Below are 109,927 nucleotides of genomic sequence, written 5' to 3'. Positions count from 1 at the left end.
TTGGCACCACATCATTACACAAAGATAAACACAAAGTTCTAAAAAGATAGTGATTAAGAAAAAACACAAGGATTAAGTGTGTTTTTCTTATCAGTATTGTTTTAGTTAGAGGAGTTTGAAATATGTTTTATAACTTTTTTTCTCATCAAAATTACTGCTTCCATTTTTCATTGCCTATTTTAGTAAATGTGATCAGTAGTCACCTAGTAACACAAATGAGAAAACTTAGACACATCTAAGATCTCCACTTCTTTTATACTTCCTACATCTAAATCAATGGCCAAATCTTATGGTGCATGTATATGAGTGATGAAAAGAGCTTTCTTTTTTCTTTTTTTTCTTTTGGCTTATTTTGTAAAGTTTTTATTTTTTTACCTTTGTATTTTGTATTGGAGTATAGCTAATTGACAGTGTTGTGATGGCTTTGGGGGCACAGTGGAGTGGCTCAGCTGTACACACACGTGTCTGTTCTCTTCCCAGCTCCTCTCCTATCCAGTCCACGTGGCAGTGAGCAGAGTTCCCTGCGCTGTACAGTGCGTAGTTGTCGGTTATCCATTTTAAATGTAGCAATGTGTGCATGTCAATCCTGGGGCTCCCTGGCTGTCTGCTCCCTGAATTCTTTCCTTCTGGTAACCTTGGGTTTGTTCTCTTATGAGTCAAAACAGCTTTAATGTACTATGGACTTACAACCACAAACTGTGCAAGCTCAGAAAAGGCAAAATTATTAAAGAACCAAAAACGAAACCAAAAATTTGGTAATCCTCTCAACAGTATCCCAGATTTTAACATAATAAATAGTATATAGTTATATAATTTAATTATATAAATATATAACGTTTATAATTTTAATATATATTTATAAATAAAATACAAAATATGGTCTCATTTTTTTTTTAAGCCATGAGGAAATGTTCTGGCGATATATTGAAAAAAATCAATATTATGACATCCCTCTTGTGTTTGGTTTTCATTTTTTAAAAAGTAAATATGCACAGAAAACTGGGTAGTCACATTCTAAAACACTGGAAATTCAGATGGTGGGATTGTGGGGACAGGCTCTGTATTTCTGTGTCTGTTTCAGGGTGATGGGGTTTTCTTTTGAAGTTATTTTTTACTTTGCATGTTTATGATTTTTATACGCGGGGATCAAATTAAGGTTAGTTGTTTTAAAAAGGAATTTAGATGAGTTATCTCCAGGAAGGAGAACTAAGGGGCTCAATGCTGAGATGGGAGGGGATTTTTTTTGTAATAGCACACGTTTTGTGCCTTTTAAATTTTGAAAAAATTTAATGTATTTGACCATCCCCTCAAATAATCGTGTCAAGTAAACAGAAAGCAGGGAAGAATTTAACTGAGGTCCTGGTGGGTTGGGTGGTACAGAGGTGACCGTCACACCTGGTGCCTGGGGAGGGCCGGCCCCCGTGTGCTGGGCAGTTCTGGGAGGAATGACGCAGGGCAGCTGCCCAGGGCGGGGTGAACGTCAGGGTGGCTCAGCAGGCCGGGCAGGCCCACGTCACAGTCCCTGTGAGGAGCCTGGACAGAGGGGCACTGGGGCGTCAGATCCTGGCTGGGGCCCACAGAGTGTTCAGCCCGTGGAGGAGACACTGCCAGCCTCAGGGGCTTAGAGCCAAGAGTCCCGCACTGAAGACCAGAGCAGGAAACAGGAGCGACAGCAAGGATGCAGGGCGTGAGGCCCCACCGTGGGTGCTTCACAGCCATTACCTCAGCGGCTCCTGCCATCCTGCGGAGCAGGGTGAGAGGCAAAGTCCCTCTCTTGAGTGACGCAGCTGCAGAGTGGTCTAAGGTCCTTTTTTCCTTCTATGAGACAAACGCCCTTGAAGCTGAGGTGTGGACACACCCAAGGGCTGAGCCATGCTGCCCTGAAGTGTGTGGGAGACCGTGGGTGACGGACCCACCTTAGGTAAGGTCTTCAAGTCCAAAAAAAAGTAGCAAATAGAGACCCTAACTGAACCATGTGACATCCCCTGCCCGCCCCCCCACCCCCCACATATATCTCAGTTCACTCAGTCAGGGTCTAAAAGGGGCTTTCTCATGACTTCCCTGGCGGTCCAGTGGTTAAGACTGCATGCTGCCACTGCAGCAGGCAGGGATTCGATCCTTAGTGCAAAACTAAGAACCCACAGCACCGCAAAGAAACAAAAAAGGTGGGGGAGGGGCAGGCTTTTCAAGAAGATAGAGGAAGAAACCAGCCCAGAAGGGTGAGGAACTTGCCTGTGGTCACACAGCATGTCTGTCCGCACAGATCTGGGACAAGATCCATGTCCCCTCACCCCCACCTACATGCAGGGTGCTCCCTCCGTGCCCTGCTGTTTTAGCCACCTCCAGCTCTGACTTCTCCCCTATTGCAGTCACCAAGAAGAACTGATACTTTTCTGTAGCATGCCCTTGAAGCATGCTACAAAGTCTTCAGAATATAGTCCCTCCTATATTCACTGGAGGGACTGATGCTGAAAGTGAAGCTCCAATACTTTAGACACCTGATTCGAAGAGCCGACTCATTGAAAAAGACCCTGATGCTGGGAAAGATTGAAGGCAGGAGGAGAAGGAGACGTCAGAGGATGAAATGGTTGGATGGCATCACCAACTCAATGAACATGAGTTTGAGCAAACTCCGAGAGATGGGGAAGGACGGGCAAGCCTGGCGTGCTGCAGTCCATGGGGTCGCAAAGAGTCGGACACGACTGAGTGAACAACAACTGAAGGGAGAGAGGGAGGGTCAGGATCAGGACTAAATTCCCAGGCCTGACATTGAGACTCCATGGCTCATCTCATCATCATTACCATTTCAACCTTGTTGCCCCAGCACTCCTTCCTCAGCCAGGCTGCAAGCCTCTCCACTCTCACCTCAAACTTCCCTACCTCTGTCTTTGGTGCTGTTTCTCCTGGAATGCCTTCCCCCCGCCCTCACTCCAAGCTACTCTTCCAGGAAGGCTCCATGATCATGTCCATCCGTGTGGCCTGTCTTGCTTCTGAGCTCTGGATCAGACTGTGCTGTTCCGTTCTGTTCTTTGATAGTAATCATCTTGTATTGTTCATGTGTCCTTTTTAAATTTTTTTATATTTTAAGCATGTGCACGCTTGGTCGCTCAGTCCTGTCTGACTCTTTGTGACCCCATGGACTGTAGCCCGCCAGGCTCTTCTGTCCATGGGAATTCTCCAGGCAAGAATACTGGAGTGGGCTGCCATGCCCTCCTCCAGGGGATCTTCTCAACCTAGGGATTGAACCCAGGTATCCCACATTGCAGGTGCATTCTTTACCATCTGAGCCACCAGGGTGGCTAGCCACCAATTGGAGCCTAAGTTCCTTGAGGGTAGGGCTTAGTTATTAGATCTACAGTGGCTATTTTCAAAATGAAAACTAGAAGCTGTGCTCCGACCAGGATATGTTTCTGCTTTGTTATGTACTTGCATAACCATCTTCAAAAATCTAAACCATTGGTATCCAATATGCACCATGCACTCAGAAACTCTGTAACAGCACCCTTCACAGACCTGAGTAATCAGCCAGTAACACCCCTTGTTGCTAAGCCCAGAGGCAGCTCAGAATTCTCTCAGAATAATGTGGCAGGTAGCTAATACCACCTGGATTTGGCCTGTGAGATGAAACCTCTGCGCCATCTGGAATAGGCACTCCTTGAGAGCAGGGATTTGTCTATGGGATTCTCATCCATAGGGCCAGCACCCTGCCTGGCATATAATAGGCTCTCAGTAAGTATCTATTGACTGAATGCATGCCCTCCTAGAAAAGTCAATCAGAGATATAAATGTAATGACTAACTCATTTAAATGATGGGCTGGGCTGGGGCACCAGATCTCTGTCTCAGATCTATGATGTTGCACAAGTTACTAAACCTCTCTGAGCTTCAGTGGTACCTGCTTTACCAGCTTGTCATGGGAATTAAATGAATCATATGCAGTGCTTAGGACATAGCTGACACTCCATAAACATGTTTCCAACTTCCTCTTGGAAGGAGTCCAGCTACAAGTTACTGAAACAAAAGTCAATTGCTTCAAGTCAAAACAGGGTGTTTTTTCTTTTTTCATGGAAGAAGGGGGAATGGCTGCTGGGCAGAGAGAAGTGCCAACTGCACACTTCTACCCTCTGCCTAGAACTGGGATGGTGAAAAAACGCAGGTTACGTCACCCCAGCTGCATCAGTACAGCTAAATGATAATAGGAAGTGCTCCATCTGCATGCGGGACGCTCTGCTGAGTATGGGGTAGAGCCCAGGTTCAGGTTGTTCCCAGCAGCCCCCAGATGGGGAGGGTGGAGCACCTTGCCTAAGGCAAGGTTCACACACAGCCCGAGGGTGTGAACAGGCCATGGCTGTGAACTGAATGGGAAGTCTTCCCCATCCCCACAGAGCTGAGTCATGGATTTCTCAGGTGGGAGCTGAGAGCCAGAGGGCTGACTCCCTCATGCTTCACCCCATTTAGTTCTACTTAGCCCCTTGCTTGGAAGCACAGGCTCCTGCCAGAGACCCCAACATGGGCACAGGCACCTGCCAGAGACCCCTTACAATACCAACCACTCAAAAAATACCTGAAAGTGATATCCTAAAGCGGGCATAGCATATTGTATGGCTGCGGAATCCCAGCCTGCCTGGGCTAAAATCTTTATGCTTAGGCCATCTGAGCTTGGGCAGGTCACTCCACCTCTCTGGGCCTCGGTTTCCTCACCTGTGAGAATGATTTCACTTCGTATTTATTAGCACAAAGTACGCAATGACACAGGGCCCGTGGGAAGAGCCAGCTAAATTTGAATTATTATAATATCCACATTATTGAATTTTTGTTTTATCCAGGTGAGAAAAAGTGTATCCATTACTGCTTTAAATGTAATCAGAGATCAAATAAACAAATTACTTGTATCCTTTCTGGACCATCCATCCAGGTTGGAGCTTCTCCCAGGATAAGCTGCCAGCAGGTGGGAAGCTAAGGTCCCCAGATGGCCCACTACTGTGGTGGCCCCACCATCTGGGCCCTCGCTTCCTCTAATCTTCCCCTTGAATCCTGTATTTCTCCAAGGGCACTGACCCCAGCCACCTGCAACAGAGACCTCTGGGTAGAGAACACTTGTTAAAGAGACAGATTCCAGGGAACAACCAGGCTTTTTGCACCCTACTCTGCCTTTGATTCACCTTTCCAAGTGACCGGGACACAATCTATAACGTGAGAGATAATGTCTTACTCCTTTCCAACCCAGGTTCTTCTCAGATCCAGTGCCTACAGTGTGCTAAGCATGGGGCTAGGGGCTTTCCACCCCTTACCTCCTTGAAATCCCTAAAGCATGACCACTGGGGTGTTGTGACAAGTAAACTGAGGTTCAGACAGGCATGGTGAGGGCCCATGATCACATGTGGTAAGCCGTGGAACTGGGATTTGAACCTAGAATCTGTCTGCTTTTGCCTTGCAGGTTGTGGCGGCTGTGCCAGCCTCATTAGCCTGGCCCTGGGTCTAACTTGGTCCTTTGCTGGTGAAAGTTGGTCACAGCAGCCAAGCTGCTTGCCCAGAGGCACAGGAGGAGCATCTAAACACACACAGGCAACTTGGGGGTAGGGGACGTGTCGGCATTTGGGCTTGAGGAGGGGAGTCAGCCAGGGTTTGTGATCACCCATCGACAGAAACTGGCTGTGGGTTACTTAAGTAAGAAAGGAACTTGTTAAAGGTTACTGGGGAGCCCACCACCTCTAAGTCAGTCAGAGAGTCCAGCGTGGAAGTCTTATGGCTCAGATCACCTCTCAGCCCCTAATCACGGGACACTGACGTGGCAACCCATCTCACTGACTCCCAGACCTGGCCAGTCCCTGCAGAACCTCCGTCCCTGGTGACTCCAGACCCTGGATGTGGGCATGGACAAAGTGGGTCTGTCTGCCCCTGTCTCCCTGGGTCATGGATCCCCCAAAGTTTTGCACTGAGGGCACGTGACTGGGGGGAGTCTTCGTCGTGTGCCCAGCCCTCACTGCAAAGCATCTGGTAAATTAAGGGTGCTCTGTTGGAAGTATCATTGTTGTCATTCAGTTGCTCAGTCATGTCCGACTCTTTGCGTCCCTGTGGATTGCATGCAACATGCCAGGCTTCCCTGTCTTTCACCCTCATTAGTGTCATTAGGTGGGGCATTCACCAGACACAAAGGCGGCTTGAAAACAGGGCATCCGGTAAGAATGCACATGTCCACTAAGACCAGGGGTGGGTGGTCGAAGACCCAACCGGTTCTGAGGGCTGCCGTGGACCAGGTGCTGCGCCCAGTGGTTCGCATCTAAGGCTTCCATCCTTGTCTACAGAAATAATGCCAGTTTACTGATGAGAAAGCTCAGGTCCAGGATCACAGGAGGCATGAGCGCTGTTGATCTGGGTCCATTAGACCTGAGCCAGGGCTGGTGATCATCACCAAGACGTAGGTCACTGCTTTTTGCTTCCTGTAAGAGGGCCAACCCCACACCTCCAGATTGCACACTTGTAATTCCCCTGCCTTCTGCATGCCTCTGAGTTCTGCAGGATGGTCACTCAACATCCCTGGGAGGGAGGCAGGCAGGGTATTATTATCCCATCTTATAGGTGGGAACCCAAATCAGTGGAGGGATTTGGCTCAGAGAGCAGCCATGAGAGGTCTGGGGTCTCCCCACACTGGTCTTCTCTTACTAATTCTCTGCTCCATTTCCTGGGGAAGCCCGGCTTCCCTTCTGAAAAGAGCTTGGAGAGCCAGCAGCCTCTGCCTGGCAGAGAGCCAGCTTCTGGGGAAGGCTGTGGGGTGCAGGTGCATGGGCCCTAGTGCAAATTGGGGAGGAGAAGGAAGGCAAAGAGAGCCCTAGAATGTATGTCCAAAGCCCCACTTCCCCAGTTGTTTGATTTACTTTGCTAAAGAAATGCTCTCCTCCAGGGCCAGAAAAGTGTCCCCAGTCCCTTCAGCCCACCCAGAGATATCTCTTAGAGCCCTTACAGTAAGGCTTTGCTAGCCAGGTACAAAACACATGGGAATTGTGGCCCATCTTCTTGGGCAGTGGATTTTTATAGGAGGTTTTATGATCTTCATTAGCTATTGAAACATCTTCCCAGTCTTCGCAATTTTCGCACTCACTGTGTACCACCTGCACCACTCAGAACGCTGATGGGGCTGCAGCTGCAATAGCAGGAAGGAGAGGCAGATGGACCTCCAGCTGAGTGACCTCCTATAGGAAGCCCACCAAGAAGTCCAGGCGGACTTCATACTTAGGTACTTAGGTAGCAAGGATTTAATCCCATGGCCACACAGTTGCACGCAAGGCTGGGCGCATTACAAGATAATATTGGAGTTCTGTTACAAAGGAAAAGGGGAGCATGCGTACTGGGTAGGCAACAAGCAGTCTTTGCCCCTCATGTCAAGATGTGCTAAGATCCAGCAAAGGGCCAACTCAGCTTCAGTCGGTCCCCGCTGGGCCCGAGACACCGCAAGTATCCAGCCTGCGCGTTTGGCATCATACACTCAGAGCAAGGTATCTATCAGCCCGTTCTGATAGGGGAAATCCCTCTGCCTAATCACCCCAGGGCCAGGTATTCGGCACCTGGAAATCCCCCTACAGCCAGAGCCCACTGAAACTATTGGGACCAGTCCTTCCCAAACTGTTCACCTTGCCCTACCTTGCCTTTTTCTTGGAAACTCCAGTAAAGGCTGTGGCTTAAGCCTTCTCCCCTCCTGCTCCTGACCACCCTGTGTTTTTGCCATGCATGGCGCGTGTTTCCTGGCTCTAGACTTGCGCATGCGTAGAACCTTTGTTTCTCTGCGCCTCTCCTCGGCGTGCTCCACGGCCACACCTGATGAACCTTCTCATAAAAGAACACAAGACAGGTCTCCAGACTGAGCATCCTCCACCCCATTTCTCAGCTCCGCCTTGGTTCTGCTTTCTGGAGAAATGTACTAGTCAAGGGAGGAGCGGTCACACGCGCTGCATAACAAACCACCCAAGTCTTAGCGGCACCGGCACATCCATCAAAAGCCGGTGGGGCTCTCTGGTCACCTCCCCCAGGGCCCAGGCGACGGGGAAGCCATCAGCTCAAAGGCTAGCAGAAGCCACGATGGAGGAAGAGCGTCTTCACCTGGCGACTGCTCCTGTCGCATGTACCCCATTGGCCAGGGCTAGAGAGATGACCCCACTCGATCACAAGGGGGCCGGAAGTGCCGTCTCCCCACGTGCCTGGAGGGCAGAGCCTGGGAAATAACATGGAGAATGACACTGAGGACCACCTCAGGCCTCTGTTTGGGGGGTCACCAGGCGGCTGTGGTCCCCTGTGCAGGGGCAGAGGGAGCCTCTGTGTCCTGGATGTGGGGGTGGGGCCACACTGAGCCCAGCAGCAGGGACCTACCTGGCGTGGAGGTGCTGAAGAGAAGAAAAGACATCTGACAACCCCGAGCCTGGGGCTGTCAGGCCAGATAGGCCTTCCAATCCGCTTGGTTCCTCTTCTGCAGAATCAAACCCATACTTCTCAAACAGCAGTGATGGTGAAGAGTAATTAAAATACAAAAGTAACATGGGGAAATGTGCCTTTTATACTCCCAGCAGCTTTTCATGGAAGGAAATACGTTTCAGTGGAAGACCCTCTGCCCTACTGAGCCCTTTGATGAGCTCGGGTGGACAAATTTGAGTGCAGAAGGTTGGCAAAGAGAGGCTTAGGGGAGGCAAGGGGCTTATTTTAAGACTGTGTTTATAAAGCACAAAATATCCCTAAGATTTCTTTAGGGGGTGACCTTGTCTATTTGGGATGATTTGGGGGGAATCAATGGAGATTATTGGGCATCCGGGCTTCCCTAGTAGCTCAGCTGGTAAAGAATCTGCCTGCAGTGCAGGAGACCCTGGTTCTATTCCTGGCTCACCAAGATCCCCTGGAGAAGGGATAGGCTACCCACTCCGGTATTCATGGGCTTCTCTGGTGACTCAGACAGTGAAGAATCTGCCTGCAATGCGAGAGAGGTGGGTTCAGTCCCTGGATTGGGAAGATCCCCTGGAGGAGGGCATGGCGACCCACTCCAGTATTTTTGCCTGGAGAATCCCCATGAACAGAGGAGCCTGGTGGGCTACAGCTCATGGGGACGCAGAGAGTCGGCCATGACTGAGTGACTAAGCACAGCACAGCATGGGGGCATCCAAGCCCCCCCCCAACTGCCCCTGTCGAAACTGGGAACAAACCAATTGTTCATATAACAGCAAGAGAAGATTCAGGGGTTTCTGTTGCAGCCCACAGGGTGGGGGAGCAAAAGGAGGGGAGCAGAGAGAGAAGGCAGCAAGACGGCAGCCGCCTGCAGGAAGGCGATGGCCAGAGAGGCCCCGTGGGGGCACGAAGGCCACAGGAGGGTGTCTGAGGATAGGCTGAGGCTTTGAAGCTATGATGTGATGTGAGCCTTGGTTCATCCCCATGCCTCGCGTCTTGCGCGAACTCCCTCTGATGACGGGAGGCTCACTGCTGGACTCTCAGTGGCCACTCAGCATGCTGCCTGTGTGGTTCATGTTGCGGCAAAGCCAACTTGTGGACAGGGAGGCCCGTTCTGCCTCCTGGGCTGAGGGTAGAGAGAAAGCATATTGAAAACCCGATCCTGGTCCTGCCCAGCACAAAGAGACACACTGATATGACTTGGATGTACTATTCCGGAAGCCTCCCGTGGCCAGCCCAGCGTGGTGGGCTTGTCTGAGCAGAGAAATGGGGGGCAGGGCAGCAGAAAGACAAGAAAGAAACTTCCTGAGATCAGCAGTCACCTTGTTCATCTAGGTGTGCAGGCCATTTGGCAGATAAGACAAACTGAGTCCTGGGGGGATCAACTTTCCCACAATTACCCAGATGGCCACAGTACAGCCAGGGAGGAGAGAAAGGGGAGCACAAAGAAGGGGAGGCCTTGCCCAAGGCCACATAGCAATTCTGAGGCAGAGCTAGGATACAAGGACTCCAGAGCCCATCTCTTCCAGCTGCCAGCCTGGGAAAGCTGTCCAGCCCTTTTACCCACTTTTTGCCTCATGCCAGGGAAGAGGTTGAGTGGTGGGGTGAGGAGAGGCAGCGTGATTTAAGAAATCCACTCCAGCCCAGACACTACGACTGAACCGATGCCCCTTGCGCCTTGGCAGGAGCAGCCATCCCCCAAAACTGACAGTACCTGCGAGGGCAGCTGTACTCTGGGTGGGACACCAGAGCTGGAGCTCAGCCTCATGCACGCATGATCTCACTGGACCCTCAGGCAGCCCTGAGAGGTGCCTTTGCTATTTCCGATTTTTCTAGAGAGGAGACTGGGGCAAGCTGGACCGAGGCCTCCGAGCAGTCCAGGGCTCCAACTCTGAATGAGAGGGGCCTGACTGGGATTGACTGGGAGTGGGTCAGTGGAGGTGGAGTGGGGGTGGTGCGAGAGTGGGCTCCCCAGCCCGGATGCGCCCTGGCCGGAGCTGCGAAACTGAGCAGGAAGGAGGAAACAATGGACCGCAGTCTCAGCAGGGCTGCTGGCTTCCGGAGCCAGGGTGGGGCCAGCTGGGGTCTGGCCGGAGTCTGGCTGCTGAAGATTGTAGGAAAGAGGTCCCTGCGCAGGAGGCTAACAAGATTAACATCGTCTGAGCACTCAGGTGTGCCAGACCTGCGTTCACTGCTTTAGGTGGAGTTATCTCCTGGAGTCTTCACTTTGTTACTGTCCCCATTTCACAGATGAAGAAATCGAGGCACAGAGAGTTTAAATAAAATAACCAAGGTTAAGTAAGGGGTGAAAGCAATAGTTGAACCTGAGTGGTCTGGCTCCAAATCCTATGCTCTCGACCACCATAAACCTGATTCTCACACACACCCTACCTCCTTACACACACATTTTCTTGTAAATTTCCTTTTTTTCACTTAAAGCTTTCTATGTCATAAATACAGTCCTCAGTTGTCCTTGTTGGAAGTCCCAACAAGCTGGGAAGATGTCCTTGCTCCCAGACCCCCACCCCACGTCTTTCCCGCTATCTGAAAGACCTGATTTCCATTTCTACCAAAGGTGCCCTGTCCTTGAGGTAGGCCTGGTTCCTCAAATTTAAATTGGTGATAACATCAGGGATGGGCAAGTGACTCCTGTGTTCTTAGGGCTCTCCTGGCAAGAATACAGGAGTGGGTTGCCATTTCCTTCTCCAGGGGATCTTCCCAACCCAGGGATCAAACCCAGATCTCCTGCATTGCAGGCAGATTCTTTACCATCTGAGCTACCAGGGAAGCTCAGTGGGTGCTTAAGCCCCTCCTAATCTCTATCAGAAGCCCCTCCATCACCCCCAAAAGACGCACCATCTGCATAAAATTATGCACTTATTATGCAAAGGAAGCCTTACCCAGCCTCCTTCCCACCCCGAATCAGACTAGTGCATCCAAGTCCCCCCACCACAGAGAATTCCAGAGACAGCAGGGCTGGTGGGTTCGTGCTTGCTGGGTTCCTGGCTTTGAACGCTAGATAAGGAAACACTGCCGGTTTCTTAGGATGTGGTTGGGTGAAGATGTGGCCCTTCCCAGAGCAGAAAAAGACATGGGAAGATCCAGCCTGGCTAGCAGCGGTGGCTCCAGAATCCACAGAAGGCAGGGTAGCTGGAGCAGGTGGAGGCGCTGGCCTGGGGCTTCTATTTTATACAAGATTAAGGCATCAGATTGGCACCATCAAGGAGAAGGCCTGTGGGAATCCTGGGCCCCTCACCCAACTCCCTTCCAACTGAGACAGACTCGGAGATCCCAGTACAGCAGGGATGAGGCCAGGGGTTGTCAAAGCCACTCCATGACATCTGCTGGGAGAAAGTCCTTTCCCAAAGAGGCTGATGGAGCTTCTCCTCCAAGAATGATGAACCAGCTGGACACCCCCATCCAAAAGTCCCCTTGGGTACTCACAAGATCAGCTGGGACCACTAGATGGGAGACCAAGATACCTGAGCTCTGTGTTCTGGTTTTATCTCCTCCAGGGGCTGCTGTATGACCTTGGACCAATCATTCCCCAGCTCTGGGCCTCCAGCTTCCCCGCCCCACCACACCAGGGACCTTCAGGGACTCTTCCCACTCTTGACAGGTGGTCTGACGATGGCACTTTCCCCTTCTGAGGCCACCTGAGCAGCCAGGTGGATGATCTGGTACAAGTCACCTCTCTGAACCTTCCTTTCATCACCAATTATTATTTTCTAAAGACAGTTATAATTTTGGGGTCATCAGCATTCATTTCTTCTTCTTATGGCATCAACCCCTAATTTTCTTCAGGGGAAGCCCCCTCCCCCACCTCAGCCTCGGGCAGTAGATGGAGTTGAAACTACCCCTGACTACAAGGGGACAAGAGTGACTAAGCCAGGCCCAGAACTGCATTCCATCCCCTGAGCCTCCACTGAACTGTCCAGAGGGTAGTCATGTAGCCCCGTTCCAGTCACCGGCAGTTGGGCTTAGGACTTATTCCAAATGTTGAGAAGAATGAGAGCATCAAATCTGAGAAGGTTGGCTGCTGGAGTTGCTGGCAGCTGTCCTGCCTCTGCTGGAAATGGAGCCTTTGCAGAGAGGCAGAGCCAGGTGTGTGTATGTGTGTGTTAGTTGCTCAGTTGTGTCTGACTCTTTGCAACTCCATGGACTGTAGCCCGCCAGGCTCCTCTGTCCATGGATTTCTCCAGGTAAGAATACTGGAGTGGGTTGCCATTCCCTTCTCTAGGGGATCTTCCCCACCCAGGGATCGAACCCAGCTCTCCTGTATTGCACGCAGATTCTTTACTGTCTGAGCCACCAAAAGGCTCCCAGTTCAGCTGTTCAGTTCAGTTCAGTCGCTCAGTCATGTCTGACTCTTTGCAACCCCATGAATCGCAGGCCTCCCTGCCCATCACCAACTCCCAGAGTTCACTCAGATTCACATCCATTGAGTCAGTGATGCCATCCAGCCATCTCATCCTTGGTCGTCCCCTTCTCCTCCTGCCCCCAATCCCTCCCAGCATCAAAGTCTTTTCCAATGAGTCAACTCTTCGCATGAGGTGGCCAAAGTACTGGAGTTTCAGCTTTAGCATCATTCCTTCCAAAGAAATCCCAGGGTTGATCTCCCTCAGAATGGACTGGTTGGATCTCCTTGCAGTCCAAGGGACTGTCAAGAGTCTTCTCCAACACCACAGTTCAAAAGCATCAATTCTTCGGCACTCAGCTTTCTTCCCAGTCCAACTCTCACATCCATGCATGACCACTAGAAAAACCATAGCCTTGACTAGACGGACCTTAGTCGGCAAAGTAATGTCTCTGCTTTTTAAAATACTATCTAGGTTGGTCATAACTTTTCTTCCAAGGAGTAAGCGTCTTTTAATTTTATGGCTGCAGTCACCATCTGCAGTGATTCTGGAGCCAACTGCCTATTCTTAGGCTTTCTACATCCAAGAGCCAATAAAGTACCTTTTTCACTTAAGCAAGTTTAAAGTGGGTTTTTGGTGCTCACAATGGGAAGAATCATGACCATTTTGGATTTACTTGATACTGTGGCAACCCAGTATTCTTGCCTGGGTAATCCCATGAATAGAGGAGCCTGGCGGGCAACAGTCCATGGGGTCACCAAGAGTCAAACACAACTGAGTTACTTCCACTTTTTTTTATAACGTTATCAATTGTAAGATTTCTAAAGAAAATGTATCTATTTAATAACTTTTTGGGGAAAAAGGTATACCAGGTGTGTCCTCTAAAAAACTTACAGTAGTGTATTTTATTTCTGAAATTGCATATCATGGTCACTTTGGTTTTTTTTTTTTAATTTTTTTTTATTTTTTTTTAATTTTATTTTTTATTTTTTAAATTTTAAAATCTTTAATTCTTACATGCGTTCCCAAACATGAACCCCCCTCCCACCTCCCTCCCCACAACATCTCTCATGGTCACTTTGGTGACTTGATCAAAGATTAAAGTTCTTCACATTCTTTGGATGAACTTGGCAAGTCTTGTTTTGCCTGGGTGATGATAGCCTTCTGAACATTCAATAACCTTCTATTTCCATGTGGCATCATTTTAGAAGCCACTGTAAGGGATAACTAGGGATTCAACCTGATAAAATTCCACTGGGCTTGATCTCAGCCATCTGAGGAACTGGCCAGAGACAGTGAGGACACCTAACTCCCCCTCCGCCTGCTGGCTGACATGTTCTTTGGACATCAGCTGTCAGACACATCCTCATTCCAGAGACAGGGAGATGCGTGTGTGGGACCCATGTGTCAGAACTAGTTACAATTGTAACTGAGACATTTCCTGTGGGACAGACACTAAGCCAAGCAGAACAAGGGTGTGACCTTGGGCAATGTTCACCACCACTCTGTTCTTCCATTACCACATCTGTAAATGAGAATAATAGCTTCACAGGGTGGTTAGGAAACTTAATGGAAAAAAAAAATCAGTCATACTCTTGGAACTTTGGGTACCAGAATCTTCCAGTAAGTATCAGGTTGTTTTTTTTTTTCATTCTCACAACTACTCTTTCAGAGCAATATAATGATCCAACTTTATGGTTTAGGACACTGAGAACAGGGACAAGTGGAGCCATGTCCAAGGTGACTCATCTGAGAAGGTGGATCTGGGACTCAAAGCCAGGCCTGTCCAGAACCCAGGTTTATGTTTGTAACTAACGCCATCTAGACCTCCAGCCAGCAGCTGGACTCCTAACCCCAGAGGTGCAGGATTTGGGGGGTTGTGGGCCAAGGGGGACTCAAGGGTTCAGTTCTTAAACGGGGTAGGGAAAGATCATATTCGCTCACCAGCCACAATCACTGCCCAGACCACTGTTTTAGCCTGATTTGTGGAATCTTTGACCCAGGGACTTGTCCAAGGCCATACTGGCCAGGGAGCGGCAGGGCTCAGGCGAGAGCCCCTCTTCTCTGTCTCCTCGCAAGTTCCTCAGGTTTCACTGCCCTCCCCCGAGACCATCCCGGCACAATGTCCTGCAGGAAGCCCCCTAGCCACCATAGTTCATGTCCACGTTTGCTGTGTCTTGCTCTGGCAAAGCCTTAATACCTGCTGGCATTTCAGACATGGACTTTGGACTTGGGCCAACCTTGGACTTGAACCCCTTTCCTGTCACTTATTAATGTAATCCTGGGCTTTTTCCCTTCCCTTTCTGAACCTCAGTTTCCTCATCTATAAAATGGGCTATAGAAGCCCATCTTGTGGAGTCGATGTGAAGTTTCAGGCAAAGCCAGGGCTTACGCTCGGCGATTTTCTCACTACTCCCTCCTCTGCAGCATAATTATTGTCATCAATAATCACGAAATAAATCATAAGAATAATGACCAGAAAAGAAATTCAGAGTGGGAAAAGTTTCTTTATTGGACTTCACATATATGTAATTGTAGCAGTGAAAAACAACAAACCAAACCAACAAATATAGTATTACAGTACAAAAAAAGGAAAAGTGATGAACTAATACTTCTGTCACAGTAATGTCTTTTTCCTTTTTGCAAAAATAAGCAAAGCGTGAACCCGGTGAGTCTGGAGTGTGATCTGCGCATGCAGTGACAGCAGGAGGTCGCGCGGGCCCTGTTGCTGCCTCTCCCGGGCACAGCGCTGTCACTGCTTCGTCACCTTGGCTGTTCGGACTCAGGGGTGTGCGGAACACCGGGGGGCACACCAGCTGTGTCTGGAGTTGAGTTTAACTGTTACAAACTGTTACCAAACTGGAAACGAATGCCTGTAGTTGAGTCTGGGTGTCTGGGGGGAGCCAAGTGTATAATAAAGTTCTCTGGATTAACTTCCATGTAGAACACAGTGTTTATTACAGGAAAAGTAGTTTTAAACTGTGCTAACAGCCTGTTATTAAAACTTAACAGTAACCACAGTGACCATTTAGAACCTAGACTCGCAAAAGATTTTTACCAGGAGGAGAGAGTTAATCACTGACTTGGATTAGAACGGCTAGTGCAGAGTGATAATAAAAAGCAGGCGCCTTTCAGGGGTTTCATTACCGCTTCTCAACTCTCTACAGAAAATACCCCTCTCACAGTCCACACTGGGAAGCCTCCCTCTGCCCACCCTCAACACTTCTCTGTACTCATTTCCAGGTAAGTGTCATTTTGATGATCACTGCTAGATTTAACCACAGGGCATCCCCAGAGAGGGGTGAATGAGGGAAGGAGGGAGGGAGCCATCGCCCGTGAGTCCCAGGCCTAACTCATTATAACAACCTGTTTGTGTCACACCCCTCTCTGTGCTTCAGGGCCTGGGTTATCCCTCCCCTGCGTTCCCGGGTCTGAGCCTAGGCCCGGCGGCAGAAGCAAGTGGCCACTGTGTGCCTGCTGCATCCCTGGGTATCTCCCTAGAAGTCAAACCCGCGTTGGCACAGCCTCACCCGTTGTTACCTCCCCTGCTCCAGCCGCCTGGCTATCAGTAGACCTGGAACATGCTAGTGTGGACAGTGACTGGTTTTAATTTTGTATGATTCCATCTTCTCTCTTCTCAGAATATCAATTGCTTCTTTTAAAAAGTTGTTAACAGCTTCCCTAAAGCAGAGGTCCCTGACCTCCAGGATCTAAGGTGGAACTGATGTAATAATAGAAATAAAGTGCACAATAAATGTAATGCACTTGAATCATCCCCAAACTGCCCCACCAACCCCAGTCCACAGAAAAACTGTCTTCCATGAAACCGGTCCCAGGTGCCAAAAAGGTTGGGGACTGCTGCACTGGAGTGTTCAGTATGTCTACAACTAATCCAAGTCTGCTTTCTTTTACATTTTTATTTATTGAGGGACAATGGACATATTGATATAACATTACATTACCTGAAGGTGTACAACGTAATGATTTGATACTTGTTTATAAGTCCACTTTTGGGAGTGGTCCCAATTCCTCCCTCCAATCCCTTATAACATTGCTGCCATTCAATTCACTTTTCATATGCTAGAATCACCCTGTTCACTGTTGCTATTATTACTTTCGACAAAGAATTATCTCTAAGATTAGGTAGGTATACAAGCAATGAAGAGTGTATTTTACCTTCATTTCTTCCTTCTCAGATAGTTTCCTTCCTTCTCAGATACCTTCTTTCTTTATGTTGATCTGAATTTCCAATTGATATTATTTACCTTCTCTCTAAAGAACTTCTTTTAACACTTCTTGCAAGGCAGGTCTGTTGTTCAGTCGCTCAGTCATGTCCAACTCTTTGTGACCCTGTGGACTGCAGCAGCCAGGCTTCCCTTTCCTTCACTACCTCCTGGAGTTTGTTCAAACTCATGTCCATTGATGCCAGTCTCTCCCTTTCTTCCTGCCCTCAATCTTTCCCAGCATGTGTCTTTTCCAATGAGTCAGCTCTTCACATCAGGTGGCCAGAGGATTGGGTTTTCAGCTTCAGTATCAGTTCTTCCAATGAATATTCAGGATTGATTTCCTTTAGGATTGACTGGCTTGAACTTGCTGTCCAAGGGACTCTCAAGAGTCTTCTCCAGCACCATAGTTCAAAAGCATCAGCTCTTTGGTGCTCAGTCTTCGTTATGGTCCAGCTCTCACATCTGTACATGACTAGTGGAAAAACCATAGCTTTGACTAGATGGACCTTTGGCAAAGTGATGTCTCTGCTTTTTAATACGCTGTCTAGGTTGGTCATAGCTTTCCTTCCAAGGAGCAAGCTGCAGTCACCATCTGCAGTGATTCTGGAGCCCAAGAAAATAAAGTCTGTCACTGTTTCCTTTTTTCCCCCATCTATTTGCCATGAAGTGATGAGACTGGATGCCATGATTTTCGTTTTTTGAATGTAATAAGTATTAAGCCAGCATTTTCACTCTCCTCTTTCACCTTCAAGAGGCTCTTTAGTTCTTTACTTTCTGCCATTAGGGTGGGGTTATCTGCATATCTGAGGTTATTGATATTTCTCCCAGCCATCTTGATTCCAGCTTGAGCTTTATCCAGCACAGCATTTCGCATGATGTACTCTGCATAGAAGTTAAATAAGCGATGTGATAATATACAGCCTTGACGTACCCCTTTCCCAATTTGGAACCAGTTCATTGTTCCATGTCTAGTTCTAACTGCTTGTTCTGCTTGATCTGATACAGGTTTCTCAAGAGGCAGGTAAGGTGGTCTGGTATTCCCATCTCTTTAAAATATTTCCACAGTTCGTTGTGATCCACACAAAGGCTTTAGCGTAGTCAATGAAGCAAATAGATGGTTTTCTGGAATTCCCTTGCTTTTTCTTTGATCCAGTGGACGTTGGCAATTTGATCTCTAGCTCCTTTCTCCTTCAGTTTTTTGTTTGTCTGAGAAAGACTTAATTTCTCCTTCATTTTTGAATGATAATTTTGCTGGATACAACATTTTAGGCTGGTTGTTATTTTCTTTCAACACTTGGATATCTCACTCCACTCTCTTCTTGCTTTCTTGGTTTCTGATGAGAAAGACCAATGTAATTTTCATCCTTGTTCCTCTACAAGTAAGGTGTTTCCCTCCATACCCATCTTTGGCTTCTTTCAAGATTTTCTCTTTGTCCTTGGTTTCTTACAGTTTGAATATAAAATGCTTTGGCATTGATCTTTTGGTATTTATCCTGCTTGGTATTTCTTGGGCTTCTTGAATTTGTGGTTTGGTGTCTATCATTAATTTTGGAAACCTGTAAGTCATTATGACTTCAATGCCTTACAAGTCATTTCTTCTCTCTTCTTTCTCTTCTGGTTTTCTCATTATGTGTATGCCACACCTAAATGTCCCATGTGAAGTGAAGTCACTCAGTCGTGTCCGACTCTTTGCGACCCCATGGACTGTAGCCGATCAGGCTCCTCCGTCCATGGGATTTTCCAGGCAAGAGTGCTGGAGTGGATTGCCATTTCCTTCTCCAGGGGATCTTCCCAACCCAGGAATTGAACCTGGGTCTCCCGCATTGCAGGCAGACACTTTACTGTCTGAGCCACCAGGGAAGCCATATTCGTACTTATTCTGTTCTAGTTTTTTTCCACTTTGCATTTTTTCCAGGTTTATTGAGATAGAGTTGACATACTGGGTAAGTTTAAGGTATAAAATGTGATAATTTGATACACTTACAAATCGCAAAATTATTACAATAGTATTAGTTATCTCCATACCATCACTTTTATTGATGAAAGCATTTAATATCTACTCTCTTAACAATTTTCAAGAACATAATACAGTATTGTTAACTTAAACACCATACTTTAGATCCCCAAACTTATTCACCTTATAACTGGATATTTGTACCCTTTGACCAATACCTGCCAATATCCTGAGCCACAGCCCCCGCCCCCGAAATCCACCATCTTCAGTTCAGTTCAGTCACTCAGTCGTGTCTGACTCTTTGTGACCCCATGAGCTGCAGCACCCCAGGCCTCCCTGTCCAAAACCAACTCCCAGAGCCTACCCAAACTCATGTCCATTGAGTCGGTGATGCCATCCAACCATCTCATCCTCTATCGTCCCCTTCTCCTAGTGCCCTCAATCTTTCCCACCATCAGGGTCTTTTCAAATGAGTCAGCTCTTCGCATCAGGTGGCCAAATTATTGGAGTTTCAGCTTCAACATCAGACCTTCCAGTGAACACCCAGGACTGATCTCCTTTAGGATGGACTGGTTGGATCTCCTTGTAGTCCAAGGGACTCTCAAGAGTTTTCTCCAACACCACAGTTCAAAAGCATCAATACTTGGCACTCAGCTTCCTTTATAGTCCACCATCTTACTGTCTAGAATTTGGTTTTTAGTGCATACTATTTTAGGATTGTTATGTATTCTCAGTTTGGGGTTCACTCAGCTTATTTTAGGACTGTTATGTATTCTTAGTTTGGGGTTCACTCAGCTTAAGTCAGTAAATTTATGCCCTTTTACCAAATTTGAGGATTTTCCAGTTATTATTTCTCTGTACTTTCTGCACTGCCCTCCTCCTTCTCTCCTTCTGGGACTCCAGGGACATCAGTGCATCTTGGTGCTGTCTGATAGGCTCCTGGAGTTGTTTGTTTTTCTCACCTACTGTTTCCTTGTTCGGGCTGCACGGTTTCTATTGGCCCAACTTCAAGTTAACTGTTTCTTTCCTCGGTCATCTCCATGCTGCCACTGTGTCCATCCAATGAGTTTCTTATTTTTGTATTCTTTAGTTCTAAAATTTCCATTTGGTTTTCCTTTATATTTTCTATTTCTTTGCTGAAACATTTTATCAATTATTTCTCTATTTCAAGAGTGTTCACGGTTGCTTGTTGATCCTTTCCTTCCTTTGCCCTTTCCTTTTTTTCTTATGATGGCTGCTTTAAAATCCTTGTCAGATAATCTCAACATCTATGAAATCTTGATATTGGGATCTGTTGATTGTCTTTTCTCATTCCAGTTCAGATCTAGTAATATTTGATTTTATCCTGGATTTTTGGGTATTATGCTACAACAATCTGTTTCCTTTAAAGTATCCGTCTACTTTAGTATGCCTTCAACCTGTTTCAGTTCAGAATGCACATTATGGCTCACTTCTGTGGTTTGTGTGTTTGAATGTCAATTTAGTTCCAAATTCAGTGCTATTTTGGTCTGCCCTGCTAGTGTGCTACCCAGAGGCCAATCTAAAACCATGCAGTATTCCACATCATAGTTCAGTTCTCAGAGATTTTTCTATGTTAATTTCAGTGGGTTTCATGCATAGGACACTTGAATGTATGCCAACTTCATACACAAATTAAAAGAATCTCTTGCTGTAGCTCCTCCTTTTCCGTAACCCTCCCCAGCACTCTGGCTGTGAGGAGGTGAGTGTTGCCTCTGTTACCTTGGCTTCATGCGGAGCAAGGAAAGCAACAGGGCTCCACCCTGCCGTGGAGTAGGGGGTGGGGAGGGTGGGGTGTCCCCTCTGATCACCTTAGTGCAAGGTGGAACTGAGACCATTTGCTGTGAAGAAGCCTGGGTGTGTCTGCTGGAGGACAAGAGGCCACATGAGAAGATTAAGATCCTAAAATGACACGCTGAAGCATAGCAATGTAATGTAAAATTCTTAAGAGTAGCTTGTTATTTTCTACTAAATTTTTTTCTTTAGAATTATTTATATATTTAGAGTACAAGATTTTTTTCTATTTTGTAAAAAGAATTTATCTCCATTATGGTTCTTTTCTTTATGGCATTATGATACAGAAGTTTTATTTCATTTTTAGGTGTTCACATCTATTATTAATTTCCTTTACATCTCTTGAGATTTTGTTTCTTAATTAAGCAGGTTCTTTCCAAAGATTTACTTTAATCTTATTTTGTAAACAAACAAGCAAGAAAAAAAAAATCCCCTAAAAAACAATGTAACTGACTGGTGCAACATGATGGTAACTGCAGAGGAGCGAGCTAGGAGTTTGAAATAGTTGTCTCTATGCATGGGCTAGAGTGAGGAGGGCCTGGCAGAACAGTGCTGCTTTTCTACTGGGACTCTCCCTCATGGCTCTGCCTGAAAGCTACACTGGTGGAATGCCCTGGACCTGACCACTTTCTTACTACCCTCGCTTCGCCAGTCTGATCAAGACCCCTGGTGGTTCAGATGGTAAAGAATCTGCCTGCACTGCAGGAGACCTGGGTTCGATCCCTGGGTTTGATCCCTGGATTGGGAAAATCCCCTGGAGAAGGGAATTACTCCAATATTCTTGCCTGGAGAATTCCATGGACAGAGGAGCCTGGTGGGCTACAGTTCATGGAGTCACAAAAAGTCAGACACGACTGAGAGACTAACACTGTCCCACTTTGCCTCATCTCTGGCCTAACCCCAACAGCCAGCCCCTTGGTGTGTGCTTCCCTGCGTACCCCCATTTCAATTGTCTTTTGCTGTGAAATAAACCACTTCAAAACCAGTGTATTAAATCTCACAGTTCTTTGGTTTTCCTGAGCTGAGTGAGGTGGTTCCTCAGTGTATGTGATGTTGCTGGGGCTCTGGGCATCTGTGGGCTCAGCTGGATGGAATGAACATCCAGGTGGCTCCTCAACCTGACTGGCAGTTGGCTGGGCCCCAGCTGTGACTGTGGGCTCAATTCTCCTCCAATAGGGCACCTCCACAGAGCTTCCAAGAGGAAGGCAGTAGAAGATGGCAGTCTTCTTAAGGCCTGGGGTTTCTGGTCTCAGTATATCCATCCCACTGCCTGCTAATGGTACTAACAGTCACAAGGCCAGCCCAGACTCAAGGGGAGTAGAGGAACCACTGGGGGTCATCTGGGGAGACCAACTACCATGATCTCCTTCAACTTTCCAGTTTCCAGAGACATCTTATAAAAGCAAAAGACATCACTCCCCTGCTGAAATCTACAATGCCATCACTATGCTCGCTATATGTAATGCTAATACCCTGCCCCTCACACCTCTGCCCTCCCCATGTGGTCTGTTTTCCCAGCATCCCTAATTCACCACACCTCGGAGCCTTTGTACTTGCTGTTCCATTATGCTAAGTTTTCCTCCCAGCGTTCAGTTGGCTACTCTGCTGCTCTCCTCACTGCTGTCACCTTCTGGACACCTGATGCTGTTGATTTGTTCATGTTTTGGGTCTCCAGTAGAATGCAAGGTGGAGGTGCAGGTGGAACCTTTCTCTTCCCTCTCCTGTACTCACTCCTAACACCTAGAAAAGCACTGACCACAGGGATGACATACCATAAACATACTCTACCCCATGGTTAACTGAATTTTGCTTTTCTGGCAGCTCAGATGGTAAAGAATCTGCCTGCAATGCAGGAGACCCAAGTTCGAATTCTGGGTCGGGAAGATCCCCTAGAGAAGGGAATGGCTACCCACTCCAGTATTCTTGCCTGGAGAATCCCATGGACAGAAGAGCCTAGCAGGGATACAGTCCATGGGATCACAAAGAGTTGGACACAACTGAGCAACTAACACTTTTAAACTAACACTTCCCTAAATCTTGGGCATCCACTACTTTGAGAAATACACAAATTAATTCTAAATTAATTCAAATTAATTCTAGGAAAAACTACAGTGGTATCTGGCAGACAGATCCAATAAGGACTACATACTCAATAGCAAATAGTTCCACCTTCCTAATAAAAGCCAACAGCTGCTTTCCTGTACAGGGCAGCTGCTGCAAAGCCCAGCTCCTGATGATCCGTAATCAACCTGTCCCATGCACGTGGGGAACTCAGGAAACTCGTAAGACCCACTCTGGACAGAAGCCAGGGGAGTGCTGCCTTTGGCATTTTAATTTTAATGCATTTTTGGTGTCAGATGTCCCTCATTAATTCATTGCATTTAATTAGGGGGCTAAACTGGAATCCCTAAACTCTGCTTTCTCAGTGGTTCCTGAGAACCCACTTCAGTCCAAGGGTATCAACCAAAGTGAATTCACATTTATCCAGGAAGCAGGTGCATGCTGAGGGCAGAATTCTTACAGACACACATCCCACATGTGTCAAAGACAAATCTAAGTTTAAGACAAATTTAATAAAGCCTGTTTATTTAGAAATCTGCCGCAAGGGAACTCCTGCCGTCGTCTTCGCTTCTGCAGGGGTTCAAGTGTCAGGGGGTACATTTTATTGCATAAAACTGAGATCTGTTGTTCAGTTGCTCAGTCGTGTCCAACTCTTTGCCACCCCATGGACTGCAGCACACCAGGCGTCCCTATCCCTCACTATCTCCCGGAGTTTGCTCAAACTCGTGTGCAGAGTCGATGATGCCATCCAACCATCTCCAGGCTCTGTTGCCCCCTTCTCTTCCTGCCCTCAATCTTCCCCAGCATCAGAGTCTTTTCCAATGAGTTGGCTCTTAGCATCAGGTGGCCCAAGTATTGGAGCTGCAGCTTTAGCATCAGTCCTTCCAATGAATATTCACAGTTGCTGTCCTTCAGGATTGACTGGTTTGATCTCCTTGCTGTCCAAGGAACTCTCAGCACCAGTTGGAAAGCATCAGTTCTTTAGTGATCAGCCTTCTTCATGGTCCAACTCTCACGTACATACACGACTACTGGAAAAACCACAGCTGATCTTTTTCTGATCTTTATATTTATACAAAGATCTTTATACTGATCTTTGTTGGTGAAGATCTCTTTTAATATGCTGTCTAGATGTACACTAATGTAGTTTCCAATTGGAAAACGTTCTGATAGGGCAGGTTTGTGGCGTGAAGGAGAGAGCAACTGATCTTCCAATGCATTTGGCCATCCTTGGTTAGCTGCAACAGGCCAAGCAAGCACTCTGGGGACATTTCAAAAGAGGAAGGGGTGGAGGGTGTGTGGCCAGCCATTTCCTGGAACAAGTAGGGGCTGGTGGAATTCTTTTTTGCAGTCACACTGTCATCCTGCTTACTGGGGAGCAGAGGAGGTATGTGGCTGCCAAGGCCGCATACAAACTGTGAAGTTCCTCATGTGATCACCGAATTTTATATCAGTACAATTTTGTTAGCGTTAGAAGTTATCTTAAAGTTCACTCGGTCACTCTGACCTACTATGCACTCCCCAAATTCCACCCCAAATCCACTCAACAACTGGAAAGACTCATTAACAGGGTAGATCAGTGTCTAACCTGTGGCAAAGGTCAGAAGCAGAATTAGTTCTCCTGAATCTCAAGACTGTAAATATAACCATGTTTCTCAAGAATAAAACAAAAAGGAAGGAAAAGGAAAAGTCAGTGGCAACATGAACCAGTTCCAGCTGGGCCTATGGTGCTTGTGTTTCTTTATTATTTTTAATAGACAGTTTTTATTGGGCTGCATGGGGTCTTCGTGGTAGCACGTGGATCTTCACTGAGGAGCACTGAGCTCTCCAGTTGTGGTGGCTGGGCTTCAGAGTGCTGGGCTCAGTTGCTCTGAGGCATGTGGGATCTTGGCTCCCCGACCAGGGACTGAACCTGCATCCCCTGCATTGCAAGGTGGATTCGTAACCACTGGACCACCAGGCAAGACCCAACTCTTGCTTCTTAAGTGAGAGATCCGGGATACCGTTCTGGGGCTCAGAGGGAGCCAGCACTGGGGGAAGGGTGATACGTCTCTGGTCCAGTCCGGTCAACTCTCCACAGATCTACTTCCAACCAATGAACATGAGGGAAAAGAGGGTGAGCGGGAGGGCGTCTGGAAAAAGAAAGTGGTCATGTTTTAAGGAGACCATGGAAGTGACAGCCCATATTCTGCCGTGCAACAGGGGTGGGGTCTGTTTTTGGTGTGTGGGAGGCTTATACATCTTAACCCCACCAACTGAATGTCATATGATAATCTCTTTTGACCCTACGGCCCTCCTTCCACTATTCTATCCTATAGAATCAAGGTATTTAGAGAAGAAAAAAATTACATGTTTAAAAAGACATATTAACTTTTTAATAAATGCAAAAAATTGGAAATACCTGAAGTACCCAACAACAGGACGTCAGGAAACGTGGTGGAAGCCTTTGAAGTAGCTTTCCTCCCTCTCGTTACTGGGTGTTCCATCTGCCCATCCACCCCCATCCCTTTCTTGGTTGTCTCCACCGTCCATTCTCTTTAAGCCATTTCACAATGATTGACCTTGGGGGAAATTGACAGTGAAGATGATTCTTGTGCAGAGAAATGCAGATTTCATTCACTGATGGTGAATTAGCTCTGTGGATACTGGCCAATTCTGTCGGTCTTGTATCTATTAAAGATATTCATTTCAGGATTCCTACTTGGCTTATTACGAAAACATCTTACTGAGTCTCCAATTAATTAACAACTACAATCTTTAACATGTTCATTTCGTACTTGAATCATTTTACTTTCCAATAAAGTTTATCCTTTAACAAAATGGTTAAGGGAAATTCCCCAGCAGACTGGTGATGAGAACTCAGCAATTTCACTACCAGGGCCCAGGTTTGATCCCTGGTCAACTGGGAAACTAAGATCCCACAAGCTGTGCGGCATGGCCAAATAAAAAAAACAAAAAAACTCCAAGGTGGTTAAACTTAGTATAGTCATTTGATTTTATTTACAGCCCTCTTAAAATAGTTACAAAGACTTTGTAGCAACATGGACACATATTCCTGATCAAAAACATTCAGTAGGGAAAATAACCAGAATGCAAAATTTGTGCTAGGTTGTAATTAAAACTCAAAATGACAACTCCCTAGGGAAATAGAGGGGAAAGAACTGAAACCTGATTTGTTAAGAGTTGTAGAATCTCGGGAGATTTTTAAAAAATCTTCACTTCTTGTTATTCTGTTCTCTGCTATACATTAAAAGAAACAAAGAGCCTGTGTGAGTTTTTTCTTGCTCAAATTGCCACTGTAACAAACTGCCACGAATTTAGTGGCTTAAAATAACACAGATTTAGCTTATAACAACACAGATTTATAATCTTACTGCTCTAGAGGTCAGAAGTCCAAAATGGGTCTCACGGGACTAAAACCAACTGTTGGTGGGGCTGGTTCCTTCAAGCCCTGGGGAGGATTTTCTCACCTTTTCCAGCTCCTAGAGCCCACGGCCATTTCTCAGCTTGTGGTCCCTGCCTACATCTTCAAAGCCAGCAGTGCAGCATCTTCAGATGTCTTTGTTCTCACATCTCTGACTCATTTAAGGACCCATGTGATTACACTGGATTCTCCTACACAATACAGGACAATCTCCCCACATCTAGGTCCTTCCTGTAACCACATCTGCAAAATCCCATTTGCCACTTAAGGTACTCATGAGCTCTGGGAATCAGAATGTGGACATCTTTGGCATCCATGGTTTTTCTGCCTGTCACGGGTAACTGACCCCGATCCAGAGGATTTCTTTCATCTTGAAGTTCAATGAGAACTAAAGTTTCCCTATGTGTCCGAGTACAAGGAGATATAGCCTAAGATGATACTGAAATTAAACTCTGCAACAGGCAACACTCTAGTAGAAAAAATTTAAACAATTGTTGCCTCTGGGGGTGGGATGGGGACTGGCTAGGAAAGGGCACAGGGGAACTTTCTGAGAGTGATACTCTATATTTTGATAGGTTTTTAAGTGTAAACAAATACTAAATCCTAATGATATCGAGGGGATACTGCAGTGATGTTTGCCATTTATTCTGAAACGTGACTAAAAGGACAGGTGAGTAAATAAATGATAAATAGGTGTACAGTAACATGTTCATGGTAGAATTTAGGTGGTGGGTATATGGGTGTTCACGATAAAAATCTTTTGTTGTTTGGCTTTTTTAAAAATAAAAGAACTATGGGGGATAGAAGACATAACCCTGAAATAATATTCTGGTGATTTAAATTAATAAAGGGTGGGAATTCTTTGGCAGGCCAGTGGTTAGGACTCTGCTCTCTCTCTGCCAAGGGCCCAGGTTTGATTCCTGGTTGGGGAACTAAACTCCCATAAGCCCTGTGGTGTGGTCAGATTAGCAAACAAACGGATGGCTGGATGGATTTGAAAAATCATTAAGCAAGTCCTTGAACCACCTATTTAAAATCAAAGGCTCTTAACCAGGGAAGTTTTGGAAGGTGTCTAGAAAGGAGTGGGACACCACAATTTTTGATGTCCATGATAGGGGAGGAGGGGAATACTACTTAGCATATATAAAGTAGGGCCAGGGAAGCTACTGCAAGCACTCGAACTGTCCACTTGACAAAAAGCTCCACACCAGGCTTCACCAAGGAACACCTGCTTAAAACCCAAGTCTCCCCTTTGTAACATTTCATCCATTTGCTGGCAGCACATCTCCAAAAGGGTTGTGGCTCAGTTCACCTGTTGGCACATCCCTGAGTTCTCAGCTACCCCAGGAAACCCAGCACAGAGCTCTACCTAGACTTCACTTTTAATGAACGTCTGATGATGGGCGAGGGGGAGGCTCCCTGACCATCTCAGCCTCACCTCCATAGTTCAATCCATGGTGAAGATGCAAATCTACTGCCCACTCCCTCCCACCCCCGCCAAAGACCACTGGGGCAGGATGTTCCTGCTGCAGTTCTGCTAAGACACAGCCTCCGACACTACACCCCCACCGTCATACCCCCAACCCCATTCTCTCGCACAAAAGGGCAGGGGAAGGTGCCTGAAAGTAACCACCATCACACAGAGCTGAGAAAAGCCAGCATAAAGCACTTTTATTGCAATAATAAAACTTGAAACTCATGTGTAGTGCAGGGGGTGGGGGTAGGCTGGGGGAGTAGGCAGCAATTTCTCTCACCAAATCACTACACAGGACAGCAAAGGGGTGAGAGGGGGCAAGGAGAAGCCAGGAAACTCTGAGATCAGCAGGGGGAGCTGAGCATCAAAAAACAGGAGATGCTGAAGCTGTGATGACCAGCATCATTTTCTTAAGACAACACTCAAGGATTTGTCATGATGGCTGGGCTTTCATGGGTGTTAAGTGTCTACAAACAGCACCTTCAATTTAACTTTCGATTAAAGTTCTTAAAATTTAGGAAGTAGAGCTTGGATAGCTATGCAATTACAAAAATCCTGGATATCCATTAGAAAAACCACAGGATGGAAAAAAAAAAGGCCAGGCCATGAAGGTTTCAGAGGTCCCTGCTGGCCTGGGGAACAGACATCTGCAATGTCCAATATCTCAGTGAAAACGATCTGCTTTCAAAAGGCAGAGGGTCTACGAGGAGGGTGAGGGTGGGGCAGTGGAGGCAAAGGCTCTCCCTCTTCCCACTGCAGTTTTGGGTAGGGCTTTCAATTCAACCCGAGGACATCTCTCAACTTGGAGAGTAATTCGGCCCTCAAAAGCGCCTCGAATCTGCTATGGCTTTGCAGCGCAGCAGCAAGAACGTTTAATATATAATAGATAAAACTTTTATCCAAAAAAATAAAATAAAATAAAGATTCTTGCACCCCCCCACACACCAATTCCTAGTCTAAAGTTAACCCATTACTTGTGCTGTTAATACTTGACTAATACTTAATTGGAAACCTAGATCCAAAGGACTGAAACTCAATCTTCACCCCAAAACAAAAACAAACTGAGTAATTTGAGGTTTATGGCATATAGTTCAGGTCAACACACATACGAGGAGAAGGGGAAGAGCAAAGCCGGTGACAGAACACATTCAGTCTGGGAAGATGCTTATACAAAGAGTGTAGTGGAACGTCGGGAAGAGCTCCACACGGACTCGCTGTGTGCGTCTGGTGGCGCCAGATCCTTCTGTGGCACATCTGTTGGGGACAGAAAACCCGTAAGTCCCAGCAGCTCGATGCTTTCCGTGTGGGGAAGGGACCGCCACAGGCTGTTGCCACACCATGTCCCTTCCCCAACAGTTGTGAGGTCGGATCTGCCTTCACCCCTCTGCTCCAGCTGGGAAGGACCCGCTGGGCTCAGGCTAGGTTCCCAGGTGAGCAGCCTCCTTCCTGTACACCTTAGTGGTGTTTTTTTAAACCTAAGGTTACATCTATGTTGCTGAGGACAGCAGGAGGGGCAGAGCCCACCAATATGGCTAACAATTCAGATCCCCATTATCAGTGGGTCTCCAACCTGGGGGCTTTAAAAAAACCTGAAGGCTTGGACCCCACATCCAGTGACAGCAGTTAACTGGTCTGGGGGTGGCCTGGGCATCAAGAGTCTTAAAGCTTCTCAGAGACTTTAACATGCACAGCCCTAAGCCGATTTTTCCTCGTGTCAAACGGATTGAGAAAATATCTAGTCTTCATTCACTCACTCGAACCTGACTTTTTGGGTCTGCCCTTGAGCCTTCCCTCAAGACCTTTGCAAGAAGCTCTGAACTGTTCTATGGCAGTTTCGGGGGGAGGTTGAGGCCAGGGTGAATCATAGCCATTCAACCCTCTCTCCCCTCCTTCCCTTTCCTGTCCTTCCAGATTTACAGAAAGCCTATTCCCAAATCAGGATAACTCCAGGGCTCCCTTTGGTACATTTATGTTCAAAGGACCCAGCCTTCTAGGGCAGGGACGAGCTCTATCAAGTGTCAGGGTTTCCTCCTGGAAGGAATGACAAGTGAAAAAGCCAGAGTCCTCAAACCTGACCAGGCACAGATGACCCAGGTGTTTAGGGATCAAACCACTGAGAGGAAATAGCTTTAAAAAAAAAAAAAAAAAAGCTCCTCTACCTCAAGACAAAGTACTCCATAACACGCTGGCAGCCACTTACTACTGTTTTCACCTGGCTATGGCCTTCTGGTTCCAGGAGCACGAGGGGAGCAAATGCAGAGATCTGGGGTCACATGGAGGAGAAAGGCACGGCAACCCACTCCAGTATTCTTGTCTACAGAATCCCCTGGACAGAGGAGCTTAGCGGGCTATGGTCCATAGGGTCGCAGAGTTGGACACAAATTAAGTGACTTAGCATGCATGCATGAGGTCATGTGGAAAGATGTCAGTGTTCACGTTTTATGATTCTAGTACTCATATGAAAAGTAAGTGCTATTAGAATATTGAGTTGGCTTACCTAGAAATAAGGGAAGAGGAAGGAAAACAAGTCCAGGAAAGGGAAGCAGGAAAGGGTTCTGTCCTAATCTGTCTCTGTCTGGATGTGACCTTGAGTAAGGCCTCTTTCTCTGGGCCCCAGTCTCACTTGTTGGACAGAAAGGCTCACTCAGGTCCCTAAGATCCTCTCCGGGATTGTCTGAGAACATCCTTCAGACTTCATAAGCATCCTGGGCCTCATCTTTAAACCCACTGATAACAAGCTGGCCTACTGTCCTTGCGTGTCCTGGGCTTGCTCCGAGGCAGGTGGCCCAGGTGGTAATGTCCCATTCATACCTTTCTAACAGGCAGTGAGAGGATGTGTGAATGAGGGAGCTCCACAAACTCAGCAGGGCAAGCAAAGTCATCACCAATCTTATTTCTAAAGAACTGAAATGCTGGCACTAAAAATTTGGTCTATATTTCCAGTTCCCAACCCAGTTTTAGTTTATAAGTTACATATAAAAATACTTCAACAGCTATAATCAGCTGCCCCATCCCCCTGAGTTCTTTCAAGAGCACATGCCGTCCCTTTCCAAGGTATAAACTTGTAACAAAACTCAAAGTATGGCTGATGGAGGAAGAATATAAATGAAAACATCCCGAGGCATCAAGGTTCTTTCTGACGCCCATCAAGCACTGGGCATGACTCGGGAGGAGCAAAGGTAGTTAGAGAAAGGTTCTTTAGTATTAAGTTCCTTACCCAAGAATGGGGAGCTCAGGGAGGAGGCCACTCCTGTCATTCCAGTTTTAGAAGTTCCACGTCAAAGATGAGAGTGGCATTTGGTGGGATGATGCCTGGGTGCCCAGTGGCACCGTAGGCATAGTCTGGGGAGATAGTCAGCTTGGCTCTCTGACCCACGCTCATCTGTGAAAAGAGCAAGGAAGAATGGCAGTGCTGGATGCACTCCTCAGCTGTTCCCTTAAGAAGCAGAGCTGTTGACCGGGTGCTCCTTGGCCAGGATGGTGTGACTAGGACATTCTGGTGACTGCATGGCTGCCTGGGCATTGGGCACCCTTTGTGAGGACGTGGAGGCAGGCAGACAGGCTGGATGAGCCCTCCATCTGGCTCCAGGGACTCGATAACTGATAAAAATCCCTCGACTCCCAGAATCACCAGGCTCTCAATCCTTCTGTCCTGGTCCCACTAATCTGACTCTGGGCAGCCAACACTATAGACATGTCACCACCTAAGCCCTCCAGTGGCTTGTCACTAGAAGCATCTATACTATTGCAAAAGGAGTGCTTTGAACAAAACTTTACTTTAGAAGAAAACACACAGAAAGTAATATTTAAGGCAGGCTACTTTTCTGCAATCTCTATATTTATACTCAGAAATGTAGAAAAAGTAAAACAAGCAATAAGATTTTCTGGGGGTACCAAGTACCATGTACCAATTGTATGAAAATAGCATGCTACCAATTATACAAAAAAGAAAAGTATTTATACATAGTTGTACCTGCCTGTATAAACATGAAAACATTTTTGGAAGAACACAAATAACACTAGCATTTTTCTATGGGGAGAGCAGAGGATGGCGAGAAAATTTTCACTTTTTAAAATGTATTTGTAGCTTTTTCATTTTCTCATCAAATACAAAATGTCTATTTTCCGAACAGTGAGCAGGTTCTCTGCTCTATCCCCACTCTTTACCTACCTCTTTTAAGTCTCCATGTCTATTTCCTCTCACCAAACAGAACTGGAGATTTAACCAGTGTGGATAGAGGGATTTCTGTCTCTTTTTCAGAATATGCTTTACTCTACATCCTTTGTAAAAGATCACTGATTTATCTCCAAATAAATGGCTTAACCGGAGAAGGCAATGGCAACCCACTTCAGTACTCTTGCCTGGAAAATCCCATGGACAGAGGAGCCTGGTAGGCTGCAGCCCATGGGGTCACTAAGAGTTGGACACGACTGAGTGACTTCACTTTCACTTTTCACCTTCATGCGTTGGAGAAGGAAATGGCAACCCACTCCAGGTTCTTGCCTGGAGATTCCCAGGGATGGGGGAGCCTGGTGGGCTGCTGTCTATGGGGTCATGCAGAGTCAGACACAACTGAAGCGACTTAGCAGCAGCAGCAGCAACAAACGGCTTAACTTTCAGAAACTGCCTTTCCCAAGGGTCTAGATTTTTGTTCCTGTCTGACTAGACGTTGGCAGTACAAAACAGAGGATCCCTGTGGCTCCCTTTCCTTTGGATGCCTCTCCAACTATACGCGTACCTCTCCATGTGTGCATGCCTGGCTCTCTGACCCAGTCCAAGTGATGGTGACTCAAGAGAAAGCTACAGGCTTCTTTCCTACAGCACCCTTCAGAAATTGGGACATGCTGGACCAAAGCGGCAAAGACAGTTGAAAGCATATGGTTTAATCTAATAAAATTCAAAGCAATGATATCCTTTTACCCAGCAATTCCACTTCCAGAATCTGCTAGCAACTCAAATGCCCACTGCAAGGGGTGTGGTTTCACAGTGCAGCTGTACCATTCTTCTTAGCCTCTAGAAAGAAAACAGTGGCCTTAACTATACTAACATGGAAAGATGTCCAAGACACATGGTTAGATGAAAAAAGCAAGTTGCCAAAATAGTATATGTGCCAGGACTGAAGACCTATAAGCACAGAAAACTGGAACAATATCAAAAGAACAGGAGAAGGGGCGAAAGACAACCCTTCTTCCTGTGCTTTTAATGTATGTCCTAAAGAAATATTATATGGAGGAGTTCATGCTCTATGCAGGTCTCAGACCACCCAGACTTCCCACAAGCAACACCACTGTGACTGACTCAAAGCAGCCTGGCTGCAGGGGGAGACTGGGCATCCCCCTAACACTTCATCAGGCCTTACCAGCCTGGGATGGGAAGTAGGCTGATAACACTAGCTCAGTGGCAGCGATGGCCCCTGGGACACACAACACAACAATTGTTCCAGTGCTGGAACAGCCACAGAAGATGAGCCATGGGGTGGACAATGGTTGGCATGGGAGATGGGGGTGAGCTACAGAGCCAAGAGCCTATCAGACGTCTGGGGTGGGAGACAGGACAGAAAGGTACAGTTGGAGAGGTTTCCAAAAGGAAGTAAGCCACAAAGATCCTCTCCGTTTTCTATTGCCGACTCCCAGCCAGGAAGGAACAAAGATCTAGACACCTAAGAAAAGCAGTTTCTGAAAGTTTAAGCAGGTTATTTGGAGGTAAATCAGTGATATTTTATAGAGGATGTAAAGTGTATTCTGAAAAACAGAAAAACAGAAATCCCTCTATCCACATTGGTTAAATCTCCACTTCTCTTTGGTGAGAGGAAATAGACTAATTATCCACCATGGCAGAGCCTGATTATAAAGCTCCCTGGGTTGTAGGCCACAATAAACATCCCTTTACCTGGTTAGTGCCAAGAAAAAAATTCCTGGGCTTAGCGCAAGGATAAAATCCAACTGAAATTTGGCAACCCTGGATCCCTTATTGTCTACTGGGAATTTCATAGAGTTGGCAGAACAAAAGCTGTTTACACAAACGGGGAGGGGAGAAGTGAAGAAATAGACTTAAGACAAACAAAATGACTTTCTCTGTGAGCCTGACCTCTCAGAAGTGGTCTGACACAACATGGTCAATAATAAGACAAATACAAATTAGAACCACACCAAGATAGTGGTTTCACTCATTGTGTCCTGAAGCCAAAAGTTTTTAACAACACACTGTGCTGGAAGGGCTGGGAGGAGCAGGCACCTTCATAGCCCACTGGTGGCAATTCAGTGTAATCCCTACAGATGGCAACATGGCAATATGTCAAAATCCAGTGCACACAGCTACTGAACCACTCGGTCTACTTCCAAGAATCTGCCTGTGGGATCCCTGCACAAATGCAAAATAAAGTCCATTCAAGATTAATCACTGCAGTGTTGTTTATAATACTGAAATACTGGGAATGACCCAAATGGCCATCAAGAGTGTCCCGGTCAAATAAACTGTAGTACACTCACCTAAGGGGATACAGACATAAGCTCCTTTTACTGTGTTTCACAGACACTATGTTTTTCACAAATTGAAGGTTTGTGGCAACCCTGGGTGGAATAAGCTTACCTGTGCCTTTTCCCTCAGCATTTGCTCACCTCATGTCTGTGTGTCACATTTTGGGAATTCACGCAGTATTTTGAACCTTTTCATCACTACATTTGTATAGCAATATGCGGTCTTTGATTTGCTACCACAAAAAGATTATGACTCGGTGAAGGCTCAAATGTTAGTTAGCATTTTTTAGCAATAAAGTATTTTTTTAATTAAGGCACATACATTTGATCCTTGAACAACACAGGTTTGAACTGCATGGGTCCACTTACATGTCAGTGTTTTTCAACACTGAACACTACATGATCCATGGTTGGCTGAGTCCCTGGATGAGGAATTTCAGGCACAGAGCACCAGCTGTGAAAGTTATGTACGGATTTTTAACTGTTCGGGGGGCAGGGAGGTGGGGTTTGGTGTCCCTACCCTGCACGGCTCAAGGATCATCTGTCCATTGTTTTTTAGGCATAATGCTATTGCACACTTAATAAACTATAGTGTAAACATGATTTTAATATGCACTGGGAAACCAAAACATCTACGTGACTCACTTTACTGCAAGATTTGCTTTATTGTGGTGGCCTGAAACCAAGCCTGCAATACTTCCAAGATCTGCCTACACGATGAAGCTCTATGAGGAGAGCTTCCTTCTCTTTTATGTCCTGGTATATCAAGTATCAGAGATTGATTAAGTGCAAAAGAAAAGAGCAGAACAGTGTGTGTGTGTGTGTGTGTGTGTGTGTGTGTGTGTGTGTGTGTGTGTGTGTGTGTGTGTGTGTGTGTGTGTGTGTGTGTGTGTGTGTGTGTGTGTGTGTGGTGTGTGTGTGTGTGTGTGTGTGTGTGTGTGTGTGTGTGTGTGTGTGTGTGTGTGTGTGTGTGTGTGTGTGTGTGTGTGTGTGTGTGTGTGTGTGTGTGTGTGTGTGTGTGTCTAAAAGAAGGGGTGAGGGGGGCACTTACAGAAATTCTACAAAAAACATTAATAAAAGGAGCTATTTGGGTGAGGGAGCTAGCAGTGAAATTTTTCCTACGCATAAACATAATTTAAGAAGTAGACACTAAAAAAACAACAACAACAAAAAAAGAGAGCATACCTGGGCAACCCCTTCTTCCCAGCCTCGGATCACCTCCTGCTTGCCCAGCACAAACTTGAAGGGCTTGTTTCTGTCCCGGGAGGAATCGAATTTCTTTCCATCTTCAAGCATCCCTGCGGAAAAGGGCAGTTGTAACATGAGTAATGAGGAGGAATGACATGAGGGAAGTGAGAGCCAGCAGGAGAGTGCCTGTCCTAGAGGCCAGCACTGGAAGACCTGGTGGGGTGTCCTAGGATTTCCTGTGTCCTCAGTGGGCCTCTGAGGAGCTGAGGCAGTCCCTCTATTCCAGGCTAGTGAATGTTCTTCCCCAATTCAAAGCAGGAAGTTGATACGAGAGGCAGGCTATCTACCTTGTTCTGGAGAATGGGGAAGCAGACACACTCCTGGCAGGAATTCCCAGCACTCTGGATTTCCTCCCAGACTGAGAGCAACTGTGGGCCCTTTAAGCACACACAGTAGCTCACAGTCACTCTATGTGCAAGCCATATTCCTCCTTCAATTCACCCATCTTTTATAGAAAGTGGGTAGTGTCAGAACTTAATTGAACTATAGGATACTAGCTGGTATTGGAGAAGAAGCATTGGAAAAGACACCAAAAACCTTTCACTGGTAAACTGTCAAAAACTCTGGTTGAACTGCGGGCTTCTAATCTGAGTCAGAGACTGGGCAAGGTACTTTACACACATGAACTTATTCAATCCTTCCCACAGCAAAGGATTCCTGTCCCCACTTCACAGAAGAAGTAACTGAGGCAGAGAGAAGTGAAGTAATGTGGTAAGGCATTATAAATCCAAAAACCATTTTCATTCTACCATTCCAGTTTCTCATACGCCAGACAACCCATACTGGAAACTTCCACTAAAAGGGGGCATTTCAGAGATGGAAATGCCAGGGGATGAGTGTCATGACAAAAGACCATGAGATACCTGCAACTCCTTGCTCACAAAAGACCAGCACATGGGTTTCTCCAGAAGCCAGTGTCAGCCAATTGTGATAGCTGTCACTGAGGTCTTAAAAACACTCACACCTTCATCCCAGACTGGAAGGGTCCAGCCTGTTGTTGACATATAACTAACACAATACTGATTTCATATGGAGGTGGAGGCGGGGCAACCACTATCGTTCTAAGCAACCCTCTAAAGACCCAGCAAAACACAGAATTCCGCTGTATTTGTATGTTTTCAGAGGTGGAGGGAAATTCCAACCTAAAAAACAGTGTCAACACTGGTAGGTGGAATGGGGAAGCAGAGATCAATTGCCAGCTTTATCACAGTCACCAGACTTTCTGTATTTTGACAAAATAGGAAAATGGGGAGTCATGGGGACAGGAACTACTGTCCTAACAGAGGAGGAGAAGGGACAAATGTCCTAGGGCAGAGTGGGTGATGATACTGCCTGAAGCTGGGAGCTGAGGACTGAAAGGGAGACACAAAGATGGACACAAAGTGACCTGTTAAGTCACTGTAAAGCTAGGAACTCAACACCCTAGAACTAACAAGTTCGGGTGTACATGTAGCTCATCTCTTTACCAGAACACAATCACTATCTGATCAAAGAAATGATAAATAAATAGTATTCTATAAATGACAAACTGGGAGAAAACTAGATCTCCACTCTCCATAATACTCACCATAGATGTTCCCTCTAGCCCATTTCAAGCTCTTCACACACTGATCCTACCCCAAATGAACTCAGCATCAAGGGTGAGAGCAGGCAACGAGAAGCTAGGCATCTCAGAATCCTTTCTCTTTTTCAGGAGCCTTTCCATCCATCTGCCAGAGACTGCTTATAACAAATGAGGAAACCAACTCCAAGGCTATAATTTGCAGGATGCTGAAGGAGGTTATGCAAAAGAGGAAGCAATGTCCATTAAGAAGCAGCAATGAATGTGCATATGATGCTTTCTCGAGTGGGAATTAGGTTTGTCAGTACTGAATGCAGAATATAAGAGAAACTATGATTATCAAAAGTTATTAATAGTTTTGGCCAAGATGGAGGAAAAGGATCAGATTTACCCTTCGATCTAATCAACCAAAAACTGAAACAAAACGACACCAGACAAACCAACCACAGGGAAAAAAAGAAAAAAGAAAAAGAAACTGAATGAAACCAAAAAGAGGCCAGACTACAGTTACAACAATGAAGACACTGGACTTTGCAATTAAAGCCTGTGATCCCTGAGAAATAAAACTAACAAGGCGAGAGCTGTGATGTCGCCCCAGCTTATATCTTTGGGAGCTTCCGAGGGAAGAGAACAGAACGGAGTCTACAGGACACACAGCAGGGAGGGGAAGCACTGTAAAAGAAGCTCTCCAGATTTACAGAGTCCCCCATAAGTACTCACCACAGTACTAATCAATGCACATGGCCTGAGGACACCACTCACGGCCTGGAAAAGAACCCATCCAAAAGGTTTACAAGGAACAGTGCTCAGAGCCTACACAGGACTGGGATCAGTACTGGTTCCCACCAGCTGAACTGAAAAATGTCATGGTTCATGAGGCACGGCATAGGATCTCTGGGAAGATCTCGCCTCAGCAGTGAGGAGTAATCAGCCCCCACCTGAGCTGCTCTGGAGGACCCACCTAACAAATCATAAAAGCAAGACTGCAGAGGATCAAACTGCTTCCAAGTAACTCAAGTGTTTACACATAAAAAGCTCAAGAAGATTTTTAGGAATAAAATATCCAGCACACCAAAAGGGAAAATTCACAATGTCTAACATTCAAAGATGGTTGTTGTTCGGTTGCCAAGTCATGCTCAACTCTTTGCAACCCCATGGACTGCAGCACACCAGGCCTCCCTGTCCATCACAATCTCCCGGAGTTTGCCCAAGTTCATGTCCATTACTTCGATGATGCCATCCAACCATCTCATCCTCTGTCGCTCTCTTCTCCTTCTGCCTTCAATCTTTCCCAGCATCAGGCAAAGTCTTTTCCAGTGAGTCAGCTCATTGCATCAGGTGGCCAAAGGATTGGAGCTTCAGCATCAGTCCTTCCAATGAATATTCAGCGTTGGTTTCCTTTAGGATTGACTGGTTTGACCTCCTTGCTGTCCAAGGGACTCTCAAGAGTCTTCTCCAACAGCCCAATTCAAAAGCATCAATTCTTCGGCACTCAGCCTTCTTTATGGTTCAACTCTCACATCTACACGCAACTACTGAAAAGATCATCAAGGCTACTGCAGCCTTGACTATACAAAACCTTTGCTGGCAAAGTGATGTCTTTGCTTTTTAACACACTATTTAGGTTGGTCATAGTTCTTCCAAGAAGCAATCGTCTTCTAATTTCACAGCTGCAGCCACCATCTGAACCCAAGAAGAGGAAATCAGTCACTGCTTCCACCTTTTTCCCTTCTATCTGCCATGATGTGATGGGACTGAAGTGGCTGTCTAAGGCAGCTTTATAAATAGCTGAGGAAAGAAGAAAAGCAAAAAGCAAGGGAGAAACGGAAAGGTATACCCAACTGAATGCAGAGTTCCAGAGAATAGCAAGGAGAGACAAGATGGCCTTCTTCAATGACCAATCCAAAGATTACCAAGCATACAAAGACACAGGAAAATATGACCCACATGCAACTAATCAATCAACTGAAACCAATCCAGAAGTGACACAGATGTTAGACTGAGCAGAGGAGAAGTATAAGATTGAAGTCAAACTTTCAGAGGTGAAAACCGTAATGCCTGAAATGAAAAATATGCTGGGCTTAGAAGAACTGAATGGACATCTACGGGCAAAAAGTAAAAGCTTGGACCTATACTTCACATCATAATCAAATGTCAACTAAAAATCAGCTCTAAAAGAACACTAAACCTATAAAATTTCTAGATGAACTCATAGGAAAATAATCTTTGTGACTGTGAGTTGCACAAAAATTTCTTAGATATGAGGTGAAAAAGCACACGCCATAAAAGGACAAAATAAACTTCATCAAAAATGAAAACTTCTGCACTTTTAAAGAATACTTTTAAGAGAATGAAAAGTCAAGCCACAAACTGGGAGAAAATCTTTATGGGACATATCTCTCATAAAAGACTTGTGTCCAGAATATGAAAAGAACCCTCAAAAAACTCAGCAAAATAACAATTAAAAAAGGGCAAACGATATGAATCCATTCTTCACTGAAAAGGATAAAAAATGGCAAATAAGTACACGAAAATATATTCAACACTGTCATCATTAAAAAACGCAAATTAAAACCACTAGGAGGTATGACTACTATCGATTAGAATGTATCCAACTAAAAAGACTCATCATATTATGTACTGGCAGGGATACGGAGGAACTGGAATCCCCACACGCTGCTGGTGGGAATATAAAACAGAAGAGCCACTTTGGAAAACAGCTGGCAGTTGAAACACACACCCCCCCCATTTGACCCGGTCATTCTACTCCTGGATGTTTATCCAAGAGAAATGGTGCTTTTGGCTATATAAAAATACTCTTATACACAAATGCTCATAGCAGACCTACTTGTAATAACCAATAACTGGAACAATCCAAACATCTGCCAGCTGGTAAACAGGTAATTAAATATATCCATATGATAGAAAATTATTCAGCAATAAAAAGGAACGAACTACTGACTCGTGGAACAATATAACCTTAAAGTAATTATGCTGAGCGAAAGCCAGACAAAACAGTACACATGGTATGATTCCATTTATACAAAACTTTAGAAAAGGCAGACTAACCTATGCTGCCTATCAGTGGTTGTCAGGGATGGGAAGAAGAGGGAGGTTTCAAAGAGTAACAAAGAAACATATCGAAACTTATGAAATTGTACACATTAAACATGAGTAGTTTATTTACTGGATGTCAATTACGCCTCTATGAAACTGTTATTTTAAAAAACAGGAGAAAGGGGAAAAAGTGAGATTTACTAAAATGCTACATGCTTGCTTCCTACACCCAACCAGGCAGTGGATGGCAGGTGCTTCCTCTGTTTTGGGAAGCAGCAGGTAAAGCAGGCAAGTTAGCCTCAGCAGCTGCTCCCATTTTAACTCTGGACATCTCCGTGCCAGAACCAGGAGCCCTTGAACAGTGAAGCCACCTGCCAAGTTAGTGCTGTAATTTCCTAGAGAAAACATTTCTCTCCTGAGAGAAGGCAACTGAGGTTACAGTGCAGACACGACAGCTGATACTCTTTAAGCTCCGAAGGCCATTCTTAGCAAAAACCTGGATCACCAGCATAACCTTCTATTTAAAGAACTGACTGATTCCATTTCTGATTACACACAAATCTATACCTCACGACCCAGAAATTGTCTAGGATAGCTACGTACTCTTGACGTCAAGAATTAGCTCTCGTCTTTCCCAACTGAACATGGCTCGAGATCAGACCTGGACTCAAACAGTTCTACGTCCCTGAGGCACTCAGCTCAACCCCTGGCACTCATGAGCACTTTAGGATCTGCTTCATTTGCACAATTTTTAAGAACTAGCAGGACAACCACAAGGCTTTGGACCGCTTCCCTATGTGATAAAAAGAATCTGAGGGGTAATCCCAGCCAGAATGGCAGTTTTTTACACTCAGCACCTTTAAATTCCTCAGCAAACTCCAGGCTCTCCAGTTAAAAGCAGCACGGCCACGGAAGGAGCAAAAGCTATGGCTGCCTGTAAAGTCAAGTCAAGTCACTTAGTTGTGTCCGGCTCTTTGTGACCCCATAGACTGCAGCCCACCAGGCTCCTCAGTCCATGGGATTCTCCAGACAAGAATACTGGAGTGGGTTGACCATTTCCTTCTCCAGGGGATCTTCCCGACCCAGGGATCGAACCCAGGTCTCCCGCATTGGAGGCAGACGCTTTAACCTCTGAGCCACCAGGGAAGCCATGGCTGCCTGGGGGACTGTTAAATTGGCCCCTGGCTGCAATGCAGTTGACGTCACCTTCACCTGGGTCTACTCCCAAGCTGTTTTAGCTGTTCTTTGGGGAAGAATCAAACTCAAGATCCCTGGAGAGGGAATAGGAGGGCTTTAAAAAAAAGAGAGAGCATATGCATGATAGTGGGGAAGTCTCCAGGTCCTCTCCCGGCAGGATCCCGCTCACAGCATGGCTTTCTGCTGCCTGTCTGTTATGGAGGGCTCTTTTTTTGCTCAAAAGGAACCAGGAGAGGCAGACCTGGGCAGCAGCTGCTAAGCAAAGGCCCCTTGGACTGTTTCCAGACGCTTGGCCCATGTCACAGAAGCAGTGGTTAAGACCCAAGGCCAGGGAATTCCCTGGTGGTCCAGTGGTTAAGGATCTGACTCTCGCTGCCAAGGGCCTGGGTTCAATCCCTAGTCAGCAAAGATCCGGCATGGCACGCAGCCAAAAAATAAAAATACATAAATAATACATTAAAAAGAAAATAAAAATCTTTAAAAAAAAAAAAAAAAAAAGGAGGAGGACCCAAGGCTAGCATTTGCAGATTCTGGAGAACCCTTGGGTTATCATTTCACTTAACACGAAAGACGACACTTCTAGCGCATGCTGCTTCATGGAAGGCAGAGTTCCCAGATACCCCCTACTGGGTAAGGGAAGATGACTTAGGAAGGCATGAATCTATGGCCTCACCACATGTTGTAGTTAAAGCTCATGATTCACAATGTGATTTTCATTAGCTGATGCATCTTTGTAGGTGGTTTTCACAAGAAACATTTTGCAGGGCCCCAAATATGCAAAGTTTTAGAACAACACCAACCAACAACAACAAAAAAAACCTAAACCAAACAACAAAACAGAATATCCCAAACCCCAAACTTTCAAAACTATATAAAGTTCCTGCTACTTACAGTTGCGAGAGGGAGAAAGAACTTCTACTTTTAACTTAATACCAATTAGTTTTTTAAGGAATCTGCATACTGTTCTCCAAAACAGCTAGTATCAATTTACATTCCCACCAACAGTGCAAGAGGGTTCCCTTTTCTCCACATCCTCTATTTATTGTTTGCAGACTTTTCGATGATAGCCATTCTGACAGGTATCTGATGATACCTCACTATAGTTTTGATTTGCATTTCTCTAACGATGAGCAATGTTGAGCATCTTTTCATGTGTTTATTAGCCATCTGTATGTCTTCTTTGCAGAACTATCTGTTTAGGCCTTCTGCCCACTTTTTGATAGTGTTTTTTGTCTTCCTGGTATTGAGTTGCCTGAGCTGCTTGTATATTTTAGAGATTAATCCTTTGTCAGTTGCTTCATTTACTACTATTTTCTCCCATTCTGATGGCTGTCTTTTCACCTTGATTAGTTTCCTTCATTGTGCAAAAGCTTTTAAGTTTAATTAGGTCCATTTTTTTTTTTTTTTAAATTTCCATTACTCTAGGAGGTGGGTCATAGAGGATCTTGCTGTGATTTATGTCAGTGTGTTTTGCCTATGTTTTCCTCTAAGAGTTTTATATAGTTTCTGGTCTTACATTTAGGTCTTTAATCCATTTTTAGTACATTTTTGTGTATGGTGTTAGGAAGTGTTCTAATTTCATTCTCTTACATGTGGCTGTCCAGTTTTCCCAGCACCACTTATTGAAGAGGCTGTCTTTTCTTTATTGTATATTTTTGCCTCCTTTGTCAAAAATAAGGTGCCCATAGGTGTGGGGATTTATCCCCAGGCTTTCTATCTTGTTCCACTGGTCTACATTTCTGTTTTTGTGCAAGTACAATACTGTCTTGATAACTGTAGTTTTGTAGTAGTCTGAAATCAGGAAGGTTGATCCCTCTAATTCCATTTTTCTTTCTCAAGATTGCTTTTGGTTATTCAGGGTATTCTATGTTTCCATACAAACTGTGAACTTTTTATAGTTCTGTGAAAAATACAATTGGTAATTTGATAGGGCCTGCACTGAATTTGTAGATTGCTCTGTGTAGTCATTTTGACAATACTGATTCAATCCAAGAACATGGCATATCTGTTTGTTTGTAGTCTTTGATTTCTTTCATCAGTGTCTTACAGTCTTCTGCATACAGGTCTGTTGTCTCTTTAGGTAGGTTTATTCCTAGGTATTTTATTCATTTAGTTGCAATGGTGAATGGGATTGTTTCCTTCATTTCTGATTTTTTATTGTTACCATATACAAAAGTAAGGGATTTCTGTGTATTAATTTTATATCGTCCAACTTTACTAAATTCAATGATTAGCTCTAGTGGTTTTTTGGTAGCATTTTTAGGGTTTTCTATGTATAGTATCACATCATCTGCACATAGTGAGTTTTACTTTTTCTTTTCCAATCTGGATTCCTTTTATTTCTTTTTCTTCTCTGAATGCCATGGCAAGGACTTTCAAAACTATACTGAATAATGGTTAGAGTGGGCACCCTTGTCTTACTCCTGATCTTAGAGGAAATGCTTTCAGTTTCTTACCATTGAGAATAATGTTTGCTATGGGTTTGTCATATATGGCCTTTATTATGTTGAGGTATGTTCCTTCTATGCAGATTTTCTGGTTTTTATCATAAATGAATGTTGGAATTCTGTTGAGAGCTTTCTCTGCATCTACTGAGATGATCATATGGTTTTTATTTTTCAATTTTGTTAATCTGGTGTATCACACTGATTGATTAGTGCATAATGAAGAATCTTTGAATCCCTGGGATAAACTCCAGGATTAATCTCCAAAATATATAAGAGCTCATACAGTTCAATATCAGAACAAACAACTCAATCAAAAAGTGGGCAGAAGACCTAATAGAAGTATGATACCAATCAGAACAGGAATGCAGACTTTCCACACTCCAGCTGAAGTCTAAGGCCAAGTCCTAACTGACCACTTGAAACAGTCACTGGGTACCTACTCCATGCCAAGCACCAAAGCAGAGAGACCCTGGAGACCACCAGCCCTGTGGGGCTGACTTCCTGGAGCCTACAGTCTCCTAGGGAAAGAGCAGATGTAACTACACACTGCCTGATGGGCACCTTGTTAGAGATAGAGGCCTAAGTGTGTGCACACATCTGAAGTGTCACTTTAGCCAAGGGTCAGGGGAGCCCACCAAGGGGGTGTCATTTAAGCTGCAAGAGCAGCCTGCCCTGGCGAGAAATGGAGGCAGTGTGGCAGGCCAGAGGCCTTCCTCGGGGGAAAGGTTGATGTGTTTGGGGGAACTGAATGCAGGCCAGGGTGGCCTGAGTTCCTGGGAAGGGAAAAGGAAACGCAAAGAGAGCAGAGACAGCAGCAGCCAGAAGCAGATTATCCCCCCTTTTCTTTCCCTTTCCTCCTCCTGCTCTTTGTGCTGCTAGAATTTATCAAGCCAAAGTTAAAGGGGCCCAAGGGAATACATGCCTAAGTTGTTCAAAACACCTCTGGCCTTTTCCATGGAAAACAGTAGATGACAATAGTGTTTTTAGGGAAAATTCCAAGGCAGACAAATGAGCCTTAGTTTATAGACACAATGAACTGTATCTATAACATTTCAACTCCTATTTTATAGAAAATCAAGGTAGTGGAAGGAGTTACACACAACCAGGAGAAAACAATGAGACAGACATGGGGATACTCTAATCAGAACTTTACAAAAATCAGTTTTAAACCACCAAACATGTTCAAGTTAAAAATTTTATTGTATAAATTATATCCAATAAAGCTGTCAATAAAAAAAGTCTGAGACCCATTGCAAGGAACCAGAGTTCTTGGGAGAGAGGTGACTAATGCAAGGAACAGAACAGTGAAACCAAGGAAATGATTAAAAACAGTGGAAGCATGTCAAAAAGGTAGGGTCTGCGGGCATGCACACTCAAGTCACTTCAGTCGTGTCCAACCCTTTGTGACCCTAAGGGCTACAGCCCACTGTTCATGGGATTTTTGTGACAAGAATACTGAAGTGGGTTTCCATGCCCTCCTCCAGGGGATCTTCTTGACCCAGGGATCGAACCCGCGTCTCCTGTGTCTTCTGCACTGCAGGCAGATTCTTTACTGCTGACCCAGCCAGGAAGCCCCCCTGAAGGGGCTCCTACTGGCCAAATCTGGGACAAGAGTTATCAAAAAGAACAATGAATATCAATGATTTTAAGGCCCCGAGTAAAATATGAGTCCCTAGTATACTAAAGATAAATAAATAAATAGATGGGGAGAGTCACTTGTCACCATGGAGTATGACTGTAAAACCAATTCCTGATCTTAAAATTGATAATTAAAGGGAAAGAATTCAGCTTTACCCTAGGTAACAGAAGAGCAGTTAATAAATGTGGAAGATATGAAAAAAAAGTTTTTAATTACCATTTTGTAAATTAAATGCCAATGAAACAGTTTTTTTAGGTAAGAATCATCAACTGATATAAAAATCAGTAGGTAAAAGGCTGGTGAGGAGCAGGTCACACACAGGATGTCCAAGCCCTTTGACAATGGCCCCGTTAATTCAAACGGTAAAATGCATAATCACAAAAAAGATCACAAATAGTGATGTTCCCCATGGTATGCCAGTATGAAGTACACAGCATCATGTTAGAAGTCTTCACGCTAAAATGTTTTAACCAGAAACTGTTTAGACATTTCAACTCCTAGTTTACAGGAAATCAAGATAGTGGAAGGAGTTATACAACAGTCAGGAATAAACAATGAGATAGATGTGGGGGTATTCTATAACAATAAGTGCTCTCTTTGGAAAACCAGTGAGATACGAAGACTCTTCTGGATGTTTACTATAGACATAATTTCCAACTGAACTTTTTTTTTTTACGCTGTTGAAAAACACTTTGAAGACAACTGGGGTCGTTTCAATATGCATTTGGCTTTAGATACTATTGAATCATTTAAAATTTTCTCAAGTGTGACCAGAATTAGGATAGGGAGAATACTCTCATTCTTATAGCATGCTCAAGTACTTAGAAAAAAAGTATCATGTCAGCAGCTTCTAATGGCTCAGCTAAAAACTCAATATAGATTATATCTATTTACATATACCTGTAAGTAGACCGAATTGACAAACATGACAAAATGTCAGCCATCGTGGAATCTAGGTGGTGGGCACATGGGTAATTACTGTTCTATTTTGATTTTTCTCTAATTCTGACAACTTTACAAATAACAGTTGCACCTAGATGCAATAATTCTATGAGATCTTTAGTTTATTTAAGACAAGTGAGCCTTCTTCTGTTCTCATCTGTGGAAGAAGAAAGCTGGCATCCATGTGATTCTGTATTTTGGTAATCACAATCCCAGAAAAAGGAAAATAACATTTCCATAGCAAGGTCCATTTGCAAAATGTTACAATCCAATTATGTTAAGGAAACTTGAAGGTAAAAGGACTGACACTTTAACTGGCACACACTAGTGAGCTGGTATAGCCCAACCCTGACCATCTTACACCTACCAAGAATCAATAACAAATACTAAAACTCCTTTCATCTCCAAATTAAAGAGAACAGCTGCAGTTTTCTTAGGCAAAATATTCTGCAGGCAATGTGGAGGCCTGTTTTAAGATGAACCTTCACTCTAGATTCATCTCTTTTTTATTTCCTCGTCTGTGAAACGGAAGGGTCTCAGCCTATGCCACTCTGCCAACGCTAAACTGAGAGATGATAAGACACCTCGCGCTGGGGACACAGGGGCCTTTCGTGACACAATGCACAATTACAGTATCACTGTTGCTGCTGCCCCTCCCAGATGCACTGCCCCCCGCAACTCCTCACAGCAGGCACTGTTTCTCCCATTTTTAATAGTTGGCATACGGAAGCTGAGAAAAGTGGATCACGTGCCCAAGCTAAAATCTGAACCCAGTAAAGGACCCACATCTTCTTTGGGGGTCACTGTCCTTGTGGTACCACTTCTGCACACCTGCCCTTGGCACGCTCTAAACACCCAGGACACAACGAGGGCCCTGTTTCCGCACTGCCACCAACACTCCAGCGTCCACACAGTAGCTAGAAGGCAGGCGATTCTGTTAAAATCCAGATCAGCTCGTGACTCCCATCTCAGAAAGCAAGCCCCACCATTACCTCATCTACTACCGTCTCCCTCGCACAATCCACTCCAGCTAATACACCAAGTCATGCTCCAGCCGCAGGGCCTCTGCGCCAGCCCCTCTCTCTGCCTAGAAGACCGTTCTCCTTGACAGCCACATCAGTCACTCCCACCTTCCTTTGGACCAATATTAAGTGTCATTTTGTAAGAAGTTTTTTCCAACCACCCTCACTACAAGCTGTAAAGCTCCATCCCAGGCCCTCACACTGCTTTAACCTCTCTCCACAGAGCTCCTCACCACCCAATGTGTCAGACCTTCAAGCTGCTAGTCGCTTCCCCACCAGACCAGGCCTTTGTTCAGCTCACTGGCTGTGTCCCCAGTGCCTGGCTGGTTTCTGTTGCTCAATAATTATCGGCTGTAGGAAGGAAAAGGGTCCTGCTGTGGCCCTGCCCAAAGAGTTACAGTCTGCCTGCCTGAAGCCGGCACACATCGGGGGAAGCCATCTGAGCAGTCTCTGCTGGGGGCGAGCCTTCCTCCAGACATCGGATCACCAGCCAAGAAACACTCAGCAGGGGAGGGGGTGGAATAAAGCAGGGAGGAGAGAGGAGACAGAGGCTAAAGAAAAGCAGCAGGTGGGGAGGGGAGCTGCAGTGTCCCTTCAAGTGGACCTCCTGAGGTGATGAAGCCGGGGCATCCTTGGTTTTTCTCAGTCAGAAGTCAGGCTACAGACAAGTTAAACCTGATCCCAAGGACAAGATGTCAACTATAAAAAAAGAATTCCTCAATCCACTTGAGGTTGCTCTGACAATGGCAGGCACGTGGCCTGCTGATGTGAGTATAAGGGACATAAGCTTAGCAATGTGTCAGGACAAGCTCAATAATAAAGTTGATGAAGCTACTGGAGGCAAGGAGGGAGCCATGAGGATCCACTTGATCCTCAAGGCACCTATTTGGCAGGTTATCTTTCCACTTCCTCCCTCTCACCTCAATGCCTGCCTGTCATGCTACCAGGAGGGCCTTGGCTAAAGACAGTACAGTTTTCACCTTCCCTTCTGACATCACGTAGATGTGGCATAGGCCTTTCTTTGAGGCCGTGCTCATGCTGTGCTCTGCTAGAGGCTGTAGAAGTTACCAGAGGGAGCCTGGAGAGTGGCATCCAGGATACAACTGGCAGTCACCAGGAGCATTTAGAACATCCATGTGGTCAAAGCCAGCCTGTGCTAATCATATTCCTGATGACCCAGAGAAGATTTTGGCTTCCTTATTTCCAGCGCTGATCCTTTGAAGCTGCTCCTAAATCAGCAGTAGCAGTTACCTGGCCAGAGCAGACTGGATCTAGAGAATTCATATGACCCGAACCTGGGTCAATCAGATTCTCCGTCCTAGGAACTGTAACCACTGGAGCCACACAGCCAAGCAGTCTGAGCTAGCTATGCAAAAAAAGACAGAGAAACAGGGGGCAGGAGTGGGAGGTGGGCACACAGGGATGCCCACCATCAATGACTTGGGAGAAGCAGAGAAACAGCCCTAACAGGAGACTACTGATAGGTGGGTAGAGAAAAACAAGATGAAAACTAGGAGGATCATGAGAATTTCTTCTCCTCGAGGTTCAGTAAGGAGAGGTTCTCTTGTATTTGAGGACCCTCAGATTTTTATGATACTCTTCACCATGTTCCCTCAAGATGGATTCTGTTCCAAGCGGCTTTTAAGTCACTCAACTGCTACAGATCAAATCTCAAAGCACTTACCCATTCCTCTCACGCCCCCACAGGTCTCAAACAGGTTCTTCCTGGGAGGCTGATGGCAAAGACCCACAGGAACAAAGAAGCCTGCCCAAGAACAGCCTATTCTGTGAGCATGAGGCAGAGCTGGCTTCTCACCAGGGTGTCTTTGTAGGGCTTATCAAAACTGAAATAAAAAAGAAAGCTTTTGTCCTAACGCATGCCAGGGTCGCACTGCTGTTCTGGGAACATGTGGGTGGGTGCCACCCTCAAGGAAAACTCAGACTTGGAGAAGAGGCACTGGGAGCCCTGATGGTGTTCTGGGTGCCAGAGCCATCTGTTCTCTTAGGAAAAGCCTCCAGACATGCGTTGTGGGGACACTTCACTAAGAGGCACAGTGAAACTTCATTCTGCCGACATGCTGGTGTCCAGTCCTGCCATCAGCACCAGAAGATGGGTGAGCCAAGGATAAGGGGCACAGACTTGGGAATGAGCCAGGTGGAGCCAATTAACCTAATGTAACTAGAAACTGGGAGGAGAGGGGGGAGAAGTCAACTCATCACCTCTCTGAGTCCCTGCCCCAGTTGGCTGTGGGAACTGAATGAACTGCCCACTCACCTAGCACTGTAAAAGGCAATGGTTATTACTCTTCTCATCTCACAGATCAAAATCAACCAAACTGACATGTTCTCTTCCACTAGACCTCCTGGGCTCAGGTGCTGACCACAGTCTATAAAGACAACCATTTAAAACATCAAAACCACTTTACAGTTTCTTTTGTAGGTATGAAATAGTTCCCTACCAAGATAGGTTTCAATACTTCCTCCTATGGTAGCCTTTTTAAAAGTTCTATCCCCAACCTCCTATACCCCCACCTCTTTTCTACACAGGGAGAAGGGCCAGAGGAATAAAAAACCCAGAGAAATAAAAGGGCACCAGAGAGGAGAATGTTAGCTGCCTTTTTCCCTTCCCAAAGAAAAGTCATTTCCCTCAGAGAGGGCTCCCCCCATGATCTGAGAGAGAAAAGGCAAGAGCTTATCCCCGAGCAGCAGGTTCAGAACTGCCTACAGCCTACTTGAGGGGGTGGGGGAGCGGAGAGACATAGAGGAAGGAGGAGGAGGAACAGAGGAAAGGGTGGGAAGGAGGAAAAAGGGAAGGAGGAAGGGGAGGGAAGGTTGTTCATATTAACAACCGTGGCTACACCAATCACCAGCACCCACTACAGCTAAGTCTCCGCCTGCTCAGCCTCCCCCCTCCCCTCCCTACCAAGTACAACCTAAGCGAACCTTGTAAGGGCATAGAGTAAAAAATGGTCTCAAGGAATATGACTGTCATGTTAAAATTCTGGTTGAGAGTCTAATACTTCCTTTGGCTTATAATACTGTTTGTTTTCCTAACTGGGCCTCAGTTTCCTTATCTTTTGAACGGGGTTAAGTCTCTACTCTTAGAAGGACTGGGGGGGCTAAATTATGTTATGTCAACCCGGGCCATCACCGCCACTGAGGCCAGAATTTGTAAAGTGGCTCAAAACTAAGAAAAGGAAAGGGATGGTGCAGATCTAATTTCTCCAAGGCCAGGCTGGGCCAGAGCAAAGACTTAGAAAGTGGGATGTCTCCCCACCCACAGCGCGGGGCCGAGTTCCCACGGACTAGGAATTACCTCGCCCTTCTTATCTCCATCGAAGGGTGGGGCGGAAGCGGGGATAGGGTGTAAACCGGGCACAGAAATGCTATAAATCCTCTCTGATGGTCCTTGGCCAGAGCTCTGCCCATCCTGAGCTTGTGACCTTGGACAAGTGACTTCGCCGCCCCAAGCCTCAGTTTCCCCATCCGCGATGTGGGCAGAACGGCAGCATCTCTGACACAGAACCGCTTTCTAAGTGCGGAATAAAGTCCGGCCCGCGCGCCGGCTCGGACCGCCCGAGGTTTGGCAGGCCCGACGCTGCCCCCTCGGGGGCGCTGCCACCATCCAGGCCTCGGCCTCGGGCCACGCGGGCCTGCCGCCGCCACGCCCCAGGCCTTTGCCCCCAGGCCGCGCCGGCTGCCCCCCGACCCCCGAGGCGCCCCCTACCCCGGTCCTGCGACTCACCCGTGTAGTGCACCACGCAGGTCTGGCCACGCTTCGGGAAGGTGCGCCCTGAGGAGACAGACAGACGCGCGAGGTGAGCGGATGCGCGCGGTGGCCGGGGCAGCCCGGGGGCACCGGGCGCGCGCCTACTCACCGTCTCCGGGAGAGATGGTCTCCACCTGCACTCCCATAGCTGCGGTAGCGGCGGACGCTGGGTTGGCCGACGGGCGGCGCGACGGGCAGCGTGGACCGAGACCAGATCTCGCGGCGATTCCGCGGCTCTGCCTCGACCCTCCGCGCTACGGCTGCGCACGCGCGCGCCCCCGCACGCCCCGCCCTGCGTGCGCGCCCCACACGGCGCGCACGTCCCCGGAGCCCCGGCCTCGGGGCTGCGGGGGGAGGGGGGAGGGGAAACCGGAAACCCGGAAGCCCCGAAGCCTCCGGATGCTGTCTTTCAGAGGGGCCGGGCTGCTTCCCCCACCCTTCCTTTCTCCGTGCTACCAGCGGGGCAGGCATCGCTAATCCAGTTTCCGCGTATGAGAAGCGAGAGTCAGAATTGGGGATCGGCCAGCTACTAGCTGGGGGACTACTAAATCCACACCTACTCATCCTGTGAAAAGGATGGTTGTGAGAGGTTCGCACAGCTGTGCGTTCATGTTAGCATTCCAGTCAGTGGGTCACGATCCTGAGCTCTGTTTTTCTGTTGAGGAGGAGTCTTCAGCCTTTACACTGTGCTGCAGGAAACCTGCCCCTCTCTTGTCCGGATTCATTCATTCATTCATCCATTCATAACTTACATACATATACTTATTGAGCACCTACTCTATGTCATGCGCTGTGTTAGATGCTGGGGTAACAGTAGTTAAAGGAGACAGACTCAGTCCCTGACCTCGGAGAACTTACGGTCTCGTGAGGGAGATCCAATCAAATAACCACAAAGATAAATGTAAAGTTTCAAATCCTTAAGTACTGAGAGGGTGGCTCATGGCATTGTGCTCCGAAGGACATATGACATAGATGTGTAACTTAACATGGACTGTGGTGACATGCTTCCCTGAGGTAGCCAGGTTTAGCCAAGTTCTGAAGGGGTTGACCAGCTCCTGTTAAAAACATGACCCCAAAGTTCTTTAACACTGTTATCATCTATGTCCCCTTTCCTTTGAAGCTCAGGGAGCCTGTGACTGCTTTGGCAATTTTTGCATTATTTAGGATATGGTCTGTGACAGAAACCTAAAGGAAGTCAGTCCTGGAAGGACTGATGCTAAAGCTGAAGCTCCAATCCTTTGGCCACCTGATCCAAAGAACTGATTCATTAAAAAGACCCTGATGCTAGGAAAGATTGAAAGCAGGAGGAGAAGTGGACAACAGAGGATGAGATGGTTGGATGGCATCACTGACTCAATGGACATGAGTTTGAGCAAGCTCCAGGAGATGGTGATGAACAGGGAAGCCTGGCGTGCTACAGTCCATGGGGTCGCAAAGAGTTGGACATGACTGAGCGACTGAACTCAACTGTGACAGAAACCAAATTAACTGGCTGAAATGAAGCAGAAGTTGGTGTCTTGGGACGTTCCTGGTGGTCTAGTGGCTAAGACTTGACACTCCCAACACAGAGGGCCCGGATTTGATCCCTAGAGAGGGAACTAGATCCCACATGCCGCAACAAAATGAAGATCCTGTGTGCCACAACTAAGACCCGGTACAGCCAAATAAATATATAAAAAAAAGAGGGGGATGGAAATCCCATCTCACTGAAACCAGGGCAGCAGATGAGAAATGCCCTATGACAGCAGTCCCCCTGAAGACAGAACTGACCTTGTGGCAGCTCCTCACAAGACTGCCTGACTTCCCATGTTCCCACAGATCCCAGGAGTTCCACCAAGGCTCAGGTCAGCTGTAGTCAAACCTTGCCTACATGGTCTAGGTGGATATGCGCAAGGTTGTCAGGGCACCAGTACAGAGCATTTCCCTAAAGAGAGTCCTTCCCGGAGAACAAGAAACACAACAACCCTATGAGAGTTTCCAGGGTGATGTGAGAAGAGCTGTGGGCAGGGAGGAGGGAGTCCTGGGTTCTAGATTTGGCATTGCCAGTGACTTGCTGCATCACTTGGGTAAGTTCTTCCCCCTCTCTGAGCTTCTGTAAAGACAAGGGGTTTGTCTAGATGATCTTCAACAGCTGGGAAGGCTTTAATGATCTTTGATTCCAGAACAGTGCCTGACACATAGTAGAAGCTTAAACAAGAGTTGTTGAATGTATGGCAAAGGGAAATTCACAGTGCAGATTCATAATGTAATCACTGTGAGATCTGTGCTGTTAAGACTCTGTTGTTGTTCAGTCACTCAGTTGTGTCCGACTGTTTGCCACCCCATGGGCTGCAGCATGTCAGGCTTCCCTGTTCTTCACTATCTCCCAGAGTTTGGTCAAACTCATGTCCATTGAAATGGTGATACCATCCAGCCATCTCATCCTCTGTCATGCCCTTGTCCTCCTGCTCTTCAATCTTTCCCAGCATCAGGGTCTTTTTCAATGACTCAGCTCTTTGCATTAGGTGGCCAAAGTATTGGAGCTTTAGCATCAGTTCTCCAATATATATTCGGGGTTGATTTCCTTTAGGATTGACTGGTTTGATCTTGCTGTCCAAGGGACTCTCTAGAGTCTTCTCCAGCACCACTGTTCAAAAGCATCAATTCTTTGGTGCTCAACCTTCTTTATAGTTCAGCTCTCACATCTGTACATGACTACTGGAAAAACCATAACTTTAACTACACAGACCTGCGTTAGCAAAGTGATGTCTCTGCTTTTTAATACACTATTTAGGTTTGTTGTAGCTTTTCTTTCTAGGAGCAAGCATGTTTTAATTTCGTGGTTGCTATCACCATCTGCAGTGATTTGGGAGCCTGAGAAAATAAAATCTGTCACTTCATTTGCCATGAAGTGATGGGACCAGATGCCATGATGTTTGCTTTTTTTAATGTTGAGTTTTAGGCCAACTCTTTCATCCTCATCAAGAAGCTCTTTAGTTCCTAGTCCTTAGTCATGTCCGACTCTTTGCAACTGCACAGACTATAGCCCACTAGGCTCCTCTGTCCATGGAATTCTCTTGAAGTGGGTAACCATTCCCTTCTCCAAGGGTTCTTCCCAAATCAGGAATAGAAGCCAGATCTCCTGCATTGCAGGCAGATTCTTTACCATCTGAGCCACCAGGGAATCCCATTTTAAGCCAACTTCTTCACTCCCCTCTTTCATCCTTACCAAGAGGCTCTTTAGTTCCTCTTTGCTTTCTGCCATTAAAGTCATATCATCTGCATATCTGAGATTGTTGATATTTCTCCCGGCAGTCTTGATTCCAGCTTGTGATTCATCCAGCCCTGCATTTCACATGATGTACTCTGCATAGAAGTTAAATAAGCAGGGTGACAGTATACAGCTTTGATGTACTCCTTTCCCAATTTGGAACCAGTCTGTTGTTCCATGTACAGTTTTAACTGTTGCTCCTTGTCCTGCATACAAGTTTCTCAGGAGACAGGTAAGATGGTCTGGAATTTCCATCTCTTTCAGAATTTTCCAATTTGTTGTGATCCACATAGTCAAAGTCTTCAGTGTAGTCAAAGAAGCAGGGTTTTTGTTTTGTTTTGTTTTTTTAATCCTTTGCTTTTTCTATGAACCAGTGGAAGTTGGCAATTTGATCTCTGGTTCCTCTGCTTTTTCTAAATCCAGCTTGTCCATCTGGAAGTGCACAGCTCAAAATTCTAAGGTTAAAAAAAACAGATAGTATAATACAAGTCTTCTTACCCTTCTGACCACCACAGTTAGCATTTGATGTGTCTTTCCAGCATGTTTGTGGTGTCTGTACAGATACAAGCAAGTACATATTTATATAGATTTATTATATGTGGGAGGAAGTGAAGGAAACCACAGTATGTCATTCCAAAATGTGCCTCTTTGACATGAAAATTATTTATACTGAAAACAGGAAGCAGAAAACCCAGAAAACCTCCCCCTTTTCTACCCCTAATGGCAGGATATAAATTCTTTTATTAGAGACAGACATTTCAACCTAGAGATGACACCAGAGGAATCTACAAACAAACCTTCTGTTAGTTTCCCCCCCTGTATTTACCTTCCCACAATCTGCCATCTTTGGAAGCTATAAAGCTTTCTTTTTTCCTGTCGTTTTTCTACCGATTTATTGTTCCTTGTTGAAGACGCTATATAAACTAGAATTCTAACCTGCCATTTTTGAGTTACTTTTTACTTAGTTTCTCCTTCATGATGTGCACTGGAAACGTTAATAAACTGCTTTTTGTAACCTATACTTCGTGTTTTCCTTTCTTCTCTCCCTGATGGGGTTAGGGTGAGGATCACGGGTTAATACTTGTGCAGTGCTAAGAACAGTGCCTGGCACATGTAAGCCCTATTCTTGGAAATCACTTATCAGGTATCTTGGAGAGCATCCATTTTCATGCACAAGCATTCATTTCTTATAAATGACTGCATTGTATTCACTGTGTGAATGTGCCATAATTTACTTAACCATCTGGTTAAATTCATTTAGAATCTGATATTACAAAGACTGGTTCAAAGAGATTCATTCATTCAAGTGTACATGATTCACTTGGCTCCTAGCATGAACCACATGCTTTGGGGCTTCCTGCCCTTTGCACCTTCTGCTCCCTTTTCCTGGCACATTCTTCATCAGCTCTCTTACCACTTGGATGAATACTGTACAACGTCCAGCTCTCAGCTCCAAAGTCCTCTCGAGAAAGGCTCTCTGGCTTCCTGACAGGCCATGTCTGCCTGTGACAAGCTCCTGGGGTCCATCTTGCCCCTCACCTGCCTCTGTGTCCTTTAGTGACTGACTCTCTCCCCTGAAGACTGTGCATGGGGTGTGACCTTCAAGGAACCCCACCATGCACCCTTGGGCCTGGCGCTGAGCCTGTGCCTACCAACCCTTGTTAACTGATGGATACCGTGGGCTTGATTTCTCTCACTTATTTAATCTAAATCTGCAAGAGACTTGAATTTTAGAAAATGCCATTTCCTTGTGCTCAAGATCTCAGGAGCACTTGTGAACCTGAGTGCTGTTAGCAAGTGGAAGCTTGAGGTCACAGCTTATCTAGTTTCTGCCGTGATTCAGGTAACAACGAACACTTGATGCCTGTGTGCTTCATACATGTTATTTGATTTCTCACAGTAACCTTCTGAGGCAGGTGTGATTATTGTCTTCCGTTAGCAATGAGGATATCAAGGCTCAGAGAGAGGATAGAGCCAGTAAGGAGTATCAGTTCAGTTTAGTCGCTCAGTCTTGTCCGACTCTTTGCGACCCCATGAATCACAGCACGCCAGGCCTCCCTGTCCATCACCAACTCCCGGAGTTCACTCAGACTCACATCCATTGAGTCAGTGATGCCATCCAGCCATCTCATCCTCGGTCGTCCCCTTCTCCTCCTGCCCCCAATCCCTCCCAGCATCAGAGTCTTTTCCAATGAGTCAACTCTTCGCATGAGGTGGCCAAAGTACTGGAGTTTCAGCTTTAGCATCATTCCTTCCAAAGAAATCCCAGGGCTGATCTTCAGAATGGACTGGTTGGATCTCCCTGCAGTCCAAGGGACTCTCAAGAGTCTTCTCCAACATGGTAATATTCAAATCCAAGACCAGCTCAGGACACTGGTACTTAGTCTTTTGCTCACTTCTACCTGTGCCCTTGGGGCTCCAGGGGTTGGTTTAGATAATTTTTTGGCCTTTGGATAACTCTCACCCCTCTTCACCTCAAATTTCCCCACCACTTACAACTTTAGATCTCTGTCATCTGTCTGGTGAGCAGAGAATGTTCACATGGGGCCAGAATCTCTCTTGAATTATGACCGCCACTGGGGATTTGGGGACCTGTTTGGCCTGGCTGGAAGGAAAGCTGTCCCATCTCCATGGGGTCAAGTGGTCCCACTTGCTAAGAACCTTTGGTGTCTCTGCTGACTGGGGCCTTGTCCACCAAGTTCCTGGTTGAAAATCATCCAAAAAAGCACAAACCCCTGGCCTGGGGAGGGAGGTTGCAAGCTGACTTGCCATCTTATCAGTTTGAAATCTTTGGATAAACTCCATCACCTTCGGGGAGTTGAGGTGTCCCAAACCTGCCCTGGAAGCAGAGTTGTTGTCAAAACCAACAGTACTGGCTAATCTGGGGGCCCATGAGTCCACAGGTTTGTTCCTAGCAATACAGTAATTGTTACAATACAGAAATTCTGCTGAGAGCCAGTGTTATAGATGGGAAGACTGCAGAGCAGAGAGAGAGTTGAATCAGGGGGAAGGGGTTAGCCCCAGAGCTCTGGAGTCCATTCTTGGTTTCCTCAGCCTTCTCTCATCCCATGGGTCCAAAGGGGAACTTAGTGTCCCTCAGTAGGGACAAGATACAGTTTCTGGCACTGACTCCTTCCCAGAACCCAGAGGTTAGTTAACTCATCTAATGTCACACCAGATCTACCTGCCCCATACCCTCCCGCATCCTTTGGGTCTGTCTCTAGAGGAGGAAAACTCTTTACCTCCTTGCTAGTGAACCAACCCCTGGTCATCCTTCACAGCTCAGCTCAAGGGTGCCCTCCTCTGAGGAGCCCTCCTTGATTTCCCCTGCCCCTCTCCCCGCCTGTCCATCATTCTTCCCATTGCTGTCTCTGGGCCTGCATTTTTCACAGCAGCAGATCCTGATGGTCCAGAGCCGTAGCTTTGGAGTCAGGTGGCTGGGAATTCAAATCTTGGTTCTTTTACTTGGAATATGACTGCAGCCAAATCCCTTCACTGAGCTAGGCCTCAGAACCTTCCTCCACAAAATGGGCTAATTATGATAACTTCAGGTTGTTACCAAACTACATGAAGTAAGGTACATATAAGACCTGGCACAAAATTAGTGCTTAAATTATGGTGGCTGCTATTATCATCAGTAGAAGCTAAAGAACTAAGCTGGGCATTGAGGATGCCAGGTGCTCACTGTGAAGGTGATTGGCCCTTATAAACCTTCCTAATCCAACCCAGGTGGCAGGGAAATGCTGAGGGCATTCCCTTTACACCATGCTCCCTCCACCCCACTGCGCTTTTTGTTCTGCCCTCTTAATGGCTTTTACTCAAAGAACCTGAAGCTATGATTGCCCTTTAGAATGATGCCCCCCTGTGGCTGAATAGCAACCTGCTTTGGGAGGCAGTTGATGGGGAGGTCTTATTTTCATTTCAGGTGTTCATCCAACCAGTTATTTGTTGAGGATTTACTATGTGTCACGCACAGTGCCATCAGGTTGTCAGGATACATAAGTGAAGAAAACAATCCCCCTGCTTCAGGGAGCTTTTAATCTAGTGGAGAGACAAGGGAAATAGAATATATGACACATCGGAAGATGTCAGAAGAATAAAGCAGGACAGAAGGACAGGTAGGGGCCAGGTCCTATAGGGTTCTTGGGGCTTTTAGTAATAAGTTTCTAGGGGTAGTGGGGAGCTCCTGAGGGCTTTAAAGGAAGATGTGGTGGGCTTTAATGGATGTGGAGACTCTGTGTGAACAGATTGTCAGGGGCAAGGAGAACAGGGTGACCAAAAGGAAGTCACTGCAGTTGTTGATGTGAGAGGTGGACAATGGGCCCCGGAGATCGCTGGGGAGGGAGACAAGTGGCTGGATTTGGGATGCATTTGCAGTAGAACCTGGAGGACTTACTGAGGGACTGGACGTGAGGTGAGGCATGAGGCCACTGAGAGAGAGAGAGATGCAGGCACATGGCACGGGAGTTTGCTCAGACTGGGACCCAGGCTGGACACTAGAAGTCCGCAGTGTTAGCTGCTCTGCTTCCTTGGCCTGGCCTGAGACGAGAGTGGATGTAGAATGGGGGGATGGGAGAACATGGTCACAGCCCTCGACAAGGGAGCAAAGTCCATTTTAAAGAAAGAAGGTACCCTTTTTCTTGACCCTGGGAGAAGTTCTGGCAGCAGTCCCCCCCTAAAATGCAGTTAGAAGAACTCACATTTCTGTACCAGCTTCTTCCCCCAATGAACTCAAAGTCAACTTTTTTTTTTTAATTTTTTAATTATTTTTATTTTTTAAATTTTAAAATCTTTAATTCTTACATGCGTTCCCAAACATGAACCCCCCTCCCACCTCCCTCCCCACAACATCTCTCTGGGTCATCCCCATGCACCAGCCCCAAACATGCTGCACCCTACGTCAGACATGGACTGGCGATTCAATTCTTACATGACAGTATACATGTTAGAATTCCCATTCTCCCAAATCATCCCACCCTCTCCCTCTCCCTCTGAGTCCAAAAGTCCGTTATACACATCTGTGTCTTTTTTCCTGTCTTGCATACAGGGTCGTCATTGCCATCTTCCTAAATTCCATATATATGTGTTAGTATACTGTATTGGTGTTTTTCTTTCTGGCTTACTTCACTCTGTATAATTGGCTCCAGTTTCATCCATCTCATCAGAACTGATTCAAATGAATTCTTTTTAACGGCTGAGTAATACTCCATTGTGTATATGTACCACAGCTTTCTTATCCATTCATCTGCTGATGGACATCTAGGTTGTTTCCATGTCCTGGCTATTATAAACAGTGCTGCGATGAACATTGGGGTACATGTGTCTCTTTCAATTCTGGTTTCCTCAGTGTGTATGCCCAGCAATGGGATTGCTGGGTCATAAGGTAGTTCTATTTGCAATTTTTTAAGGAATCTCCACACTGTTCTCCATAGTGGCTGTACTAGTTTGCATTCCCACCAACAGTGTAGGAGGGTTCCCTTTTCTCCACACCCTCTCCAGCATTTATTGCTTGCAGATTTTTGGATCACAGCCATTCTGACTGGTGTGAAGTGGTACCTCATTGTGGTTTTGATTTGCATTTCTCTAATAATGAGTGATGTTGAGCATCTTTTCATGTGTTTGTTAGCCATCTGTATGTCTTCTTTGGAGAAATGTCTATTTAGTTCTTTGGCCCATTTTTTGATTGGGTCATTTATTTTTCTGGAATTGAGCTGCAGAAGTTGCTTGTATACTTTTGAGATTAGTTGTTTGTCAGTTGTTTCATTTGCTATTATTTTCTCCCATTCAGAAGGCTGTCTTTTCACCTTGCTTATAGTTTCCTTTGTTGTGCAGAAGCTTTTAATTTTAATTAGATCCCATTTGTTTATTTTTGCTTTTATTTCCAGAATTCTGGGAGGTGGATCATAGAGGATCCTGCTGTGATTTATGTCGGAGAGTGTTTTGCCTATGTTCTCCTCTAGGAGTTTTATAGTTTCTGATCTTACATTTAGCTCTTTAATCCATTTTGAGTTTATTTTTGTGTACGGTGTTAGAAAGTGATCTAGTTTCATTCTTTTACAAGTGGTTGACCAGTTTTCCCAGCACCACTTGTTAAAGAGATTGTCTTTACTCCATTGTATATTCTTGCCTCCTTTGTCAAAGATAAGGTGTCCATATGTGTGTGGATTTATCTCTGGGCTTTCTATTTTGTTCCATTGATCTATATGTCTGTCTTTGTGCCAGTATCATACTGTCTTGATGAATGTGGCTTTGTAGTAGAGCCTGAAGTCAGGCAAGTTGATTCCTCCAGTTCCATTCTTCTTTCTCAAGATTGCTTTGGCTATTCGAGGTTTTTTGTATTTCCATACAAATCTTGAAATTATTTGTTCTAGTTCTGTGAAAAATGTGGCTGGTAGCTTGACAGGGATTGCATTGAATTTGTAAATTGCTTTGGGTAGTATACTCATTTTCACTATATTGATTCTTCTGATCCATGAACATGGTGTATTTCTCCATCTATTAGTGTCCTCTTTGATTTCTTTCATCAGTGTTTTATAGTTTTCTATATATAGGTCTTTAGTTTCTTTAGGTAGATATATTCCTAAGTATTTTATTCTTTTCGTTGCAATGGTGAATGGAATTGTTTCCTTAATTTCTTTTTCTACTTTCTCATTATTCGTGTATAGGAATGCAAGGGATTTCTGTGTGTTGATTTTATATCCTGCAACTTTACTATATTCATTGATGAGCTCTAGTAATTTTCTGGTGGAGTCTTTAGGGTTTTCCATGCAGAGGATCATGTCACCTGCAAACAGTGAGAGTTTTACTTCTTCTTTTCCAATTTGGATTCCTTTTATTTCTTTTTCTGCTCTGATTGCTGTGGCCAAAACTTCCAGAACTATGTTGAATAGTAGCGGTGAAAGTGGACACCCTTGTCTTGTTCCTGACTTTAGGGGAAATGCTTTCAATTTTTCACCATTGAGGATAATGTTTGCTGTGGGTTTGTCATAGATAGCTTTTATTATGTTGAGGTATGTTCCTTCTATTCCTGCTTTCTGGAGAGTTTTTATCATAAATGGGTGTTGAATTTTGTCAAAGGCCTTCTCTGCATCTATTGAGATAATCATATGGTTTTTATTTTTCAATTTGTTAATGTGGTGAATTACATTGATTGATTTGCGGATATTGAAGAATCCTTGCATCCCTGGGATAAAGCCCACTTGGTCATGGTGTATGATCTTTTTAATGTGTTGTTGGATTCTGATTGCTAGAATTTTGTTGAGGATTTTTGCATCTATGTTCATCAGTGATATTGGCCTGTAGTTTTCCTTTTTTGTGACATCTTTGTCAGGTTTTGGTATTAGGGTGATGGTGGCCTCATAGAATGAGTTTGGAAGTTTACCTTCCTCTGCAATTTTCTGGAAGAGTTTGAGGAGGATAGGTGTTAGCTCTTCTCGAAATTTTTGGTAGAATTCAGCTGTGAAGCTGTCTGGACCTGGGCTTTTGTTTGCTGGAAGATTTCTGATTACCGTTTCAATTTCCGTGCTTGTGATGGGTCTGTTAAGATTTTCTATTTCTTCCTGGTTCAGTTTTGGAAAATTGTACTTTTCTAAGAATTTGTCCATTTCTTCCACGTTGTCCATTTTATTGGCATACAACTGCTGATAGTAGTCTCTTATGATCCTTTGTATTTCTGTGTTGTCTGTTGTGATCTCTCCATTTTCATTTCTAATTTTATTGATTTGATTTTTCTCTCTTTGCTTCTTGATGAGTCTGGCTAATGGTTTGTCAATTTTATTTATCCTTTCAAAGAACCAGCTTTTGGCTTTGTTGATTTTTGCTATGGTCTCTTTTGTTTCTTTTGCATTTATTTCTGCCCTAATTTTTAAGATTTCTTTCCTTCTACTAACTCTGGGGTTCTCCAACTCTTCCTTTTCCAGTTGCTTTAGTTGCAGAGTTAGGTTATTTATTTGGCTTTTTTCTTGTTTCTTGAGGTATGCCTGTATTGCTATGAACTTTCCTCTTAGCACTGCTTTTATAGTGTCCCACAGGTTTTGGGTTGTTGTGTTTTCATTTTCATTAGTTTCTATGCATATTTTGATTTCTTTTTTGATTTCTTCTGTGATTTGTTGGTTATTCAGAAGTGTGTTGTTCAACCTCCATATGTTGGAATTTTTAATAGTTTTTCTCCTGTAATTGAGATCTAATCTTAATGCATTATGGTCAGAAAAGATGCTTGGAATGATTTCGATTTTTTTGAATTTATCAAGTTTAGATTTATGGCCCAGGATGTGATCTATCCTGGAGAAGCTTCCATGAGCACTTGAAAAAAAAGTGAAATTCATTGTTTTGGGGTGAAATGTCCTATAGATATCAATTAGGTCTAACTGATCTAATGTATCATTTAAAGTTTGCGTTTCTTTGTTAATTTTCTGTTTAGTTGATCTGTCCATAGGTGTGAGTGGGGTATTAAAGTCTCCCACTATTATTGTGTTATTGTTGATTTCCCCTTTCATACTTAGCATTTGTCTTACATATTGCGGTGCTCCTATATTGGGGGCATATATATTTATAATTGTTATATCTTCTTCTTGGATTGTTCCTTTGATCATTATGTAGTGGCCTTCTTTGTCTCTTTTCACAGCCTTTGTTTTAAAGTCTATTTTATCGGATATGAGTATTGCCACTCCTGCTTTCTTTTGGTCTCTATTTGCGTGGTATATCTTTTTCCAGCCCTTCACTTTCAGTCTGTATGTGTCCCTTGTTTTGAGGTGGGTCTCTTGTAAGCAGCATATAGAGGGGTCTTGTTTTTGTATCCATTCGGCCAGTCTTTGTCTTTTGGTTGGGGCGTTCAACCCATTTACGTTTAAGGTAATTATTGATAAGTATGATCCCGTTACCATTAACTTTATTGTTTTGGGTTCGGGTTTATACACCCTTTTCGTGTTTCCTGTCTAGAGAATATCCTTTAGAATTTGTTGGAGAGCTGGTTTGGTGGTGCTGAATTCTCTCAGCTTTTGCTTGTCTGTAAAGCTTTTGGTTTCTCCTTCGTATTTGAATGAGATCCTTGCTGGGTACAGTAATCTGGGCTGTAGGTTATTGTCTTTCATCACTTTAAGTATGTCTTGCCATTCCCTCCTGGCCTGAAGAGTTTCTATTGAAAGATCAGCTGTTATCCTAATGGGAATCCCCTTGTGTGTTATTTGTTGTTTTTCCCTTGCTGCTTTTAATATTTGTTCTTTGTGTTTGATCTTTGTTAATTTGATTAATATGTGTCTTGGGGTGTTTCGCCTTGGGTTTATCCAATTTGGAACTCTCTGTGTTTCTTGGACTTGGGTGATTATTTCCTTCCCCATTTTAGGGAAGTTTTCAACTATTATCTCCTCAAGGATTTTCTCATGATCTTTCTTTCTGTCTTCTTCTTCTGGGACTCCTATAATTCGAATGTTGGAGCGTTTCATATTGTCCTGGAGGTCTCTGAGATTGTCCTCATTTCTTTTATTATTATTTTTTTTAACTTTTATTTATTTTGGCTGTGCTGGGTCTTCATTGCTGGGTGTTGGCTTTCTCTGGTTGAACTGAACAGGGGCCACTCTCTAGTTGTGATGCATGGGCTTTTCACTGTGGTAGCCTCTCTTGCTGCAGAGCAGAGGCTCCCTAGGGCATGCCAGGCTTCAGTAGTTGCCACACTCTCAGGCCTAGTTGCCCCACTTACGTGGGATCTTCCTGGACCAGGGATCAAACTCGTGTCCTCTGCACTGGCAGACAGATTCCCAACCACTGGACCACCAGGGAATTCCCGTCCTCATTTCTTTTAATTCGTTTTTCTTGTTTCCTCTCTGATTCATTTATTTCTACCATTCTATCTTCTATTTCACTAATCCTATCTTCTGCCTCCGTTATTCTACTAATTGTTGCCTCCAGAGTGTTTCTGATCTCATTTATTGCGTTATTCATTATATTTTGACTCTTTTTTATTTCTTCTAGGTCCTTGTTAAACCTTTCTTGCATCTTCTCAATCCTTGTCTCTAGCCTATTTATCTGTGATTCCATTTTGATTTCAAGATTTTGGATCATTTTCACTATCAATATTCGGAATTCCTTCTCCGGTAGATTCCCTACTTCTTCCACTTTTGTTTGGTTTGGTGGGCAACTCTCCTGTTCCTTTACCTGCTGTGTATTCCTCTGTCTCTTCATCTTGGTTGTATTGCTGCGTTTGGGGTGGCCTTTTTATATTCTGGGAATTTGTGGAGTTCTCTTTATTATGGAGCTTCCTCACTTTGGGTGGGGTTCTATCAGTGGCTTGTCAAGGTTTCCTGGTTAGGGAGGCTTGTGTTGGAGTTTTGGTGGGTGGAGCTGGGTTTCTTCTCTCTGGAGTGCAATGGAGTGACCCATAATGGGTTACGAGACATCAAAGGTTTTGGGATAATTTTGAGCTGCCTGTATATTGAAGTTCAGGGGAGTGTTCCTGTGTTGCTGGAGAATTTGCGTGGTATGTCTTTTTTTGGAATTTGTTGGCCCTTGGGTGGAGCTTGGTTTCGGTGTAGGTATGAAGGCATTAGATGGGCTCCTATTGCTTAATGTTCCCTGAATTCAAGAGTTCTCTAATGTTTTCAGGCTTTGGATTTAAGCCTCCTGCTTCTGGTTTTCAGTTTTATTTTTACAGTAGCCTCTAGACTTCTCCATCTATACAGCACCGATGATAAAACATCTAGGTTAAAGATGAAAAGTTTCTCCACATTGAGGGACACTCAGAGAGGTTCACTGAGTTATAAGGAGAAGAGAAGATGGAGGGGGTAGTTAGAGGTAACTGGAATGAGATGCGGTGAGATCAAAAGAGAAGAGAGCAAGCTAGCCAGTAGTCACTTCCTTATGTGCGCTCTATAGTCTGGACCGCTCAGAGGCATTTACAGAGTTATACAGGGAAGAGGAGAGGGAGGAAGTAGACAGAGGTGACCAGGAGGATCAGAGAGAGGAATGAGTAGGAGAGAGACAAATCCTGCCAGTAACCTGTTCCTTAGGTGTTCTCCACCGTCTGGAACACACAGAGATTCACAGAGTTGGATAGAGGAGAGATGGGGGAGAAAAGAGACAGAGGCCACCTGGTGGAGAAAAAGGAGAGTCCAGAGGAGGAGAGAGTGGTCAAGCCAGTAATCTCGCTCTCAGGTAAACTGGGATAGTGAAGTTTGGGTTTTTAAATGTACAAAATTGACCACAAAAACCTAAGAGCAAAGATTAAAAATCTGTTTTTGAAGACAATGATCTGCTTTTCTGGTTGCCTGATGTCCTCTGCCAGCCTACAGAAGTTGTTTTGTGAAGTTTGCTCAGCGTTGAAATGTTCTTTTGAGGAATTTGTGAGGGAGAAAGTGTTCTTCCCGTCCTATTCCTCTGCCATCTTTCCCCAGTCCTCAAAGTCAACTTTAAAGGGTTCCTGGCTGGGATTTGTTGTTGTTCAGTTGTTAAGTCATGTCTGAGTCTGTGACCCCATGAACTGCAGCACACCAGGCCTCCCTGTCCTTCACGATCTCCTGGAGTTGGCTCAAACTCATGTCCATTGAGTCAGTGATGCCATCCAACCATCTCATCCTATGTCATCCCCTTCTCCTCTTGCCCTCAATCTTTCCCAGCATCAGGGTTTTTTCCAATGAGTTGGCTCTTTGCATCAGGTGGCCAAAGTATTGGAGCTTCACCTTCAGCCTCAGTCCTTCCAATGATGGGCACACTTTATTCTGTGGGCAGCTCAGAAGGGCATTTTCTCAACGCCACTCAAAGCCATCTCCTGAGGGAGCAACCAGATGTGCCCCACACTGTACTTGCAGGGTTGTTTAGCATAGTGTGGTTCACAAAATCAAACAGGAACAACACACGTCCCACAATAGAGATGAATTTAATATGCACTCATTAGAGCATCATGATGACAACTTGCATTTTTCACTCAGTGATGAACTTAGGATATCCTTCTATTAGGACATATCCTGTATGTTGCAATATGTCCTTGGCCAGACCTACTTAGGGCTTCGCAGGTGGTGCTAGTGGTAAAGAACCCACCTGCCAATGCAGGAGATGTAAGAGATGCAGGTTCGATCCCTGGGTCCAGAAGATCCCCTGGAGGAGGGCATGGTAACTCACCCAAGTGTTCTTGTCTGGAGAATCCCAGAACCTGGCAGACTATGGTCCACAGGGTCACAGAGTCAGACACAACTGAAGTGACTTAGCATGCACACAGACCTATTTAATGCCACTCAACAGCCAATTTGGGGGATGATCCAAAATGCCTCAATTGAGAACAACTGCCCTGACTTCAGAAACCCCAGAACCAATGGCTGTTGAGTATCTCCCTATGAAAGTCTATCAGGTGGATTAACCTCTTCATCTGGGCCACCGGAACAAACTAGGGCTGAAAACATCCTTACTGGCCTTAACTGGACTAGTGTGATCCCTGGCTGTGTGGTTGGCAGTCCCTTTGACCTAGGGCCAGACACCTAGCTGGTCTGCACTGTGGTGGCTGCCAACAGTTAAGTCAGCTGCCTCACTCAATTCCAGGGCTGCAGGGGGGAACCCAGGGGCCTTTGTAGACTCTTCTAGACGATGCAGGTTTTGTTTTCATGCTCTGTTCTGGCATGTGCTAATTAACATAAGCTGAAACCCTGAAGAGGGAGGGTTGAGTATATGTACACAGGGCTGGAATACATGTGTATGGAGTATGGTGTTTGAGCAGAGAGGCCTTGCAGACAGACAGGCCTTACCACTTACCAGCCGTGTGGCTTGGGCTTTAGGTTTTGGCACTGTACAATGGGATTCTTGTGCGGCACTGAAGTACTTACTGTGGTTGCTGTCATACTTCAGAGCAACCCATTAGAAAGTACAAAAGCTCCAGTCCTCATTTTGGTTTTTAATGGTCAAGGCGACAATAATTTCCAGTTTCACCAGACGAGCATTTGGTTTCCTTTCTCTCCACCTGCAGGACACCCTGCAGCCCTGCCCCAGCTGCCTCTCTGGGATCAGAAGTACCAACGCTCTTTCTCAGGATAGGTCTGGATTGGAAACCCAGGGCCTCCCCGCCACTCTGAGGACCAGCAGTGTTAGCTCTTGGCTCACTGCAGCGAGTGAAGCAGAAAAGAGAAAGTGACTGGTGATAACTGCTTAGAAACAGACTGAGCCACATTATGATTTGAAACCAGGAGATTCTGAGTCAGTGTTGATTCTGGAGTTCACTTAACAGGGGGTGGAAAGGCTTCCATCCAAGACCCCAGTGGCCCTCCTCTCCCAGACTCACACTTCATATGGGGAGGGTCTTGGCCTGGCGGGGACTACTGCCTAAGTTGGTGCAAGTCAGAACTCGGGCCTGCACACCAAAGCCATCTTTGTTACACTCTAACTTTAGTCAGCAAGAGCCTCCTACAAATGCCAGCACAAGGAGCTTGAAGCATAGGGAACCCACCTCTTCAACATGTGCTTTGCCACACATTAACAGGAGCTCGGTGATATGCTGATTGTTTCTCTTTCAGGCCAAGACACCCTGACTCTGAACTCATTGAATTGGCACAAGCTGTTTCCCAGTAAAAAGATTCCCCTACCTCTCAGGGACAGATCTCTCCATGAAATAAAGCAATGACACAGCAGCCCGGATGATGAGGGAGGAAAGGGCCAAACAGGAGGTGTAGTCAGAATCTCAACTGGCCAAGGCCTGGGGAGTATACACCTCCCAGGGTTTGAGTAAAAGGAGCAGAGGGACTGTGTGCCTCTGAATCTGACCTCACGCTTCAGGGCACTCTTGTTGCTGCCAGTTTTATCCAGGCAAGAAATTTGTTCTTATGTAATGAGTGCTACAAAGCCTTTTTCTCTTAAGTCTCCCCCCTTTCCTCCCTACATAGGGGTGGCAGGGGTCACACCTTCTGGGTGGGTGTTATGTGCCACAGGCAATTTTTACACAGAGAGGATGGAAGGAAGGCACCTCCACACACCCTAGACAAATACAATTTCATGGTAATCAAAGCCTGCCTCAGTGGGAAACGTACTGTACAACATGCTGGTGATGCTCCTTCAAATATTTTTTTTTTGGTTGTTTTTATTTTTTTCTTTAAAGTCCATTGATCATCACAAAAACCCAGGAAATGCAACTAAGGAGAAAACAAATGTCCAACTGAGATCTAAGAACCCAGAGCTACGGAGGAGACGTGGCACTGGATGCAGGGTGTGCAGGAGTGGGTGGAAGGATGGTCCCCACAGGGCAGCTGGCCATGGGAGACACGGGGGGAGATGAGGCTGCTGGCCGGGCCTGGCAGTTATGTTAACCGCTGCACGATGACGGCATTGAGCAGGTTGGCTTCCTTCAGCGTCTGGTTCTCGTCAGCCAGCTCTTTGTTCGGGAAGGTAGTCATAAGGACAAAGCTGGTGGCAGCCATGGCCGGCCGGGCGTCTACGATGAAGAGTCGGATGTCGCTGATCCTGGTGGAGTAGGGAGGCGGGTGAGTGGTGTTCTCTGCTGCCTGCTGCCCACTCCCACCCCTCACCCCCAGGCTAGAGGGAGGCCACATCACATCCCCAGGTCCCTTCCTCCACCCCATCCTCCACAGAGTGGCCAAAATGCTCATTTGGAAACACATGAGCTCATGTCACTCTTCTAAAATCCTTCAGAATTGCTCCCGTCTTCCTTGTTATAAACACCAACCTCCTGACTGTAGTCCCAAGTCCCGCCTAATTACACACCAGCCTCCTTCCCCCATTCTCCTACGTCCCCTCTTCAGTTCTTCATCGTGCTGTGCTCTCTGTTCACATCTGGTCCCTCTTCCCGGGGGCTTCTCTGCCTGATTCCTCTTCTATGATCCTCAATACACTTGCTCCACACTAACCTCATATGAAGCCTGTTAACACTCAAGGCAAGCCATTCCCTGGGCCCCACATGAGTCCTGACTTATATGGCCTATGACTGATGAAATACAGACACTGCTATTTTAGGGGAAAAAAGAGTTGTTTTGCCAAATATCTTTACTGGCAACAGTCTTCTCCTGCTAATCCCTTCATCACTCTGTGCCTCGGCTTCCCCATCTTTAAGTTGCGGAGGCAGTTTGTTTTGATCTGGCCCAGATGAGCTGAGACAGAACAGAATTCTAGAATTCTAGAATTCTCCAAGTCCGGATTTCAGAGACCTTCATAGCCTAGAGGTTGTCAGAGGCCTCCTGGGGGTTGGGAGGTAGAGGAGTGGATTGAGTGGGATGAGTGAGTGGGATGCCGCATTTTGTCCCCTCCCCGCTCCATCAACCACAGCAGTTCAGATTTCATCTGTTCTACTCTTGGGCTTTCACATCAAACTTCCTATGAACAAACAGTTCAGAACAAATCCATCTGAGGAATCTGTGACCCACACGAGGGAGAGGGAGCAGTCACTGGCTACACTTAATGGAAGAGTGGGGACCAAACCAAAGGCTTCAGACGTGCATAGCTTCCTACCCCACTGCCTCCTCCGGAGAGAGCCTGGAGAGTCTGCTGGTGTTTAGGGGGGAGAACTGCTCCCTCTACTCACTTATCTGTGGGAATTTCTGGGACTCTCTTAGAATAAGCCAGGCCCCATAATGCAAGGTACCTGTGGCTGTGGTTAAACTTCTGCACCAGCCTCCCACCATCAGCAAGCCGTATTTGGATGTTTGTGGTAGGCTGTGACTCATCGATTGAGATGGAAGAGCTGGCTTTGGCTTCATTTTCTGCCTGCTGTGCTGGAGAGCTGGTATTCAATACCTGGGGGGCAGTGCTGAGGAGAGAGGATCGCATCAAGACATGAACAGAAACAAAGCCCCAGCAGGAGTGGAATCCTGTCAAGGATTTTTACTGAGCATTTGCTATGTCTGGTGCTGTTTGCTGCTACTGACATAAGGAGTGACAAGACAGAATCCCTGCTCTGATGGAAGTTAGAGGTCCAGCAGAATTCACCTCAACCCCCAGGTTACTGCCAGCTCCCTCACTCCTGGAGTTGGGCAAGTTACCAACCCCCTTCTTCCCTGATGTCCACAACTAAACAAGAGCTTGAAGGGAAGAAAGCAGTATGCAAGAAAGCCTGGGATGGAAGAGACTGGGACCTGACGCTGGAGGACCCAACAGAAGCAGATGAGTTTTAGCCCCAGTGAGAGGCTAAGGGCAGAATGGAAGGGGGTACTCCAAGTCTGCAACTGAGGTGGGTGTCACACAGCCTGGCAGGTGACTGTTGGGATGTAAATGACAAGTCCAGATTCTTATCCTCTGATGGAATTCTCAGGCCTGCCTGCCCTAGTGCAGCCTCACTCATGTGGGTATCTCGTACTCATCGGTCAACTATCAGGAGACAGTTCAGATTTCTGGAAAGCCAACCAAGTGCCTGGCACTACAGGGACAGGGATTAATTATATAATATGAACAGGACATGGTACCTGCTGCAGTGTGGAGAGCTCAGATCTTGGAATGAGATGGACCAGGGTTTGAATTCACCCACTACCTATGGTGGTGTTGGGCTAGTTATTTAAGCTCTTTGAGTTTCAATAAGAGTAGTAACGATATTCTTTAACAAGGACCATTGTGAGAATTAAAGGGGTGTTATACTCAGGGAGGTGGACAAACACAAAATGCACACAAATTCCCAATTCTCCACAACTGTGTGGAGGCGTTATCCTTTTTCTCTTAGCAGATGTCCTGGCCTAGACCTCTGCAGAGAATAGAGGCCATTAGATGAGAATCCCCTTGCCTTCCCCCAAAGCCTCTAATTTGATCATTTCCTCCACCTCACTTCTTCCTCTGAGCTTTACAACCTAAAAAGGGTCCTCTTAGCAAATCCAACTGAAAGTGCTTTCCTAAGTGTGTTCCCTGGGACTTGAGTCCCTTGAGTTATCTACAGGAAGGTTCTGGAAATGTCACATATTATACCAACAGTGTCAGAGGCCACTAACATATTAAAGGTCTTGAGAGGTCATAAAGAAACCTCCTGCATTGCAGGAGACCCGAGTTCGATCCCTGGTTCAAGAAGATCCCCTGGAGAAGGGAACTGCAACTCACTCCAGTATTCTTGCCTGGAGAATTCCACGGGCAGAGGAGCCTGGCAGGCTACAGTTCATGGGGTCACAAAGAGTCAGACATGATTGAAAGACTAACACTTTGAGAGGTTGTGAAGTGAAGGCAAACTTATTTGACCACCATGTTCTTTTTTCATGTTAACTTCCTAAAGATCATTTCATGGAACAGTCCACGAAATGTTGCCCCAGAGCACACAGTCAGCAAGGAAGAACTAAAAACTGAACTTACTTTCTGTGAACATAAAAAATCCGGAATTATAGAGTGGAGATCAGAAGAGAACGCTGGCCACAGTTATTGGCTATGAGAAAAGCTTCTTCTATGTATCGACCTCACAACGTGTGGGACTCAAAAGATGAGACACACAGATAAATTACACCCATCACAGAAAGTTAAATGTTGCACCTGTAAATGCTTAAGATCTACTCTGTTCTGTTCATTAGTTTTAAAAGTATTAAGTCAACTCTCTAATTAGATTCTAAGTAGCCTGGCCCTCAACTGTTTATAACAGTTCCAAGTACGACAGGTAACTCATTGAAGCTGCTGCCTGCCAGAAAGGCCTGAACAAGAGAGAAGCTGAACCACATGAATGCTCATTTCCTTTGTAGTAGGAATAAACTGGGCACTAGGTGCTCTGCTGCCACAATGCTGAGTCTTGAGGCCCTGTCACCTGTTTTACAAAGATGAGCACTACAGCAAGCACGGTGAGCAGCGGAGCTCAACCCAGCAGCAGTGACACCCTCACCCCATCCCAAGTGCACTCGTGGTGTTTGCTACTCGAAATCAAATGCAGGCTTCTCAAATCTTCAGATAGTTCCCATCCAAACAAACAAATGCAAAACCTAAAACAAAACCTAAATTCATGCAACTGAAAGATTTTTTTAAATTTCTGAACTAAGAAAAATCTATTTATTCACTTTATTTTTCTAGGTAATTGGAGAAAAAACAAGGATTGACCGATTTTTGAGGGAAACTTGAGAAAAATTTCTTAAAACAGTTGGCTTCCTGATCATTTTATTTAGTAAGACAACGATGGAAAGCACAGTAAAATTTATTGGTAAAACTAAAGCTAGAACTGAAAATCAAAGTGGAACTGGCAATGAACATTTATTTAGCTGACAAGCATCATGTCTGATTATCAAGCTCTGTTGATTCATCATCTGCACTAATAACGTAGTCCCATCTTAAAACAGAGGGCTTCCCTCGTGACTTAGATGGTAAAGAATCCACCTGCAACGCACGTGGAGACGAGGGTTCCATCCCTGGATCGGGAAGATCCTCTGGAGAAGGGGGTGGCTACCCACTCCAGTATTCTTGCCTGGGAAATCCCAGGGACGGAGGAGCCTAGCAGGCTACAGTCTATGGGGTCACAAACAGTCAGACACGACTGAGTGACTAACACTTCACTTCATCCTAAGTCTCCTTAAAATATCTTAATTTTTTGAGACGTATTGTTCTGTACACACAATACAGTTAAGACATTCCAAAAGAAGAAGCATTTTCGGTTAATACCATGAAGCCAGACAAACCCAAACTGCAAGGTGTTCTGAGTCCTTCCTTAAAACTACTGGTGGGTCAAAGAAGGGTACCATGTTTTGGAGGGCAATGTGAAGATCTTTTGAGCTACCTGTTGTACTACTTCCAGTACAACATCAGGGGTATATAAAGATTTTATTAGATAACTACTGTAATGTTCATAATACTGATAATCACATAAGTACTTAATAGCAGGCACCAGTTAAGTTATGGCACATACGGAGGATAGAAAATTATGTTAGCATTAAAAAAAATATTGTAGAAATGCATTTACTGATCTGGAACAATAGCCAGACTACACTGACTAGGCAAAACAGTAGAGCATAGAACATTTGTTTGTACACACACACCATCAGATACTAACTGGATATATCTGGCTGTTAGGTTTAAGAATAGCTTTTATTCTTTATCTGTATTTTCTATTTTAGAAGATGAACACACTTTATTTTCAATAATGTATGGGAAAAAAATTTAAGTGGTGCTCCACAAAGCCGACCACAACTGACAGGAAAGTCACAGATGGATCACTCTGAGAACAGCTGTCCCAGACTAACCCACAGGCCCCAATGTGGGAGATGAAGCGGTGCGAGCAGGGTGACTTCAGTATTTTGGTCCTGGTAAACCGCAGTCTTATCTTTAATAGAGCTATGACCCTTGCTCCTGACGTGGCACGAATGGCCAGCAGGAAGGCAGAGGATTTGAGGAGAGGGCTAGTCAGAATCGCAAAGAACACAGCTGTTGGCAGACCACACTCTGATTCCTGAACATGATGGTGAGGTGAGCAAGGGCAGCACTGAGCTCAAAAGCTGCCAGAGCTAGATCAGAAAAAGGGTCATGCTGTGCAGAAGTGTGGGAAGGAGTGCCAATCAGAAGACCAGGCTCTAGTCCTGGTGGTACCGCAGGGAGCACCTAAAGGTAGCCCTTGGAGTCCAGGAGCCTCAGCTTTCCTTCTGGAAAGGACGGGCTGTACTGTGTGTCACCACGCTGAAAGCCTCTTGTGTGCACGGATCCCTCAGAAGAATACTGACCAAGTGACCCCATGCACAGCCAAAGCTGAGTGGGTCCCTGAGAAAAGGCTGCCTGTCTGTGGGTTTGTCAACGATCTGGTATGAGAGCTCTGCTGATCAGAGGTAACAGGAACTATCAATCAATCAGATCCTGTTAATATGAGGGGTTTGAATGCAAGACAGAGATAATGGCAGAGGACACAAGGCAAAACAGTCACAGGGAATGACAAAGTAAGTGTCAGGAACTGTTTAGCAGAGAAGCAAAAATAAGAGCTCCTCTAACACTGGAGCAGCAGCCTGCACAGGGGCAACAATGTCCGTGAGCTTCCCTGGATCCTGAACGATGCTGCTGCAGGCTGGCTGGATTCCTTAACCCCTCTGAATCTCCACCTCAAGTGACCTGAATACGTGCTTCAGCCTTAGAACCATCGAGGAGGTGCTCTCTGCCCTGAGCATCCTAGATGATCGAGTCCAAGCAGCGACGTGTTACCTTCACTGATCATTGTGGGACAATGCTCTATGTGCTCCTCCCAATAGTAGTCAGGAGATAAGGACCCTTACTAGCCCCTTTAAGCTGAGAAAACTGAGGCTGTACAGTCTAAGGTTATATGACTAGAAAGCAAAGAAGAGATTTAGACTTAGGTTTGTTAACGCCAAAGCCTATGTTCTCATACTTTTCCTCCCATAAAGATAAAATCTGAAGTACTTTGTAATAAACAGTAAAGAGCTGCATCAAGTGAGCTGTGCACAGGGTCTGCTGGGCCCCCAAGGAGTGACCCACACAGTTCCACCCCACCCATGCTGCTCCTTACCTGCCCAGTTTCTGACCCTCGCCAGTGAAGGCTTTGAAGGCTCCCTTGGGTTTCACGAAGTCCTCATCCCGATGGTCCTCCATGTCCAAGTTCACCTGCCCACCGTGAGCTAACCTCCGCAGCTCTGCTGGCACCTCTCTGTGGGAGAAAAGGCAGTGCTAGGGCCCACAAAGAGCAGGATGGGAATGACAGTGATGGGTACAAAAGGAGGAGAAACTTCTCATCTCCAACTGATGGGCCTCCATGGGGAGCTGACTGCTCTAGCGGCTGTCTGCCGCCCCCTTCTCTCATGCCTGCCTAGAGTCATATCTGGTGACTTGGCTCTGACCTAGGCCCAAAGTGGAAAAGTAGATACACAGGGTTTTAGAAGCAAATCTGTGAATCTGTTTCTCAATTGTGCTAAATCTACTTAAAAATTTAAATTTCTTAAATAATAAACATTTGAATTGGTTTCTTCTTTCCCATCTGCCATCTCACTCACTGACATGGAACCTGAAGAAGGGTTTTTCTGCTCACCCTCTGCGAATAGACTCCAGAAACTGGGCATTGGATGGGTCTTGGTAGCTTCTGAGTTCACCATTGTCCAGGCTGAATCCAGTCTTCCAGAGCTTCAACACTACATGAACCTATGACAACAGGAGGTAAGCAGTCCATACATTGTCAGGAACCTGGCAAGCACACCAGTGTGAACCTGCAAATTAGCGAGTTTTTTACTATTTTACTGTGTCATTACTAAAACACACAGACAGACAAACATATATACTCATGCACAAGGAGAACAATCAACAACCAATGAAATAAGTATTAACGTAAAATAAGAAGGTGATATGGCACGAGTTAAGAGAATAGGCTTTGATTTAGTCAGACCAGGATGTGCGTCTTGATCTTGCCACTCACTCACTAAGTGGCACTGAGCACATGACTCGATTGATTGAAGCTGTAGCTTCCTTATCTGTAGGGTTGCCAGCGTGCTTGGCACACAGCTCGTGCTCAACTACATTAGCATGGCAAATTTTACACGGACTATTTTGCAGTCATTAAAAATGATATCTACAAAATTTGTTAACTCCCTGTACATAGCGACAGGAAAGGGTCTAGAGGGCTAAAGAACAACATATTAGCAGCTGCTGCCTCATATTAGCAGCTGGTAGATAGAATTTTTATTTCCTTCTTGCTTGACTTTGTTTTGCAAAAAAACCAAAATGATTAAAAACAAAAGCATTATGGAGACTAATGTTCACAAGGTCATATGAAAACAGTTATGGCACTGAAAAAGAATATATACAGCTGAGTCACTTTGCTGTTCAGAAGAAATTAACACAACACTAAATCAATAAAATAAAAAATGTTCATGGCATAAACTTCAAAATTGACTCATAGCATTATTACACTTAGTAGAGAAGGGGGGACCTCCTATGCACAGGGGAAAAAGGACTGAATAACAATAAGAAAAAGTTTTAAAAGTATGTTTCAAGCCTCCCTGGTGGGGGTCTAAAGACCAAGATCTTTAACCTTGTCCACAGCACCAGAGAACCCTGGAATCACTATCCCTCTGCCTGAGACTCATGGAATGCTCAGAAAACTCCTTTATTTGTCCATCCACTCTGCCCACCCCAACTTATCCAGCTCCCCCTGCCACCATCCAGCCAGATGAGAGCTGTCTGTGATTCTCAGGTAAGCCTTTTCATTCATGGATGACACAGCAAATGTGCTGCCTCTTCCCTTTCAGAGGCTGCTGATTCATGGGATTAACTTCTCCCCCAAAGTGATTAAACAGTCCACGAGCTTCCCTACAGAAGATGGATGCAAAACAAAACAAAACAAAAAAGAAGATGGATGCACGCTCACATCTTGGCCGGAATGCCGCCTCCTTTCTCCTGCCACGTAGGCAGACTCTTCCTCTGGTGCCGCTCCAAGGCGGTAGCCACCGCCTGCAAATGGCTATAAAAGACAAGTTCACAAACACCTAAGGAGTGGGTCAACAGTGATCAAGTTATTCAGACAAAATGTTATTTCAAGATTATTAACTAGGAGGTATGCCTTCTCTAAGTAGCAAACTCAGAGCTACAGGGTCAGGATTGGGGTAAAAACTGGAAAGGTGTGGCTGGAGAGAGTGCTTCTTGGCTAAAGGGAATGGCTGCTACTAAGATCTAGTTAATCACGACCATGTTGGAATCTCGGTGCAGGATAACACCAGATACTTTTTTGATTTTCACAAAGAAAGCAGAAATTCAGATTTTATGTAAAATAGATGGCTACTGATTTAATTAAAATAAAAAAAATAAAGCAAGACATTAAATCAAGTTGATCAGGCCAAACAAAACAATTGGCAGAAACTGATTTAGACCACAGGTTTAAAAACTTTACCCCAAATCTTGATTTCATGTTAAAAGGTAAGAGAAACTGCACTGCTCTTCTGCACAAGAGGAAGTGAGCAAATGAAAAACAAAAACAAATTCAGTCACTAACTATTGGGTGACGAAGGCCTCCTTCCCCCTGCTCTGGAACCTCAGTTCTATGGGCATAGACATCAACCCCCTATGCTCACTCTTGGTTTACTGGTCTCTCCAGGGCTCTTGGTCACTCGTTCCACAGCTACAGCTCCATGCTCCTTGGCACCTTTAAAGAGATCGTCCACCAGCTCGTTGGGACTTCTCTTCCTGGGAGGGCCAACAATCTGCTGTCCACTTCTCTCTGAGCCCCCAGCATAAAACCTGCACAGAAAATACACATCTAACACCAAATACGCTTAGAAAACATAACCGAGCATGTGCCAGGCTCTGGGCTAGGAGCTGGGCACAATGAGGCAAAGGGTACCAATGCTCATTTTTATGGAACTTACTGTCTAGGGGGAGACACATGTAAAGAGGCAGGCAGGCATACTGCAGTGTGAGCCACAAAAAAGGTAAGGAAGGGGTCTCTGGGAATACAGAATCAAGGAGAACAGTCAAGGGTTCCCAGAAGGGTGTTTTCTGGGCTGAACCTTGAGGATGATGAGTTTATCAGGTAAAGAAACCAGAAAAGGGCATTCCAGGCATGCACAACAGCACATTAGCTCTGGGAATTAAACACCAACACTTTTCCAGGAGATGATCACTATGTTCACGGCGAGAAGCAGCTACCACTAGCAGCTCCGGATTAATGGTGGCAGTGGCGTGGTTAGTACAAGCAATTAGGTTCCACTGTTGGCTCTGTCACTGAGTGATCTGGGCAAGCCAGTGCACTGAGCTATACCTCACTTTCCTTCTTTGAAATGGAAGGGAAGAACCACATGCCCTACCTACCTGTTCCTTAAGTCAGGGCCGTGAGGTTCAAATCAGCGGATGTATGCAAAAGAACAAGCACAGAGTAAAGCACACATGTAAGGTGGTTTGATACCGCACTGAGAGCTCACCCAAGCCTCACTTCGCCTTGCAATTCTTGCGACACACACCAGGAGGATGATGAGAGCGGGTACTGGAGGTGGTCAGCGAAGCTCAAATATAAGCCCCAAGATACCCACATCTGCTTTGTAATGGGCCAAGCAAAGCTTGAGATTAAGTTAGCACTTTAGTTTTTTAACCTGGGTTTGAAAATCTGCAGTCATATAGCTTTGGCTGGCTGCTTCCTTCTCACTCCTATTCACAGCTAAGTCAACAGCACATCTCAGTGGGGAGAACCGAGAATCTATAAAAATTAGCCTCAGCCTTCTATGTCTTGACATTACCCAGGGAATGGAGGCAAAACCCTAGGCCTTGGCATGAACAAGAGGACCAGTGTCATTAGGTCTGAAATGCTGAGGGACCAAAGAGGTAACTCCGGATGTGAAGTAAAAGGTCACTGCCTGGAGGATGTGACCAGGCAGGAGAACTAGGAAGAGGTTATTTAAGAGTTGGGCATTCACTTACGTGATGACACTGTCTTTCAAGGGGCATTAAAACACTGAAATTAACATTTATTCCTGAACTTTGAGTATATTTAAATAGAATGCTGAGGTAAGGCAAAAGTCACTACACAGATGAAAACAAAGAACAGAACATATGCAATTTCTGAGCTCACTTCCCAAAGACTGACCACAGTGAGGTAACTGCATTTCCATAATGGTTATTACACAGTGTTCCTCAGGAATGTCTGACAGACCCAGGCAGATTCCATGGAGAACCAAACCCTATAAAATGAGGCTGCAGCCAGTTCATCCTTGTTCATTCCAGGTAAAGTTCTATAAGGTCCTTATTATGGGATCTCAAAGCCCTGGCTTATGAACTAGGAACCTATGATCAAATGCCTTAAAAATATTCATGGCCTTGACCCGGTATTTTCATTTCTAGAAACTAAGATAACCTGATACACAGAGATGTTCACAGCATTGACATCTACAGTGGTAAAAAAAACTGAAAATGATCTAAACATCAAACATTCCATATCATGGACTATTATTATAGTCAATGAAAACACTTATCAAGAATTTTAATGACATAAAGAAATATGCAGCATTATATATCAAGGTGTAGCATTAATTCCACAAAAGCAAGAAACAAACTTATCTGACCTTCATCATGTAAAACACAGTATCAACAGGCTACCTTTATACACAGAACCAAGACTTAGTAGAAATATGCCAAAATATTAACTGTAGTAACCAAAGGGTGGGTGAGTGTTATATTTTTTTCATTATGCTGTATTTTCCAAAATGGACACCAGTTTTATTATAACATTCCTAAAGGTTAAAAGCAAGCCAACAAAAAACAGTACTCTGTATAACAGGGGAATATACATTTGTAAGCCCATTTTCCTGTTTATTATGTACTATATTACTTTTTCAATTAAGGAAAAACTGGAAGGAAATACACCTAAATTATTGAAAAGTATTGATACCTGGCTGCCTCTGGGTTGTGATACTATGAATGGCTTTTTTCCTTATAGATTTATTTCCTTTTCCCTAATATTCTTCAATAAATACATATTATTTTAAAAATTTAAAACAACAACAAAAAACAAACCTCGAATGAAAAAAACAAATGGTAAGAAGACAGGGATCACTTCTAAGCTACAGGGAGTAGAAAACTATTCCTAGTATGTGTATGACTAGCCCACAACTAATGGTTAATGATAATAGAGCATGTTTATCCTTCTAAGCCCTTCCAGGTAATTATTACAGAATTTCATGTGGACTGTGCCCTCAACAAAGACTCACCTCTGACCCTCCTCTTCCTCCTCGTCTTCATCTTGGTCATGAATGAGGTCTCTGAAGGATGTCACCCTATTATCGCTGGAGACACAGAAAGGAGCAAATTGATCTCAGTTCAGTTCAGTTCAGTCACTCAGTCATGTCCAACTCTGCGACCCCATGAATCGCAGCACGCCAGGCCTCCCTGTCCATCACCAACTCCCGGAGTTCACTCAGACTCACGTCCATCGAGTTAGTGATGCCATCCAGCCATCTCATCCTCGGTCGTCCCCTTCTCCTCCTGCCCTCAATCCCTCCCAGCATCAGAGTCTTTTCCAATGAGTCAACTCTTCCCATGAGGTGGCCAAAGTACTGGAGTTTCAGCTTTAGCGTCATTCCTTCCAAAGAAATCCCAGGGCTGATCTCCTTCAGAATGGACTGGTTGGATCTCCTTGCAGTCCAAGGGACTGTCAAGAGTCTTCTCCAACACCCACAGTTCAAAATCATCAATTCTTCAGCCCTCAGCTTTCTTCACAGCCCAACTCTCACATCCACACATGACGACTGGAAAAACCATAGCCTTGACTAGACAGACCTTAGTCGGCAAAGTAATGTCTCTGCTTTTGAATATGCTATCTAGGTTGGTCATAACTTTTCTTCCAAGGAGTAAGCGTCTTTTAATTTCATGGCTGCAGTCACCATCTGCAGTGATTTTCATGGGGAGTTAAAAAAAGGTAACCCCCATCATCAACTGCCAAAAGTTGCGGACACTGAGGTTTAGGTTTTTTGGTGGGGCAGGAAGAGGATCTAGGTGGAAGAGGGTTATCTCTCTTATGTGTATACGCTAAACAATGTGATATTTATTTATTCAAGGTCACCCAGGACAAAGAATAAATAGGAAGTATATCAAGAAGTAAAGTGGAATCCAATTTAAGCTCTCCTACGGGAGAGGAGGGAACCGGATAGGGACTGTACTACTTTAAAAACATACTACCGGATAGTGATTTTCATCATATAATTTTTAAATATTGGGGGGATGCCTGTGTGTCAGGCACTGAACTAGATGCTAGGTCTATAAAATTATCAGGCACAGTTCTTACCCTTTAGTTGCTGACAGGTTAGTGGCACTCTGGCCTGGAAACCATCCATTAAATACTGTGCAATAGGGGCTGTGACAAAGGAAAGCACATGGGACGTGAGAGCAGTCTTCTGTTCTAGGTGGGGCTGGGGGTGGTATCAAGAAAAGCTTCACAGAGAAATGCGGCATTTGGACCTAGTGCTGATGAACGAGAGGCCCATCAGTCACCTGGATGATGGATGGTGGTGATGGTGGGGAAAGGGGACCAGCAGGGCATTATAGGAAAGCAGTACAGGCACACACAGAAACCAGCGACAGCAACACATTAAAGGACAAATCAAGGAACAGAAATGACACAAATATGTGCGTGAAGAGGCCCCTGTCTGCTTCTGCTGTAGGTTCGTCGAGTACAGGGTGCAGTGGAGGGGGCCCACTAAACACGTTATGAGAAAGGTTAACCCCCTCCTCTGATGCTGTCTTACACTGCCACTTTTTTCCTAGCTTAGATTTGTCCTCAAGGAACAATCTTAGTTTTTCAAGATCATGAGACATACAATTTATAAAAACATTTTCTGTATTTCTTATGGGGAAAAAAGTTGTTTCTCTTTAATACAAGGGGAAGGGTGTAATAGCAATTTAGTGAGGCCAACAAGGAGTTGTTTACTCCCATTCAGTCTTGAAGAAAGATTTATTTCAGGGAGACAATCAGAGGACAGAATACCCTCTGAGGCTCTACCAACCAGACATAGGAGGACAAACAGCAAATTGTGTAGCAAATACATTCCTGCCTGAGTGAGCTGAGAGCAACCTCCTGGGCATTCCTTCAAGCTCTACACAATATGGTCTAAAAGGGTGCAAGTGATTAAGATCTGTCCTAGTGCCTTAAAGGCCTGTTGTTTAGTCACCAAGTCGTGTCCGACTCTTTTGTGATCCCCTGGACTATAGCCTGCCAGGCTTCTCTGTCCATGGGATTTCCCAGAAAAGGATACTGGAGTGGGTTGCCATTTCCTTCTCCAGGGCATCTTCCCAGTCGAGGGATCGAACCCAGGCCTCCTGCATTGGCAGGCGGATTCTTTATCACTGAACCACCTGGGAAAGCTAATTCCACTCATTACTCTTCCCAACGGATTTTTCTACAGATGCTCAGCTTATCATCTATGGGAAAAAAAAATTCTCTATCTCTCCATTGTTAAACACCTTCAAATACACATGTGTACAGGGAAAAGACCCTGATGCTGGGTAAGACTGAAGGTAGAAGGAGAAGAGGGTGACAGAGAATGAGATGGTTGGATGGCATCACTGATTCAAGGGACATGAACTTGGGCAAACTCTGGGAGAAGGTGAGGGACAGAGGTGTGCTGCAGTCCATGGGGTCACAAAGAGTTGACACAACTTGGTGACTGACCACCACCAATACCACCAGCTTGAGCAAACCACTTGCTCTGGCTATAGGCCTCTTTCCCCAAAAGTTCTCGATCCCAGCTTAGCTTCCAACTCTGGGATCTTGGGCATGCTACTGAAATTCTCCAAGTCTTCATTTTCTCATGTGAAAATGGAAACCACCAGCACCAACCTCGTGGGTTTGCTGTGAACAGCTGGGGTGCTGGCGGACAGTGCAGCACATTTCAAGTGCTGCTCCTGAGCAGCAGTTATCAAACCGCTGGTCCTTGAACTAGGAGCATCAGCATTTACCCTGGAAATTCAGACAGATGCAAATCCTTCACCCTTACCCTAGACCTCCTCTATCAGAAACCCTAAAAGGAGTATCTAGTAATCTGGTTTTAGGAGTCCTCCAAGTAATTCTGACACACGCTCATGTCTGAGTAATGTTCTGGAGTAATGTTCTGAGAGTTACCTTAACAGTACAGATGTCCTAGGGACATCACCAATTTAAGGATACTGGGTCTTGTATCTTCCACAAATTGGCAAAATGTCTCAGAAATTTCAACTTTTCAGGATCAGAACTCTATCTTCCAGGCACCCTGAAGCGGCACAAAGGTGCTCTGTCAGATTAACATTTTCTGCAGTGACAGAAATGCTGTATCTGTACTGTCCAATATGGAAGCCACTAGTCACATGGGGCTATTGAGCATTTAAAATTCAGTAATTGAGCATGAACAGCTGAATGTTTGTTTTATTTAATTTTAATTAATTTAAACAGCTACCTGAGGCTAGAGACTACCATATCAGACACTATAGTTTTAGAGAATCAGACAACGGTGGTCCCTAGCATTTTAAGAAAGTACAGTTTTATTGAATGAAAGAAGAAAAAAAAGGAAGAAATAACAGCATTCCTCTTACTCAACCCTGTGCTAGGTACAGGGGTGGGAGATATTAGAAAAGAAGGTAGTTAGCAGAAGCAGAAGTTTTGGATTTAGACGAGTTTGGGTTTGAATTTGCTGTAAGGGCAAACGTGTTATTCATACTAAGACTCAGCATCCAGACCTGTGAAATGGTGAGCACCCTACCTACTTCCACAGTGGTTACTGAGGTATAAGAAGATAATGTATGAAAGAGTATCTGGCAGAGCCAGACAGATGGTGGGTGCTTCTGAAATACTAGCCCTTTCACCTCTAGGAACTTACAATTTACTCAGGGAGAAAATATTCTGGTAATCCTCAGAAGAATTCAAGACAACATAGGAGAGATGTCATTGAGTAGTATGCAGATATGGGTTGTGAATGGAGTTTGTGCTGCCTCTGGGTTTGGGGATTACATACTTAGTAGAGAAGGTGGGGAGGGAGTTAAACATGAAAGGACACCAAGGATTTGCACAGGTGGAAAGGAAGCAAGAGACCAGGCATGTCGAGTCAGATGAGAGGCTCAAACAAAAGCAGAAGAACCAAAAACTAAGGCAGAACTGAGACACCAAACAAATCAGCTGGCTGAAATAAAGATTTAAGAAAGGAGGAAAAGGGGGATAAGATGAGGATGGCAGGTTCACTGAAAACTCCTGAGGATGCTGAATGTCCACAGGCAGAGGCAGTACATCATTCTGGCTGAGAGCTGAATGCTGGAAGCAGAAACAGATCTGCTTTTAAATCCTTGTTTGACTAGCTGTGTGATCTTGGGAAGAAGCCCAGCTTCAGTGTTTTCATCTGTGAAATGGGAAAAATAACAGTAGCCACCTCACAGGGTTGTAGTAAAGCATTAAAAAGATGTAGATGTAAAAGCTTAACCCATCACAAAAAAAAAAAAAAAAAGCTTAACCCAGTGCCTGGCAGCTGGTAAGCGCTCAATAAATGATAACTGTTATTATTGAGGAGTTTAGACTTTCTCCTGTAGCTATGGTTAACCTTTTTATGTCCCACAGCCCTCTGAATATCTGATAGAAAGCTACGAATATTTTTGCCTGAAAAGGTTCAACATATATACAAGTTATTATGTACAATTTCAGGTAATTTATGGACCTTCTGACATCCATTTCATAGATCCCTCCTAAGAGGTTAGGCTCCATGTTAGGAGCTTACTAACTGAGTGCTGTGCACGGAGGCAGTGACAACGTGAAAGAGTAAGCGAAGATGACAGTCGCGGGCGGGGAGAGCTCCGCAGCAGGCTAAGTGTCCTGCAAGTCAGGTCAAAGGGGAAAGGCAGGCCCCATACAGAGTTCCTCTTGGGTGCTAACACATGCCTGCCTTCTCCTGAGAATGCAATTAGCATTTACCATCTGCACAAGAACAATGATGTAACACATGGTGCGTGCCCTCTCCCTTTTCCTTGGTTTCACCTAAGCCCAGTACCAAGTCTGAGGCTTAACCAAAGCAAAGTTAGACCTTTAGAACTGCATGTGTGTGCAAGTCTTTTACTTCTCTTGGTCTTAATGATAAACTCTATTTCCTTGGTTCTTTAACTCTTCTTAACATATGAACTTGTGGAATGAGACAGGGAACAAATAAAAGAATGGGGAAGGTGAGAATGGATGCTACTAATGGTAATACTAAAATGGCAGTAATAGCAGTTAACATGTTCCATGTTGTATTAACTCATTTATTTGCCCATGTGAATAGGCACTACTATCCTTCCCATTTGACAAGTAATGAAACTGAAGGACTGGCGATGTTGAGTAACCTGCTCAAGGTCACAAAGCTCTCCAGTGAGCTGGGATTTGAAGGTGGGTGGTGAGGCTTCCGGCCTAGGCTCTAACATGAATGTGGGTGGTGAAGCTCCAAGCCCAGGCTCTAACATGAAGGTGGGTGATCAGGCTCCCAGCCTAGGCTTTAACATAAAGGTGGACGGTCAGGCTCCTAGCCTAGGCTCTAGTATGAAGGTGGGCAGTTTGGCTTCAAGCCCAGGCTCTAATAAACCACTGTTTGGATTAGACTTTGGGTCTACCAGAGAAGACAGGTATGAACATGTGACTGACATCACAAGCTAGGTTTCAATTTCTCCTCCTCTCTATTTCTGTGCCAACACCCAACAGTAATCTGGTGTGCCTGTGAAAGACACTGCAGGAAATCAGCTGTCTCTATGAGCAGCTGCAGATGAGCCCTTACCCTACCAACCAGGTCCCAGACAGTAACATCCTGCTGTGTCATCAATGACACCTCACAGGTTAGCATCTATGAACAACTGAAAGATGTCCTGCCTATGTCTCTCCTCTGGAAATAGAGAAGTAGTGAAGGAAACAATGACAGCTGGGATTAGTGTTCCTTCTTAAAAGAGGGGAAATCTAATTTAAATCTCAGATGTCCTCAGAGAGAAACACAATTTATCACTTCACAACAGCAAAGAAACCCTATATATGTGTTCTGGAGTTGAACGCAAACTCAAACTAATTGAGGACATACACCAGAGTAGGAAAGGCTTCAGCAGAGAAAGGAGACGTGGTTCACACACCTTTAAAGGAAGAGGCCCAGCCTGTCTCATGCAGTCCTGCAATAATTACGGCAATGTGCAGATCACAGTAGTGATCTGCTCTAAGAATCTTGGAGTCAGGGCGGCCAGGACAGGGGATGCAAATGAGATCACAAAGGTTAACACTGCTTCACAAAATAAGACAAGGTCTCCCTAATCAATTTGGGAAAGAGCGGGTTAACAGGTTTAGTTTTTCTAAGTCTTTTTAATAGGGTAATAGGCATCCTGAAATATTTAAAGAGCCTTTTTAAAGTCATCTGGCCTAATCTTTTACGTCTACAGCCTCCCTGAAAGGAAGCACTTCAGCTTCAACTTAAAAACTTTCAGAGATGGAGAAGCCACTCCTCACATTTCATAAATAAGAGACCTCCCCCCAAACATTTAAATAGTTGGTCCTGTGGTTTCCTCCAGGACTGGATCATAAAGCACACTCAGTTAAGAATCCCACACCTCCACACAAAAGGAATATCTTGCAAGAAACTACTACCCACCAGTCAGTCTTTCTCCCTCAAACCCGCTAGTCCAGGTGCCCAGGCCTGAACCCTCTGTCAAATCAGGAAACAGTCCACCACTGCTGGAAGCACACCAGTGTAGCAATAACTGAAGTTGGCCCTTACCTGGGAGCTGTGCCTCTGGATACTGAACTGGGGGTTGCCTGCGAAATGGTCACAATGTCTTCGTCCCCTCCATCCTCATAAAAGCTTGCTAGGGCGATCTGAAACAGACAGGCAGTAACATAGGATCCTTAAACAGGCCTTCTTCTAACATATTCCCTTTGAACACAAAGGAGCAAAGACACAAAAATACGGCCCACGCTTATAAGGCAGTCTGTATCTGGTGAGCCATAGAAAATAAAACCAAAAGATTAGTGGCCCAACTGTTTTCATATCACCTGAAACAAATTCCACCTACTAAAGGAAAAAGAAGGCAAAAAGGAAAGCTGGGATGGAGACACTGCTCAATGTCACTTTATGAGGAAATGTGATCTAGTAGAAGCAGTGTACATTTACTGAACACTATTTATGTGCTGCGTCGTTCTGCGTGCAACTCTATCTGTGTTAACTTATTTAATCCTTACAGAACCCTATGGAGTTAGTGCTATGGTCATCTCATCTTATAGCTGACAGAGAAGTGGTGGGAAGAAAACTGTCTGAGGTACACAGTTGGTAGAGTGGAGCCAGGATTGATCCCAGGCACTCAGGCCCTTGCTCTCCGCTCTCAGGTGACAGCCAGGAGTTGGAAACTGTGAGGTCACTACAGATGACTACTCTTACTTTTTCTCTGAGGCTGTTTCATAGTCTGTGCAATGGGGACACCCATCTCACCAACTGTGCAAAATGGATGAGAGGATCCATTAACATTTATGCACAGTCATGTCTTAGCTCTATATATACAGAAAGAATATGGACCTCTTTTAGCCATTTGTGACTGGATGTTTCATGCACGGACTCAATGCATAGGTATTTACTAATCACTGCTTCCCTGATGGATCAGACAATAAAGAATCTGCCTGCATTGCAGGAGACCCGGGTTCAATCCCTGGGTAGGGAAGATCCCTTGGAGAACGGAATGGCTATCCACGCCAGTATTCTTGCCTGGAGAATCTCATGGACTGAGGAGCCTGGCGGGCTATCGGCTGCAGTCCATGGGATCGCAGAGTCGGACAGAACCGATCGACTGACACGCTGCACAATGAAGTAAGAGCTCAATGAGGTCTACAGAGATGACAAGACAAGGCTCCTGTCCTCAAGGTCACCACACTGCAGGAGACAGGGAGCTGCTGTGGGACACAACCAGCCTGTAGGAAGCAGCGTGCCTTTTACACGACACACTTCAGCAAGCCAGCCAGGATGCACTGTGCTACGTGACATGCACTGAACTGGTATCAAGGGGGGTCTATGTCCAAGTCGTGGGCAAGTCACGTCACATACGTGAGCGTGCTCCCACACTAACAGCATGAGGAGACGGAGACTGATGACCTGCCAACTGTAACACGGGGAGCTTCTAGGTCTTTCAAGCAGAAGCTGCACTTTGCATTTTCACCCAGCACAGGGGCTTTACACCATATGTCTATGCAGTTGTGATGCTTTACCTAACTTTATGCTTTCGTGAAGCATGTAAATAGTGAAGTCAGCAGACCCAGTTCACATCCTAATCCCTGGGTGTGTGACTTTGGGCCTATCACTTGCCTTCTCAGCTTCCAATTCATCAATTTCCTCAAATGAGTAAGTTTTCTTCACTTCACAGTGTGGCGAGGATAAACCAAATCATGTATGTAAAGTGCCAGGGCACGTGGTGGCAGAGCTTAATAGAGCTTGGGCTCTGGTATCAGACAGAACTGAGTTCTAATGCCATTTCTTCCACCTGGTAGCTAGTGAGGCTTTCAGCAAATTACTTAACTTCCCTAAACCTCAGCTTCAAAGTGCAATGCTTAAATAATTTAAGATACATAAAGCTCATGGTTCAGTTCAGTTCAGTTCAGTCGCTCAGTCGTGTCCAACTCTTTGCAACCCCATGAACTGCAAATAACTTAAGATACATAAAACTCATGGTAGGCACTCAATAAATATTAATCATCATCATCCATCGAAGATGTAGGTTGGCCAAAAACATGTATGCAATTCTTTCTACAATTAATCACTGAGTGAGTGCCTATTACGTGTCAGGTGTTGTTCTAGACACAGAGGATTCAACAGTTTACCAAAATCCCTGCCTGGTGTAGTTTATCTTAATCTCTTCTCAATCAGTAAGTATTTTATGTATGTCTAATACCTGCCAGTGAATTACACGATAAGCTCCAAGAAGACTCCCATTTTACAGAGAAGTTACTCAATAAAGATGAATAGGATCCAACTTTGCGTCACAACCCAGTTTCTCCCAGCATGTAGGTACAGAGGGGGCGTGTGACTGGGGCTGCGGTAATCGAAATGAACGAGCACCTCGTGCCCCCGCCGCCCCGCTCCACTCGGGAGCTGGTCAGTCCGGCCCGGGCTGCAGCTGAGACTTGGCGCGGCAGCCACGCCCCCAGGGTCCCCGTCTCCACGCGGGCTGCGGCAGTGCCCAAAGGCTCGCCTACCCGAGAGCCAGGCAGAAAGGGAAAACGAGGCCCGACAGACCAGGTCAGTCCGGGCCTGGGCTGGCCTGCGTTTCCCCTCGCCCAGGACGAGCTGGCGACGCGTGGCAAGCGGCCCCAGGACCCTGAGGCCTGGGTCGGGCCGCAGCCCGGCGGGATGACTGTGCGCTTCGGCCGCCGAAGGCTTGAGGCACCAGGTGTCTGCTCCCCATGGTATCCTACCTGCCCGACGCGGCCCCCCTCCCGGCGCTACCTGCAGGTCCCAGCCGGCCGACTCCAGGAAGAAGCGGGCCCGATCCTCCTCGGCGCCCGTCACCGCCACGAACTCCCTCAGAGCGTCCTGCCGCTCCGCCGCCATCTTCGCCCGGTGCGCCGCCCAAACTGCCCCGGGTATCACTGCACAGCCTCAGCCCCGCCGCGGCGTTCCGCCCTCCGCTTGACCAGGTCCAGCCGAGTGGAGCCCGCCCGCAGGCCCCGCCCCATACAGTGCCTAACGCAAAACCTTCCGTGCGGGAAACGCCGCCTCTCTGCGCCCTCTGGCGGCCGCAGCCCGGACCCTCAGTCTAATGGCGGGGAAGGGAGGGCGGGGAGGATGAGAGGCGGGGCGGGTCCTCCACTGTGTACCTGTGGAATGAAAGATCCCCAGAGGATTCAGTTTCACATTATTCATTGAGTCGTTTCCTCATTTCATTAATTTATTCTTTCGTTCATTCACTTGTTCAACTGAGTGGAACCAAGGGCCTGGTGCTCTTTCAGTTCAGTTCACTTCAGTTGCTCAGTCGTGTCCGACTCTTTGTGACCCCAGGGACCTGCAGCCCGCCAGGCTTCCATGACCATCACCAACTCCCGGATCCTACTCAAGCTCATGTCTATCCCATCGGTGATGCCATCCAACCATCCCATCCTCTGTCGTCCTCGCCTCCTCCTGCCTTCAATCTTTTCCAATGAGTGGGTTCTTCACCTCAGGTGGCCAAAGGATTGGAATTTCAGCTTCAGCATCAGTCCTTCCAATGAGTATTCAGGACAGATTTCCTTTAGGATTGACTGGTTTGTTCTCCTTGCAGTCCAAGGTACTCAAGAATCTTCTCCAACACCGCAGTTCAAAAGCATCAATTTTTCAGCGCTCAGCTTTTTTATAGTTCAACTCTCACATCCATGAATGACTACTGGAAAAACCATAGCTTTGACTAGAAGGACCTTTGTTGGTACAGTAATGTGTCTGCTTTTTAATAAGCTGTCTAGGTTGGTCATAGCTTTTCTTCCAAGGAGTAAGCGTCTTTTCATTTCATGGCTGCACTCACCATCTGCAGTGATTTTGGAGCCCCAAAGAATAAAGTCTGTCACTGTTTCCATTGTTTCCTCATCTATTTTCCGTGAAGTGATGGGACCAGATGCCATGATCTTCGTTTTCTGAATGTTGAGCTTTAAGCCAACTTTTTCACTCTCCTCTTTCACTTTCATCAAGAGGCTCTTTAGTTCTTCACTTTCTGCCAAAAAGGTGGTGTCATCTGCATATCTGAGGTTATTGATATTTCTCCTGGCCATCTTGATTCCAGCTTGTGCTTCCTCCAGCCCAGCATTTCACATGATGTACTCTGCATAGAAGTTAAATAAGCAGGGTGACAATATACAGCCTTGACGTACTCCTTTCCTGATTTGGAACCAGTCTGTTGTTCCATGTCCAGTTCTAACTGTTGCTTCTCGACCTGCATACAGATTTCTCAGGAGGCAGGTCAGATGGTCTGGTATTCCCATTTCTTTAAGAAATTTCCACAGTTTGTTGTGATCCACACAGTCAAAGGCTTTGGCATAGTCAATAAAGCAGAAATAGATGTTTTTCTGGAACTTTCTTGCTTTTTTGATGATCCAGTGGATGTTGGCAATTTGATCTCTGATTCCTCTGCCTTTTCTAAATCCAGCTTGAACATCTGGAAGTTCACAGTCCATGTATTCTTGAAGCCTGGCTTGGAAAATTCTCCAAGCCAGTTTTGAGCATTACTTTTCTAGTGTGTGAGATGAGTGTGATTGTACAGTAGTTTGAGCATTCTTTGGCATTGCCTTTCTTTGGGATTGGAATGAAAACTGACCTTTTCCAGTCCTGTGGCCACTGCTGAGTTTTCCAAATTTGCTGGCATATTGAGTGCAGCTCTTTCACAGCATCGTCTTTTAGGATTTGAAATAGCTCAACTGGAATTCCATCGCCTCCACTAGCTTTGTTTATAGTGATGCTTCCTAAGGCCCACTTGACTTGGCATTCCAGGATGTCTGGCTCTAGGTGAGTGATCACACAATTGTGGTTATCTGGGTCATGAAGATCTTTTTTGTATAGTTCTTCTGTGTATTCTTGCCCCCTCTTCGTGCTCTTACAGGGCTGGGCATTAGCAGGGAGCAAGACAAAGTCCCTGCCTTCTTGCTCTGGTGGAGGGAATGGCTACCCACTCCAGTATTCTTGCCTGGAGAATTCCATGGACAGAGGAGCCTGGCGGCCTACAGTCCATGGGGTCGCAAAGAGTTGGACAAGACTGAGCGAATATCACTCTTGCTGTTCACGTTGTGAGAGCCTTGAACAAGGCACTCTCTCCCAACCCTTCCGTGACTCTTCATCTCAATCTGTGTTAAAAAAAAAAAAAAAAATGTCTGAGGGCTTGGAAGGCCCCTGTGAGGTGCACCAGCTAGCTCTCCATCTCATCTCCTAGGTTTCTCAGCAGCTTCCTCTGCCCTGGGCACACTGCCTCTCTTGCTGTTCCTGGAAGGTGCCAGACAGGTATTTGCATCAGAGCCTTTGTGCTCCCTTTGCCGGGAACACCCTTCCCTCATGGCTTCCTTGCTTTCTTCAGCCTCTGCTCCAAGGGCACCTTTTCAGACACAGTCCTGTCACAGAGGTGCTCAGCTTCTTTGCCCTCTTTCCTCTTGCCACCCTCCCTGGGATGCTGTTCTCTTCCTCCTCCCCTGGTCACTCTTTTACTTATTTGTTTAGGCTGTGCTGGGTCTTCGTCACTGTGTGGGCTTTTCTCTAGTTTTGGGAGCAGGGGCCACTCTCTGGTTGCAGAGTGCAGGCTTCTCATTGTGGTGGCTTTTTTTGCCGAGCATGAGCTCTGGGGTGCACAGGCTTCAGTACTTGCGCCACATGGGCTCAGTAGTTGCGGTTCCCCGACTCTAGAGCACAGGCTCAGTAGTTGTGGTGCATGGGCTTAGTTGCTTCAAAGCATATGCTATCTTCCTGGACCAGGGACTGAACCTGTGTCTCCTGCATTGGCAGCCCAATTCTTTACCACTGAGCCATCCACTGGGCTTCCCAGGTGGCGCTAGTGGTAAAGAACCCACCTGCCAATGCAGGAGACATGAGAAACACAGGTTCGATCCCTGGGAAGATCCCCTGGAGGAGGAAATGGCAACCCACTCCGGTATTCTTGCCTGGAGAATCCTATGGACAGAGGAGCCTGGCAGGCTACAGTCCATGGGGTGGCAAGGAGTTGGACATGACTGAAGCAACTCAGCATGCAGGAGCCATCCACTGATCTGCTCTTGTTCATCCTTCTAGTTTCAGCTTAGGTATCCCCTCCTCAAGGATACCTTTCTACGTTCCTAGGCTCCATCAGACAGTTGCCAGTGAATGTCCTCTGGCGGCATGTTAAGTGTCTGTCTTCCCAAAGGGCCACAATCCTTGTGAAGAGCAGGAGCTGTGACTGTTTCCAACACAGTATGGCTTTAGAACACACGTGTGGTGTTAAAACCCAGCTGTTACTGCTTGTGTAATCTTGGGCAGATTATCTCTCTAAGTTTCAGTTTCCTGATGTGTAAAGTGGAACTCCTCATGGTTCCTACCTTAGAGGTATGAGAATTCAATGTGAACTGTTGAGAGCAAGGTTTGATGCTTAGTGAAAGTGAAAGTCACTCACTCATGTCTGGCTCTTTGCGACCCCATGGACTATACAGTCCATGGAATTCTCCAGGCCAGAATACTGGAGTGGGTAGCCTTTCCCTTCTCCAGGGGATCTTCCCAACCCAGAATCAAACCCAGATCTCCCGTATTGCAGGCAGATTCTTTACCAGCTGAGCCACAAGGGAAGCCCGATGCTTAGTGAGTCCTCAGCAAATGTTAGCTCTCATTTTATCTCCTGTGACCTGCAGTCACTAGCATTAAACAGCTGCTTACTGACTGTTGAATTAGTGAAGGAGTGAATAAATGAAACCTCAAGCATCTGCATATCCAGGTGAGAAATGCAGGGATGAAAATCTGAGCACAAGGATGCAGGGCACATACCAGACTCCCGAGGAGGGTTGAGCAGACTGTGGGATATGACCTAATTTCAATAAAGAAAACTTTTCATTTTCCATAAAACAGATGCCATGTGGCTATGAGAAGTGACAACCCTGAGACCCACAAAGACACATTCTGGAGGTGTGGGGCTGTAGAGTGACTGCCTTTTAGTGTTAATCGTAGTTGTGGGCTTGGTCTTGAAGAGACACCAGTGAGCAGTAGTTTAAAGTGAGATCTTAGTTCCCTGCCCAAGAATTGGACCTGAGTAGCCTGGGTTTCCCTGGTGGCTCAGAGGGTAAAGCATCTGCTTACAATGCAGGAGACCTGGGTTCAGAAGATCCCCTGGAGAAGGAAATGGCAACCCACTCCAGTACTCTTGCCTGGAAAGTCCCATGGATGGAGAAGCCTGGTAGGCTATAGTCCACACAGTCACAAAAAGTCAGACACGACTGAGCAACTTCACTTCAGCCTGGATGAAAATTAGAAATCCTAGCTGCTAGACCACCAAGGGCTACAGGCTGGAAGCAAAGTTGCCCTGGTATTTGCCTCTTTGAAAAATGAATTTCTCAAGGAGGCAAAACCTGTAAAAGCAGGTACAAAGTTTATTATTGGAGACATGGCACAAGTGGGAGAGCACACAAAGAAATGGTTTTGAAGCTGTTTCCCTCAGAATGGGACTTGAACCCACGTGGCTGGGACTCAAACCCAGCCAAAACCCTGCCTGGTACTTGAACCCACGTGGCTGAGACTTGAACCCAGTGGAAACCCTGCTTGGGACTTGAACCCATATGAGTGGGACTCAAATTCAGCTATAACCCATGGTACCTGGTTTCAGGACCTAATGAAGCTCAGGTTCTTGCTGTCTCATCACAGAAAGAATTCAGTGGGAGACAAAATGATAGGTAAGGAGTGGATTTATTCAGATTGAGAGAGAGGCACACTCCACGGACAGAGCGTGGGCCATCACAGAGGGCAAGTGCGGCCCTGAAATGTGGTGGGGTTAGTTTTTATAGGCTGGGTGATTTCCTATGCTAATGAGTGGGAGGATTATTGCAACTATTTTGGGGAAGGAGTGGAGATTCCCAGGATTTGGGCCATCGCCCGCTCCTTGGTCTTTTAACAGTGCCTTGGAACTGTCCTGGCACCTCTGGGTGTGTCATTTCACTTGCTGATTGAGGATCAAGGTCTAGTCTTGTCTGCCATCTTGGTCCCATTTGATTCGAATTGGTTTATGTTGTGTCCTTGGGCTATGTCATTCTTTCAAAAGTTGTGCTCTGCCCCTTTCCCTCCTGTTACAGTTTGTTTATTTGAGACAGAAGCAAGGCAGAGATACCCACCTGGAGAAAAAGGAAGGGGTTCCTGCCTGATGAGGAGGAGGGCAGTAAAGAGGTGGTCACATCGTTTATACAGGGCATTTCTTCCAGGTCTTGTTTACCTTTGGCCAGTTATCGCCCTCCTTTTTCTACACCTGACCTGTCCTCGGTCCCTCTCTCACATGTATGCACATCTTTCTGTAGATGAATTCCAGCACAGAGGCCTATGGGAAAGTTGACACCAGCTATTCTGGGGTGGCCCCCTCTCCATTTTGGACCCCTAGGAAGTCTTTCTGCATACTTGTAGTCGGGGAGGTCTCCTTGATCTCAAGAATGAGAAGTATGTGCTCTCTTTATCCTTTATCTGGGCAAGACTCAGCTCATTTCTGCCCCTCCCATTACTGTCATTTTAAGTGTCCACCAGAGACAAAAGTACAGCTCTTTACCCTGTTCCTGTTGTTTATTTCTATATGAAATTATAAACAGGAGGCTGGTTATAAATGCCTAAGCTGGAGTCCATCTATTTCTTGCCTCAAGAAATATAAACAGGAGGCTAGTTGTAAATGTCTATCCTGGAGCCCATATAGCTCCTGCCTCAGGCTGGGCTCTGAACAAGCCGGGTGATAAGAGCAGATCTCTTGCCCTCTCTGGGCCTCAGGGCCTATGTTCGAACAAAATGGGTGGTGGAAGGTGGGCCAGCAAGTGTTCACAGCCTTCTCAGATCCACTTTCATAGCAAACATTTTGTATCACCCCTTGATGCCTTAAATAAAATTGAGAGATAATAAAATTGATTTATATACATTGACAAAACGAACATCAGGCCCTAATTGAAGGGGGAAAAAAAAGAGTGATTGGAATAAAATGATCTGTATTTTAATACTCAGGTACAAGAACAGTACAAGGCAAAATGAAACAGATATTTGCCTCTATTGTTGACTGAAAAAAAAAGCACTGCCCAACAATTGAGAGTCTTAGGACTTCAAGACCAGAAATGCAGATTCCTAAATAAGTTTGAACCCAGGCATCTCAGATGCTGTGCTCCTAACCACTATACCACCCTGTATCTATTTGGCCAGTAGGACTGTGCTTCCAAGGCTAGTTTCTGAGGCCTTTCCAGCAATCTGACTGGAGGTGTTTAGAGCCAGAATTTGATTAGAAGGGGACATTTGGGTGTGAAGTTGAAACTATTGATACATTTTTATAACATTTATCCAAATGTCCTTAACAAAACTGAGTAGGGGTGGTGCTGAAGGCCTTGCCCACTTCCAACTTCCAGCCCCTTCCCCCACCCTCCTTCCCCTGCCCAGCCCCCATCCCCAAGTCCCACCATGACTACCGCCTCCAGACTCATCCCTGCCTTGAAGATGCACCACCACAAGCTCCTGACCCGCACAGCCCCACTGTTTTCTCCCCTGTCCCCACTCCCAGAGCTGCATGCACTCCTACCCTCCAAAGCCCACTTCCTCCTCAAGTTTCACCCCCAGCCCCGCTCCAGTTTCATCTCCACTTTGGTTCCCATCCTGACCTCATCCCAGTTCCACTCTGATTCTGCCTTTCACCACCTGCCTGGCACATTATCAGCCTTCAGCTACTTTTTATGAATGAACGAAAAGGGCTACTACAATAGTGAAAAGTTAGGTTCCCGACCTTGAAGAAGTGAAGTGAAGTCACTCAGTTGTGTCAGACTTTTGGGACCCCATGAACTGTAGCCTACCAAGCTCCTCTGTCCATGGGATTTTCCAGGCAATAGTACTGGAGTGGGTTGCCATTTCCTTCTCCAGGGGATCTTCCTGACCCAGGGATCGAACCCAGGTCTCCCACATTGTAGACAGATGCTTTACCGTCTGAGCCACCAGGGAAGCCCATGCCTTGGTGAACTCAAATACACTGTATGAGTGCGCAGTGGCTCAGTTGTGTCTGATTCTTTGTGACCCTATGGACTGTAGCCTTGCCAGGCTCCTCTGTCCATGGGATTTTCTAGGCAAGAATATTGGAGTGGGTTGTCATGCCTTCCTCCAGGAGATCTTCCTAACCCAGGGATCGAAACTGCGTGTCTTACGTCTCCTGCATTGGCAGGCGGATTCCTCACACTGAGCCACTTGGGAAGCTCACTCAAATTCACCAGTGAGCAACTAACAGTCCTCAAGGAAATAAACACACACACACACTCACATTTATATGTAGCAGTAAATGTTGTGAGGAAACTTACGCTGCAGATGGGAAATGAGAAGGAAGACAATGTTGTTGTGGATGAGCTGATCTACAGAGGGCTCTTGAAGAAACGGCTAAGCAGATGACTGAATGAGGGAACGTGTGTAGCCAAGGCCCAGGTGGGTGACAGGGAGTCAATTTAAAGGGTGTTGGAGGTGGGGGGTAAGATGGGAGAGGGCTTTCAGGGACCAGACCACGCAGGGCCCTGTCTGGTGTCATCTACAAATTGGCTCTTGCCGTCTATTAAGTCATGTGCTGCTGCTGCTGCAGCTGCTGATTTTCCACATCCACTGAAAGGAGCTGTTGGGGTGGAGAGCAGAAATGAGGCGCTCTGGGAAAAACTGGCAGAACAGGTTTTCAGACAGATAGTTTCAGGAACTGATTTTGTGAGCCCAGTTCTCAAATCTCCTCATATCTAGAAAAATGCTAAGATCCTCATGGTGATGTCTGCTCCTTGTGACTAGCAGTAACCTTCACGAAACTAACAAAAACCTTCTGCCAAAAACACGTGCTTGATTGCATTACTCCCCCTTGACCAAAATCACATATATGCTGACCTTCTCCTACCTCTTTAGAGTGGTTTCTCAGAACTATCTGAAATCCTCTCTCTCAGGAGATAGCCCTCATTTTGCCCCAGATAAAACTTAACTCATAACTCTCATATTGTGCTTTTTTTTTTTTTTTTCAAGTCAGCACAGATGAAGAGGTTTACAGGGGCAGAGCAAGGAATACCCAGTTATTTCAGAAGCCCAGTTCCACCCTATTAATAGCTTCCTGTGGCTGCTTCAACACATTACCACAAATTTCGTGGCATTAAAACAACAGAAATTTATTCTCTCCTACTTCTGGAGGCCAGAAGTCTGAAGTTAGTATCACTGGGCTGAAGTCAAGGTGTCAGGGGGCTGTGCTCCCTCCAGAGACACTGGGGAGAATTTGCTCCTTGCAGCTGCTTGTGGCTGCCAGCATTTTTTACACTTCCATTTTGCCTTTGTGGTTGCATTGCTTTCTCCTCCTATGTGGAATCTCCCTCTGTCTCTCCCTCATCAAAGACACTTGTGATTACATTTAGGGCCCACCTGGATAATTAAGGGCTTCCCTGTGGCCCAGATGATAAAGAAGCTACCTGCAATGCAGGAGATCTGGGTTCAATTCCTGGGTCGGGAAGATCCCCTGCAGAAGGGAATGGCTATCCACTCCAGTATATCTTGCTTGGAGAATTCCATGGACAGAGTAGCCTGGCAGGCTACTAGCTACAGTTCATGGGGTTGCAAAGTCGGGCATGACTGAGTGACTAACACTTTCACTTTGGATAATTCAGGACAACCTCTCCATTTAAAGATGGGACAAACACACACAATCACATCTGCAAAGTCCTTTTTGTCACATAAGGTAACATTCACAGGTTCCAGGGATTCAGACTTGGATATCTTTTGTAGGAAGATATTATTTAATATATTATATCTACCCTTTCTTCTGATGTCTGGTAATTCAATAATTATTCAATTCTCAGTGCAGTGTAAACCTTGACAGTTGTTTCTTTTTCCTTTTTTTTTTTTTGTAATGCTATCGTCTGATTTAAGTTTTGATTGCTGAGACATCCATTTCAAAGAGGCATCCCCTTCAATGTGTTTATTTCTGAACACACTGCCAGTCACAGGGCTAAATAGTCAGGCCATCTTCCCCCACTGAGTTTCCTTTGTTTTAGACGTCTTGGTTGATTTCAATAACCGATCATTTGAGCTACTATTTCTTTTCTTCTTCCTGGGCTTTAAATTCCTGCTCTTAAGTTTTAAATTTACCAAGAAAGAGTGAGCCCACAAAAATCATCAACCCCAATAAAACAGAACCCCAGGTGTTCCCTCTCTGTTTTTCCCTTGTGACCTCACAGTGTGGCCCCAGGAATTCTGTGTAACTTCCAGGTCTTGTAAAGTAATAAACCTCTAGTTCTTCAAAGTTCCCTGATGGGTATTGCTGAAGGGCATCTTGCACTCATAATAAGAACTACAGGAGCTGATCCAGCTACAGCACTGGTTATCCCTATGCTGAAACTGGCACGAAGCACTCAGGCTAAATGTGTTGGCTTAGTGTTGTTCCACCTACTTTTCTGTTTGTTACAATGAAAAACATTCAGACTAACCCATTAGCACCTACAAATGTTTGTATGAAAAGAGAAAAGGGAGTTCACATGTACTGAGTGTACACAGAACACACAGCTCATAGTAAGCCTTCAGTTCACAGTCAGCCCTCGATGTTGAATTGTTTCTTGTACAATGCAGAAGTCCACGTTATTTTCCTCCATGTTCCAAGAGGGGCAGTGACTGATTAGTTATCAATGGTGCACAAGGAGGGAGTGAGCGCTTCAGGATTAGAAATCGGGCATGTCTGATTCCAGGGAATGCATGCTTTCCACTACATCAGGGCTTCTCGGTTCTACTGATACTTTGGGCCAGATAACTCTTGGCTGTGGGGTCTGTCCTGTGCATTTAGCAGCATCCTTGACCTCTACTCATTAGAGGGCAACAGTCTCCCCCCAAGTTATGACAACCAAAAACGTCTCTAGACATCGCCACGTATCCCCTGGGGGGCAAAGTGTCCTTTTCTTTAGAACTACTACCCTCCACTGTGCTACCCTAGTGGAGGCAGAGGTACAAAGAGGTGCCATTTCACCTGGGAATGGAACTCAGGTGTGCCATACAGCAAGTACGCTATCTCTATGTCACAGGGGTGGAGATTGCTGGTCATCTTCTGAGCTTTACTCTCTGGCTCTCTAGTGACAGATTTTAGCTAGGAGCACTCTTGCTAGAATAAGGACTACATTTCCAGCCTTCCTTGCAGCTAGGTGTGACCAAATGACCACATTCCAACCAGTCAGAGGTGATATGGGCCAATTCCTAGCTGCGACCTTGAAGGGAAGTGTCATTCTCCTCTTCCCTGGTCTTTCTGCCTGAGATATGGACCTGGTATCAACAAGATCAAAGAATCCTGGGTCTCAAGGAGTCCCCAAATTGCCTGGCCTGTTTATGTTCAAATATTACTAGAGGAACCAACTTTCTTCTGATTTGAGCTACTTTCTTCTGATTTAACAGTTTTGTCAAAGTTGCCAAACCTGAATTCTAACTATTATAGCCACCTAAGCCAGCCAGGGTGAAGAAAGAAAGTAGGGAGAAAAAGAGGAAGAAAGGATATAGATGGAGGGGCACAGGTGGTCTGGCTGGGCCAGCTCAGAGTCACTTAGGGAAACCTTCTGGGAAGGACTGTCAAGTTGGATCTTGAAGGAAGAGAAAATGTAGGGTGGGGAGCAAGGGGGTGGGCCCTCCAAAAGAGGCTGCAACAGGAGCAGAGGCCTCGGGAGAGACCTGGGCAAGACCTTAAAAGACAAGGAGAGTTTGAACAGGCTGAGAAGAGAAAGGAAGGCTGTAGGGAAAGAGCAAAGTGGTGAAGATGGAGGGATCAGGCTCCCTCACCCCACATCCTCTCACTCTTGCCCCACGTTTTGTAAATAACAATTACGTAACTGCTGAGGTCCCTTGCAGTACTGCACATGCATGTCAGGAGGTACTCTCTCGGCCACGGGCTACGTTTGTTCTGTAAGCATATATAGACTCTACCTGAGAAAGCCCTCGGGACTATGTTACGGCTGCTAACATTATGGTAGTGAGGCTGCATTAGAGCTTTGTCTGCTGGGTCAGCCACAAGAGGAGAGAATAAACATGTCTACAGTTCCTATGGCTCCTCGCATCTTCTTCCAGCCTCTTAGCTCGCACCTTGTCTACCCTGGGTTCAGCAAACAGTGAAATACAGTGAGACAAAAGCAAACAGAGGGGAGCCCAGTGCCAAATAGAGAATTTCACCAGGTGAACAGGAATCAGGATCCTGGAGTTCATCGTGAGGCTTGAAGGCAGCTGGGAGGGCAACTGGCAGCTGGGCAGCTGGGAGGCAGAGAAATGATCAGGGATTCCTGGGCCCTCTCTTAGGGGACCCACTCTAGGGCTGACCAGTCATCCATGACCCATGCTAAGACGAGCACACCACTTCTGGGCCTGGAGTTCTGATGTCTTCTTGTCAAGGGCTTCTCCAGCAGATAATCAGGGCCAGCAAGAGTGCAGCCAAGGTCACTGTTTTCAGTCCCAGGATTGCAAGTGTGAGGGCAGACAGGAGCCCTGGGGGACACAGAGGAAAGCTCAAGAAGGACCCCGGGTGAGCCCCCAACAGCCCACAACTCAGTACCCCTATGGTGAAGCTGAGCCTAGCTTCTGTATAGCCTGCGGGGCCATATCCCTTCTACAGCTAAAGAGATCATAGACCTCCCTTCCTCCTGTTTCAGGCTCAAAGAGCCTTTGCCCAATATCCTACTTGTACCCTCAATCATCTTGACAGCATCCCTGACCTCTGATAACAATAGAAAATGTCTTTCATTTTTTGCTGCTCAACTCCTCTGTCCCAGGGCCAGAACTAAGCATTTCATAAATGCCTTATACAATCCTCAAACTAATCTTGCAAAGTAGGATAACAATCCAGTTTGTATAGATGAGGAAACAGACCCAGAGTGGGGGAGTGATTTGCTCAAGGCCACATGTGTCAAAGTAGTGATGGGACCAAGTAGTCTGGCTCCCAAGGATAGCAGGAACAGGGCTGAGCATCTGGGAAGCTAACCTGGTCACCTCCATCCCAAGTTCATCCTTCAATTATCAAGTGCCCTTGAGGCGATGTGATAGGCACAGTTCTGGGCACTTGCCCCATTGGATCTGTATATAGTTCCGTGAGGTAGGCGCTCTGATTTTTATCTCCCTTTCCCCTCCCAGATCACAGAGCAGGACACCAGAGACTCAAAGAGCTAGAAAGGTGCTCAATCCAGGGAGCCTGGCTGCAAAACCATGTTCTCCAGCTCTGTTCTGCACAGCTCCATAGTGTATCCTTGTTCTGACTCAGGGGGAGCTCAAGACCTCACAGCAAGACTGCCCACTGAGCAGTTCGCACTGACTGTTGGAAAGTACTTCCTTTGATTGAACTTTATTTACTCTGGTTCTCTGGGTTCTGTTTGTGCAGTTGAGATGGAGTCATGGGAACCGTCTTTGTGGCAGGAGGGCCCTAGAAGTCTGGGGCTGCTCATCTCGCATGCCCAAGCCCTCTCTGGCCCCACTTACCTGTGGGGGACTGCTTAATGCCACTGGAGGTAGGTATACTCACCTGATGGAAATACCTTGGTTGTATGTTCCTTGGTGAATTCTGACTCTTTGCGAGAAGTGTGATTTGCTGCAAGGAAGAGAAGTGGTCTCACATTCCCCTTTCTTTCTATCTCTCCATTTCCTGAGCCCCTGTGTTAGTAGCTGGGGAGATGAGCCTGTGAGTTTCTGCCTGGGATAGGGACTAGAAGTCAAGCCCAGTAACTATGAAGGGCTAGTCAGACCTGGTTGAGCATCTCTGGAGTAGGGACAAGGCCTGCTCCATTTCTGTATCTGCAGCACCCCGTGTGTGGCCATCAGAGGCACGCATGCAAGTTTGTTGAATCATTAAGAGTCTGTACAAAGCTCTGTGGAGCCCAGAATGGGGAGAAATCAACTCTGCCTGGGAGAAGGAGAAGACTTCACAGAGGAGGGGCCATTTATGCTGGGCCTTGAAGGATAAGTAGAAATTCTCCATAGAAAAGGAGAAAGCATTAATAGCCTATGTAAATGACTTTGAGGCTAAAAAGAGCTTGCCACACAGTAAAAATTTCCTGGTGGACCACCTCCCTCTGTCCCCCAACACCTCCATGACTACCTGTCTCACCTTTGACTCTCAACCTGGTGCCCTGTCCGGATAGGTACTGCCTGTTGAGTTTACTCTGAAACTTTACACAATAGTAAGTTCCTGCATGCTCAGTGGAGATGCTACGCAGAAGAATGCTGAAATCATTGTTGGAGGCCTGGACCGCAGTCACGTTGGAGTAGGAGATGCCTCTGAAGTTGTAGATGGCCTCCCGGCTCAGACCAGTCCCCCGAAACCACCTGATGGGTCCTGGGGGACCAACTCCAAGCACTGTGCAATTCAGAAAGACGGTGTCTCCAGGGGTTGCCAACACCAATTCCTGGGGTTGGATGATCCAGAGGTCTGGCCCTGTGCTCCCAGGTCCTGAATCCAAAGAGAGGACTTTATTGTTCTCTCTCTCCCTCCACAGTTCACTGATTTCCTGCCTTTCCTTCCCCTGTTTTTTTCACTCAGCTACTCCCTCCCACATTCCCTCATTGTTCAATAGCTGATTTACTCAGTAAAGAAGTTCTCAGTACCTACTATGTGCTGATGCTAGGACTGGGGAAAAGAAAGCTCAGCAAAACATAAATGCCGTGCCCTAGAGTTCTCAGTCTGGTGGTGGAGGTGGCTTAGAAAATTCTTCTGAGGTTGAAAACCCAGAAGCCTGCAGGACCAAGAGAAGCTTGGAAGGAGCCAGAGAAGGGTTTCTGAGATGTTTGCAATAAGATAAAATGAACCCCCTACCTCCACCCCCTACCCTGACACACACACACACAGATACCCTCCAAGTCAACAATTTACAGGGGTTTCACAAACATCAATTCTTCTATTTCATCACCTGAATATCCTTTGAAATAGGAATTATATTGCCTATTTCACAAATTAAACACTTGAAGGATGTTGACCTGAAATGACTAAGTTAAGGACACATTCCTATTGAATGACAGACCATATTGGTGTCCAGGTCACCACTGGTGGACTTAGAGATGGCATGACTGGTTACTTGGGGATTAAATGATCAGCCCCAGTTCTTGACTCTCCTCTGATAGCGTGGCGTATCCAAACTCTTACCGTGGCCTCACGGTGGTTGGGTATACTTCCTTGCCTCTTACCTTTGACCTTAGCCATGAGACTTGCTTTAGCCAATGGGCTATTTGTTATTAACAGCAGACACAAGTAGAAGCTTGAAATGTGCCTAAGGGGTTGGGACTTTCCCTCTGTGCTTCTGCTATCTCCATGAGAAATATGTACTCTGGCCAGTCTGGGCCCTGGAATAAGACATGCAGAATAGAACCAGCCCAGCTGCCCGTAAATGTGTGAGTGAGGCATACGAATTGTTGTATGTCACTGAGGTTTTGCGAGCAGAGCATGATTGTGGGTAAAGGTGAATGATACAGGTAAAGGGAGATAGATCAGAGCAGAAGGTTGTGACCTGCAGGGCCTGATACTCACCCTTCACAAGCACAGAGGTGCCTCCATCCAGCGTCTTTCCTGAGTGCTCACTTGAGCCAGCAGATCTCACACAGTGATAGGTTCCAACATGTTTCCTGGTGACATTGTGGATATAGATGGAATAGTCGCAATTAAGCGGCTCCAGCGTCTTCTGGATCATAGGCATCACCCCGGGGAAGAAGCCACGCTTGAAGTTGTAAATTTCTTGCTGGTCCTGGTTGCTCACCTTGACCCACTTTATCATGTCATCAGTGCAGGAGCCGACTACTGTACATCTCAGCAGGAGTGTCTCCCCTTCTGCCACCAGCATGGGGCCCTCGGGCTGCAGCACCTGCCATTTACTCCCCTTGCTCTGCTCAGAAACTCCTGCAACAGAGGAAAAAAGGCTTCGTGCAGATCTAGAGGAACTTGGAGTCCTAAGAGGCAAACTTAACGTAAACCAGCCATTAACTGGTCAAGAACAATTGCTTAGAACATTCAAGGGGTGTTGTTGGAGAGGGAAGTGAAAGAGAAGGTGAAGCAGCTGGCTGGAGAGAGAGAGAGAGCGAGCAGGGCTATAAAATGGAGAACTTATAAGTAATAAGCTCACCATGGGGTCATCAGCTTTGCGCTCCGAGTTTCCCTTCATCTGTGCTTTCATCAAGCCTTGGGAATAACTCAGTCTCATTCTAGGTCTTAAGTTTGTATCAGGGTGTTTCTTAGTTTTCAGTGCAGGAGGGGAGTAGAAAGGTGGAGTAAAGATTCCCTTCCAAGAGGATCTGGGGGAGGGTTATGGAATTCAAAATTTATTTCCCTCCCATCTTCAGTGAGGTATGTGCCATTAGCCACTAAGAACTGCCTCACAGTTGTGACCAAGGGACACCCTATGTTCAGTCCCAGGGATTTTGTTTGTCCTTGGCATCCTTAGTTCCAGGAAGTCCAGCAATACTCACCCCAAACACCACTATATGAGTGGTGAGACCTCGTCCTCTAATTCCTGCTGGTGCTCATTTCCCTGCCCTCAGTAGTTTCCTCACATATGCACTAAATCGTGCCCATCGCTCAGCAAAGCACTGAGAATAATGCCTGTTCCCATCCGTAAAACTGGAAAAACTCCTGATCAACAGGGTCATGGGTAGACTACACAGAAGAGAGTACTCTGCCTAGAGAGAAGTGCTCTCTCCCACATAGCAAATCTGAAAAACAAGGTCCCCAAACAATAAAATATAATGACATTCTAGAGTGAGGCTTATAACGCATGTATAAGTGAAGTTAAGGTAACAATAGAATAATGATTGAGGTGGGGAGAATGTTAGTATACCATCATAAGGTTCTCATACTTTATGTGAAATGGTATGATATCACTTAAGGTAGATGTTGGTAAAGAGGTATTAATATATTGTAAATCCTAAAGCGATCACTAAATTACAAAATAAAATCATAGCTAATAAGCCAATAAAAGAGAGAAAATAGCATTATAAAAGTATTAAATTACCAAATGAAGACAGAAAAAGAAGCAAAAGGGAACAAAGAATAAGTAGAACAGATAAGAAGTTAATAGATTTAAACCCAATCATATCAAAAATTATTTTAAATGTAAATGGTCTAAATATTCCCAGAAAAAGTTAGAAACTGTCACATTGGACAAAAAATGTAAGATCCAACTGCATATTGCAAATTAAAACCACAATGAGATACTCCTTTTTAGAATGACTAAAATTGAAGAGGCTGACCATACCAAATGTTGGCAAGGATGTGGGGGAAATGTCATTCTCCTACATTGATGATGAAAATATAATATGGTAAATCACTTGGCAAAACTTTAAGGCAGTGTCTTTAAAAGTTAAACAATCACCTGCCATATGATCCAGCCATTTTATTCTTAGTATTTTCCCAAGAGAAATGAAAGCATATGTCCACACCAAACTGCGAACAACCCAAATGTCTGTCAATAAGTGAGTGGAGAAACAAACTATGGTTTATCCATACAGTAGATAGACAAAAAAATGACTATTGATATGTGCAACAACATGCATGACTCTCAGATAATTGCAATGAATAAAAGAAGCCAGGCAAACAAGGGTATGTACTGCATGTTTGTTGTATAAATTTCTAGAAGGTGCAAACTAAACTGTAGTGATGGGAGGCAGCGATGGGAGACAGATAGGTAGTTGCCTGGGGAGGAGGAGGAATGGAAAGGATGCAAGGAAACTTTTATGAGTGTTAGGTTCATTCATCATCTTGACTATCTTGGTGATAAGTTCACAAGTATGAAACATGTCCAATGCCCACAAAACGTGTCAAATTGCACACCTTAAACACACACAGTTTGCTTTATGTCAGTTGTACTGCAATAAAGCTATTAAGATTTTATGAAGATGAAGCTTCTGTGTGTTATGAGAAGGGAGAACTAACGTAAAAGAGGCAGCGGAGAAGGTGAGGGCTCAGAAAGTCTCGTGGCTCTTATCCCAGCTGGGGCAAGTCCGGGAAAGTGAAACAGCAGAGAGGAAACTGGAGCCTGGAATAAGGCCCTGTGCCTCCCACCCCTTCTCACTCCCCTTTTCTTGATTCTCCTTCTGTGTTATCACACAGACTTTGGGAAATGTCTGGGATGCTTTGTCTCTGCCTTGTCTGTAAAGCTGGGCTTGCCGGGGTCCAGCCCCGGTGGATCCAGGGTGATTCGAAGGTGGGGGGACGGAGTCGGCGTCTTTGGAAAACTACAGATTTAATCACAGATATAGAGAGATTAGAAATGGATAGTGTAGTAGGAAGATTAGTGGAGAAAAGGAGGCTGAATAACTTGGATTACGTGGAATAGCATCCATGTTCCAGATGGGAATTCAGCCAGAAAAACGGGAGCAAGAAAGAAGCGACATGGGGGAATCAGTCTTTCCGGAAACTGATCCGATTTCTTTATTTTTGGGTTTGCTTATATACCTTTTGTTACACATAGGGATGAATACAGAGCCACGCGGAAGTCAGCAGTCCTGACCTTTATCAAAATCAGGTGCTTCACATAAATGTATTAAAAAAGGTACATCATCTTCTGGCTATGAGTGAGACCTGCTGACATTTTATGATCCTTTCTTTCTGATAACCAAAAAACTTATTTCTTCCAAGGGTGTTTTTTCTTAAACCAGGCACCACCCTCCAAATAAAGTTACATTCCTATAGGGTGAGGGTGTAGTGAGTTACAATCAAGCAAGGAATTTATTTAACCCAAGGTTAACATGATTAGTCTTAAAGGTTAATACTTATTTCTCCTATATGCTTAAAGGTTAATACTTATTTCTCCTATATGTTAGTTATATTCATTATAAGGGTAGGGAACTTGGAGATTTAGCAGCAAACATCAGCCCAACAAATGAAAATCCTTTCCCCAATGCTCCCCTTAAGATCTATTTAGTCTTAAGATATGATAAAGTTACATTCTTACATAGCAAGGACACAGTGATTTATAACAAAGCACAGTGATCTATTACAAAAGAGAAAATCCATTAACTCAAAAAGTCTAGTATTGCTAACATCAAAAACTACTGTATTTCCTTTTCTATATTCCAAATACATTGATAAATATATTCCCAGGTGCCTAAGGATATGGAGGCCTGGTGGCAATCATTGACTCAACAAGAAGAAAAAGCCCTGTGCTAATTAAGACTCTCAAAATACTCCAAAACTCTCTGTGCTGTTTATGGTTGAGAGGTAGTAAACAATCATGTGGCAGGAGTATGGATAATCCTGTCACACAAGCTAGTCTGTCAGCAGAGAGGTTTGACCTGAGACATCCTTGTCCCACCCAGAGCAGGGAATTAGCAGCAATTATTGACACAACAAATGAAAAACCCTTCACCAATATAATCCCTAACCAACCCATTATACTAATAATTTCTAACTCCCCAAAAGAATTTGCCTTTAGTAAATCTAAAACATCTCGTGCTTCTCAGATTGGGAGGCTGTAAACAATTACATGTGGCCGGACAAACCTATACAGGTGGGCTAGATAACCTTCAGAGGAGTCCATAAGCTGAAACACTCTTGTCACGCCCAAGAATTTTTATTGCCTTGGAGCTGCATGTTTACTCCTTCTCCAAGAAAAATGGTTATGGGGGAGAGCATAAAACAGACTCTGGTTTTGGGGTAGATGCTCGGGAACAGGGGGTTTCCTGAGGCTTGATCACGCCTTTCCTCATGACCTTTCCTCGGAGTTTCTCACACTGGCCCCCGGCATGGGCTAGTCCCTTCCCCACAGCTCTGGGATTCCGTCCCACCCATTTTCTATCTGCACGCTCTGGTTTTCATGATCCCTGTCAAGGGGTTCTCTTTTGGAAGTCTGCTAGAAAGCACTATTTTCCACAAATATTTTGAATATATTTTACTCTGGCTTGTTTAGATATATGATTTCCTAACCTAGTGCCTAACACCTAAGGGACACTCGAAGTATTTATGAAATGAGTTACTAAGAATTATGACTCACACATTACTCAAGGAAACCTCTCTTGGGGCTGACACATCTTGTCTGGTTGATCAAATGGTTCTGGGCTCCGAGTCTGAGTTGTACCTGGAAGCCCCCAAACTCAGGAGCTAAATCAGCCTGATCCTGACTTAGAGGAGACATGGGTATGATAGTAGTAGCCAGTAGTTATTAAATCTTTACATTGTGTCAGGTATTTATAGGTATTATCTCACACAAAGTCATGAGATGGGCCCTGGATTAGTCTCATTTTACGGAGCCCCACTGACTTAAGGATGTTTGATTTGTATAGTTGCACAGGGCCCAAAGCTTAGAAGGGCCTCATGCTTGCCTTAATGCTCTACTATTGCTGTTTTAAAATTCTTAATATCTTTGAAACAAAGGACCTGAGGTTTCATTTTGGACAGGGCTGGGCAATTATGTAGCCGGTCCTGGGCTGAGCCTCACTATTTTTATACTAATATTTAATAACTCACAGCACCCCTAGAGAAAGGTCCCAAAGAGTGGTTCTTTGTAGATGGGCTAACAAGTATCTGAGCCAGAACATAGTGTTGTGAGCCCAGAGCCTGGGAGCTTGGCTTCCCTGTGCTGCCCTAAAAGTTCTGCTTCTCCAGACACTTGGTCTGAGTTCTGCTGGGATCAGAGATATTCTCAGCTTCTCCCTCCCACTCCATCTGGTAGGGGTCAGGCCCCTCCTGGCACCTGTCTCTGGGGTCAGCCAGGGGTGGATCCTCTTCTGTCTCAGATTCTACTCACCGGAGAGGACAAGGAGCAGTGCCAGCAGCCAGGAGCAGGGAGGTGAGTGAGCCAGGCAGGTCAGGGTAGGCATCAGAGGGGGCACAGGGCACCTCCTGTGGTCCCCTAGACTGACCACCATTCTACTGTCTGATGGGCGTTGGAGTCTGAAGTGGGGTCCGTATACAAGGCCTTTTCTGCTTCTTATTGCCAGAACTACTTGGGGAAGTATTTTCGCTACAACAAAACAAAGCTGCTAATGCAAGAGGAAGAAGGGGAATGGAGGAGTTTCCGGCTTTCATATCTGAGCAGTAGTTCCTGTATTCAGTCTGTCAAAATCTTAATGACCTATCCCAAACCCTGTCCTTGCCATCCTGGGAGGGAGATGAACACGGCTGTCACAGTGTGGCCTCAAGTCAGCCTGACTTTGGATCAAGAATTGCGTCTGCCTCTAGAGAAGAAGAAATATTGTATGACATCCCTTATATGTGGAATCTCAAAAGAAACAACACAGATGAGCTTGCAAAACAGAGAGACACAGATTTATGACTGCTGGGGGGAAGGGACAGTTAAGGAGTTTGGAATGGACATGTACATACTGCTATATTTAAAACTGATAACCAGCAAGGTCTTACTATACAGCACAGGGAATTCTGTTCAATGTCATGTAGCAGTCTGGATGGGAGTGTAGTATAGGGGAGAATGGATACATGTATATGTATGGCTGAGTCCCTTCACTGTTCAACTGAAACTACCACAGCATTGTTAATTGACTATACCCCAATATAAAATAAAAAGTCTAAAATAAAAATAGAGAATTGGGTCTGCCTGTTCCTGGTTGTGTGACCTTTCAAAGTCCCTTGTCATTGTCAAGGCTTTGTTGCCTCATTTGTAAAATGGGGACAGGAGCAAT

General features: G+C 45.6%; 3 protein-coding genes across 5 annotated transcripts; all 3 read right to left on the bottom strand.

The window, feature by feature from the left end:
* Nucleotides 27,905–51,386, bottom strand: FKBP1A (FK506 binding protein 1A). The gene is made up of 5 exons (XM_018057642.1): nt 51,201–51,386; nt 51,068–51,115; nt 35,395–35,507; nt 30,950–31,114; nt 27,905–28,986 (listed from the first exon to the last, which is right to left on the bottom strand). Exons 1-4 carry the CDS (start codon nt 51,235–51,237, stop codon nt 30,986–30,988), a joined length of 327 nt encoding a protein of 108 aa, XP_017913131.1. The 5' UTR covers nt 51,238–51,386; the 3' UTR covers nt 27,905–28,986; nt 30,950–30,985.
* NSFL1C (NSFL1 cofactor) lies at nt 68,360–89,607 on the bottom strand. Of its 3 annotated transcripts, none has more exons than XM_018057640.1 (10): nt 89,114–89,383; nt 86,405–86,502; nt 79,883–79,957; nt 77,994–77,999; nt 77,258–77,423; nt 76,558–76,650; nt 75,226–75,335; nt 74,710–74,847; nt 69,904–70,068; nt 68,360–68,768 (listed from the first exon to the last, which is right to left on the bottom strand). In XM_018057640.1, the coding sequence occupies exons 1-10, from the start codon at nt 89,216–89,218 to the stop codon at nt 68,606–68,608; spliced, it is 1,119 nt and encodes a 372-aa protein (XP_017913129.1). In that variant the 5' UTR covers nt 89,219–89,383; the 3' UTR covers nt 68,360–68,605. The 3 variants fall into 3 exon arrangements, with proteins under 3 accessions (XP_017913129.1, XP_017913127.1, XP_017913130.1); XM_018057638.1 differs by having other exon boundaries at nt 77,994–78,026; nt 89,114–89,272; XM_018057641.1 differs by lacking the exon at nt 77,994–77,999 and having other exon boundaries at nt 89,114–89,607.
* On the bottom strand, nt 98,192–109,267 carry LOC102172077 (signal-regulatory protein beta-2). The gene is made up of 5 exons (XM_005688327.3): nt 109,036–109,267; nt 103,830–104,195; nt 102,417–102,758; nt 101,835–101,900; nt 98,192–100,807 (listed from the first exon to the last, which is right to left on the bottom strand). Exons 1-5 carry the CDS (start codon nt 109,154–109,156, stop codon nt 100,710–100,712), a joined length of 993 nt encoding a protein of 330 aa, XP_005688384.2. The 5' UTR covers nt 109,157–109,267; the 3' UTR covers nt 98,192–100,709.

This window comes from Capra hircus, chromosome 13 (assembly GCF_001704415.2).
Source record: "Capra hircus breed San Clemente chromosome 13, ASM170441v1, whole genome shotgun sequence".
Taxonomy (NCBI): Eukaryota; Metazoa; Chordata; class Mammalia; order Artiodactyla; family Bovidae; genus Capra; species Capra hircus.
Note: the sequence above shows the minus strand (reverse complement) of the source record. Positions and strands in the feature narration are given on the sequence as shown.

Coding starts and splice junctions, on each gene's coding strand:
- LOC102172077 (XM_005688327.3), bottom strand. CDS start 109,156: ATGGTGGTCAGTCTAGGGGACCACAGGAGGTGCCCTGTGCCCCCTCTG. Junction 102,759..103,829: donor CACCTCTGTGCTTGTGAAGG/GTGAGTATCAGG, acceptor CTTTGGATTCAG/GACCTGGGAGCACAGGGCCA. Junction 100,808..101,834: donor AACCAAGGTATTTCCATCAG/GTGAGTATACCT, acceptor TGTGTCCCCCAG/GGCTCCTGTCTGCCCTCACA.
- FKBP1A (XM_018057642.1), bottom strand. CDS start 51,237: ATGGGAGTGCAGGTGGAGACCATCTCTCCCGGAGACG. Junction 35,508..51,067: donor CTGCGTGGTGCACTACACGG/GTGAGTCGCAGG, acceptor CCTTTTCCGCAG/GGATGCTTGAAGATGGAAAG. Junction 31,115..35,394: donor GGGAAGAAGGGGTTGCCCAG/GTATGCTCTCTT, acceptor CTCTTTTCACAG/ATGAGCGTGGGTCAGAGAGC.
- NSFL1C (XM_018057638.1), bottom strand. CDS start 89,218: ATGGCGGCGGAGCGGCAGGACGCTCTGAGGGAGTTCGTGGCGGTGACG. Junction 78,027..79,882: donor GAGGAAGAGGAGGGTCAGAG/GTGAGTCTTTGT, acceptor ATACATCCGCTG/ATTTGAACCTCACGGCCCTG. Junction 70,069..74,709: donor GAGGGTCAGAAACTGGGCAG/GTAAGGAGCAGC, acceptor CTCTCTCCTCAG/CACTGCCCCCCAGGTATTGA.